The sequence below is a fragment of the Pelophylax lessonae genome (genome assembly GCF_965119305.1).
Source record: "Pelophylax lessonae genome assembly, chromosome: 12".
In the NCBI taxonomy this organism is placed as follows: Eukaryota; Metazoa; Chordata; class Amphibia; order Anura; family Ranidae; genus Pelophylax; species Pelophylax lessonae.
The window spans coordinates 209436143-209571369 of record NC_138779.1 but is presented as its reverse complement, the minus strand read 5'-3'; the positions used below and the strand labels follow the sequence as shown (position 1 = coordinate 209571369).

Below are 135227 nucleotides of genomic sequence, written 5' to 3'. Positions count from 1 at the left end.
ATTCTATTATGCTACTGTCATAGACTAGAAGCAGGGGACAGACAGGTGAAAGAGGTGGGTTTATCTGGTCACATCCTATTATTAGATAAAGGGGTGAAAATAAGTGGAACAAAATAAATGTGTTTCCTAACTGAGTGTATACAATATAACAATATTACATTTAAAAGGGGAAATATAAAAGATAAAATATAAAATTACTCATACCCTCCCCTTTATCTGGTCTCTCTCTTTTTTCCATACCCTGGGCAATACCATCTCTGAGACAGGGAGGGCTGGGCAGGCAGGGAGAGCCAATCAAAACTTACAAGCAGCCATTATAGCCATTATAGCAAAACATAGCAGTACAGTATACAGTATACAAGCATGTCCAACAGTCAAAGCCCTATCATGGCACCAGCAAGAAGAAAGAAATATGAAGCCAGTTTCAAACTTAAAGTTGTAAACTTTGCCATGGAACATAATAACTGCGCTGCTGCAAGACAATATGGAGTAACAGAAAAGATGGTTCGGGACTGGAAAGCAAATGAAAAAGCATTAAAGAGTATGCCAAGGGGTAAGTGTGCATTAAGAAGAGGCACCACACATTGGCCAGAACTTGAAAAACATGTAGTAGATATGGTTAATGAGCATCGCCAAAATGGTCATGTAGTGACACGTAATCAAATACGTTTGTTTGCACTTCAGTGGGCCAAATCTAACCCAGATCACAGCAACAGATTTAAGGCCACTATATCCTGGTGTAGTAGATTCTTGGGAAGGCATAATATGGTGCTGAGGCAGAAGACGAAAATTGCCCAAAAATTACCTGCAGATCTTGATAACAAGGTAAATAGTTTCCATCGATACGTAATACAACAGTGCACTGAACATGGCTATGCATTAAGTAGTATTGGAAATATGGATGAAACTCCAATGAATTTTGATATGGTTGGAAATAAAACTGTCCATCAAAAAGGTGAAAAAACTATTTTAATTAAAACAACAGGACATGAGAAGTCTAGTTTTACCGTGGTACTAGGATGCACAGCTGATGGTGCCAAATTGAGACCAATGATCATTTTTAAAAGAAAAACAATGCCGAAACTCAAGTTCCCTGTTGGTTGTTTTGTACATGTGAATGAAAAAGGCTGGATGGATGAAGAAGGGATAAAGCTATGGCTTGATAATGTATGGAGCAGGCGACCAGGTGGACTTATTAAAAAACGTAGTCTACTGGTGTGGGATATGTTCAGGGCTCATTTAACTCCCAGCACCAAACAAAGGCTTGCAAGACTAAACACAGATGCAGCAGTTATTCCTGCAGGATTGACATCTTTGGTACAGCCACTGGATGTGTGCCTAAACAAGCCATTTAAAGACTGCATTCGAGAACAGTGGAATGAATGGATGGTTAGCGGCGAAAAGTCTTACACAAAAGGAGGAAACATGCGTGCTCCACAGTTGGATGTTTTGTGCAAGTTTGTCATAAAAGCATGGGATGATATTGATGCAGAAATGGTAATCAAGTCCTTCAAGAAGTGTGGCATATCAAATTCATTAGATGGTATGGAGGACGACTACTTATGGCACGATGAAGATGAAGAGGAAACCGAAGCTGAGACCACACCATCTGATACGGAATTCGATCCATATGATGACTGCCTTACAAATGTACCACAAGATATTATTGATGTACTTATGATATCAGATGACGAACAGGAGGATTTTGAAGGCTTTTAAAGGGAAACTGTCAAGCCAGCAAACCCTGTAAAAATACGGTACCATAGCTTGCAGTTATGATGGGCGTTGCTAACTCATCAGGGACCTGCCCGGCACTTGCTCTCTCTCTATCGTTTGCTATCTTCCTCCTATCATCATCAGTTCAAGTTTGGTTGACAGCTTAGAAAACAAGCAGCATGGCAGCTCCCATGGATTTATCCACTTGCACTGTTTTATGTTTTATGTTTACATGTTTGATGACAAACAGCCTTATGTTTATAAGTGACAGTTAAGCATTTGAATAAAGTTACCATATTAAAATCAAAACTGATGTTTTTTTCATTTTTATTTGGTGTGCACGTGCATTGGAAGAGGGGTAGTCTTATACGGCGAGTATATTCCAAACTCTATATTTTAACTGGAAAAGTTGGGGGTCGTCTTATACGCCCAGTCGTCTTATACGCCGGCAAATACGGTACATAGTGGAATTATTTTATTTTTATTTTTATTTATGAATTTATTTTATTTTACATTGTGACTATACATAATGGTCTGAGCAGTACTCACACTGCGGCTGGGAAGGGGTGCAGTTATCGGTGTAACAACAAGAAATCCCCTTTTTTGATTTGCTGTTGTAAGTGCTGAAAATTCCCGGCTGCCCACACTGATTTTCCGGCACGCAGGATCGTCCAAAGTACTCGTTCTTCTTCACTCCGTCTACAAGTAGAGAAAAAAAGATACCATTTTGTGCATTTTTGGGTGTTTGGTTTAAATTGGCCAATTCGCATATTACTAGACCTCCCAACTAAGGCAAATAAAAAAAAATGTCAATAGATTTCATCAAAAAAATTTAATGACTGTAAATTTTATACAAAAATTTGCTCAACCTCTTTAATACCGTAAACTTTTACCCCCTTCCTGCCCAGGCCAATTGTCAGCTTTCATTGCTGTCATATTTTAAATGACAGTTGCGCAATCATGCAACGCTGTACCCATATGAATTTTAATCATTTTTTTCCCACACAAATAGAGCTTTCTTTTGGGGGTATTTAATCACCACGGAATTTTTTATTTTTCGCTAAAAAAAGGAAAATAGACCAAAAATTCTGGGGAAAAAAAGTTTTATTTAAAATTGGAACAACAGGCGTACAAAGGCATCTGTAACTTGTGTGGACTTTTAGGGCGCATCATGAGACAGATAAATGTACACAAAAATTTAAAAAAATAAATTTATTGATACCTTATCAACTGCTTGCCGACCGCCGCAAGTACATTTACTGCGGCGGTCAGCCCCTCCTGGGCAAAGCGACATAGTACTACGTCGCTCGCCCAGGAGCCTCTAGGGGGCGAGCGCACGCCGCCGGAGGCACGCTCCTGCTCGTTCACGGCCATCCCCGTGCGAGTGACCGGCGGCTCCGATGTCCGCCGGCCACTCGCGATCTCCCGCTGGAGAGGGAGAAAGGCAGGCGGCTGATGTAAACAAAGCCATCTGTCATTCTCCCTGGTGTAACTTCAGAGACTATACGATCCTGCTATGTAGGATCGTATGTCTCTGTGGTTACATCACAAGCCACGCCCCTAGGGACACACTTAACCCCTGGATCTCTAATAAATTTAACCCCTTCCCTGCCAGTGTCATTATTACAGTAACAGTGCATATTTATAGCACTGATCACTGTAGTAATGTCACTGGTCCCCCCAAAAGTGTCAAATGTCAGTTAGGGGTCCGATCTGTCCGCCGCAATGTCGCAGTCCCGCAAAAAAAAATCGCAGATCGCCGCCATTACTAGTTAAAAAAAAAAAACAATAAAAATGACAGAAATCTTTCCCTTAGTTAGTAAACGCAATTACTTTTGCGCAAACCAATCAAAATACGCTTATTGTGATTTTTTTTTACCAAACATAGGTAGCAGAAAACAAATTGGCCTAAAATGTTAAAAAATTTTGACTTTTACATTTTTTTGGGGGGGAATTTCATATAAAAAAAATGTGAAAAATATTGTTATTTTTTCAAAATTCACGCTTTTTTTTGTTTATAGCGCAAAAAGTAAAAATCGCACAGGTGACCAAATACCACCAAAAGAAAGCTCTGTTTGTGGGAAAAAAAGGACATAAATTTCGTTTGGGTGCGGTGTCGCACGACCGCGCAATTGTCAGTTAAAGTTGCACAGTGCCGAATCGCAAAAAGTGGCCTAGACGTAAGACAGCAAAATCCTCCGGTGGTAAAGTGGTTAAAGAGCAAAAAATAAAAATCGCACAGGTGATCAAATACCACCAAAAGAAAGCTCTGTTTGTGGGAAAAAAAGGACGTCAATTTCATTTGGGTACAGCATCGCACGACCGCGCAATTGTCCATTAAAGTCATGCAGTGCCTAAAGTCAGGCTCCTGGGCGAGCGACGTAGTACTACGTCGCTTTGCCCAGGAGGGGCTGACCGCCGTAGTAAATGTACTGTTGGTGGTCGGCAAGTGGTTAAAGAATATTTATTAAAGATTTCCTGCTTTGCTCTAGGTGATTCAGAATTCACCCAGGAAGTCTACATTTGTACATTGTACATTTCCAATAGGGAAAGTATTGACACATAAAAGATCATTGACCGGCCGGTAACATACCTTCCATGTTCACTGTGTGGGTAGCCGCACATACCCTGCCGGAGGGACACGACACATTGTTCCCTGTGCAGAAAGTTGCACCTTGCACCAGACAGACCGTGCAGGAGAGGGAGTGACCTGCAGGAGGAACACAAAACTTTCTAACATATAAATGTATGAGGGTGATCAGTGAGGAGCTGCTACTAGTTTAGCACACATTCAGAATATTAAATATAAAGTGTTAATAATAAATATTGTGCATAATTAATTTAAATGGACAATGCAATTGATATATGGATAAGTTTCAAGAACAAAAAGTGCTTAAAAATTAACATAAATATAAACAGTGCATCGATATTCTTGAAAGTGCAAATTTTATACAATCTCAAGAATAATTGGTGCTAATATAAATATAAAGTGCAAATGAATAAATGTTCTCAAAAATAAAGTGCGACAATTGCTTCATGCACAACCCAGTGCCACTTTTGAAAAGTGATTTGGTGCCCATTGTCTCTTTTTTTTTTTATAAATTATTTAAAATCCATCTCAGCAGTCACATCAGAGATCCCACAGAACCTGTGCCTCTCTTTGCAGCCAAGGCCCCCCTTTGTCTCGTCATCTCCTGGTTTCAGCATTCAGCAGACTCCAGCAGTTGACTCCAGCCCTCCTCCAGACCCTGTACTTTCTGCTTCATAATATAGGGATCATTTCCAATTGACCACAAATGTAAGGCACCTTCTTCCCAATAGCCACTAATAAAAGGATCATTTTTCCGATTGACCTCCAATGTAAGGAGCATTCTTCCAAATGACCACCAATGTAAGATGGGTCATTCTTCCCAGTGACCATTATGGTAATGTACTGTTTGCTGTATATACAGTATACTGATTATTTGCTTGGGTTCAATTGGAGGATCGTTCTTTCAATTGACCTCCAACGTAAGGAGCATTCTTCCAAATGACCACCAATGTAAAGTGGGTTATTCTTCCCAGAGACCATCATGCTAATGTACTGTTTGCTGTATATACGGTATATTGACTATTTGCTTGGGTTCAATTGGAGGATCGTTCTTCGAATTGACCTCCAACGTAAGGAGCATTCTTCCAAATGACCACCAATGTAAGGTGGGTCATTCTTCCAATTGACCACCAATGTAAGGTGGGCCATTCTTCCCAATGACCACCAATGTAAGGTGGGTCATTCTTCCCAGTGACCATCATGCTAATGTACTGTTTGCTGTATATACAGTATACTGATTATTTGCTTGGGTTCAATTGGACGATCGTTCTTCCAATTGACCTCCAACGTAAGGAGCATTCTTCCAAATAACCACCAATGTAAGGTGGGTCATTCTTCTCAGTGACCATCATGCTAATGTACTGTTTGCTGCATATACAGTCTACTGATTATTTGCCAGGGGTTCAATTGGAAGGATATTTCTTCCAGCTGACCTCCAATGTAAGGAGCATTCTTTCCAATGACCACCAATGTAAGGTAGGTAATTCTTCCCAGTGACCATCATGCTAATGTACTGTTTGCTGTATATACAGTATACTGATTATTTGTCGGGGTTCAATTGGAAGGATCCTTCTTCCAATTGACCTCCAACGTAAGGAGCATTCTTCCAAATGACCACCAATGTAAGGTGGGTCATTCTTCCCAGTGACCATCATGCCAATGTACTGTTTGCTGTAGATATACTGATTATTTGCTGTGGTTTCCTGATACCAGTAAGGTTCTTCAAGGAATCCTCCATGTTAAAAAGGTTGAGAAAAGTTGGAGTAGATGTATAAATTTCACTATGTGTTATTCTTTACTGTATATGCATTCAGATTTGGGGTCTGGTTGGAGGACGGCTGGCAGAGAATGGGCTTCAGCAGCGAACAGAGAAAGGAGGCAAGCATATCTCTGGGGTCGTCTTTTAGCCTAATCTTCAGAGGGCTAAGCTTCCAAAGATCTACATTGGGACCATATTGCACCTAGTTTGGCCATAGACAGCTCGATAACTGTCAGAGACCCTAAACATTGTTTGCAATTAGCAGGCAGGGAGTCTTCTACTATCTTTTATCAGTGAACTACGTTTACAGTGTAGACTGAAGGTATCATTATTTTTGCCCCCCACCCCTTTCGTTGTAGAGATCTAGGTGGTCACCTCTTCTGCCCACCCTTCGGTCCTTCATTACAGACATTGGACTAACCTAACTCCCTTCCTTGTAGAGCTCTAAGTGGTCACCTCTTCTGCCCAACCTTTGGTCCTTCATTACAGACATTGGACTAACCTAACCCCCTTCCTTGTAGAGCTCTAAGTGGTCAACTCTTCTGCCCACCCTTTGGTCCTTCATTACAGACATTGGACTAACCTAACCCCCTTCCTTGTAGAGCTCTAAGTGGTCAACTCTTCTGCCCACCCTTCGGTCCTTCAGTACAGACATTGGACTAACCTGATTTCGCAAAGATGGCTAATAGGCAATCTATTGTTGCTGGAGGGGATCTATTTTTGCGGAGGATGGGGGTCTATAGTTGCTGGAGAGATCTTCTGTTGCTCATGGGGGATGTATTGTTACTGGGGTGGGTCTTATGTTGCCGGTGGGTCAGTTGTTGCTGGGAGGGATTTATTGCTTAGGGAGAGGTCTTTGCTGCTTGCTGCTGGAGGGTCTATTGATGCTGGCTACTGGGTAATCTAGTATTGCTGGAGGGGATCTATTTGCACAGAGGATCTATTGTTGCTGGGGAAGTCTGTTGTTGTTGGGGGGGTATCTATTGTTGCTGGGGTGGGTCTTATGTTGCAGGGCATCAATCATATATGTGTTCCTGACTCTGCTCAAGGTAATTTAAGTTTTCACATGGTAATGTTACATAGTTTTTCCAGTTCCTTCCCTCTCAGCTTGTGGAGACTTTGTTACAGGAGGTAAGGATATGGATTATTTTAATGTGGAAAGGTGAAGGATCGCCAAGCCACCTACATCCTATATTACCATAACGAGGAGAACAAGAAACAGGATGGACTTTTAGAGTGCCAACAAATGAACATATTTCATTGTAACCAAATAGATAAAAACATTTGCTCATAAAAAACAAGGCCAATAAAATGGATCTCCCTCAGAAAACTCAAACAGAATAACAGACACCTAAAATATCAAATAATTATCTAGTTCACAACCAGTGTAACAAAAGTGGCAGTCTTGCTCAATCTGTCTCTACGCGATTCGTGGGAGAACCCCCGCTTCTTCAGGAGGTGAAGGGAGCTAGAAGGTAAACATAAGACTTCATAGTACACAATAAAACATGTGATATAGAATAATACCAGATTAGCATGCTAGTATATATGGGCCAAGCTATATAGGCCCATTCTTAAATAAGAGAAAGTACAGCATGGTCAGATGCATGTGCTGAAATTCCTTGGGAGCACGTGTGGGAGTCAAGGCAAGGCAGCAATGGTATACCGTTTTTATCCTACCATGACAAAATATTTTTTTTCAGCGAGAACGCAGGGGAACGCAGTTCCGGAACCTCCAGGACTGAATGCATGTAATGGCAAGGGGTGCTGGAGATGTGCTGCAGGGTCTGTTGATGCTGGTTGCTGGGGATCCATTGTCACTGGAGGAAATCTATTATTGCAGGGGGATCTGTTGCTGGGGAGATCTGTTGTTGCTGGCAGGGGATCTATTGTTGCTAAGGGTCGGTCTTATTTTGCTGGGGGGTCAGTCATTTCTGGGGGGTATCTACTGTTGAGGAAGAGGTCTATTGTTGCTTCCAGGGGTCTATTGTTGCTGAGGAAGGGGGTGGTATTTTCTTGTAGGTGGTCGATTGTTGCTGGGGTGGGATCTATTCTTCCAGAGGGTCTGCTGATGCTGGCTGCGAGGAGATCTGTTGTTTCTGCTAGGGAGGGGGGTGTTTTGTTGTGAGTGGTCCATTGTTGCTGGCTGCAGGGGATCTATTCTACTGCTTTTCTTATTATCATTAACAAGCTCAATACAAATTAGTTAGTACCACAAATGTTACTGTATTATCTAAAAGGGGTGGTCTTCGGAGGTGGGTAATGGGTGGAACCAAGAAACGGTGCTCGGAGGTGGGTAGTGAGCGGAGACAAGGGGTGACTTGAAAAGGGAGAGTTCTGGCACCTATTCTCTGAGAAAAAAAGCCCTGCAAAATATATATATTTTTTTTATTGTGGCAGAATGGTGGGGGAATTCCAGTACATGCCCCTGACTGTGCTATACTTTCTCTTATTTGTGATTGGACCTACACTATATTACCAAAAGTATTAGGACACCTGCCTTTACATGCACATGAACTTTAATAGCATCCCAGTCTTAGTCTGTAGGGTACAATATTGAGTTGGCCCACCCTTTGCAGCTATAACAGCTTCAACTCTTCTGGGAAGGCCGTCCACAAATTTTAGGAGTGTTTATATGATAATGTTTGACCATTCTTCCAGAAGAGCAATTGTGAGGTCAGGCACTGATGTTGCATGAGAAGGACTGGCTCACAGTCTTCGCTCTAATTCATCCCTATAGGTGTTCTATCGGGTTGAGGTCAGGACTCTGTGCAGGCCAGGCAAGATCCTCCACCCCAAACTTGCTCACCCATGTCTTTATAGACCTTGCTTTGTGCACTGGTCCAAATCATTTGGTGGGGAAGGGGGGGATATGTTTATGATTGTTATAAACATATATTATTATAAATATTATTTATGATTTATGATTGTGGGGTTATTTTTCAGGGTTGGGCCCTTTGTTCCAGTGAAGGGAACTCTTAAGGCGTCAGCATACCAAGATATTTTGGACAATTTCATGCTCCTAACTTTGTGGGAACAATTTGGGGATGACCCTTGCTCGGTTCACACTGCCCTGACTTGGGATCTGACTTGTGAGACCCAAAGTCACGTGATGTGAAATCCCATGTTAGTCAATGAGAGCTGTCTTTAATTAAAACTACTGAAGTCACTTTGACTTTAGAAAAGGTTCTTGTACTACTTCAAGGGGACTTCTATCCGCCTTGTGCTCATAGACTTTAATGGAAGTCATCTCCAAGTAGGATCCTCATTCTAATAGATGTGATTTGGATCCTACATTACAGGAAGATTGCACAGGCATTCCCTGAATTTGCGCCAAAGTCACCTGTCAAAGTTGCACTGTAAGCTGCTTGACTTTCAGGTCACGGCAGTGTGAACCGAACCTTAACCACTTTAGGTCTGCTCACATTGCTGCTACTGCAGCAATGTGGCTCATTATCGTCTAGCGACGTAGTACTACGTCGCTGGACTCCTCCCCTGTAGGCGGTGCTCGCGCGCCGCCGGAGGCGCGCTCCCGCTGTTTTCAGTCACAGCGGGAGTCGGGCCAGGGGAGGAGCGGCGGCGATCGCTGCCGCTCTTCCCCGATCGTCGGGGAATCGAGTGTGGAGATCCGCCCGCTTGTGTAAACAAAGCGGGCGGATCTCCCAAGTGACAGGCAGGGACAGATTGCAGGGTTCAGCATAGCTGAACATGAGATCTGTCCCTGTGTCACTCAGTCACCGCCCCCCACACACGTTAGTAAGCACCAGGCATACATTAACCCCTCCCTCTACAATAAAATTAACCCCTTCCCTGCCAGTGTCATTTTTACAGTAACAGTGCATATATATAGCACTGATTGCTGCAGTAATGTCACTGGTACCCCCAAAAATGTCATAAATGTCAGTCAGGGCTCCGATCTGTCCGCCGCAATGTCGCAGTCACACAAAAAAAAAATCGCAGATCGCCGCCATTACTCGTTAAAAAAAAAAAAACACCAAAAATGACAGAAATCTTTCCCTTAGTTAGTAAACGCAATAACTTTTGCGCAAACCAATCAAAATGCGCTTATTGTGATTTTTTTTTACCAAACATAGGTAGCAGAAAACAAATTGGCCAAAATTTTTTAAAAAATTTGATTTTTACATTTTTTGGGGGGGGGGGGGGAATTTCATATAAAATAAAGTTAAAAATATTGTTATTTTTTCATAAATAAACGCTCTTTTTTGTTTATAGCGCAAAAAGTAAAAATCGCACAGGTGATCAAATACCACCAAAAGAAAGCTCTGTTTGTGAGAAAAAAAGGACGTAAATTTCGTTTGGGTACGGCGTCGCACGACCGCGTAATTGTCAGTTAAATTCGCACAGCGCCGAATCGCAAAAAGTGGCCTGGACGGAAGACAGCAAAATCCTCCGGTGGTAAAGTGGTTAAAGTCCATCTTGTTTCTTGTTCTCCTTGTTAAGGATATTTTGGCCCCCTTGCTTCTGATGATGACCTGCAGTACTCAGCTGGGCCTGCACTCTTGACTAGTGATTGACCGATCTAGTTTTTTTTAGTGCCGATACCGATATTTTGGTCATCGGATATCGGTATCAGTCGATATTGGGTGGTATTTCCAGACATTAAAACATTTTTATTTTTTATTTTTCCCAGGTACTGTTGTGGAGGGATCTGGGGGTTTAAAAGACCCCAAACCCCTCCTCTGCACCTAAAATCATTCAAAACACCAAGTTTGGCTGTTTTGAATGCTCGCATTTTATTTAATTTACCGCCGAGTACCCGGAAGTGATGTCATCACGTCCGGGTTTTTTACATGGAGACCCGATCAAAGCCGAATGCGGCTTTGATTGGGTCTTCTCTTCGGCGGCCATGCAGGTAGGATGCCTGGGTCTCCCGGTGGGATGAGAGACCTTGGCGAGCCACGTAAGTCGGCGGGAGGGGGAGGACATCCCCTCGCGCTCCTTGTAATGACAGCCGAGCGGCTACTCAGCCGCATCGGTTGTCATTACAAGACAGCCCACCGTCGGCTATGGACGCCGGTACCGGGGTGATGCCTCTAGCTGCAGGCATCACTCCGTTACAAGCACTTTCCCCAAATATCGGCAATATTGGTAACCTCCGGGGCAAATTCCGATATATCAGGGAAAGTGTATATCGGCTCTCGATATATCGGCTTTGCCGATAATCGGTCGATCCCTACTCTTGACTACACTTGACCACTCTAGGCCTCTTCCACTGTTCGTATAATTTGACCACCCACAACATATTGTGTGGCGCCCTTTGCATGCTGCTATTATGCCCAACCCCTGCCCCACCCAAAATAAAGGTGGGTAAGTTCAGTAAAGTGTCCCTGGACTTTTTTTTTTTTAATCTGGTCACCTTATCATAACTGCCACTAATGCCCCCACCACATGTAAGGATTGGTAAACTGCAATTTATTTTATTTTTGTATATAGGTTTAGATACATTTTCAAAAGAAAACCCACCACACAGAGTTGAAATAAAGACATTATAATAATTTCACCAGCTACAAATCTTCAATCTGTTAAATCCCTATTATGACTTCACAGCCATGTTCAGCTTTGTAGACATTGGATAACATCGCTATTCAGTGGGTGCAGCTCTGCCATCTCCTACATCACCTCTCCATCTCTGTGCCATTACTAGACAATGAATTCGAATCAGACGATGATGTCAGGAAACCTAAGGCAGTGATCATGGCACCAGCTTAAACTGGAACATTGGCATGGATTAAAAGATAAGGAAGCTGCATACTCAGTAAGAGTTTAAAGTAAATGTGAACCCTTATTTTATAAAACAACTTGAAGACCAGACCTGTTTTTATTACATTTGTTGCTTACACATTAAAAGTATTTTTTGCTAGAAGATTACTAGAATATAACTTAGAACTCCCAAAGGTTATATATTTTTTAGCAGAGACGCTAGAGAATAATATGGCGGTTGTTGCAATATTCACACTGTATTTGCACAGCAATCTTTCAAATGCAATTTTTTGGGAAAAAAATACACTTCAATGAATTTATAAAAAAAAAAAAAAAAAATCTGTAGAATTAGCCCAATTTTTTTTTAAATAACGTGAAAGATGATGTTACACCGAGTAAATAGATACCTAACATATCATGTTTTAAAATTGCGCACACTCGTGGAGTGGCGAGTTCCGTACTTAAAAATCTTCATAGGCGATGCTTTAACCACTTGCCGACTGCCTAACGATGATTTACGTCGGCAGTCAGCCCCTTACAGGCAAAGCGACGTAGATCTACGTTGCTAGCCTGTGAGGCTCTGGGGAGCGAGCGCGCGCCGCCGGATGCGCGCTCCCGCTCGGTCACGGACTCCCCCGCGTGTGTGCCCGGCAGACCCGATGTCCGCCGGGCACTCGCGATCGTCCGTTACACCGGGAGAAAGGCAGGCGGCTAATGTAAACAATGCCGCCTGTCATTCTCCCCTGTGTAAGAATAGTGATCATACGGTTCTGCTATGTAGGACCGTTGATCACTGTTCTTACAGCTCAAGCCACAACCAATCACAGTTAGAAGCACGCCCCTAGGGACACACTTAACCCCTCCCTCTCAAAAAAGTTAACCCTTCACTGCCAGTGTCATTTTTACATTAATAGTGCATATGTATAGCACTGATTACTGCAGTAATATCACTGGTACCCCCCAAAGTGTCAAAAATGTCAGTCAAGGGTCCGATCTGTCCGCCGCAATGTCGCAGTCCCGCAAAAAAAAAATTGCGCTTAAAAAAAAAAAAAAAAACAACAAAAATGACAAAAATCTTTCCCTTAGTTAGTAAACGCAATAACTTTTGCGCAAACCAATCAAAATACGCTTTTTGCGATTTTTTTTTTTACCAAAAATATGTAGCATAAAACAAATTGGCCTAAAATGTTAAAAAATTTGGATTTTTACATCTTTTTTTTGAGAATTTCATATAAAAAAAATGTGAAAAATATTGTTACTTTTGCAAAATTGACGCTCTTTTTTTTGTTTATAGCGCATGATCAAAAAAAATCGCACAGGTTATCAAATACCACCAAAAGAAAGCTCTGTTTGTGGGAAAAAAAGGACGTCAAATTCGTTTAGGTACAGCGTCGCACGACCGCGCAATTGTCCGTTAAATTCACGCAGTGCCGAATCGCAAAATAGGCTTAAGTGGTTAAACATTTTTAACGGTTACCAGTTTAGAGTTACAGAGGAGATCTTGCACTAGAATTATTGCTCTTGCTCTAACGATCACATGTGAGGTTTGAACACTGTTTACATTTTAGGGTGCAACTTATGTATGCGTTCGCTTCTACGTGGGAGCACGGAGGAATGGGATGCTTTCAATTATTTTTTTATTATTCATTTTATTTTTACACTGTACCTATATTTTTTGTTTTTATCACTTTTTTTTGCTGTCACAACATCCCTTGTGACAGTAATAGGCAGTGACAGGTACTCTTTATAGAGGGATCTGGGGTCTATAAGATCCCAAAACCCTCCTCTGCACTTGAAAGTATTCAAAACACCAAAATTGGCGTTTTTGAATACTTTTGATTTTTAAAAACTGGCGCTGTTGGCTCTCCAGTAAACCCAGAAGTGAAGTCATGATTCTGGCTCTGTTCAGGTCTCTGGCCAGCCGCTCAGGTCTCCTGGAGGGACTGGAGAGTCCAGGCGAGCGGGAGGAGGGGGGGACGTCCCTTCCCACTGCTTGTAATAACAGCCGAGCAGCTGCTTAGCTGCATTGGTCAATATTACTAGAGAGCCGACTGTCCGCTCTAAAAATGGTACTGGGGTAATGCCTGCAGCTGCAGGAATCACTTGGGTACAATCACTTAAAGCCAATGACGTACAGGTATGTGATTTAGCGGCAAGTGGTGTAGCACCCTCTAATGTGTGCTAGAATAGTGCACGCAAATTTGCTGGCCCATGGTAAGATTAGTCTTTGAATCTGGGTCAAGAGTTTACTAGCGTTCAGGGCTGGGTGACTCATCCTGACAGCTCTCCCTGGTGCCCCCCCCAGTCTGGAAGGTTGGAGAACGGCTTTGTTTACATAAGCCGTCTGCCTTTCTCCCTCTCCAGCGGGAGATCGCGAGTGGCCAGCAGACATCGGAGCTGCCGGTCACTCGCACGGAAAAGGCAGGGAATGAGCGGGGGGCGGGAGCACGCCTCCGGTGGCGCGTGCTCTCCCCCTAGAGGCTCGTGGGTGAGCGACGTAGCTCTACGTCGCTTTGCCCAGTAGGGGCTGACCGCCGCAGCAAATAGTCATGCGGCGGTCGGCAAGTGGTTAATTTTAAAAAAGTGTATTTTTTCCAGAAAAATTGCATTTGAAAGACCGCTGTGCAGATAGGGTGTGACATAAAACATTGCAACGACCGCCATTTTATTCTCTAGGGTCTCTGTTAAAAAAAAAAAATTTATATTATATATATATATATATATATATATATATACACTGTATTTCTCTTTCTCTCACCCCCCCTCTCTCTCTCTCTGAGCTGCCCTCTTTATCTCTCTTTCTCTCTCTCATCCCCCCTCTCGCTCTCTCTCCCCCCTCTCTTTCCCTCACATCCCCCTCTCTCTCTCATCCCCCTCTCTCTCTCACCCCTCTCTCTCCCCCCTCTCTCACCCCCTCTCTCTCTCATCCCCCCTCTCTCTCTCTCTCTAACCTCTCTCGCTCTCTCTCTCATCCCCCCTCTCTCTCTCTCATCCCCCGTCTCTCACCCCCTCTCTTTCCCTCACATCCCCCTCTCTCTCTCATCCCCCCTCTCTCATCCCCCTCTCTCGCTCTCTACCCCCCCCTCTCTCTCTCATCCCCCCTCTCTCTCTGACTCTAATCCACTCTCTCACCCCCCTCTCTCAACCCCCCCCTCTCTTTCTCATCCTCCTCTCTCTCTCATCCACCCTCTCTCTCTCTCTCTTCCCTCCTCTCTCTCATCCCCCCTCTCGCTCTCCCTCCCTCACCCACCCCCCCTCTCTCACCCTCCGTTACCCACCCCCCTCTCTCTCTCCCACCATCTCTCATGAGATCCCAGTGGTTCATGCTGGGACTTGTAGTCTAGTCCTTCAATTTTGGAGGGAGTCACATCTCTTAAAAAGGAAGGAATGGGGCACATTTACATAGGAGGGGGAGGGGGGCGCCCAATTTTAGTCTTGCCTAGGGCAGCACAAAACTAAAATACACCACTGACTGTGTGTATATATATATATAATATGTTTGGGGGTTCTAAGTAATTTTCTAGCAAAAAATACTGATGTATGCTTGGGAACAAAAAGTTCCAGAAAAGGCCTGGTCAGCAAGTGGTTAAGGCTAGATTAAATACAGAGTTCCTTCTAGTGGCTAGTCTGCAAATCTTAATATTTATTGTAATAACAACTATAGGAAAGAATACACAGGTGAATAGGTAAGTAAGATCAAAATTTCGGCTTAAAGTTAAACATTACTGAACAATGATAGTGCACCCTTCTAGAGAGAAAAGCAATTGAATGCATTGTCAGGAGGAGGAATACTGAAATACCTGGAAGTGTTAGACTCATAGAGAACATAACATTCATGAACAAGATATTTCATCTAGTTTAACTTTGAACTTTCAGTCCTAGCAGTATGCATTTACTGTTCCCCTGAATTCATCCTCCAATGACCTGTTTTCACAAGCATGCGCCCCAAGATGTTTAGGGATCCTTATTAAACTGGTGGAGGATAAGCATGGCAGCAATTGTGGAAAAGAGCAGGAAAATGGCTCCCCCCTTGCTTGGAGCGGTAATGCTGTTTCCTCCATTGCTCGGAGTAGTAGTGCTGGGAATGATGGCGGTGCTTTCACAAGTAAAGTTATTTACAACAGTCAAATAATTCATAGTAGAGGAAAGGCTTTGAACATCGCACAGGGATTTGGTACCGCAGCCTCCAAAGAATAAAGCCGATGAGGAGCTTCCTGCAGGAAGAGAATTATAACACAAGTGACAGTTAACGCCTGACTTTCGTTAAAATAGATGTGACCCTGATATGAAAGACATTCGTTTTGTTAAAGCCTATCATATACAATTGACTTTTATTGAAATAAAATGTTTTTTACTTTTTATTTAAACCATTTGTTACATCTGTGTTGCTGATCGCCTGCAGCTTCGCTGCAACCACTTCCCGTCTATGTACACTCCAACAATGGCTGCATGGCATTGCTCAGGGTGGGTTTCCTGATGGTGACAGCAGTGGACCAAGCCTAATGTATATCTCCAAACCCAGCCAGGAGCGTATGTGCCTTAACGCAAACAAGGCGCTTGCGTTGGTCTGCATTTTTCAGGGAAGCGGCGCTGCCCCCCAGGCAACCGCATTAAAGCCCAATGATGGCTGCAGAACAGTCGTCCAGTCTATTGATGCCCCCTCAGAACTGTGACCCCCCCCCCCCCCCCCAGCACCCGTTGCGGTGCACTTCGGACACAACTGATTACAGGTCAGGGTTAAGAGCCAATCACAGCGGCTCTTTACCACATGATCAGCTGTGTCCAATCACCGCTGATCATGATCTAAACAAAGTTACGGGATATTGGCATTCCTTTCCTCACGCTGTCACAGTGGTGGGAGAGAAGAGAGCCGGTAACCGGCAAGTGTAAAAGGGAACATCTACACTGATAATCAGGGCACTGATCATCAGTGTGCTGATAATCAGTGCAGTCCAAACAGTGCCAATCAGTGCTGCCTATCAGTGCCCATCAATGCTGCAAATCAGTGCCCATCAGTGCTGCCTATCAGTGCTGCCAATCACTGCCCATCAGTGCTGCCAATTAGTGCCCATCAGTGCTGCCTATCAGTGCCTATCAGTGCTGCCAATTGGTCCCTGCTCATCAGTGCCCACCAGTGCTACCTATCAGTGCCCATCAGTGTCGCCTATTAGTGCCCATCAGTGACGCCTATTAGTGCCCATCAGTATTGCCTATCATTGCCCATCAGTATCGCCTATTAGTGCCCATCAGTGCTGCCTCATCCTCTGCCCTGCTGACCCTGTCCTATGTCCTGCTGACCACATCCTTTGCTTCATTGGCCACATATGTGGCACTTGGACGAATCAAGTCTCAGAGTCTTATGAATAAGCCACAGCTGTTCACTGTGAACGGCTGCAGCTTCCTCAACAGACCCTGAGACAGGAACTGAGACAGCTGGGGTGGGACAAATTTAGATGGAGGGGGCGCCCAACTTTAGTCTTACCTAGGGCAGTATAAAACCAAAATACACTACTGCACCCAGCTCCATAAAGACATGGTTTGATGGGTTTGGTGTGGAAGAACTCAAGTGTCCTGCACAGAGTCCTAACCTCAACCCTACCGAACAGCTTTGGGATAAGTTGGAACACTTGATAGGGAGCTAAGTCTTCTTATCCAACATCAGTACCTGACATCACAAATGTTCTTTTGCCTGAATGGCCACAAATTCCCACCGGTACACTCCAAAATTGTGTGGAAAATATTCCTAGAAGTGTGGAGGCTGTAACAGCTAGAGATGAGCTTTGGGTTTGGTTTGTGGGAGTTTTGCCCAACTGGGCTGAGCTTCTAAACATTAATACGAACCTCACTGAAGTCAATGGAAGCCAAATCTTTAACCTCCCTGGCGGTATGATTATGTCAGGAATTCTGTACCAAAAGCGGTACAATTTATTTCATGGAAATTTGGCGTTATGCATTATAGAATACAATTCTTAGTAATTACTGACTTAAACCTGACCAAAACAAGAGTCTAGTAGACATCCCAGATGTGATAAATTTGAAACACAAACGCATGAATTATAATCGAATCAATAATATAATTTTATTATATAATATATATAATAAAATTATATTATTGATTAGATTATAATGCATGCGTTATATATTATATATATATATGTGTGTGTGTGTGTATATATATATATATATATATTTATATATATTTTATATATATATATATATATATATATATATATATATATATACACACACACATAATATATAACGCATGAATTATAATCGAATCAATAATATAATTATATATATATATATGTGTGTGTGTGTGTGCATATATATATATATATATATATATATATAATATATAATATAAAATGTGTTATGTGTTTGTGTTTTGTGCAACGTTTTGAATTTCCCTCCATTGCTGCTGCAGGGAACGGAACTAGGAAGTCATCACACCGACGGACGAGCGGCGGGACTCTCAGCTGGCGGTCACAGCAATGGGGGATCATCGCTGGATCGCCAGGAGAAGGTAAGAGACCGCTGCGCTCTCTGCACATCTACCCCGAGCGTGACTCGGGGATACCGATCCTGGACTAAAAAATCCACCCCGAGTCACGCTCGGGATTACCGCCAGGGAGGTTAAAACCAGTTCTGTTCATTTCAGGACATAAAGGTTAGGGATAGTCACACAAAATTGCATGGGGGGGGGGGGGGGGGTTCATGTACTAACATGAAACCAATTTTTTAAAAAGTAACATTTGGATGCAAGCAAGCATTTGGAGCAGCAAGCTAATAATGCTTAAAGTGAAACATTAAATATGGCCAATTTCTTTAAATAATATGCTTGCCTTAAACCTGCCTGTGAAGTGGCACATTCGTATGATGTAAAAACAACATTTAGAGATCGAGCGCTAAGTCCATAATATCATGTGGGCCTGTAGATAGAAACACTAAAGACTGTCCTGGGCTGCTGTGGATGAAAACCATGGAGTAGTGGTAATTACAGATACACAGCGCTCAGGACCTTTAGTAGGGGTGGGGCTAACTGTAGACAAGTTACCATATCATATAGGATCCATAGTCATAGAGGGGCTGCCATGTAAACCAAGAATTAGTACAACTTGTGATTAACTTATTAGCCCTCTTATTAAGTTAACCCCTTGGCGCCGAGCAGCCGCATATTTGCCTGCATTGGTGCAGATACAGCTGCGCAGAGAGAGCGCGCCCGTCGGAAAGGCCAGAATCGTAGCTTGCGATTGGGAGCTTTCCGATCATGTGACTGCTGAGACAAGCAATCATGGCGGTCACATGATCATGTCGCATGACCGCGCAATTGTCAGTTAAAGTAACACAGTGCCGTATCGCAAAAAAATATGGCCTGGTCAGGAAGGGGGGGTGGGGGTAAATCTCCTGGAGGTCAAGTGGTTAATCATAAGTTTTACTAATTCTTGGTATTTGTTTATGTAAGGGTAACGATGGGAGATTGGTATTCATGTTCTTCAGTGGATACGCCCATTCCCCTCCCTTTCAATTCATCCTATAATACATAAATATGCTGGTTGCCTTCAAGTCCACGACTTGGCAAAGCGCGTCATCACGGCAACTCCTAATGCTTGCAGTCCATGCCAGCTCTCTGCGGCTCTCTTCTGACTTCCTTCCAGAGACTGGTGGGTGTCATCCTCAGCGCGCCGCAACCCGAGTCCGCACAGCGGATTGTACACTGGTTGGTGGCTGTCCTCCATTCCTCCCCACCCCAGTTCCCTTACCGAGGGGTTTGCTCGATCTTCCATCATAGCCCGAGTGCTCAGTAACTGGCCCTGCTTGATTTTGATTGCGTTTTATGGCTTGTTGGCTGTTTCATGTTTGGAATAAATGTGAAGTTTACATGACAATCCCTCTATGACTATGGATCCTATATCATATGGTGTCTTGTCTACAATTAGCTGCACCCCTACTAAAGGTCCTGAGCACTGTTTATTTGTAAATATTTGTATGATGTATATAACCTATGTAGCACGCCCCTAGGTAGGTGTTAGGTAGGTGTATATCATTTTTGGTTTCTCTGCCTAATAGGTAAATCTAGGAGCTGTCTGCTTAGCAGAGAGCTGTGATTCTTTGATAGGCCCTGCCTAGTGTGCTCTGATGTTGCTCATCCTGGCTTCACACTGATCCAATTGTAGTGCAGTTTATTGGACAGTGGGAGGAAACCATGCAGATGAAAGCAGGGGATAGCTGTACAACCCTGGCCAATAGGCACTGGAGGGGTCCTGGTGCATGCTGGGTGATTGTATTTATATCTGGGTGCACATGTGGCTCCTGAATATCAGGTGGAGAGTAGAGTCCATGTGGGGAGGTGGCTGCTGCCTCTCCCGAGCACAGGCTGCCATGCGGCCTCAGGTGGTCAACCTGAGGGCCATAGTCAGAGATGCTGAAACCCAGGGACTCTTTTAAGGGCTGACTGAGGCAGGATGTCTATGGATCTCGTCTCGTACTACAGAAGAAGGTGACCTGTAGACAAGGGCGTTGTGAGTACAGACATCCCACAAGGGATCCTAGATACTGTTGCTGTTGTAATCCCCTTCTGAGTGCTAAAAAGTTAGTGGGCTGGGTGTAAGTTAATGGGGACACTGGCTAGTGCCCTGAAGATACAGAGTTCATTGAGTCTGCTGCTAACACAAGAAAATGACTTATTCTTCCCATGCAAATGCTATATGATTTAGCAGATCTGTCCACTAAAGTGAGGCCAAGTGAGAGTTGTCCTCACCTGTACATAGCTGAATTTAAAGTATCCCTCTAATCCCTTCTCCTATCCAAGTTCTCCAAATAAAACAAATCCCCTAGACTGGTCATTAAAGACAATGAGTGAAAGTGTGTGTGTGTGTGTGTGTGTGTGCACCTGGCAGCGTGTGAAAATACCCGGTATCCGGCAACAGGATAATCGGAGGGAGACCCAAGCTTGATTTGTACTCAGAAGTTCCTACGGGGGCAGTGCTACACCTATGACAGCAAAATTGACATTTACAAAGAAAACATGCCATTTAAAATGCCAGTGAATTACATTTCCCTGCCAGTTGTGTATTCATTGTGAAAAAAATACATACCAGACCTTTAATGGTGGCCCACCAGCACTACAGCCAGCTGTAGATGCAGATTCCCATGGGCTAAAGAAAGTGTGCCATGGTGCTGCAATGTATGGTGGGCCTGGTGAAAAGTGGAAATACTTCCTATACTGGACTCTGCAATTGCAGATCTGAATGGTGAATGGGTAGCTCTATAATGCCAAGCATGTGTCCCTGAGTGGCAGTTCCTCTCTGATTGATATCTGAATGGAAAATGGGACACCAGCCCTTTATATATCATTTGTTCCGCCCAGGGAATGCCCAAAGGCCAAGCCCTCCTCTGGTCCTGTGTAAGCTTCAAGTTGATTCTGGTTGGAGCTTACACAAGGTTCAGGACTCTCTGCCCACCTCCATGTGACATCTCTGGGCCAATCACCAAGCACCAACACTGTCACATGGGAGTGTAGGGACTGAGTAATGTCCGAGGTCAATATACTAGGACAGGACACATTTGCATTATGCAATTGCAAAATGTATGATATTATCAAATTATGTATGAAATTACCAGATGTAGTTGCCACTGTATAGTTCACACACTGGGTCTCTTGTCCGGTGCAGTTCATGGTGGTGTTAGTCACACAGGAGCTTAAGCTCATAGATGTACATGTTTTGCATTGCACACCGTTTGATACTGTGCTCGTAGATGTTGCTGTTGAAATATAAAAACATTTGCAGATGAATAAACCTAATGTGTACTACAGGTTCACTCACCACAATGAGTCTCTGAAGAAGCACTGTTGTCATTCTAGGATGGGACTACAGAAACCTCTCCATCTCCTCTTCTCCATGACATAGAGAAAGATGTTTTGTAGCTGATGGAGTAGAGCAATGAATGATGACAGAACAATTACATAGTTACATAGTTTGTGAGATTGAAAAAAGACATCAGTCCATCCAGTTCAACCTATGATGTGTGTGTGTGTGTTTGCTGCTAACCGTACATTGTATACCCCTGTATGTTGTGGTCTTTAAGGTGCCCATCTAATAGTTTTTTGAAACTATCGATGCTCCCTGCTGATACGACTGCTTGTGGAAGTAAATTCCACATCCTTACTGCTCTGACAGTGAAGAACCTGTTACGTATTTTAAGGTTAAACCGTTTTTCCTCTAGTTTTAGTGAGTGGCCACGTGTCTTATTGTATTCCCTTTCTCTGAATAGTTTGTTCCTTATGCTAGGGTCGCCAGTACAGTATTTGTACATTGATATCATATCCCCCCTCAAGCGTCTCTTCTCCAGAGAGAATAAGTTCAGTGCTTGTAGTCTTTCCTCATAGCTGATGCCCTCCATCCCCCTAATTATTTTTGTTGCCCTTCTCTGGACTCTCTCTAGTTCCAGCACATCCTTCGTGAGGACCGGTGCCCAGAACTGGACAGCATACTCCAGATATGGCGGGACCAGAGTCTTGTAGAGTGGGAGAATAATCTCTTTATTTCTGGAATGAATCCCCTTTTTTATACATGCCAGTATTCTGTTGGCTTTGCTTGCAGCGGCTTGGCATTGCATGCCACTGCCAAGCCTGTTGTCCACCAGTACCCCCAGGTCCTTTTCCATCTTAGATTCACCCAGAGGTTCCCCCCCCCTAGTGAGTAACTTGCTTTTCGTGTTTCTGACGCCCAAGTGCATTACTTTACATTTTTCAACATTGAACCTCATCTGCCATGTAGTTGCCCACCCCATTATTTTGTTCAGGTCCGCTTGTACGGTTTCCACATCCTGCATAGAAGATAATGGCATGCTTAGTTTAGTATCATCCGCAAATACTGAGATTGTGCTAGATATCCCCTCCTCTAGATCATTTATGAATAAATTAAACAGGATTGGTCCCAGGACAGAACCTTGGGGGACCCCACTTTCCACACCCACCCAATCCAAGTACTCCCCATTAATCACCACCCTTTGCCCTCTCCCCTGGAGCCAGTTCTCTATCCAGGTACTCACCCTATGGTCCATACCTACATTCCTTAGTTTGTACAGTAAGCGTTTATGGGGATTGGTGTCAAATGCCTTTGCAAAGTCCAGATACACCACATCCACAGGCTTACCTTTATCTAGGTGGCAGCTAACTTCATCGTAGAAGGTTAATAGATTGGTTTGGCAAGAACGATTTTTCATGAATCCATGCTGATTACTACTAATAATACAGTTTTCATTACTAAAGTCTTGTATGTGGTCCCTTGACATCCTCTCCAAAATCTTGCAGACTACTGATGTTAGGCTGACGGGCCTATAGTTAACCGGGATATATCTCGGGCCTTTTTTAAATATTGGTACCACGTTTGTTTTTTCTAATCAGCTGGCACCATACCCGTCTGTAGACTATCCTTAGAGATCAAGAATAATGGTCTGGCAATCACCTGGCTGAGCTCTTTAAGAACCCTCGGGTGCAAGCCATCCGGTCCCGATTATTTATTTATGTTACGTTTCTCTAGTTTAGTTCTAAGTCTATCTTCTGTTAGCCATGGCGGTACTTCCTGAGGTGTATTATTTAGTTTAGCATTCCAAGCTGTGTTAGTGTAGCCCCCCGATTCTTTTGTGAAGACTGAAGAGAAGAAATGATTTAGCACTTTCGCCTTCTCTCTGTCCTCTTTGGCCAGATTTCCTTCTTCCGCTATATGTCTCTTGTGTTCTATTTTAGCCACCTTGATTTCGTCTTTACAGTTCTTATTACACTTATTATAACAATGCCCTGTGTGGCTCTCTGCAGCAACTGAAAGCCAGTTTCTCCCCCTGTCCCTCCTGCCAGCTTTTAGCTATTGGGTGAGAGACATACCTTGCCGTATTTAGTGTGCTAGAATATGAATTGTTAAGGTTTTTGCTAGAGTAGGCAAAATATATGGGCTTGGCTAGCAGCCAAGCCTGTGTTTAATCTGCGTTAGGTGAGTGACTCAAGGAGGCTGGTGTGACTCACAGGCAGCAACTTTAATACCTCCCTCCACTTCTAGAAACATAGAGAAGATTCTGGAGGAATGGGAGTGGAGGTGAGGATAAGCTGTCAGGAGTATTCTGAGGGCCCTCACCAATCCCAAACAGATGGGTTGGCAGGGAGCAGACCCCCTCAAATACTCAGGGTCAGCCCAGCTGGGTCAGTGGAGTTCAGGTGGAAGATGGAGATGGAGTGTTAGGAGGCTGTTGGAGACCCTTAAGGGTAACCACTTAGTATGGGAGGGGTTGACCTCGGTTCTGGAAGGAACCCTTTTAACGACACACAAGGTGTCCTGACCAGAGGCACGGGAGCAGGAGAAGGACAGCAGGAGGAGAACACTGCCAGACAAATCTCCAGGAAAGAAGACAGCAAGATGAGCTGGTGAGTGTTACAGTCAGGGAGGACTATGAGGCAGCCTGAGAGGACTGGGTGCAAGCAGTCTGAGATGAATGCAGAGTCAGTCTGGGAGGACTGTGGGATCTTCACCAGAAGGGCTAGAGAAAGGGGAAGCTGCAGCTAGGTGGGCTGGCAAGGCCTGAGGAGGTGGTGCTGGGATCAGTAGCCACAGGAGGAAGACAGCGGGTACTAAGACTTTGCTACACTGCCAAAGAGGCCCGCGGTACATGCCTGTAAAGGGCATTTGCTACTAATCTGACTGAGCCCAATTGTTAGATCACCTAACAGTGTCCCAGCTGGTCCTGGGAGTTGTAGTGCTTCAAGCAAGTGTGCTGGAGGAAGCTGAGGAGTGTAAATAACTGTACAGAAGTTGCAAAAACACAAAAACAAAGCTGCAAGCACTGGTTTCTGACTACAGGGTGCTGTAGAAAATTGTGTGTGCCTGGCTGTGCAGGGTGGGGGATCTCTTATTGACCAGCAGCTCCTGCATGTTGGAAGAACAGCAAAGTTGCTTGTATACTGTGAAATTATATATGCATTATAGCTATCTATGCAGCAGGTGGCGCTGTGGCATTATGGTGTAATGTGCATGTAAATCTCTACTGTATTCTAACTCTTTTGTATGTTTCTGCTTCCTGTTCCATGTAAAGATATTATCTGTTTTTTCTCCATGAAAGTAAAGCTTTTTGCTTTATTCAAGAAGCTTCCAGCGCATCATTATAATACTCAGCCAACAGGTTATGGACCCAGGCACTGGAGAGAATACTACAAGTTAGTAAGTACTGTATACAAGTTGCTGAAAGATGGCAAGCGGTTCAGATGTAAAGTTTGCAATCACATAGCTGAACAATGCCAATTACTAGCTGTGGAAGTTCAAGCTAGAAATACTTCTCAGCAAGGATGACTTTTGGCAAGTGCTGAATACAGACAGACCCACAAACGGACAGATGGAGGAATGGGACAGAAAAGATAGACAGACAAAGACAACCATAAGCTTACTAGTGGAAGATGACCACCTTATCCACATAAGTACAGAGAAAATGGCCAAAGGTATGTGGACTTTATTACAAAAACTGCATGAGCGCGCAAGCCTAAAGAGCAAGCTGTTTCTGCTAAGAAAGCTGTACAAGATGAGGCTAGAAGAAGGCCAGCAAATGTGTGACTATGTGAAAGCTATGCTAGAAATCAGAGAGCAGCTGCGCCACTGAGAGACAAATACTGCTCTTATTAACACTTTAGAAATCAGACCTGAGCAGGAGCTAACGCTAGACTATGTCAAATGCAAATAAATTGATGAATATGACAGAAGAAAAGAAAACACACACCATGATGACAAAGCTCTTAAGATGTACAAAGACACAAAGCACAACAAAGAGCCTGTTTTTACTGTAAAAGGACAGGTCACTAAAAAAGGATTGTTCTATCTGGAAAGCCAAGCAGTGAAAACTCGAAAAGAAAGAGTCAAAGCAGCCACAAAGGAAACTGCAGACACTTCAAGGAGTTACACATTTAAAGTGACTCAGGTGTAACAAGCAACTTGGCTGGTGATGAGACCTTCTCCACAAACATTGATTACAGTGCAAAAGACAACATTTTCCTAGCAAATGGGAAAAACATCATCTCAAAATCTAAAGGCCAGGACTTCCTGAACTGCATTACACCACAAGGAGGCAAGCACAGTAGTATCCTTGTAAGAAAGTGCTGTATGTTCCAGGAACTAGAAGGCAGCCTCCTATCAGTGAAAAGTCTTGCAAATGCACAATTTACAATATTAAGCGATTCCTCGCAAAATGAAACCTGTATGATCACCTATACAAGCTCATCACCACACACCAGCAAGCCAATACAGTCGCTAATGACCTACACAGCAAATGTATTCACTTATGGCACAGGCAGCGGGGGCACAGAAGTTATGCAGGACATTATAAATAGAGGCTTATCAGAAGATTTGACAATAGCGCCTTGCAAAGTGCTCATGAAATGCAAGTGCTGTATTGAAGCAAAAGCTACATGTGCTGTATGCGGTCCAATGAAAACTCCCACGTCAGGTGGGAACAGATATCTACTTGACTTTCATTGATGACTTTTCAAGGTACACAACTGCTTATTTGATGAAACACAAGAATGAAACTTCAGAGAAACTGCAAGAGTTTGTTGCCATTTCTAGCAACAAATTCCAATGGAAACCAGGAATAATACGCACCGACAATGGGGGAGAATACATAAACAAAGAAGTGGCCTCATACCTGAAGAGACAAGGAATAGTACTTCAGAAAACCACACCATACACTCCTGAACAAAACGGTTTAACAGAAAGGAAAAATCACACTCTTATAGATATGTCTAGGTGCATGTTGTCAGATGCCAACCTACCTCAAAAGTACTGTGGAGAAGCAGTCATGACTGCAACCTACCCACAGAACAGACTACCCTCAAGAGCCATTAAAATTACTCCAAGCTGGAGAAAAGAGCCATAGAGGGCTTTCTAGTAGGCTACAGTGAGCAAACGAAGGGCTACAGAATCCTACACCCAAAGACTGACAAAATGACTGTAACGGATTCCCAATACTTCGACCAAGTATTTCCGTCTTAGGTCTCCCGAATCCCATGTGATGCAGTGACTATGGCCCCCAATTCCCCCCAAACATCAGTCCAAGCTCGATGAAGGGTAAAACAAACTAAAAAACACAGACTCTTTATTCAACAACTCACTTCCAATATATACAGTCTTAGGTGCTTGATTACATCATGCAAATGTATTGTAGACAGAACATAATTAACATACCTGGCCATCTGGACAGAACTAGGTGAATGACATTGCAGGCCCAGACAGGATTAGCATTATCATAATTGACTCAACAAACAACAAGCCCAAAACATAGCCAAATACGCATTCCTAGAAGTGTGAACACACACCACCTCTAAATAGATGAAAGCAGAAGACACAGGCTCACAGACTGCCCGTCTCCATTTTCAACACACCTTATTATAACTTAAGTGTCAATTCACATCCCCCCAGTATACCATAGCTGAGTCTTATGTCATTAGCATCTGTTTAGTCTCTCCTTGTGTGAAGTCCTTGGTTGTAGGCAGCTTAGGCCTAGAGTCTGTGTCGCTTGGGGTGACAGGGACTTGAATTCAAAATAACAGTACTCCAAGGGACCCCCAGCATACACCCCCACACAGAGCCGTGCTCGCCTACAAGCCAGGGCCCGTAGTCCGTGGGCAGGAGGCTGGCCTTCACACTCCTCCAGTAGCCTGTGGCGAACGTCCCAGCGAATGGGCGTTCGTCACAATGACAATAAGCCATAGTGTTTATTTTGATGAGGGCCCATCACCAGAAACACAGATCCCTGAAAGCTGTGAAGTGAATATACTCAGAACACCAGATGAAAGTCAACCTGTGCAGGAGTCAGAGCAAGAGGTGGAACTCACAGGGCCGCTGATAGGGGGGGACCACCAGCCCTCTTGTAGGGGGCCCGAGCACACGGGGGGCCCACACAGAGAGGGGGATTAGTGATGGACAACAAATACAGAAATCTTCCTCCAGCACCTGAATCTGATCTGTCCCTCTCCCTGCTATCAGCTTTTATCTGCTGAAAAAGAGACAGTCGTCCCTCACTAATCCCCCTCCCTGTGTGGCACTTATCTCTGCTCACGAGTTTATTTGTAAATTGTAACTTTGTTTCTTTCTCTCTGTCTCTCTGATCACTGAGCTCCAACTGCCCAGCCTGTATATTTTTCTCATCTTATCTTCTTTTTTATTTAACATTGTTTTTTTTTTTTTTTTTTTTTAGATTTAGCAGGAATTATGTGAGTTATGTTATATTTGTGTCTGCCAATAGTGATTTTGTTGTAATTTTAGCTAAATATATCTTTAATATTTTCTTGGGGGGGGCCCTGCCAGGTAGTCTGTACGGGGCCCCGCAATTTTTAACAGCAGCCCTGGAACTCACTATGCCTAAACCAGTTTCCCCACCAGATCCTGCTGAACTGCCGGAAATCAGAAGATCCACTCGGACTACAAAGGGGATACCACCCAGCAAGCTCTCATACACTTTCAAAACACCCAACATTCTTGAACCAACATCCTGGGAAGACATAGAAAAGCAGCAGAAGAAGAATTAAGGTAATTTTGGAAAATAAAACCTGGACACTCACAGAGCTCCCTCCTAACTGCAAAACTATAGGAAGTAAGTGGACTTTTAAAGTAAAGCCAGATGCAGAAGGGAATATGCAGAAATACAAAGTCAGATTAGTTGCCAAGGGTTACTCCCAGAAACTCAGTGAAGATTATGATGAAACATTCGCTCCCGTCGTAAAACACTCCATCATCAGAGCGCTTCTTAGCATTGCAGCCATTAAAACTGCTTTCCTATATGGAGACATTAAAGAAGAACTCTACATGGAGCAATCACCAGGGTTTGAACAAGGAGACCACCTTGTGTGTAAACTCCAGGAGAGCATTTACGGTTTTAAGCAATCTACAAGGATGTGGAATGCGAATGCGAATGAAGTACCTACTAGAGAGGGATTCTCAAGAAGTAAAGCAGACTCCTGTCTCTACTGCAGGAATCAAGAAGACAGATGGATATACATCCTTTTCTATGTCAATCAAATTATAACCTGTTTTGAACAAGAAGGGGGTCATAATCAGATAGTTCACAAGCTAAAAGAAAATTTGGAAATCAGGACTTTGTGCAGGCCACTCCTAATCTTTGTGGACAGCCTTCCCAGAAGAGATTAAACTGTTATAGCTGCAAAGGGTGGGCCAATTCAATATTGAACCCTATGGACTAAGATTGGGATGCCCTTAAAGTTCATGCGCGTGTAAAGACAAGTGCCCCCATCCTTTAGACAATATAGTGTTTATACACTGGAGATCAAAATGAGAGCACAACCTACAATTTCCTAAATTTCAAGGTCATTGCTCAGCCCTATTTGAAATGATCTAAACAGGAGTAAAAAAAACAGTTTTGGTAATAATAATACATGGGTTACATATATTTTGAAGCACAAAATAAAAAACTTCAATGAGATTTAAAAAAGAACATTGATGAAAAACACTTTCAGATACCTCCCAGTTATTGGTCCTAATCTGGCACCTTGTGCTAATTTGTTTGATTATCTGACAAACCCTATTTCTCTTACGTCCTCCGACAGTTGCCGTCCACTCATACAGTCTTCACCAATGGGGTATTGACTTCCTCTCCTTAGGAGTAGCTAGGCAAAAGACTTGTTAAAACAAAAGCATTTACGTAGACACACCAATAGGGGCTGTCCCACTGGTCCAATACCCCCCTGCAATAGCCAACCCACTTCAGTTTGTCTTCTGCCTAGGTCAGGAGTAGTCAGGCTTCCCTGTGCTGGGGCTACAGTCTCAGCCTTCTTCTTTCATTTTATAATTTTGTTTTCTGAAAAGTTTCATTTTTTCTTTGCTTTGCTAGCTGTTTATTTTGTCAGCTTTTAGTTAGTCGGATCTTCGGATGAAGATGGAGTTTGCGGAGCTGGGAATCGGACTGGTCGTCCTGGTTATCCAGGACAGAGGATCAGATGGAATCCCAGCCCGCCATCGAGCGTTTAGCAGGCTATGTGTTCGCCTTGGCCTCGCAAACGACCCATCCCTGTCCCCAGGGATGCAGCCTTGTGAGGTGGCTACCTCACCGGACACATGCACGGTTCGTCCGTGCACTCCTGGTGTCCTGCGTTTTTGGCTGGCGGCACTCCCCTGCCATCTGAGGGTGGGCGGTTTTCCGTTTATTATGAGGCACCCCACGCCATCGGGTACAGGCAAGTACACTCTGTGTGGGGCCTCTGTCTGGGGTCGGCAGTCCTCTGTGTCTGTGGTGTCCCCTGTGTCTGTGTGTTTTTGGGCAGCCTGATCCTGGTCCCTGCGGGGGTTTTTTCTCTCACAGCCTGCACTGTGTGGGGTTTGGGGGATCCCTCTCCTGTGTCACTAAGGCGCTTGGAGGTACAGACTAGTGTGGCGACCGCTGCAGGGTTAAAAAACCACCGGTCCGCCATTTTAGGTGTAGGCAGCATGTTTGGCTTCACTGTGGGTGCTTGTATAGCATTGTGTGTAGTGTCTTTTGGCGCCTTACGACGCCATCTTGTGTGTGGCAATGATCGTTCAGAGCACATGTCGGTGGCCATTTTGCCGAAGCCTTCCATTGCTTTGCATAGGCATTCATGTTTCCTTAGCCTGCAGCCTCTGTTCAGTCTCTGCGGCCATTTTATAATTTTCTTTTCTTTTCCTCCATTGTGCAATCTTCCTGGCTCAGTTTGTCCCTGCGGGGGGTCTGTGTTCCACAGCCTTTGTAGCGGTGTTCTGCGGGGGTCCGCGGCGCTCTTAACGGGCCAGTACCTCAAAAAATAAAAAATAAATAAATAAAAAACTTTTTTTGCAATGGAATCCCAGGACAGGACATTTCCTCCAGCTTTGGTGGGGGATTCCAGTTCTTCTGAATCCTCTACTCTGACGAATTTGGCTGCTGTTGTGGCGACTTTGGTGTCCAAAATGGATGTGCTGATGTCTGAACGTGCTGCTAGAAAAAGGCCTAGGATTTCCTTTTCTTCTGATTCTGAATGTGCCATGGTTGCTGTAGGTAGCGTGCCCCTTTCAGGGTCTCGCTCTTCTCAGGACCCGCAAGAGACTGAGGGGGAGGCGGAGGTTACAGGGGTGGAGGTTCCCCCCCCTGGGACGCCGGAGGAACGCGTGGCTATGGATGCGCTGATTTCTGCCATTAAAGGAACACTACATTTAGAGGATGAGCCCAATCCTCCGGGCATTGTGTCCTCTTTTGGTACACACAGGACCCGCAAGACGTCGCAGGTTTTTCCCTGCCCCGCTGAGTTTCATCACACCGTGAATGAACAATGGCGCAATTTAAAACACACCTTCATGGTGCCTAAGAGGTTTCAACTTCTCTATCCTTTTGAGTCCACCACGGTTGCATGCTGGTGTGTGGCTCCTCAAGTGGATCACACTGTAGCCAGGTTGAACAAGGCTACACTGGTTCCTACCGAAGATTCTCCGGTATTTAGGGATCCTACAGATAGGCGGCTGGAGTCGCTTGCCCGCCACACCTATGTGGTGGCGGGTTCCATGCTCAGGCCTATTTTCGCCTCTGTCATGGCGGCTCAGGCTGTGGCAGATTGGACCAAGGTGCTCAGACGCACACTCGTGGCTGATTCTACCCCTCCCGCTACCGTTGAGATGGTGGACCAGATTTATCAAGGGGTCATGTATTTGTGCAATGCGGCCTTAAATGAGGCCCCTTTAGCTGAGCGCCTGTCCAGTGTCGGCTAATATGGTTGAAGAGCTGGTCGGCTGGCCAGAAATCTAGGAGGTGGTGGCTGAACTTCCCTATGCACCCTGGATGAATTGGTTAAGGGAGTCACTGGGGGCAAGAGTACACTGCTGCCCCAGAATCCTAAGGGCAAGTTTTTCTGCGGTAAGCGGGGTCCCGCCTTTAAACCTAATCAGGGTTCCTTTCGTGCCTTCAAGTCACAGTACAAGGGGAAACCCTTCAAGGGCCAGGGTGGCCAGAGAAAGCCCTGGGCCGGCAAACAAAAATCCGGCCAAGCTGGTGCGGCGGCTCAGTCCGCCTCTGCCTGAAGGGGCGCCCTCACCCATTTCAGGGGTGGGGGGACGTTTGCACGGTTTCCTCCAACCTTGGCTGCTCCGAGTTCAGGACAGGTGGGTTCAGGAAATCGTTCCATCAGGATACAAGATCGAATTTCTTTCACGGCCGGCGGACAGATTCTTTCCCTCAAATCTTCATTTGACCCCAGAGCGGTTACAAGACCTGCATCAAGCGGTGCAGGATCTCCTCGCTTAGGGGGTGGTTGTCCCGGTGCCTCATCAGGACAGGTTTTGGGAGTTTTACTCAAATCTGTTCACTGTGCCCAGAAAGGAGGGCAAAGTGCATCCGATTCTGGACTTGAAAGCTCTGAAACGCTTCGTGCGCGTTGGAAAATTCCGCATGGAATCGCTCCGCTCGGTGGTGGCCTCTCTGAGTCCGAGAGAATTCCTGGCCTCTATCGACCTGAAGGATGCGTATCTGCACATCCCCATATTCGTGGGTCATCAGAGGTACCTCCGATTCGCTATCACAGAGGAACACTATCAGTTTGTGGCGTTACCTTTCGGTCTCGCTTCGGCTCCAAGGGTCTTTACCAAAGTGTTGGCGCCTGTTCTGGGCCTGTTGCGGGCACAGGGCATTGCGGTCTTGGGATATCTGGACGATCTCCTGTTAAGATCGAGTGCCAGTCAGAGCCTGTTGCACGATCTGTCCACTACGGTCCAGACGCTCCAGGAATTCGGTTGGACCATCAACGATCAGAAGTCGACCTTGTCTCCTTCGGTTCGTCTCCCATATTTGGGAATGGTCCTGGACTCTGCTCAGGCAAAGGTGTTCTTGCCAGAGGACACGCTCCGGACCCTGCAATCCGAGGTCAGGTCCCTCAGGGACAACGAGTCATCGTCACTCAGGACCTGTATGCGGTCCCTGGGGTTGATGGTGTCAGCCTTCGGGGCGATACCGTTTGCACAGTTTCACACGCGATCTCTCCAAGCGGAGATCCTGGCCAGGTGGGACAGGCATCCTCAGTCCTTGGACCTGAGAGTGTCTCTGAGTCCCCAAACCAGAATGAATCTCTTGTGGTGGCTTCAGTCCCCGGCTGTTTCGAAAGGAAAGTCCTTCCGGCCTTTGCTATGGACGGTGATTGCCACGGATGCCAGCCTATCGGGATGGGGTGGCGTCCTAGGCAACCTGTCTGTCCAGGGCACTTGGTCGGAGGAGGAATCCTCCCTTCCGATAAACATATTGGAATTGAGAGCGATCAGGCTGTGCCTGCTCCACTGGTCGGATCGTCTTCAGGGCCGTCCTGTACGGGCGCAGACGGACAACGCCACTGCGGTGGCATACATCAACCACCAAGGGGGCACAGTATTCTGTCTTGGGCCGAGACTCATGTCCCGGCGATATCGGCAGTTCACATTCCGGGTGTGGAGAATTGGCAGGCCGATTATCTGAGCCGCCAGACCCTGGACCAGGGGGAATGGCCCCTGCACCCGGAGGTGTTTCAGATGCTGTGTGCGAAGTGGGGATCCCCGGATGTGGATCTGTTCGCGTCTCAGCTAAACCACAAGGTGGAAAGGTTCGTGGCAAGAACGCGTGATCCTCTGGCAGATGCCTTGGATGCGCTGGTGGAGTCTTGGCATCAGTATCCTTTCCTCCGATTCAGTTGTTGTCCAGGTTCCTTTGCAGGTTGGCCTCGGAACCATCATTGGTGATTCTGGTGGCGCCGGACTGGCCACGCCGGTCCTGGTACGCGGACATCGTTCACCTGGCCGTCGAACCTCCATGACGGCTGCCAATTGCGAGAAGATCTGCTGTCTCAGGGACCGATCTTCCATCCTGCTTTACAGTCGCTGGCTTTAACGGCATGGCTGTTGAAAGCTAGGTCCTGAGAGACAGGGGTCTCTCCTCAGAGGTAATTCCTACCTTAATCGAGGCTCGAAAAGCCTCGTCTGGTAAGATTTATTACTGGACATGGAAAGCTTATTTTGCCTGGTGTGAGTCCAGGGGTTTCTCTCCTCGTTCATACTCGGTGGCGAGAGTGTTGGCTTTCCTCCAGTCTGGTGTGGACCAGCGCCTAGCGTTGGCCACGATTAAGGGCCAGGTATCTGCACTGGCTGTTCTTTTCCAGCGCCCTGTGGCGTCTCATTCCTTGATTCGCACCTTTTTTCAAGGTGTGTGTCACTTGGCCCCTCCTTGAAGGGAGCCCTTGCCTCCATGAGACTTGAACTTGGTTCTCTCCGTGTTACAACGTTCCCCGTTTGAAAACATCAGGGACATTTCGTTACCTCTGCTGTCTAAAAAGGTTGCTTTTCTGGTAGCGATCACTTCTGCTCGCAGAGTGTCGGAGTTGGCGGCGTTGTCTTGCCGCTCCCCTTACCTGGTGGTTCATAGGGATAAGGTGGTCTTGCGACCTAACCCGTCCTTTCTTCCAAAGGTGGTTTCGGATTTCCAACTCAAAGGGGACATTGTTTTACCTTCGCTTTGTGCGAATCCTAAGCATCCTAAGGAGATTGCCTTGCATTCTTTGGATGTTGTCAGGGCGATCAGGGTTTACCTATCGTCGACTGAATCCTTTCGCAAATCAGATTCTCTCTTTGTCCTTCCTGAGGGACCTCGGAAGGGTATGGTTGCATCTGCGGCGACCATTGCAAAATGGATCAGAGAGACAATTGTTCAGGCCTATTCGTTGAAGGAACGGGTACCGCCCTTTCCTGTCAAGGCGCATTCTACCAGAAGTGCGTCCTGGGCTTTCCGGCATCAGGCCTCAGTGGCCCAGGTGTGCAATGCTGCGACTTGGTCGTCAGTGCACACCTTTTCAAAATTCTACAAAATTGATGTACTGGCATCAGCTGATGCCTCCTTTGGCCGCAAAGTTCTCTGTGCGGCAGTACCGTAGGGGACCCTGGTTTTGTTACAGGTCCCTGGCTGTTGGGGTTTGTTTATCCCCTTGGTTATTTGCTTTCCTGGGTTGTTGCTCCTGTTGAGCTTTTTCATTGCCCAGTAGGTTGCCTTGCTGTTCATGTAAGGTTCCTTTCTCTGATGTGGGTACTGCGTTGCCTTTTCTGACGGTTGCGTTTCCCACCCCTCATGTCTACACTGCTTTGGGACATCCCCATTGGTGAAGACTGTATGAGTGGGCGGCGACTGTCGGAGGACGTAAGAGAAAACTGAATTTTTGTAAAATCTTACCGTAAAATTCCTTTCTCTGAGTCCTCCGACAGTCGCCGCCCCCGCCCCTCTTTTGGGGTTTTTATACACTTAACTGCTTGCTACCAAACTGAAGTGGGTTGGCTATTGCAGGGGGGTATTGGACCAGTGGGACAGCCCCCATGGGTGTGTCTATGTAATTGCTTTTGTTTTAACAAATCTTTTGCCTAGCTACTCCTAAGGAGAGGAAGTCAATACCCCATTGGTGAAGACTGTATGAGTGGGCGGCGACTGTCGGAGGACTCAGAGAAAGGAATTTTACGGTAAGATTTTACAAAAATTCCGTTTTAACTGACAGCCTAACTTTCCAACTTTCACTGACTTTGCAAGATGGTGAACATAAAGTGACTGAAACCCTCCGGCAGCATGTTGTCCAGATGAAGGTCAAAGGGATGACCCTTTTAACCATAGCAAGAGAAGTATATTGTTCCAAATCTGTAATTTCTAGAATATTGCATCTTACAATGTCACAAACTCATAATTCCCCCGAGAAGGCTGGTCGCCCACGAAAGACGAGGACAGGAAAATGCGGAGAATATCAATGGGCAATAAGTTCAACACTGCAGCTGCGATCGCTCGCCAGTTCAGCGTTTAACAGACTAAGAATCTGTCTCGTCATACAGTGTCTCTCCATATAAGAGAACTTAGAGTGAAAGCCCACTCTGCAGTGACCAAACCTCTCATTAACAGAAAGAATCGAAAGGCTAAATTAACCTTTGCTGAGGAGCATGTTGTGTGGACAGAGGCAAACTGGTCCAAAGTTCACTTTAGTGATGAAAGCAAGTTTAATTAATTTGGGTCCGATGTGAAACATTATGTTTGTTGTCAAACTTGGCAAAGACTGAACCCAAAGTGTGTGAAGAAGTCAGTGAAAGGTGGAGGGGAACGCGTCATGGTTTGGGGGATGTTTTCTGCAGCAGTGGGCTACATGGCAGAGTGAATGCAAATGTTTATCAGAACCTTCTTCAACAACATGCGCTTCCTTCCCAGCATTCATCACCCAATCATCCAGCAATTTCCATGCACGACAATGTCCCCAGTCATACAGCAAAACAGGTAAAGCAGTTCCTTTAAGCTGAAAACATTAAAATAATGAATAGGCCAACCCAGAGTCTTGATCTAAATCCAATAGATAACCTCTGGAAAAACCTTGGTGACAAAGTTATGGCCAAGACACACACTACAGTCGCCGAACTGTGGAAGAGACTGGAAGAAGAGTGGAACAAAATCACACCAGAGCAATGTGGGAGACTAGTTATGTCCTGTGCAAAGCAGATATGCTGAAGTCATTCAAAGCAAAGTCCTCCCCACTTCCTACTACAGTAATTGATTGTTGTAACCTTTAGAAATGTTAGTTGTAATCTTTCTCTCTGCTACAGTCATCGCTGTTCTCTAATTTTCATCATTGTGTATTCTACAAAAAAGGTTTTTTGAAAAACACTGTTCTATTACCATGGTATCGCAACAACAAAAATTCCATCAAATGTTTAGCAATGAAGATTACATTATGTCTGAAAAAAAAAGAAAAAAAGAAAAGTGCTCATAAATTGTTCTCGAATTTTGATCTCCAGTGTATGTGTGTATATATATATATATATATATATATATATATATATATACAGTATCTCACAAAAGTGAGTACTCCTCTCACATTTTTGTAAATATTTTATTATATCTTTTCACGTGACAACACTGAAGAAAGGACACTTTGCTACAATGTAAAGTAGTGAGTGTACAGCTTGTATAACAGTGTAAATTTGCAGTCCCCTCAAAATAACTCAACACACAGCCATTAGAGCCCATTCACACTGATCCGACTTGGACCGCGACTTTTCAGCCTGACAAGTCGCGGTCCTTCGTGCTCCCATTGTTCGGTACAGGAACCGTTCTAATAGGAGCGACACAAGTCGCTCCGACTTAGAAAAAGGGTCCTGTACTACTTCGGGGCGACCTGGAGCGACTTGCATAGACATTCATTTTATGAAGTCCGTGCAAGTCGCGCCGAAGTCGCGGTGCACGCGACTTCACAGGTCGCCCCCGAAGTCATGCCGCTGCAGTGTGAACCGGCACTTAATGTCTAAACCGCTGACAACAAAAGTGAATACACCCCTAAGTGAAAATGGCCAAATTGGGCCCAAAGTGTCAATATTTTGTGTGGCCACCATTATTTTCCAGCACTGCCTTAACCCTCTTGGGCATGGAGTTCACCAGAGCTTCACAGGTTGCCACTGGAGTCCTCTTCCCCTCCTCCATGATGACATTGATAATCTGGTGGATGTTAGAGACCTTGCGCTCCTCCACCTTCCATTTGAGGATGCCCCACAGATGCTCAATAGGGTTTAGGTCTGGAGACATGCTTGGCCAGTCCATCACCTTTACCCTCAGCTTCTTTAGCAAGGCAGTGGTCACCTTGAAGGTGTGTTTGGGGTTGTTATCATGTTGCAATACTGCCCTGCAGCTTAGTATCTGAAGGGAGGGGGATCATGCTCTGCTTCAGTATGTCACAGTACATGTTGGCATTTATGGTTCCCTCAATAAACTGTAGCTCCCCAGTGCCGGTAGCACTCATGCAGCCCCAGACAATGATACTCCCACCACCATGCTTGACTGTAGGCAAGACACACTTGTCTTTGTACTCCTCACCTGGTTGCCGTCACACACGCTTGACACCATCTGTGCCAAATTAGTTTATCTTGGTCTCATCAGACCGCAGGACATGGTTCCAGTAATCCATGTCCTTAGTCTGCTTCAGCAAACTGTTTGCGGGCTTTCTTGTGCATCATCTTTAGAAGAGGCTTCCTTCTGAGACGACAGCCATGCAGACCAATTTGATGTAGTGTGCAGCGTATGGTCTGAGCACTGACAGGCTGACTCCCCACCCCTTTAACCTCTGCAGCAATGCTGGCAGCACTCATATGTCTATTTCCCAAAACAACCTTTGGATATGACGCTGAGCATGTGCACTCAACTTCATTGGTCAACAATGGCAAGGCCTGTTCTGAGTGGAACCTGTCCTGTTAAACCGCTATATGGTCTTGGCCACCATGCTGCAGCTCAGTTTCAGGGTCTTGGCAATCTTCTTATAGCCTCGGCCATCTTTATGTAGAGCAACAATTCTTTTTCTCAGATTCTCAGAGAGTTCTTTGCTATGAGGTGCCATGTTGAATTTCCAGTGACCAGTATGAGAGAGTGAGAGCGATAACATCAAATTTAGCACACCTGGTCCCCATTCCACCTGAGACCTTGTAACGTGAACAAGTGACATGACACCGGGAGGGAAAATGGCTAATTGAGCCCATTTTGGACATTTTCACTTAGGGGTGTACTCTCGTTTCTTGCCAGCGGTTTAGACATTAATGGTTGTGTGTTGAGTTATTTTGAGGGGACAGCAAATTTACACTGTTATACAAGCTGTACACTCACTACTTTACATTGTAGCGGGGTGTCATTTCTTCAGTGTTGTCACATGAAAAGATAGAATAAAATGTGACGGGTGTACTCATTTTCTTGAGATACTGTATATATATATATATATATATATATATATATATATATATACATTTTTCTTTTCTTCATTGGGATCTACATGATGTCATTGTGGATTCGGTCAGTACCCGGAACTCGAGTGATTGATAACAAAGCAATATCCAATGAAACATTTTTGTTCTGTAGTGGATATATCATTACAACTGAGTAGGAAGGGTAGATTCACTTACTATCTGGTATTGATGGGGTACAACCATTTCCATCACAGCAACTTACACCCATCGAGATCTTGGTGTTGGATACAGTCATTGAACCAGTGATATTACACTTGCTTGCAGAAACCCAAGATCGGATGACTTGGTATGACTTTACTCCATCTGAAAAATTATTAAAAGTTCTCTAAAACATTGACAGAAACAACGCAAGCTTAAGCCCCCATTCACACTGGGGCGACGCTACTTCGCACCGCGACCTCCGAGTTCGCGGTGCGAGCAACGCGCCGCTACCTCGGAGCGGCCGCCACGGACTTCGTAACATTGAAGTCTATGGCGGTCGCCTCCTGGTCGCCCCAAAGAAGCTCCGAACCCTTTTTCTGAGTCGGAGCGACTTGTGTCGCTCCTATCAGAACGGGTCCGCAGCTTCCCTATGGGAGGCGACCTGTGAGGCGACCAGGTCGCCTCACAGGTCGCCCCAGTGTGAACGGGGGCTTATGGTCTTCCAAAGTTGCTCAAAGTAGTATTAAAGGTTTGGCTTTAAAAAAAAACAAAAACAAACAAATATGCTTACCTGCTCTGTTCAGTGGTTTTGCACAGAGCAGCCCAGATCCTCCTCCTCTCGGGTTCCCTGCTGGGCTCCAGGCTCCTCCCCCTTAACCAGTGCCCACAGTAGTAAGCTGCTTGCTATGGTGATACTGCTGTGTGCTCACTCTCAAGCCCTGCTCTGTGCATCCATAAGACCCATAGAGCCGCTTGCCTCCGCTTCCAATGGCTCCCACTGCTGTCTCAGCTAATATCGAGAGGGAGTCCCAGGACAGCCGAGGCTCTTGTGCACATCGTTGGAATCAAGAGGGGGCTCAGGTAAGTATTAAGAGTGGCTGCTGCACACAGAAGGTTTTTTTTCCACCTTTGTGCCTATTAATGTGTAAATGTAACACTTCCAGATACAGAGATCACAGTCCCCCCCCCCCCCCAAACAATGTTTTCATCGACCTTTCTCTAAATAAGAATGGCACCATCTTTATTCAGGCATCATCCAGGGACTCCCACCGCCACTGGGACAGCCATTTTTTTACTGAGAAGCCAATGTGTGCCTGCCTATGCTGTAGTGTTGGCAGTTCCTGCAATGTATGTTAAACTCAGGAGTCTGCATTCACTATGTCTGGTCTCCCACAGTACAGATGTAATGGGTGTCTCGCACCCTCCGCGCCATGCCAAGCTCACTGAAGGAGAGAATGCCTGCAGCTCCTGCAGGGGATTTCTCCCTCCTCCTTCTCCTCACTGACATTGACTCTGTTTGTTCTGCTCCCTCCCCTGCATCCTCAATGGCAAGGAGAAGAGAGACAATCAGCAGCAATCAGCAAAGCATTCTGGGGCATGTAGTCCCCATCAAAAATGGCTCCATAGCCTTATATGGGAACAGAACTACACACCCCAGGGTTCTCTGGAGGAGACGAAGCATCCGTCTTGTCTACTAAGCAGTTCAGTTCACCACGAGGCAGGAGAAGAGACTGGATGCAAGAGAGAGGTGCTATCTCCCCGGTCAGCCCACCACGTTTTTCCAGACATCCAGCCTGGGAGATGGGGATTCCTGGGTGCATATCCGGGGGCACCTGCATCGTCTGTGTGAAGTGCTCAAGGGTGAGGTGACCAGTTGGAATGCCAGAAGAGCCTGCCTATCCCAGGACGTTTGGTTTGGGCCTTGACTGCAGGATTGGTGGGAGGGCACTTGCCCAATCCTCCCTAAGCCAGAACACCGAACTACTGTTGTTGCTCTGCCTCACTTGATTAGGAGAATCTGTGATGCTGATACACTCTATTTGGCAGTGATAGTATCTGCCTGATTTAACTGAAGATTATCCACACCATTCGAGTCCCTTCCAGTGGCGGCTGGTGCATTGGGGGCGCAGGGGCACCGCCCCCCCTATCCATGAGTCCGGCCCCCTAATCTACATGCGGGGAGCCGGACGCATGGACTTCAATGGGGCTTTTTTTTTTTTTTTTTAGCCAAGTGATTAGAGCCAAAGGCTCTAATAGGCTAAAAAAAAGGGTGGGCTCGGGGCGCAGAGCACTGCGCCTTGAGCCCACCCAGTTGTGTGACACTAGCAAATGAAAATTCGCTATTGTCACATGGATCCTCCTCCTGGCCAATCAAGAAGCGGGTCCTGAGACCTGTTTCCCGATTGGCCGAAAGGAGAAGCCATTCCATTGGGCATGGAGGAGGAGGGAGGAGACGCAGAAGATGGGGAAGAAGCCGCCGTCGCCTGCTGCTGCAGATAGGTGAGTGAGCCGGGGGTCCTGTACTGTCATGCTGGGGGGGTCCTGTACTGTCATGCCGTGGTCGGGGGGTGTGCGGCCTTGTGTGGTCCGGGGGGGGGGTGTTGTGTGTTGTCCGTCTGCCGCCCCCCCCCCCCCCCGGACCACACCAGGCCACATACCCCCCGACCACAGCATGACAGAGCATGACAGTACAGGAACCCCCCCCCCCCGGCCCATGGAGCACCAGCCGCCACTGGTCTCTTCTATCTACCAAGCCTTCTTTGGATGTACTCTGTTCTCTCCACACAAGAAAGACAGCAAATGCACCACCATAAAGTCATCTAAAGTCTGATGGGCCCTGTCTACATTTGGGACTCTAGTCATTATATGAGCGGGTTTAAGTTGTGGGTTAATTCAGTGCACTGAATCAGGTATTGTGTTTAACCACTTCCCGCCCGCTTACGTTATATTTACTGCGGCAGCCTGGCTCATACAGGCAAAACGATGTAGGTCTACTTCGCTCACCTGGGAGGAGCTAGGGGGCAAGCGCGTGCTGTCGGTGGGATGCTCCCACCCCCGATCGTCAGCGGGGAAGCTGATGTGTGTGTCCAATTGCCGCCTGACACCGGTGATCGCTCCCCGCTGAGAGAGAATGACGGTCGGCTGTTGTAAACAACAGCCGGCCGTCCTTCTCCCTGAAATGATCACAGAGCTCATGTGATCCTTCTATATAGGATCACATGTCTCTATGGTCATCTCAGAAGCCCAACCCCCATACAGTTAGAATCACTCCCCTAGGGTCACATTTAACCCCTTGATCACCTATACTGTTAACCCCTTCCCTGCCAGTGTCATTATTACAGTAACAGTGCATATTTTTAGCACTGATTACTGTAGTAATGTCACTGGTACCCCCAAAGGTGTCAAAAATGTCAGTCAGGGGTCCAATCTGTCCACCGCAATGTCGAAGTCCCGCAAAAAAAATTGCAGATCGCCGCCATTACTATTAAAAAAAAACCAATAAAAATTACATAAATCTTTCCCGTAGTTAGTAGACGCGATAAATTTTGAACAAACCAATCAAAATACGCTTATTGCGATTTTTTTTTTTTTTTTTTTTTACCAAAAATATGTAGCAGAAAACAAATTGGCCTAAAATGTTAAAAAAAAAATTTCTTTGGGGAATGTTATTTAGCAGAATGTGAAAAATATATATATATATATATATATATATATATATATATATTTTTTTTTTTAAATTGTCGCTCTTTCTTTGTTTATAACGCAAAAAATAAAAAATCGCACAGGTGATCAAATACCACTAAAAGAAAGCTCTATTTGTGGGGAAAAAAGGACTTTAATTTTATTTGGGTACAGCGTCGCACGACCGCGCAATTGTCCGTTAAAGTAACGCAGTGCCGAATCACAAAATAGGGCCTGGTCATTAAGGGGGCAAATCCTTCCGGTCTTAAAGTGGTTAAGCTGGTCATTTGGGACTGTGATGCTGGTGTGAAGAAGGGAGAGAACTGACATACAAAGATCATTCCTCTGCCCTCCTCCTGCCTGGACTCATATAGCCCAATCCAAGTAGAGTTGGCAGTTAGTCGTCTCTTTTCCTCCTTAACCACTTCTGGACCTGAATGATTTTCCCCCTTAATGACCAGGCCATATTTTACGATTCGGCACTGCATTAATTTAACGGACAATTGCAAGGTCATGCAACGCTGTACCCAAAATACATTTATGTCCTTTATTTCCCACAAATAGAACTTTCTTTTGGTGGTATTTGATCACCTGTGCAATTTTTATTTTTTGCGCTATAAACAAAAAAAGAATGACAATCTTGAAAAAAAAAAAAAAACAATATTTTTCACATTCTGCTATATAACATCCCCCCCCCCCCAAAAAAAAAATGTAAAAATCAAAATTTTTTAACATTTTAGGCCAATTTGTTTTCTGCTACATATTTTTGGTAAAACAATCGCAAGCATATTTTGATTGGTTTGCGCAAAAGTTATCTCGTTTACTAACTACGGGAAAGATTTATGTCATTTTTAATGTTTTTTTTTTATGTAATGGCAGCGATTTGCGATTGTTTGTCGGCGGACAGATCGGACCCCTAACTGACATTTTTGACACTTTTGGGGGGACCAATGACATTACTACAGCAATCAGTGATAAAAATATGCACTGTTACTGTACTAATGACACTGGCAGGGAAGGGGTTAACAGTATAGGTGATTAAGGGGTAAAATTGTTGCCTAGGGTAGTGATTCTAACTGTGGGGGGCGTGGCTTGTGAAATGACCATAGAGACCTGTGATCCTATATAGAAGGATCACAGGCGCTCTGTGATCATTCCAGGGAGAAGGGCGGTCGGCTGTGTTTACAACTGCCGACCGTCCTTCTCTCTCTGCAGGGAGCGATCGTGGGTGTCAGGCGGCAATCAGAGCCTCCTGCCCCCGTGCATCGGCTTCCCCGCTGCCGAGTGGGGGGCGGGAGCGCGCCCCCTAGCTGCAGGCGTATGACTGACGTAGCTCTACGTCCGTTTGCGGACGAAAGGTTATGTGCGTGTAAAGGCGTCCCAATACTTTTGTCAATACAGTATATGTGTTATACACAATAAAAAATTATTTATCACTACCTAAAAAATAAAAAAGCGATAAGCACTTTATTTGGGGGTTATTATCTAAGGCTCCGGTCACATTTTGTGGCTTCCCAATACTTTTGATAATACAGTGTAGAGTTATTATTATGCAGGCTGACAAAATAATATTCAAAAATTTTTATTTAGCCCCTCCTGATTTTTAGATGTGTGCACAGAAGCAGGGAAGTTTACAGATTAGAGCTGAGTGCAAACCAAAAGAAAAAAAAAAAATATATATATATATTTCTTACTTATGGTGGCTATCTGGTAAGCGGACGCACATCTGGAATTAGGAGGGATTACACTTAATGAGGCGTTACATGTTGGGGAGTTGTAGGATTGGCAGATGACACATGAGGTGCCTAAAATACAAAATAATCACATTAAAGACAAACTCCAAAACTGAAAACTGATAAGCTCTCTGTCACTCTGCTCTCTCCTCCTTTCAGCATGTCCTTTGCACTGCAGTGCATCTGATTGGCTGCTTATTTATTTATCCTCTCCCAGTATAAGGCTGATACCTACCCTTTTTCCTTCCGAAAATAAGACAGTGTCTTATATTAATTTTTGCTCCCAAAGATGCGCTGGGTCTTATTTTCAGGGGATGTCTTATTTTTCCATGAAGAAGAACACGATACACATTTATTGTTGAACAAAAAAAAAAAAGGAAATGCATTACCTGTATATGGTACGGTAGTTGTCATCACAAACCAGCAAATGACATCCTCCTGTGTCATTTTGATCCCCCCTCCCCTCTGATCCTCCTGTGTCATTTTGATCCCCCCTCCCCTCTAATCCTCCTGTGTCATTTTGATCCCCCCTCCCCTCTGATCCTCCTGTGTCATTTTGATCCCCCCTCCCCTCTAATCCTCCTGTGTCATTTTGATCCCCCCTCCCCTCTGATCCTCCTGTGTCATTTTGATCCCCCTCCCCCTCTGATCCTCCTGTGTCATTTTGATCCCCCTTCCCCCTCTGATCCTCCTGTGTCATTTTGATCCCCCTTCCCCCTCTGATCCTCCTGTGTCATTTTGATCCCCTCTCCCCTCTGATCCTCCTGTGTCATTTTGATCCCCCTTCCCCCTCTGATCCTCCTGTGTCATTTTGATCCCCCTTCCCCCTCTGATCCTCCTGTGTCATTTTGATCCCCTCTCCCCTCTGATCCTCCTGTGTCATTTTGATCCCCCCTCCCCTCTGATCCTCCTGCGTCATTTTGATCCCCTCTCCCCTCTGATCCTCCTGTGTCATTTTGATCCCCCTTCCCCCTCTGATCCTCCTGTGTCATTTTGATCCCCCTTCCCCCTCTGATCCTCCTGTGTCATTTTGATCCCCTCTCCCCTCTGATCCTCCTGCGTCATTTTGATCCCCTCTCCCCTCTGATCCTCCTGTGTCATTTTGATCCCCCTTCCCCCTCTGATCCTCCTGTGTCATTTTGATCCCCCTTCCCCCTCTGATCCTCCTGTGTCATTTTGATCCCCTCTCCCCTCTGATCCTCCTGTGTCATTTTGATCCCCCTTCCCCCTCTGATCCTCCTGTGTCATTTTGATCCCCCTTCCCCTCTGATCCTCCTGTGTCATTTTGATCCCCCCTCCCCTCTAATCCTCCTGTGTCATTTTGATCCCCCCTCCCCTCTGATCCTCCTGTGTCATTTTGATCCCCCCTCCCCCTCTGATCCTCCTGTGTCATTTTGATCCCCCTTCCCCCTCTGATCCTCCTGTGTCATTTTGATCCCCATTCCCCCTCTGATCCTCCTGTGTCATTTTGATCCCCTCTCCGCTCTGATCCTCCTGTGTCATTTTGATCCCCCTTCCCCCTCTGATCCTCCTGTATCATTTTGATCCCCTCTCCCCTCTGATCCTCCTGTGTCATTTTGATCCCCCCTCCCCTCTGATCCTCCTGCGTCATTTTGATCCCCTCTCCCCTCTGATCCTCCTGTGTCATTTTGATCCCCCTTCCCCCTCTGATCCTCCTGTGTCATTTTGATCCCCCTTCCCCCTCTGATCCTCCTGTGTCATTTTGATCCCCTCTCCCCTCTGATCCTCCTGCGTCATTTTGATCCCCTCTCCCCTCTGATCCTCCTGTGTCATTTTGATCCCCCCTCCCCTCTGATCCTCCTGTGTCATTTTGATCCCCCCTCCCCCTCTGATCCTCCTGTGTCATTTTGATCCCCTCTCCCCTCTGATCCTCCTGTGTCATTTTGATCCCCCTTCCCCCTCTGATCCTCCTGTGTCATTTTGATCCCCCATCCCCTCTGATCCTCCTGTGTCATTTTGATCCCCTCTCCCCTCTGATCCTCCTGTGTCATTTTGATCCCCTCTCCCCTCTGATCCTCCTGTGTCATTTTGATCCCCTCTCCCCTCTGATCCTCCTGTGTCATTTTGATCCCCCCTCCCTTCTGATCCTCCTGTGTCATTTTGATCCCGCCTCCCCCTCTGATCCTCCTGTGTCATTTTGATCCCCCCTCCCCCTCTGATCCTCCTGTGTCATTTTAACCACTTAACGCAAACTGACGTAGGCCTATGTCAGCTGAATTTAAGTGGTTGTACCGGGATGATGTCTCTAGCTAGAGGCATCAACCTGGTACTGTCTTTTAGAGCCGGTGGTCGGCTTTCCGGTGGTAATGACCGATGCGGCTCGGGAGCCGCTCGATCGTTACCCTGGCGAGCGAGAAGGGACGTTCCCCCCCCCCTCCCGCCGCCTTCCGCGGCTCAGCCCGGATCTCCCGTCCCACCGGGAGACCCAAGCAACCAGCCGGCACGTCCGCCGGCTGGATGGAGTCCTGATCTAAGCCGGATGTGGCTTTGATCTGGTCTCCGATGACGTAACCCGGAGGCGGCATCCATGACGTCACGTCCGGGTTACTCTGCTGCTAAAGGCGGCAGTTTCTAAAAAAGTGAGTGTATTCAAAAATGCAGTTTTCTGCGTTTTGCATACATGGAAGTGTAGTGGAGGGGTTTGGGGTCTTTTAGACCCTCGATCCCTCCATAAAGAGTACCTGTCACTGCATATTGCTGTCACAAGGGATGTTTACATTGCTTGTGACAGCAATAAAAGTGATCAGATTTTTTTTTTCTTTAAACCTGTGCTAAGATAAAAAAATAAATAAATAAAGAGGAAAAAAAAATGTTTAGCCACCCCCGTCGCTGTGAGCTTGGGCACGAAAGAAAACGTATAAGGAAGTCGCGCCGCGAATAAAATCGCTTTTCAAAACACACATGTGAGGTATCGCCGCAATCGCCAGAGCGTGAGCAATAATTAAAAAAACAGAGCTACACTCTAACTCTAAACTGGTAACTGTTAAAAAAATGTAAATAGTCGCCTATGGAGGTTTTTATTGACCGTACTCACCATTCTGCGGGTGTGTGCAATTTTAAACCGTAACATGTTGGGTATCTATTTATTCGGCGTGAAATCATCTTTCATAAAATACAAAAAAAAATTAGCTAACTTTACTGTTTAGTTTTTTTTAAATGCAGTGAAATGTGATTTTTCCCAAAAAAATGGCGTTTGAAAGACTGCTGCACAAATACCGCATGACGGCCATTTTATTCTCCAGTGTCTTTGCTAATAAAAAAAAAAAAAAAATATATATATATATATATATATATATACATACATATATATATATATATATATATATATATATATATATATATATATATAATGGTTGGGGGTTTTAAGTAGTTTTATAGCAAAAATTTTAACTTGTGAACAAAATGTGTCAAAAATGGGCTCGGTCCTTAAAGCGGTAGTATCCCGCTTTTTGACACTTTTACCTACAGGTAAGCCTATAATAAGGCTTACCTGTAGGTACAAATAATATCTCCTAAACCGGCATGGTTTAGGAGATATTTACAGTGCATGCAGCCGCTCTCGCGAGCGGCGCATGCGCTCTGAAGGTCCGGGGGGACCTTCAATTAATTTGCCGGGAGCTTGCCGGAAAATCACTCCCGCACGCATGCGCGGGAGTGACGTCATCGCGGCTCTGGCCAATCATCGCACCGGAGCCGTCTCTTCCGGCCAATCACCCGCCGAACCCGGAAGAGACGGCGAGGGATCATGGCAGCGCCCGCAGCGATGTCCGGGGGTCCGTGTGGGGGCTTCGTTCTAAGGTAAGTTACACATAATGGGCTAGTATGCGATGCATACTAACCCATTATGCCTTTGTCTTGCAGGTTTTTTTTTTCCTAGGGTTTACAACCGCTTTAAGTGGTAAATGAATGTTCAACATTTAGTAGCTTACATGGTTGATGATTAGAAGAGGCACTTCTAAGAGCCCATTCACACTGATCCGACTTGGACCGCGACTTGTCAGCCTGACAAGTCGCGGTCCGTTGCGCTCCCATTGTTCGGTACAGGACCGGTTCTAATAGGAGCGACACTAGGTCGCTCCGACTTAGAAAAAGGATCCTGTACTACTTCAGGGCGACCTGGAGCAACTTGCATAGACATTAAATTTTATGAAGTCCGTGCAAGATGCGCCGAAGTCGCGGTGCACGCGACTTCACAGGTCGCCCCCGAAGTCGTGCCGCTGCAGTGTGAACCAGCACAAAGTATGCAGACATCCGGGGTAAAGCTGTCCACATAGACCATCCTCCTCACCGCCATCAACGTCATCTCTTCCACGCTGCGCATTGAGCCCCGCTTTTAGAACGCTCTACTGCAGGGTAGTCTTCCCGGTCATGATTGCAAACTGATAGCGGTTAGAGCTGGAGGTGCGGAGGACGGTCTATGTAGACAGCTTTACCCCGGATGCCTGCATACTAAAGCCCCGTACACACGATAAGAAATTCGGCCTGGAAACTTTGTCCGACGAACGATCTGCCGATTTTCGGCTTGTTAGTATGATGCTTCCGACAACCGACTCCGACTTTTTGGCCAAAAAAATTCTGGTGTGCAGGCTATATAATTGTTGTCGTCCGTCAACACACGTCCGATTTTCGTCTCATTAGTACAGATTTCGACGTGGAAAAATCTTATGAGCAAGACTAGGCATGCTCAGAGACGAAAGAACACATAGAAAGCAATCCAACACATGACATCACTTCTAAAATAGAATTTTGTCTTACTGGAAAATTCTACTTCAGAAGCAGTGGCGGCTGGTGAAGTTTTAAGATGGGGGGGCGCAAGACCCTGCCCTTCCATTTTGACCCCTCCCATTTCTCAGAAGCCCCACCCCTTATAGACTCCACCCATTTTGTCCCCTGTATTTTGCTTGCGTGAACCAATTCTCCCAATATATCACATATTAAGGGGTCCATCTGTACTAGTATATCACATAATAGGGAACAGGGGCCCTATTATGGGATATACTGTGAGAGACATCCTATTATGGGATACATGGACTGAGAGTGGCACAAACCCCTCAAGCACAAACCCCGCACAAACAACCCTAGCACAAACCCCACAGTACATGCCCTCTTCAATATAGTGACCAGTATAAATGCCCCCTTTCAATGTAGTGACCAGCATACATGTCCCCAATGCAATGACCACTATACATGTCCCCAATGCAGAGCTATGCGTGCGTGCCTCCAATGCAATGACCACCAGTGTACATGTCCCCAATGCAGAGATATGCGTGCGTGCCTCCAATGCAGTGACCACCAGCGTACATGTCCCCAATGCAGAGCTATGCATGCGTGCCTCCAGTGCAGCCAGTGACCACCAGTATACATGTCCCCAATGCAGAGCTATGCGTGCGTGCCTCCAGTGCAGCCAGTGACCACCAGTATACATGTCCCCAATGCAGAGCTATGCGTGCATGCCTCCAGTGACCACCAGTATACATGTCCCCCAATGCAGAGCTATGTGTGCGTGCCTCCAGTGCAGCCAGTGACCACCAGTATACATGTCCCCAATGCAGAGCTATGCGTGCGTGCCTCCAGTGACCACCAGTATACATGTCTCCCAATGCAGAGCTATGCGTGCGTGCCTCCAGTGCAGCCAGTGACCACCAGTATACATGTCCCCCAATGCAGAGCTATGCGTGTGTGCCTCCATTGACCACCAGTATACATGTCCCCCAATGCAGAGCTATGCGTGCATGCCCGACTGAGAGCAGTGCACTTAACTGTGAGTCACAGCGGCTTCTCCCTCTCCTCTTCTTCGTTCGGCGGCGGGAAGGTGAGCGGCGCTTCTCCGTCTCGGCCTCTTCTGCGGCGGGTGACGGGCGGCGGGAAGGTGACCGGCGTCGGCTTCTTCTCCAGACTGGACTCCTTCGGTGGCTGGAAGCTGACCGGGCGGTGACAGTGAGTGACTGATGCACGCACCGGCACCGCCCCCATTGCGACGTCAGCGGCGTCACGATCGGATGTCCTGGATGATGATTGGTCCAGGCTGGAGACTGGACCAATCACAGCCAGTATATCACAAAAGGGGGGTGTCCTAGCGCAATGACCTACGCCCAGGTTACGCCCCCAGAAGGCAGCCAATCGGCGCCTCTTCTGGGTCGTAAACCCCCCCCCCCCATAGCCACCACAGGCCGGCGAACGCAATTTTATTTTTTAAAAACGTTATTTGTTCTTTTTGTAATTATTTTTTTCCTTTTTTTTTACGGGGGGCGGCGCCCTGGCGCCCCCTATGCACCAGCCGCCACTGTTCAGAAGTGATGTCATGTGTTGGATTGCTTTCTTTGTGTTCTTTCTTCTCTGAGCATGCCTAGTCTTGCTCATAAGATTTTTCCCTGTCGAAATTTGTACTGACTGCATGAAAATCGGACGTGTTTTGACGGAGGACAAAAATTTTATAGCCTGCACACCAGAATTTTTTTGGCCGAAAAGTCGGAGTCGGTTGTCGGAAGCATCATACTAATAAGCCGAAAATTGGCAGATCGGTCGTCGGACGAAAATTCCCTGCCGAATTTCGACGCGTGTGTACGAGGCTTTAGAGGCGCCTCTCTTCTCTTTTATACTTTGGAGCTCCTGATGGATTTTGCTTCTAATCCCCTTGTGGAGGCGTCATTTGTGGATGGATATTTTATGGTTACTCAAACTATCACATTCTTATAATCTTTTTATAAGGACTATAAACTGAAGGATTTATGAATAAATGGTTGTGGAACGAATTATCTGAGTTTCCATTATTTCTTATGGGGAAATTCACTTTGATATACGAGTGCTTTGGATTACAAGCATTCTTCCAGAATGAATTATGCTCGCAATCCAAGCTTTTACTGTACCTGTAATAATAACACAATGGTTTTGAAAATGTTAAAATCACCTTCTGTCTTGACACATTCTATGGTGACTGAATGAAGGTGACTAAGGCCAGGGTATGTCCTGAAGGGGCTGCCTGAATGAGTTGCAAAACGTCTATAACGTTACTCAAGTCCAGCTGAATGCAAATAACCTACTGCTAGATATACCATGACCTTCGCACGTGGGAACCTTCATTTGCACAATGGAATTGTCTTTTTCTTACCTGTTGCAGAGCTGTTGGTTGCAGGGAAACAAGAAAATTGCATTATTACATACTGAGACGTGTAGGGAATGTCTCCCACATCACAGAAGGTTGAAGTAGCGCAGCCCATCGCACTGCCTAAAGAAAACAAACACATTTTAGAAATTCGGAAACAATTTCAGGTAACAAGTAAAATTACTATTTGGACCCAGTTCACACTACTCCGACTTGGGACGCAACTTGTACGACCTCAAGTCGCTTGTCATTACAAATTCAATTTAAATGAATGAGAGCCGTCTTAAAGCGGTAGTATCCCGCTTTTTGACACTTTTACCTACAGGTAAGCCTACAATAAGGCTTACCTGTAGGTATAATTAATATCTCCTAAACTGGCACGGTTTAGGAGATATTTGCAGTGCATGCAGCCGCTCACGCGAGCGGCGCATGCGCGCTGAAGGTCCGGGGGGACCTTCAGTTTTCCTAGTCGGCAGCTTGCCGGAAAATCACTCCCGCGTGCATGCGCGGGAGTGACGTCATCGCAGCTCCGGCCAATCACAGCGCCAGAGCCGCCGAACCCGGAAGAGACGCCGAGGGATCATGGCGGCGCCCGCAGCGATGTCCAGGGGTCCGTGTCGGGGCTTCGTTCTAAGGTAAGTAATGCATAATGAGCTAGTATGCGATGCATACTAGCTCATTATGGCTTTGTCTTGCAGGTTTTTTTTTTTCATTTTCGGGTTTACAACCGCTTTAATATGCACTACTGAAGTCGCTCTGACTTCAGAAAAGGTTCCTGTACTACTTCAAGGCGACCTCTATCCGACTTGTGCACATAGACTTCAATGGGAGTCGCCTCTAAGTCTATTTATCTATTTTCATGCGACTGTGATCAGACTTTCCAGGAAGAAGAAAAAAAATTACTCAGGCATTCCCCACAGACAAAGTCGCCTATCATTTAGGTCTCTTCAAAGTCTCTTCAAAAGTCTCTTCAAAAGTCACGCTAAAGACGCGCTAAAACGTTGCTCCTTCATGGATTTTCTGGTCGCGGTAGTGTGAACCGGCTTTAATGAATGTAGCACTGCCCCCATAAGGACTGCCAGATTTCACACCTGTGGGCCCCCCTAAGTTACCAACAGCAACCTCGACATGAACAGTTTCTCACTTTTCCTCCTTGGCTCGCTTCAATAACCAGTCCAGGGGTATTTGGTTGTTTTGTGATTTATTATAAATTAGGAGAAGGGAATAGTTAGGGCCGGCCTTTGGGGTGCGCGAGCTGTGCGGCCGCACAGGGCGCCATGGGCAACAGGGGCTCTGTGCGGCCATCACAGCTCACAGCAGTCAGTTACTCACAGTCAGAACGAGTCACAGCAGGACTTTCTGAAGATGGGGTTGGCTAAAGACCATCACACCTGGAAAAAAAAAATGGCCGCAGCCGCCCCGACATGCCCCACCGCTCGGGAAAGCCCGTACACGCTCGGCAATTCTCAGGCAGACGGCTCATGCACTGTGACGTGTTGGCGCCGGGAGGCGCCATTTTAAATTGCAAGGCGCCTCACCAAACGGTAAGTGAGACCCCTCCGCAGCCCCTGCATCTCCTCAGGAGATGCAGTGCTGCGGGCATGGTACAGGAGATTCTCCAGGCTGCCCTGCTGCATTCTGAAAGCAGGAGGCAACTCGCTCGGCGTAGTCACCATTCAGAGAACGCTTTGCATTTTCTCAATGAATCAAAGTCATTCAGGCGCACCACATGTTATCTCCAAGGTCAGAAGAAGGTCAGGCATTGCAATAAAGTTTATTTATTCAAATGGTAAAGTCAATATATTGCACATAAAAGGTTAAGAATCCATGCACACTAGCATTTGTTTTAAGCTCAAAAAATGCTAGAAAAAAAAAACCGCTGCATGAAAAACGCTGATAAAAGCATTTTTTGTGCCAGTTTACAGTAGCCTTCTAGTAGCTTTTGGAAGTTTTTACAAGCTTTTAGGAGTATTAGAATTTTATTAGCGTTTTTACAGTACATAAAGTAAAAAAAGCTATAAGGAGCGCTTTTAGTAGCGTTTAGGTGCATTAAGCGTTTTTTTTTTTTTTTTTTTTAATGCCGGAAAATGCTCCAAAAAACTACAAAAACTATTTTTTTTCTGATCCTAGATGCTGAAGCTCAAAAAATGCTAGTAACATAATTTAGTGTGCATGGATACATAGGGCAACTCTAGGAGCTTAAAAAAAAAAAAAAACGCTAGTGTGCATGGAGCCTCAAAAGTATTGCCAGCTTGCCAAATCAGAACAAAGCAATCACATACCTTCGTACAGCGGAGTCAGGGGTGTATCCAGACCCGGTCTCGTGGTATGGGGAACAGTGGTGGCTGGTGCTCCATGGGCCGGGGGTGGGGGGGGGGCGGCAGACGGACTGCACCATACACCCCCCCACGGCCCCCACCAGGCCACACACCAGGACCCCGGACTCCCCCAGAACCACGGACCCCCCCCCACGGCTCACTCACCCTCAGAGGCGGTGGCAGCTTCAGCTTCGGCTTATTCCCCCTCAGTAGAAGCGTCTCCTCCCCATGCCCAATGGCATGGCTTCTACTTTCGGCCAATCAGGAAACAGGTGTCAGGACCCGCTGCCTGATTGGCCAGGAGGCGGATCCGTGTGACAATAGCTAATATTCATTTGCTATTGTTACACAAGTGGGTGGGCTCGGGGCGCAGTACTCTGCACCCCGAGCCCACCCTTTTTTTTAGCCTGTGAGAGCTTCTGACTCTAGTCACATGGTTAAAGAAAAAAAAAAAAAGCCCCATTGAACTCCATGCGTCCGGCACCCCGCATGTAGATTAGGGGGCTGGACGCATGGATGGGGGGGGGGGGCAGCACCCCTGCGCCCCCAATACACCAGCTGCCAGTGATGGGGAACTAATCCTGGATGTCACCTTTGTGACTGCCGATGAGCAGAGGGAATTCCAGGGTCTGTCAGGGCTCAGACAATAGATAATTGGAGGTGTCGGGGATGGTGACCCAGATGTGATGTCACAGGCTCGCAGAAACACTCCCAAGAGAAAACCGCTGAAAGAGCGAATAGTTGAACCTATTTATAGAGTGGGATTTGTTGTCGAACGCCTCTGATGATGTCAGTTATGACGAAACATGTTGGTAGGAGCCTAACCACATGACTGGTTACATGCCATTGGAGGTCGGCCATATTTTTGGCTTGAAACAAATCCACACCACATCTTTGGAATCTTATTGGTTCGTTTTACTGGAGAAAGTGTGAGTATTCTGTGTGCAGATTTTACTGGCCTAATAAATACTTTATTTAAGGGGATAAGAGAGAGGGGGTGTGAGAGAGAGAGGGGGTGAGAGAGAGGAGGGTTGAGAGGGGGGAGGGTTGAGAGAGGGGGGTTGAGAGGGGTGGTGAGAGAGAGTGAGGAGGGGTGTGTGAGAGAGAGGGGGTGAGAAAGAGGGGGGTGAGAAAGAGAGGGGGGATGAGAGAGGCAGCTCTAGCAACCAGTGGCCAATAGAGTCTCAGGTGGAGGGGGGGCGGCTTCTTTGCTGCCCCTCTGCAAAGTGCCGCCCTAGGCCTGGGCCTTGTCGGCCTAGGCAAAAATACAGCACTGGCTCCAAGCACTCCACCAGACAACATAACCACCTCAGACCCCACGAACCGCCGCAGCTTGGTTGGGGTCGCACTACCCACCCTGGACCTACGACAAGGCTCCAGGTTCCCGTGGGTGACCCTCTCTTTCCCTAGAGAGTGAAGCAGGAACAGGAACAAGCTCTTACAAGAGCTTAGTGATTATCCAAGGGAGTATGAAGAGCATAGCAATCCCTTGTAGCCGATTCCCCCAATAAGAGACAGGACTCTAGATTGAGGGTGAAATAGAACTCAAACTTTATTGGTACAGCTGCTCTTTTATACAGTATTTTCACTCCCAGTGACGGTGAATACAGTCACAATGATCACAATATACAAATATTAAAATTTGAGATCCTAGCATAGGGAAAAAAATATTGAGTATCTGGTCGCTTAAGAAGACACAAGGCCAAGATAATTCATCAACAACCCAGGGGGACTGCTAGTGCCTGATGGAGGGAGGAGCCTGCTAATGGAGCTGATCCCAACGGCCTGCTGAGTCTCTGAGCCACCGCCCAGAGAGATGTGAGGGAATGCTCTCTCACCTAGCCTCAATGCCTGCCTAGCTGGATCCCGCTGCCCCCCCACCCACCCCGCTACCCGGAGGCCCCGACCCGGTCCTGGTTGCCGACCCCCCCTGAGGCTTGGAGGAGGGAGAACGAGCACCCTGGGTCCCTCCGGGAGACTGGAATCGGCTGTGTATTGGAGAGGTGGCCGCCGAGTGCAGGAGCTGCTGAGAAGCTGGGAGAGCCGGCATCCAGGATCAGGAGAGAAGGTTTGATTGGAGTGAACACCGTCGAGGGGCCAGTGCTGGAGGGATCCAGTCTGGAGAGACCCAGCAACATTGGATATCGTAATCATCCCCACCATACCACTCTACAAGGGACGCCACAGATTAGCCGAAGGGGACTGGTGAGAGGGGAAACCCCCCAGAATTTTCATATGAACGATATCAAAACAGTCTTTCTTAAAAATACTATCATCATTTTGGAGTGTATAAATTAAGAGCTAATGTGACTGTGATGGAAAAATGGTGTGGGACCCTGCTTGCTTGAGTGCGAGAGAAACCCCCAGAGAGGTTGTACGTTTATTTTTTAACATCAGCTCTTCTTAAAAAGCACTGTCTTATTATCATCTATGAGTATGTAGCTTAATAGAACAGAGGGACTAATCTGAAAAAAGTGCGGGACTATGCTTATTTAAGCGAGAGGGGAAATCCCCTAGAACCCCCCTGCGTTGGATCATAAAATCAACCTTCCTTGAAGCACTGTTAAATTATCACCCAGGAGTATATAGCTTAAAGAGTCAATGAGACTGTTGAGAAAAAATGTGCGGGACTCTGTTTACCAAAGTATGAGGGGAAACCCCTATAGAATTGCACTACATTTGATCTCATTCCTGGTCCTTCGTGAAAGTATCAGTATATTTTCATCTATGAGTTTATAGGTTAATGAGTCAGAGGGATGGTTCTGAAAATTGTGCGGGACGCTGCTTACTTATGGTAGAGGGGAAACCCCCCAGGATTCTATTCCACATGATCTCAATATCAGCCCTCCTTGAAAGTACTGCTGGATTATCTTTCATGAGTGTATAGCTTAAGAATTGTCGGGACTGTTTGGAAAAAATGTGTGGGACTCTGCTTACTTATATAACTTAAGAGCTAATGTGACTGTGATGGAAAAGTGGTGTGGGACCCTGCTTGCTTGAGTGCGAGGGAAACCCCCCAGAGAGGTTGTACGTTTATTTCTCAACATTAGCTCTTCTTAAAAAGCACTGTCTTATTATCATCTATGAGCATGCAGTTTAATAGAACAGAGGGACTTATTTGAAAATAGTGCGGGACTATGCTTATTTAAGCGAGAGGGGAAATCCCCTAGAACCCCCCTGCGTTGGATCCTAAAATCAGCCTTCCTTGAAGCACTGTTAAATTATCACCCAGGAGTATATAGCTTAAGAGTCAACGAGACTGTTGAGAAAAAATGTGCGGGAATCTGTTTACCAAAGTATGAGGGGAAACCCCAATAGAATTGCACTACACCTGATCTCATTCCCAGACCTTTGTGAAAGCATCTGTATATTTTCATCTATGAGTTTACAGTTTAATGATTCAGGGGGATGGTTCTGAAAATTGTGCGGGACACTGCTTACTTATGGTAGAGGGGAAACCCCCCAGGACTTATTGCACAGGATTTCAATATCAGCCCTCCTTGGAAGTACTGCTAGATTATCTTTCATGAGTGTATAGCTTAAGAATTGTCGGGACTGTTTGGAAAAAATGTGTGGGACTCTGCTTACTTAGGGAGGGGGGAAACCCCCTAGAATCCTCCTTCATTGGATATAATATACCGGCCCTCTCTGAAAGCAAAGACATATTGTCATCTATGAGTATAAGGCTTAAGAGAAGGTGGGTTTGTGTTGAAAAGGTTCGGGACTCTGCCTGTTTGAATGAGAGGGGAAACCCCCCAGAATTCCTATATGACCAATCTCAAATACTAGCTTTCTTAGAAAGCACTGCTACAGTATTTATTTACGAGTGTATGCTTAGGAGCCAGTTGAACGGCCCTGGAAAAAGTGCGAGACTCTACTCACTTGGGTGAGTGCGGAGGCCCCTCAGATCTTGCTTGCGCGCATTGAGAGATGTGCGGGAGTCTGAGTGCTTGAGTGAGAGGGGAAACCACCAGGGTTTTCATACGTTTGATTTCAACAAACTGCTTCCCCTGGTAGCACAGCTATATTATCATGCGTGAGTCTATAGCTTAAGAACTAGGGAGACTGTCGTGCAAAAAGTGTGGGACCTCTCTTACCTGAATCACTGAATGATATATATGATATTTAGTTCATACTGAGACATAAGAGGAAGCTATACTGAGGGCTTATTCCCCAGAGCCGAATCCACAATGAGAGGTAAACCGGCAAAGGAAGTGGCAGGGAAACCTCCAAAAACTACAGCAAGCCCAGGAACAATTAAAAAATACATGACATCTGAGGGAAAAGATCAAAACACACAGCAAGAGGATCAACCGGTTGTTAGACCCAAACAAAATACAGAGGGAACCAAGAAAATTAAGAATCAAAAGCATATAGGAGTAAGTGGAGAAGAAAGCCTACAAGTGTCAAGAGAAAGCAGTATAACAATAGAGGATGGAGACATGAATAGAGAAGAGAAATTTAATGAAAAAGATTATCCACCATCAAAATCAGAAATGCGGGAAATGTTTGCCAGCCTTGAAAGATCCATCAAAGCCGAGATGGCTACCTTACACGTCGACTTTGGGCATATTCTGGGCAGAGTAGAAGAAATAGAAGAGAAGGTGGAGTCCCAAGGAAAAGAACTAAAAAATCTAAAAGAACAAATGAGAAAAATGAAAATGGAGCAGAGAAATATATTATACAAAATCGAAGATCAGGAGAATAGAAATCGTAGAAAAAATCTGAGAATAAGAGGATTACCAGAGAAAGGGCCAACAGAAAAATTAGAAGAAACCCTGGAGAAGTTATTTAACCCTCTGCTGGGAAAGGCGACCACAGATAAAATTGAGTTTGAGAGAATTCATAGGTTGCGTAAACCAACCAATCTACCAAAAGAGAAAACAAGAGATGTGATTGCAAGATTCCATAAATACGAGACAAGGGCCCAGATCTGGGAGAAAATGAGAAGTAGACCGGAATTAAAATATGACGGGGAGGACATTCAGATTTTCCCAGACCTGGCAAAAGAGACAATTAACAGAAAACGCATTCTTAGACCAATGGTAGAAATATTAAAGAAAAAAGATATACAATACTTTTGGAACTTCCCTGCAGGCTTAGGAGTGAGAAGAGATGGGAGGACAGTACTACTTAGATACCCAGAGGAAACCAAAGACTTTTGTGAAGCAGTAAAAATCCCACTCATAGATATTCCAGGCTGGACAGACCAGGAGTGCCCAGAGGAAGAAGTTGATGAAGGAGAATTGAATCAGTGGAAACAGAAGAAAAAGATGAAAACAAAAGGATGAAAAGGGACTGGGGGGACCGGGGGGATTGGGGGAGGGGGGGAGGGCTGGCGGAAGAAGGGGAGGAGGGGAGGAGGAGCAAGTAAGAATAAAAAACAGGTGGCCCTATGGAGATCAGCGGGCCGTCACCATTAGACCCTACGGTAGGGAAGATGGGAGGGAACGGTGACCACTAGCAGAGCTCGACCTCGGCCACAAGTCGATTGGAAAGGGAGGAAGGAGAATCGACAACCCTGATGGAGGGACCGGGAATAGTTGGGGGAGGGGAGGGTAGGGGTGGGAAGAGGAAAGGGGAAGAAAGAGGGAAAAAGAAGTCAATAGATCAAAACGTCTCCTATAAGAAAATACAAGAATTAAGAGAACCCAAAAGACAAGAAAAATCAGAGGGATTAATGCCATCTCTTAGGGATCCCTGGTGTTGGTTGAACAGTTTTTATGGCCACCTTAGAGTTGAAGAGATGATAGAGAAAGACAGTAATGAAGATTAAGAAACAATGGTTATAGTTAACATATTATCTTACAATGTCCGAGGTTTAAACTCTCCAGAAAAAAGGAAAAAAATTTTAAAAGAAATTAGTTATTTGAAGGCAGATCTGACATTCTTACAGGAGACTCATTTATCTCATGCAACTAATATTAGATTATATTCTAAGAGCCATCCTACCTGGTATTACGCGGACTCACCCGGGAGGAAGTCCAAGGGAGTAGCCATTGGCATCTCTAGGGACCTTGGATTTGCTCTCGAGTCGAGAATGGTAGACCCAGAGGGAAGATACCTCTTTCTAAGAGGAAAAATAGGAGATGAAGATTTGACCCTAGTAAATATATATAGCCCTAATGAGAGACAAGTAGACTTCCTAGGTAAAGTACTGGGAAAATTAATGGAGTTTAAAAAAGGAGGAGTCATACTGGCAGGGGACCTCAATCTCTGCCTCGACCCTAAAGTAGATACCACATCAAAAACCCTACGGATAAATAAAGTACAGGCAAAGAAAATAAAGGAAAAATTATTTACAAATCAACTGGCAGATATTTGGAGAATTCTCCATCCGAAAGATAGAGATTATACATGTTACTCAAGTGTACATGGAACATACTCAAGATTGGATTATATACTAATCGAACATAGGTGGATCGAAAGGGTAAGCGAGGCTGAGATTGGGGTCAAGACTTGGTCGGACCATACCCCCATTATGGTAAAAATAAAAATGGCGAAAGAGCGGCCTAGGATGGATGCTTGGAAAATAAATGAGGAGATTTTTGGAGATAAAAAGTGGGAAAAAGAAATAGTGAAAGAGTTGGAATTCTATTTTCAAATAAACGATACAAAAGATGCACCAAAAGACATGGTATGGGAAGCTCATAAGGCTTATATGAGGGGCATATTTATCTCAAAGGGGACCCAAAGGAAAAAAGAAAGAATAAAAGATAAGATTAGGCTAATGACAGAAGTACATCAATTAGAGCAAAAACATAAAAATACACAAGATATATTAATAAATAATTTACTTGAGGTGAAGAGAGAAGAATTGAAAGATCTACTAGAACAGGAAATAAAGCAGGAAATGAAAAGATGCATAAAAGAAAAATACATTGAAAGTAATAAGGTTGGGAAAAACCTAGCAAAAATCCTGAAAAAGAAGAAAGGAAAAAATTTTGTAGATAAAATTAAAAATAAAAATGGGGAAATAATTCAAACAACGACAGGAATAGCCAAAGAATTCCAAAACTACTACGCAAATCTGTATGCAGTAAAGAAAGGTGAGATACAGGGGAATGAAACAGAAAGGAGGGAGAAAATCAAAAAATACCTTGTAGACGCAGGATTGACAAAGATAGATGAGGAAAAGTTAACATTCCTAGAAAGACCAATCTCAGAACAAGAAATAGAGAGAGCTATTAAAGAAACGAGTCTAGGTAAAAGCCCAGGACCGGATGGGTTTACCATAGGTTATTATAAAAAATTTAAGGACATTTTAATCCCAAGATTTAAAGAATATATAAACGGAATAGGGACTCAGTACGAGATGAGTAGAGAGGCCCTGTCAGCATCAATCACAGTTATACGGAAAGAGGGAAAAGACCCGGTACTATGTTCTAGTTTTAGACCCATCTCCCTACTTAATGTTGATACTAAATTATTCACAAAAATTTTGGCCACTAGAATGAAGAACCTAATGGGGGAGTGGATACACAATGATCAAGTAGGATTCATCCCGGGGAGACAGGGACGGGACAATGGGATAAAAACTATACTGTTGATAGACCATATGATAAAAAGCAGAGCTCCCAGTCTACTTCTGTCAATAGATGCGGAAAAAGCATTTGACAGGGTAGACTGGGAGTTCATGATAAACACCCTAGTGGAGTTGGGAATAAAACCTAGAATGTTAGCCTGGATCAAAACTTTGTATAATCAACCAACTGCAAAGGTAAAGGTCAATGGAACTTTATCAGACTCGTTTAAAATGCTCAATGGAACAAGACAAGGATGTCCCTTGTCTCCGATGTTATTTGTCTTATCTTTGGAATCACTACTGGCAACTATTAGAAATAGTGTGGACATCGGGGGCATAAAGGTGGGACAAGTGGAGCATAAGGTATCTGCCTTTGCAGATGATATCCTGCTTTACATAAGTAATCCGAGGATTACTTTGCCCAACATAATTAAAATAATGAAACAATATGGAGAACTATCCAATTTAAAAATTAATCAAAAAAAATCAGAAATATTAAATATTAATATCCCTAAACAAGAAGAGGAGATGTTAAAAAAAGAATTTCAGTTCAACTGGAGAAAAGATGAGATTAAATACTTAGGGATAAAATTAACCCCAACTCCAGAAAAACTCTACAAAACAAATTTTCTAGAACTTCTGAATGAAGTAAGATCAGAATTAAATAGATTATCTCCGAGAATTTTTTCCTGGATAGGGAGAATAAATACGATAAAAATGATAATCCTGCCAAAAATTATATATAAATTCCAGATGATTCCGATTTCATTACCTCAAGTATTTTTTAAAACACTGAAAAGATTAATATCCCGCTTTATTTGGAAATACAAAAAGCCAAGGGTAAAGTACACTACACTATGTAAAGGTAAGGGACAAGGGGGATTAGCCCTACCCGACTTTAAAAATTATTATTTTGCAGCAATACTCACAAGGGTGATAGAATGGACAAAAAAAAATAATGATAGAAATTGGGTGGTAATAGAAAGCACGATGAGTGGTACACACCTAGCAAAAGTTATATGGATACCTGAGAGGTTTAGAAATCTGGACACTAACACGCATATAATCACAAGACATGCTATTAAGGTTTGGGATAATATACATAAAAAAGAAAATTGGAAACACAATTCACCACTGATCCCGTTACAGGGCACAAAATTTTTTGCACCAGGGGAAGAGAAGGAATTGGGTAAATGGATAGAAGAAGGAGAAGCACAATTAGGGGATATAGTAGAGAAGGGGAAAATTATAACCTTGGCGGAGCTGAAACAAAGGAAAGAAAACTGGAAGATAAATGAGTGGAGGTATATCCAACTAAAGCACTTCACATTGTCACTACCGCAGCCATTGAGAGATAAAAACGACCTCCGCCCTCTTGAGCAATTATGTCTTAAAGATAAGATAATAAACAATATTTCGAATGTGTATAAAATACTATTAACAATAACAAAAGAGAGAGGAATAACATTAAAAGAAAAATGGGAAAGAGACCTCGGCCCGTGTAGTAACAACAAACAGTGGGATAAGAGCCTTCAATTAGTACATAAATCCGCGATAGACACCAACACGGAGGAGATGAACTATAAATTGATCACAAGGTGGTACAACACTCCTGATAAGATGGGAAGAATTCAGGTAGAGAGTTCAAGACTTTGCTGGAGGGGATGTCAGATGGTAGGGACTATAGCCCATATATGGTGGGAGTGCCCAAAAATTAAAGTATTCTGGAGTGAAGTTATAGAATTAATAAGTAAAATTACTAAAATAGATATTCCCTTGGATCCTTGGAAATGCATGTTTCATGGAACCCATATGTCAGTGAAACAATATAAAAAAACATTACTCCCTCACTTATTAAACTCAGCTAAGAGCTTGATTCCCTTTAATTGGCAAAAAGAAGAGGCCCCCTCCAGGAAAGAATGGCTGTTAAAAGTAGAGAAAATAAGAAAGTTGGAGCAGCTGAGGACCTGGGAGGAGGAAGAACAGGGGAATGAAGAGGAGATTTGGGATGAGTGGCAAGAGTTTAAGGACACAAGGGAATACAGAGAAATAATAGGAGTCGAATGATAAGAAGAGACGGGGGGGGGGAGGGATAAGGAAGGGAGGGGGGGGAAAAAAAAAGGGATAAAAGGTAATATGTGTAAAATGTATATGAAAAAATTCTCCAGCGATTGGAGTGTTGTAAATAATTTTTTACCTGGAAAATTTAATAAAGAAATATAAAAACAAGAAGACACAAGGCCACTCAATGAAGTTGGATGAGAAGCGGTTTAACCTTAGACTGTGTGGGGGCTTTTTTTATCAGTCAGATTGGCAAGGATGTGGAACTTCCTTCAACAATCGGTGGTCTCAGCGGGAGGTGTCGATCAATAGACTGTTAGAGAACTGGATGCCTGTGTCACCAGCATATATACTCAGTGCCATCTTAAGAGCCTTATAGGCCCCCGGGCAATGCAGAGCACTGGGCCCTGCCTACACAATCACCCATTAGAATACAAATGCAAATTATCGATAAGGCAATATTTATTGGTACAGCCGTGCCAGGCTAATGACAGCTTCCAAGTTCGGCGGATGGGTCCCTTGAATACACACACAGATGGAAGTCAGACTCGTCTGTCCAGTGTGTGCCTGTTCCTGTGGAGGCAGACAGGTATTCCTGCAGTTGTGGGCTCCCCCTCCACGGCCCAAGTGGCCTGACAGCAGCACAGGGCCGACAGGTGCCTGCCACCTGCTAAGTTCGGCGGTGGGGTGCACATGGGAGTCAGGACTAATGATTGGCTGGGGCTGGGTCGCTGGGCAGGTGGGGCCCCCCGGGAAATTGCCCAGCGTGCCCATTCGATAAGATGGCCCTATATATACACCATGACCCCCCACATGCTCCGGAACCATTGCCTTCTCCTCTTGCCCTAGGCATCGGATGGAACTGGATTTGGCCACCTCCCCCTAGCAATGACAAGTGCTGCATCATGGGGGGTAGGCCGATCTGATGGCCATTAGGATACTACAGCTGAAGGACAGAAGCTTTTTCCAAAACAAATATGGCAGCCTCCTGCATCTATATCACTGCAAATCTCCAAGTGGGGGAGCAGTTCGTGAACCAAATCCCCAATGTGTGCAGTGAGTGCTCAGTGGGCCTTGTCTCAGCACAGATGGGAATGTGGTTAGGAATGTATTTTCATGTCAAATAGTTTATATTAAAGTAAATAAATTCATACAAACATAAAAAAAAGTTGAAATACCTGATGAGTCAGTTTCTAAAAGGCAAGTTTGCTCACTGCCAGTACATTGTATATTCGTCTGTTGATCACACGATGAGGTCTGAGATCGGCATGATGGGCAAACAAGTCCATTGGGCTGAGAACTGGTAGTTGGTACTGTTAGAACATTGCAGTGTTAGAACATGATAATGTTAGTTTCAAAAACACATATAGGTATGCCACACAAGTATTCTTCACAGACTATTTTGAAGTCTCATTAATTAGGCAGAACATTATTTTATGGCTATATGTAAGCTCAGCAAATTTTTAGGGTAAGGTTGACCCTTAACCTCTCTGACAGTCTGATTATGTCCAGATTTCTGTGCTAAAAGCGGTACATTGTTTTGCATGGAAATCTGTTGTTTTACATTTTAAAACTCACCTTCCCCTGCGATCCCCCGCCGTCCTCCCCCGCCGTCCTCCCCTGCCGTCCTCCCCCGCTGTCCTCCCCCGCCATCCTCCCCTGCCGTCCTTCCCCCGCCGTCCTCCCCTGCCGTCCTCTCCCGCTGTCCTCCCCCACTGTCGTCCCCCGCCGTCCTCTCCCGCTGTCCTCCCCCACCGTCCTCCCCCGCCATCCTCCCCTGCCGTCCTTCCCCCGCTGTCCTCCCCCGCCGTCCTCCCCTGCCGTCCTCCCCTGCCGTCCTCCCCCACCGTCGCCCCCCGCCGTCCTCCCCTGCCGTCCTCCCCCACCGTCGCCCCCCGCCGTCCTCCCCTGCCGTCTGCCCCCGCTGTCCTCCCCCACCGTCGCCCCCCCCCGGTCTACCTCTGTCCTCCCGCTGTGTGCTCGGCCGATGCCGGCACCTGTCTTCCGGTTCCCTTCCCTGCGAGCGTTGAGTCGCAGGGGGGTGGAACCGGTGGCAATTTAAAAAATGTAAATACACCAAATGAGATGATAGAAAGCTGTGATCCTAACGGATTACACTGTATCATTCCATTTCACCACAGGATGTCACCTGGTGACTTTTCCAGTGCCCTGCCGGTGCTTTTCCAGTGCTTTGTGCCTGTAAAATAGAGAACGACCATGGCGTCCAAAAAGCGTTCTTTTTAGGCGAAAGCGCTTTTAGACAACTGGAAAACAGCGACAGCGAAACGGAGTTACTTAAAGAACTGAGCGATAGCGATTGGTGGGAAAATTCGTCATCAGGTACGGAAAGTGACGACAGCGACGATTCTGATGTCTCTTTCTGGCACATTGCTCCGTTGGAAATTCCGAAGAATCATTTGATATTCTTCCCAAATTCCACAAGCGATGTGACAACACTGAAGAAATGACACTTTGCTACAATGTAAAGTAGTGAGTGTACAGCTTGTATAACAGTGTAAATTTGCTGTCCCCTCAAAATAACTCAACACACAGCCTTTATGTCTAAACCGCTGGCTCTTAGCAAGAATAAACAGTCTAGGGGTGTTGGTTTTTTTATTTTGTTGTTTATTGGTGATTGGGATAGGAGAAGGGAATAGTGGGATACTCCAATTTAACTATTCACAACATCTGAGGACTTCTATCTTCACAACTCTGATGGTAGATATGGAACAGCCAGGCTGTTAATTCATCCTGCTACTTTAGATGAATGAAGTTCAGTCTCTTGTTTTCTTTACTCTCTCTTACAAGACGACTAGATGAACAATATCTTATCTTCAGGATACTCTCCCTAGCATGCTCTTTCTGCTGACACCCGTCCACTGACTAAATTATGAGCAGGGGTGGCCCCCCTCAGGTCAGGCCCCATTAACACGAGTTCCTGTACTCATGATACTGCAGAAACAGGACCTCCAGTTTCTCCCCTCTCAGTCATCTTCTCTGGACCTCTGGCATCAGCTCCTATCGACCACTCCTCTGGCCCTCAGAATGACCTCCTGAGACCTCATGGCACCTCTACAGAGAAGGAGGCAGCCGCCCCCTCCCTCCGGGACTCTGCTCTCCAATGAAAGACCCCAAGCACATGTGCCCCTGGCTTTTTTACAGTATCCCAACATGCACCGAGGCAGCCTGCCTTCTGCCAATCATCAGGACTGTATCAAAAGCCTATGCACCCATTCGTCAGGTATCCTCCCACTGTCCAACATGCCTCTCTATTGGACCAGCGTGAAACACTCTCTAGACTGAATGGATCGCATACTGAGCACAATGAGCAGACCTCATTAACAGATCCTGCTCTCTGGTAGGCAGAGAACAATATAGATTTACCTGCAGCCCCTCTGTTAAGCAGACAGAGCTCAAAACTCTACTCTCTCACTAGCACCTACCTAGGAGGGTGCTACACATATATATATATATATATATATATATATATATATATATATATATATATATTTCTTTTTTTTTTCTATATTGTGAATATGTAAATATTTTGTGAATGTGAATATAAAAATTATAATATTAAAATAAAAGAACTTACATTGAGGTAGAGGTGGAGTGCAGTTATCGGTGTTGCAGCATGAAATCCCCATCTTCATTGTGCCGCCGGTGAAGCTGATGCTGCCCACTTTATTACACTGGCTTGTCTGTACACATAACCTTATATAGCCTGTAGTGGTGTTTCCTCCTGCACATTGATACAGTAGCATTATACAGCTGCAATATAATAATCAAGAAACAAAAACAGCCCCCCGTGCTCAGAGCTTAGCAGCACTCAGTCTCCAATATACCAGAACAACCAAAAAGACAATATGCCCATGGGACTTTTTAGGAGTGGTGCTAAGTAAAATGGTACAACAAATGTATAAAAATATAAAATGTATTTCAATATACAGTATCTCATAAAAGTGAGTACACCCCTCAAATTTTCTGCAAATATTTTTTCTATCTTTTAGGCCCCTTTCACACTTATGCGACGCGATTTTACCGCGATTTTGCCACAAATCGCGGCTCGATTTTGACGCATCTTTGCCACGATTTTGACGTGAGTTTGAGCAATGGCTCAGGGCTATATACCTCAAAACGCATTAAAATCGTGCCAAAGTAGTGCAGGAACTACTTTGTAATTAGAGTGCAGATTGCCTTCTCATCCAATATCAGTGCCTGACCGACCAGGGCCGGATTAAGAGCATCATGGGCTTGGTGCTGAGGATTTTGAAGGGCCTTAAGGGCCGTGCCTTGGCATGCACCCAGAGGAGGAAGGGTGCAGCCATGCATGCCTAATTCAACATGGGATGCTGTCTCTGAAGCCCATAAACACATCCATGCATCGGCAACTGTCCCTCCTTGTCCGGCCTTCGTGCTGTGTGGGGAGGTTCTGAGGGTGCTGCCTGGGGAAGCGAGCATAGAAGCCAGACTTCTGTGTTTACAAGTGACAGAAGAGCGGTCACAGTGAATATGGCCAACCCGGGGCCTATATAAAAGGTAGGGGCCTGCATGGAGCTGCAGCTCCAATAGCCCCTACGTTAATCTGGCCCTGACGCAGATGCATGATGTCCATCAGAAGAAAACACAGAGATCACGCACATGTGTCACAGATGTAACGCACGTGTGCCCCGTTCCGCACCACTCAGGGATTCATGCAATGTAAAGACAAGGGGGAACCAGCGCTGCAAATCCCTCCCTGAGAGAGGGGGGAGAAGAAGCATGGCTTTTTTTTCTCAGAGAATAGGTGCAGGAACTCCTCCCTTTCAAGTCACCTCATTGGCTCCGCCCCCAACCTACCTTCAAGAACCGTTCCGTGATTCCACCCCTTACTCACCTCCCAGTACCACCCATTTTAGAGAATACAGAACGTACAGAAGGTATCATTTTGTGGCGCAAACTATTTTGCATGGAATTTGTTAATGATACTAGAAAAGGCAGTAAAGCAGGTCTAGCAACAATGGACACCCCAGCAACAATAGATCCACCCCAGCAACAATGGACTCCCAACAGCCAGCACCAATAGACCCTCCAGCAACCAGCAACATTAGACCCCTCCCTCAACAGTAGATCCATCCCACCAACAATTGGCCCCCTGCAACATAAGACCCACCCCAGCAACAATAGATCCCCCACTAGCAACAACAGATCTCCACGCAAAAATAGATCCTCTTCAGCAACCATAGATTGCCCAGCAGCCAGCATCAATAGACCATCCAGCAGCCAGCAACAGGGACCCCTCCCTCAACAGTAGATCCCTCTCAGCAACAATTGAGCCCCACACCAACATGAGACCCACCCCAGCAACAATAAACCCCTTCTTCTGCAAAAATAGATCCCCTCCAGCAACAATAGATTTCCCAGCAACCAACATCAATAGACCCTCTAGCACACTCCAGCTCCCCTTGCCTTAACATACATTCAGTTCTGGAGGTGCCTGAACTGCGTTCCCCCACGTTCCTACTAAAAAAAAGCCATTATGTTAAAGCCAATCGCAATTGGCCCGAGGCGGATTGCAATGAAGGAATAACTGGGTTCCAAAAAGAAAAAAAGAAAAACTTAAAAAAAAAAGAAGAAGAAATGAAACAAAAAGAAAGAAAAGGGAGAGAAAACAAAAAAGACGAAAAGAAAACAAAAAACATAAAAAGTTAATATAATTAATGCCTATAGTAGGCATAGTAAAACTAAAGTAAAATACATAAAATACGATGAAATAGAATAGATTAATTGAAATAAAAAAATATATATATAAATGAAAACATTATGAAAATAAGCATAAATATAGGACTAAAAATACAAAGCAAAAAAAAAAAAAAAAATTTTATGCATCTTCTCTTATTTACCTGTAAAAGCCAGCATTGCATAGATATACATACACAAGGCCCGAGACTGCTGTTTGGTAGGGATGATCGAACGGTTGGGGTCGACCATTGGTTCGACCCAAACATTGACTGTTCGAGGTTCGGCCGAATTACAAACTTTTTGCTGAAAAAGTTCGGAATTCGGCAACCAGAACCGACCACATTGCAATGGGACAGGAAATGGGCTTTAAAAGCCCGTGATTGGACCAGAACCATCAGTAAAAGCCAATTGAGGGGGCAGGAGAATGCTAGGAATGTGACTGGAGTGACTAGGGGGTCCAGAGGCCAATCATTAGTGAATACGCCTCCCAGTATATAAGATAGCCCCCGCCAAATTCCTAGCATTGTAATACAAGGACGTGGAAGAGAGTGGAAGCAGTTCTGTTACTTCTGCTTCAAAGTGTCATTTAGCAATTATTAGTGTGAGGAAAGGGATATCTAGTGTAGTTAGGGTACTATTTTCCACTTTAGTTAGATTCAAAAATCTAGTTTCTGTAGGGAAAGTGTTAAGTGCCAGGGTGACCGTAATGTAGTGTAGGGTGAACTGACTCTGACTGCTATGGCAGGGTGACCAAACCCTTCCATGTCAGGGTGACCGCTATAGAGAAAACATTGTTTCTCTTAGAACACTTACAGAACCGGATAGTGGCTTCGCCCCAGGCATGACATCAGAACTTCTGTGTAGGGGTATATATATACACACACACATGTATGTATATATACACATATATAGGTGTGAAAGTAGCAGAAACCTATGCTTGCGCTAATGAAATAATTAACACCCATATGGCTTCTCTGCTATAGTACCTATATGTGTGTATGTGAATAAATACATATAAGTGTGTGTGTATATATACCCCTATACAGAAGTTCAGATGTTTTGCCTGCCTCCAAAGACCCCACAAAAATGCCCCAAAAAAATGCCTGCTGCAAAAACACACCTGGGCGGTTTTGTAGCTGGCTTTTATGGGCATTTTTTGGGTGTCTTTGGAGGCAGGCATAACATCAGAACTTCTGTGTAGGGGTATATATATACACACACACATGTATGTATATATACACATACACACATATAGGTGTGAAAATAGCAGAAACCTATGCTTGCGCTAATGAAATAATTAACAGCCATATGGTTTCTCTGCTATAACACCTATATGTGTGTATGTGTATAAATACATATAAGTGTGTGCGTATATATATATATACCCCTATACAGAAGTTCAGATGTTTTGCCTGCCTCCAAAGACCCCAAAAAAATGCCCAAAAAAAAACGCCTGCAATAACACACCTGGGCGTTTTCTTTTTTTTTGGGCATTTTTTGTGGGTCTTTGGAGGCAGGCAAAACATCTGAAATTCTGTATAGGGGTATATATATATATACACACACTTATATGTATTTATACACATACACACATATAGGTGTTATAGCAGAGAAGCCATATGGGTGTTAATTATTTAATTAGCGCAAGTATAGGTTTCTGCTACTTTCACACCTATATATGTGTATGTGTATATATACATACATGTGTGTGTGTATATATACCCCTACACAGAAGTTCTGATGTTATGCCTGCCTCCAATAACCCCCAAAAAATGCCCAAAAAAATGCCAGCTACAAAACCGGCAAGGTGTGAAAATAGCAGAGCCATATGCCTGTTCTATTGCAATTCTAATAGAAACTAACTTTTTTTTTCTGGTTCTGGACATGCTACAGAGCTGAAACTTCACATGTACACTTTTTAGACCCCCCAGACACTAAATCCAAAGAAATCTCATTTTTTTTTCAATAATTTTTTCAATAATTGGCTCTCTATCAAAAATGACAATTTTTAAGAACCTTTTTTTTTGTGTGATTAATAGTCCCTGGGGCATGACCCAGAACACTAGGCACTTTTTAGGGGCATTTATTGGGTTTTAGGGCTTCAAAATTGTGTTTTTTGATTACCGAAGTTTGGGTCCCATTGATTTCAATGGGGTTCTGAAATCCGGGCCGAACTTTCGGGAAGTTTGGGTGTTCTGGTCGAACCGAACTTTTGAAAAGTTCGATCATCCCTAGTGTTTGGTGCTATCATCTGGCATGTGATCTCGGCAGCCCCAGCAGTCACTCTGTAATGATTCTAATGGGCTGCTATGCCTGCGTTTTCCACTGAAAAAAGGTGCATGCAGAATTTAAAAAAAAATGCAGTGGCCATGAAATCCATCCTGCTTTTGCACCATGCGACTTACCTGCAGTTCCTGTACGCACAAACTGTGTTTTTAAATGCTGGGCCCACGTATATAAAAATGCAGAAAGCTTGCCAGTGCTGGAACTGCAGGTAACTCGCATGGTGCAAAAGCAGGATGGATTTCACGGCCACTGCATTTTTTAAAATGCTGCATGCACCTTTTTTCTGCGGCAAACGAGGGCATGGCAGCCCATTCAAATCAATGGGCTGCTATGCCTGTGCAAAAGTGGGCCGCCAACCCGCATACATGTGAACCAGGCCTAAAGCAGTAGTAAAGTAATTTAATTAATTTAATTTTAAATTTAATTTAAATACAAATAAAACCACCGGTCCTCCTGCAGGTTTAACCACTTCTGGACCGCAATGATTTGCCCCCTTAATGACCAGGCCTTTCTTTGCGATTCGGCACTGTGTTACTTTAACTAACAATTGCGCGGTCGTGCGACGCTGTACCCAAATAAAATTAATGTCCTTATTTTCCCACAAATAGAGCTTTCTTTTGGTGGTATTTGATCGCCTGTTCGATTTTTTATTTTTTTTTTGTGCTATAAACAAAAAAAGCGACAATATTCAATTACAAGCAAGTGGGTCCCGAAAAATAACTGTATTCAGAAGTGGGTCTCGTGCTTGTGGCTGGATCTTAACTACCTAGCTTACCAGGCGCTTGAGAACATAGACCAATTTTTAGCTTTCAGTGCTCATTGGCATCTATGGAAAATATTGGTCCGCTTGACATGGCACTGCTCCCTGTCTAACATTGGTGTCTATGGGAAATTTTGATCAGCTTGGCATGGCACTGCTCCCTATCTTTAGCATTGGCGTCTATGGGAAATCTTGGTCCGCTTGACATGGCACTGCTCCCTGTCTAACATTGGTGTCTATGGGAAATTTTGGTCAGCTTGGCATGGCACTGCTCCCTATCTTTAGCATTGGCGTCTATGGGAATTCTTGGTCAACTTGACATGGCACTGCTCCCTGTATTTAACATTGGTGTCTATGGGAAATCTCGGTCAGCTTGACATGGCACTGCTCATGAACTGTAAGTGACAGGGGCACAAAACATGGGGAGCACTGAGAGGGGACCCAAGACTACAACATATTTATACATTTTAAAAGTGGGGTATAACCAGAACATTACACTGACTGCACTAAATTGACTCAACACACTATCCACTAACTACCTGCCCTAACCTCTATTATCACACACCGTTAGTGTGCGCAGCCTATTGCATTAGGGTGTGCACCCCAAAGCTCAAACACAGGACAGTGAATCAATAGGAAGTGCTCTGTGGTGAGCAGCTTTCTATTCATTCACAAACCGAAGTGTAGTAAACAGTTTACTTTGCTTCAGTTATGAAAGGAGACAGTGAGCAGAGTGTGTTCATTTAGAAAAGGAAGGTGCTGGTAAATAACATATTTACTAGCCCCTTTCCCTCACTCTCCAGAGGAGGGAAGCCAGCAGCAGGGCTGTCTTTAACACAGGGCAAAAGGGGCAGCTGCCCCGGGTCCAGTCATTGTTGTGGGGCCCAAAGCAGCTGCCCCTTGAGCCCGCACTGCCTGCAAATAGTTGATAAGTGGATTCAAGAGGGCCCAAGAAAATGTTTGCCCAGGTCCAATCAATATGAAAACGGCCCTGGCCAGCAGCACTGTAGAGTGAGGGGGCCAACATGGGGGAAGCTGGGGCAGTAGGGGTAATCAGCACTGCACTAAGTGATTAGGGTGTGCCCAGGCACACCTTGCACACCCCCTGCACATGCCTATGTCACACCCTATACACGGCTGCCATGTAAGCAGCAGCCTTATATAGTGTGGGGAGTGGACTTGATTGGAGCCATGATTGGCTAAAGGCACCCTGCCCTTGGCCAATCATGGCTCTGACAGGACATTGTGCTGCGACTGGCCAAAGCATACAGGTCAGGTGCATGCTTTGGCCAATCACAAGCACTTAATGCGCTGCAATCGTGCAGTGCAGTAGGGGCGCTCATCGGCAGGCGAACTTGCCGCTGAGCGCCCCGGGTGTTCAGCGAACATCCAACCCATCCCTAGCCAAGGCAATTCAGCCTTCATGGATCATACATAGAGGACTACACGAGACATACTAGGGAACCTAGAGCCACCACAAGACATTTTTAGACAATACAGCCTTTAAGGATCAGGGAACCCTCAAAAACCCATCAGAGAATTCCGCTTTCATTCGCTCTACTCTGAATGGTTTGCTTTGGTTGGAGTCCTGCTTAAATAATGAAAATAAAAATTGATTGTACTGCAGAAATATTTAGCAAAGCGTACCTTCAATGGTCTCTCTATAGGCCAAGCCACAGCTGTAATTAGACGGACAGATCTCAGAAGATCCCGTGCAGGAAGTTTGTCCCATACATGTGACGCATGAAAGAGAATAACCTGAAAAAAATATTAGAATATAAGATTGATTATTTTTTTTTTTGAAAATATTTTTTTTTTATTAAAGAGTTAAGTCAAACAAACAAAACACGTAGCAGTTCAATGTAAAAAGTACATGGCAGTACAACAAGTGCATGGCAATCATCAACGTCATTTACACAGTATAAGAAATGATTAATCTTCAATCTTTGGACCAAAAGTCCCAATACTTAGTGAATTTATGTAGCTGCGAATTATTAATGGCTATAGATCTTTCAAACTGATAGTTAGTACGTAACAGTGAGATCACTTCAGTCATGTTAGGCACGTCTGTGGACTTCCACCTCCTCAAAATTAGTGTTCTCGTGGCTAGTAGGACATGCGATGTCCATGGTCTGTACACTAGAGGGAGGGTATCCATACCTAGGTGCAGGATGGCCAGAGCTGGATTGGGTGTTATTATACAACCTGTGTATTTCGCTATATAGTTGAACACTTGGTTCCACAGGCTAGTAAGAGACGGGCAGGACCACATCACATGAAAAATTGTACCTACACAGGAGCATTCTCTCCAGCAGAGTTGGGAGTATTTGTTAGAGAAACCCGCTAACCTGTATGGTGTGTAGTACCATCTATGGGTGATTTTAAGTGTCATCTCCCAGTGATTAGCGCAATGAGTATGTCTATTTGCTTCTGACAATGCACGTTTCCATCGGGATACCGAGAAACACTCCCTGAGATCCCTATCCCACTTGAACATGGTCATTGTTTTGAAGAAGTCACCAGTATTTAGAATGGCATGGTAAAAGTTAAACAGTTTTGGTGTATTTTTGGGGGCTGCCGTAAGCAGCTCCCACACTTTCCCCTCCACGTTAATGTGCTGGACTGGGTGTTGTCTCATGAAGTGATGTATACGGTAAATTTGGAAAAAACTGGAGCACGGTATTTGGAATTGCGTCTGAATCTGGTCAGGGGGCATGAGGGAGGATTGTCTGTATAGGTGCTGAATAGTCGCGATATTCCCCTGGGTGGTGACACTCACAGGGAGGTCAGGCAGATATATGTGTAGGATTGAGGATGGAATGTTTTCGGTAGGAAGAAGGGCACAGTCCTTGTCAGGCCCAATGACCTTGCGCCAGGCCTTTATGGAGGCCTGCATGGTAGGGGAGAAGGAGGAGAGGTTCCAAGGGAGCCACGCATCCCCCAGAAGTAAGTCCCTAAGGTTCTCGGTGGGGGCTATGTTGGTTTCCAAGTCTACCCAAAGGGGGGCATCGACTGTGTGGAACCAGTTGCGGGTTTGTGCTAGTACAGTGGCCCAATAGTATCCTTGAATATTGGGAACCGCAGCTCCTCCATGGCATCTTTTGGCGGTCAGGACAGAGGCAGAACAACGGGCCCTTTTCCCCTCCCATATGTATTTTTGCATATGAGAAGTGAATTTAGCTAAGCATGTTGCTGGATAGTGAATGGGAAGGGCCCTAAACAGGTATAAAAGTTGAGGGAGCAAAAACATCTTATATGCGGCTACTCTTCCATGCCATGATAAGTACCGAGGTTGCATATGTGTGGTTTCCGTGTCCAACTTGTGGAGAAGCCTAGTCACGTTAACTGTGAGGAGTTTTGTGGGATCGGCTGGGAGGTCAATACCTAGGTAGTGGATTTTGTCCGTGGACCAAGGGATGGGGACCAACGATGCGAGTAGAGTTTGCGTCTGACGCGTAACTCCAAGGTTCAGGACCGTGGACTTGGACGCGTTGAGTTTATAGTATGAGATATTGTGGAATTGTTGTAAAATCGTGTACGCAGCTGGGAGGGATTTAGATGGTTCTGTTAGCATGAGGATGATGTCATCCGCGAATAATGTGATTTTGTGGTGGTATGAGGGGTAAGAAAAGCCAATGATTTGAGGATGTGAACGGATAGTTTCGGCGAGGGGTTCTATTAGTAAGTTAAAAATCGTGGGGGAGAGGGGGCACCCTTGCCTCGTGCCGTTAGTGATGGGAAAACTTTTGGACACCATCCCTGACGTGTACACATGGGCTGAGGGAGAGGAGTATAGGGCTAGTATAGCGGAAAGGATAGGGCCAGAAAAACCAAATTTTTGTAACGTATGTTCCATGTAACCCCAGTGTACCCTATCAAATGCCTTTTCGGCATCCAACGTTAAGAGGACAGCAGGTATCTTGCGTCGTTGCGCTAGGTGGAGAATATTTACCATTCGTCTCGTGGCGTCGGATGTCTGGCGACCAGGCGTAAAGCCCATTTGGTCCTTGGCTATCAATGAGGGGAGAAACTTTTGAATACGTTTGGATAGGATTCTCGCGTAAATTTTAGCGTCCGAATTTAGTAAAGAGATGGGTCGAAAATTCGCTGGGGTGGTTGGGTCCTTGCCGGGCTTCGGGAGGGTGACTACGTGTGCACTCAGAATGTCAGGGGGAAGACTAGCTTCAGTCATAGCTTTGTTAAAGACCTCTGTCAGCGTGGGACCTATATGGGGAAGGAATAGCTGGTAATATTCGTTGGGGAGACCGTCAGGCCCTGGTGACTTGCCTTTGGGTAGGGTTTTAATGCTAGATTGGACTTCCTCAAGTGTGATGGGTGCATTGAGAGAGGCCAGTTGGGATGAGGAGAGTGTCGGCAGATTAATGGCGCTTAAAATTTTCTCTATGTCAGCTACTGAGGGTTGGTGTTCTGAGGGGTCATCTTTTAGGTTGTACAGGGAACCATAGAAAGATGCGAAGGCATCTGCAATAGCCTGCGGGTGCGTAATCTTGGCCTTAGTGACGGGGTCTATCAAGAACGGGATTCTAGACTTGGCTTGCTTTTGTCTAACTCTATTCGCCAGAAATTTACCAGCCCTGTTAGCCTGTGAGTAGGACTTTTGCTTTAGGTAATTGAGGTGTTTATCCGAGGCTTCCAGTAGGAGGATTCGGAGTTCTAGCCTAAGTCGAGTTAGGCGATCTGATATAGTGACTGTGGGGCCCTTTTTATTACTCTCCTCCAAAACATGAATCTCAGTCAACAAGGAAGACATTTTCTGGTTCCTCAGTCTCTTCCTCCTGGCCTGCTGCTGAATGCACACCCCTCTCACGAAGGCCTTGTGTGCACCCCACAGCACCCAGGGGTCCGAGACCGACTGTTTGTTGAGCAGGAAAAACTCCGTTAAGCTGCCCGAGACCCGGGTAGAGCAGCCCGAGTCCTGCAGCATTCCAGTATCGCATCTCCAAATACGAGATGACGCTACCCGAGCGTTCTCCTCGACGATCAGTTCAACCGCTGCATGATCTGACCAAGTAATGTCCTGGATCGTCGAGGAGGACACTTTCGATAGGAGATCTCCATCAACCACAAATAAGTCTATTCGAGAGTAAGACCTGTGCCTGGGTGAGAAGTAGGAGTAATCCCTCTCGGTGGCATGTTGACACCGCCATACATCATACAACTTTTCCGAATGTAACAGCCCCCCCATCGATTGTTGCCGGCCCCGGGGGGACGAAGAGGTGTCCAGCCCAGGGTCTGCAACAATATTGAAATCGCCACACAGGAGCAAGCGACCCTGTCTGACTTTGTGTACCTGCTTGAGTAGACGTCTTAGAAATCGCAATTGATGTGAGTTCGGGGCGTACAAGTTAACTATGGTGAACGGAGATCCGTTCAGTTCACAAACCACTATTATGAATCGTCCTTGTGGGTCCTGGACAGAGTGATGAATCTTGACCGACAGCGACGATCTGAAGGCCAGAAGAACTCCCCTCTTTTTTTCTTCTGCGGAGGCAAGAAAGATCTGGGTGTAGTCTTTGTGGGCACAAGATGGGTGAACCCCTTTTTTAAAATGGGTCTCCTGGACCGCTAAAACGTCCACACCATGGTCCAAGGCCTCTTTCCATAATGTGCGCCTCTTAGCGGGATGGTTTAAGCCATTGGCGTTGATGGACAAAAGTTTAATAGTCATGGGACGTCCGGATGTTCTAGCGAGGGTGAATACCGGTTGTTACTGTAGAGGAGAAGAAAGTCTAGGTTCCTTAAGTGTCCATAAGGATGTATCCCTAGGGTGCGGGATTTTCGCAGGAGATCAGTATACGCAGCGATGATGCCATGTAGAACAAGTGGAAATTGGTAGAAAACAAAAGAACAAAAAACAAACAGGGTAAAAGGGTAAGAAAAGGACCGTCTCGGCAGTCCGTGATCGGTCATACCGATAAAAGTGAGAGGGCCAAGGGCTCACGCTCCTATGGCCTGGGACCTTAGTCGGAGTTAAGTAGGTGACATATTAGAGCTCGTAAAGATGTCGTCGTGCCTGGGGGGTCTCTTGCGAGAGACCAGTTGCCAGTCCGCTTCCAGTGGCCTGAGGGGAGGCGATGCAGGAGGATCAAAGGGTTGCTGTGGCAAAATGTTCCATCTCCGCAGTGCCTGAATTCCTTCGTCCAGAGTTTTTATCAGGGCAGTGGATCCGCCATGAGTGACAGATAGAGTTGCTGGGTATTTCCACTTGTGTGGCACATTGTGGTTGCGTAAGGCTTTGGTTATGGTGGCCAAATTACGCCTGGCTTGCAGAGTGTGCCTGGAGAGGTCTGGGAGTAGTTGTAAGTTTGCATATCCCTCCGGTAGTGGCATGTTTTGCCTTGTCGCCATCATAAGTTGCTCTTTCACATGATAGAAGTGAACCCTGAGGAGTACATCCCTGGGTACATCTCCTGACAGGAATGATGGTTTCGGCAGTCTGTGTATCCTGTCTATAATGAGATCTGATGCTGATGCGTTAGGGAGCAGTGCTTGGAAAAGCGCAGTGACATGCTGAAGGAGCTGGGTAGGCAGGATTGTTTCAGGGATTCCTCTAATTTTTATATTGTTCCGCCGGGAACGGTCTTCCAAGTCTGCCACTTTACTTTTGAGCCAGTGGATTTCATCCGTTTGGGCATTAAGTGTTGTAATGACAGAATTAAGAATGGTGGCATGGGTGTCAGCCGTGCGTTCTAGGGAATCAACCCGAGTGCCCAGGGAGCCCATGTCAATCCTGAGTTGTTGTATGCAAGACCGCATGTCAGCCTGCATAGTATTGCGCAGGGCATACATCATGTCTCTCATAGTGCCTTCAGAGATAGGGTTGCTACCGGTGGGGAAGGAGGCAAAGGGGTCAGGGCCATGAGAGGGAGAAGCATGTGTGTGCTGTCCAGGGAGGCTGGTGTCCATACCTGGGAACATGGATGGTCTCTGCGGTGAGTCTCTCCTCTGCTTGTTCTTAGCTGGGCTCCTGGACGAGGGAGAAGGAGGAGAAGGTGACTCAGATGACTGGCCACTGTCCGGGTTGGCGATCTGCCTGTGGAGCGGTGGGTGGGTAGAGAGCGGCTGCAGTTTATGGAGCGCAGCGGCTCCCTGTCCTCCTCGTGTTCCCGGGGCGCCGCCATTTTGGTGTAGCCCGGAGCTCTGTGAGATGAGGAAACCGGACAGTTTGTTGGACTGCTCCGGTCCCTTCTTTCGGCGGGCCATGTCGGCGGGTGTTTGCGGAGGCTGCCGGTGCGGCTAGCGGGTGTCTGCTGGGTCTGAGCTCTGGGTGGCTGCGTTTGTCCCGGGCGGCTCGGCGGAGCAGGATTAGCAAGCAGCCATCTTCCGCGCCGCGGCCACGCCCCCACTCAAGATTGATTATTGATTGACAGACAAGAACCCCCTTACATAGACACTTACAGAAAATGGTATTTATCACAGGTATTTAAATTGCACCATTAATTCACAGAGCATTTTAAATATTGTACGTTCGCATCAGTCCGTGCCCTCAAAGCTTACAATCTAAGGTTCCTTTCTCTCACAAACTAGGGATAATTTTCACAGGAGGCTATTAGCCTACCAGCATGTCTTTGGAGTATGCAAACAAAGGGAGAACATGTAAACCCTATATGATCCTGGCTAGAATTCAACTCCCATAACCCTAAGGCTGCAAGGCAGAGGTGCTAACCACTAAACCCAAGATTAAAATTGTTATAACTTTCCCGGTGGTCCCACCAGTACCACCTAACTCTCTCATCGACTAGGTGGAAAGTTGATTATCTTAGTCCACAGAGATAACATAGCAGTAGTTCAAAAGATATCACCTGCTGAGATCAGACATACCTGGTGTTATGAGGACACAAAGCAGGCAGAGAAAGCTCAGTAGACCGTCCATCCTCCACCCAACGTGTGCTGTGCCGGTGTCACCTCTGTCACTACTGCTGGAGGTCAACGCTGAGCCTATTTATGGTGGAATCATGGTGGGCGTAAATATTGCCAATGGTATGAGGAAACTAAAATCTCATCCTATCTATCATTATTAGTTTGGAAATATGTAACAAAACAGGTTTAAAGACAAGAACTGAGTTCTTTTTGGTAGGAATGAGAACATTTTTTTTTGAGTAACAACCACTTCTGGACCGAGCCCATTTCTGACAATTGTTGTTTACAAGTTAAAATCAGTATTTTTTGCTAGAAAATTATTTAGAACCCCTAAACATTATATATATATATATATATATATATATGTATATATATATATATATATATATATATATATATATATATATATGTTTTTTTTTTTTTTATATATATAGCAAAGACTCTGGAGAATAAAATGGCACGCCATGTAAATAGATACCTAACATGTTACGGTTTAAAATTGCGCACACCCGCGGAATGGCGACCGACTACGGTCAATAAAAATCTCCATAGGCGAAGTTTTAAAATATAAGGAATAAGTCCTGCGAGCGACCCTCAGGCTCTAAATCGATCAGTTATTTGCCGCAGACACTCCACTTCTCATAATAGTGTGCTTAATTGAAATAAATATATAGTGTTGCGCAAATAAATTAATTAATTTATGCTTAAATTATTAAAAACCCAAAATATTTATATGTGATATAATATTAAAGTGCCAATAGTGCTAATAAAGTAGTAAATATAATATAATATAATACTCATAGAAAAGAGAAAATATATAGATATAAAAGTCCAGTGTGCAAAGTGCAAAAAGCCAATAAACAAAGTCCAAAATGTAATCCTAAAGTATGGAGGGAGCACAGATCACTTTAGGATTACATTTTGGACTTTGTTTATTGGCTTTTTGCACTTTGCACACTGGACTTTTATATCTATTTATTTTCTCTTTTCTATGAGTATTACCGTATATATACTCGAGTATAAGCTGAGTTTTTCAGCACATTTTTTTGTGCTGAAAACGTCCCCCTCAACTTATACTCGAGTCAAGGAAAAAAAAAAAAGTCCCTGGCCGCTCTGACGGGCTTAAGCTTTAAAAATGGCGCCACCCGTCGCATACATGTCACCGCGCACGCGCCGCCGCCGCTCGGGAGAGGCCGGGAATAACCGGAAGTATACGAGCGGCGCGTGCGCAATGACGTGTCGGCGCCGGGCGGTGCCATTTTTAAAATGAAGGCGCCTCTGGAACAGGTAAGTGAAACAGCTTCACTACCTGCCATTATGCAGGGCTGCGGGCATACTACAAGGGATGCAGTGCTGCGGGCATGGTCCACCTGTACCATGCCCACAGCACTGCATCTCCTGTAGTATGCCCACAACCCTGCATTCTCCTGCACCATGCCAGTACCCTGCATTCTCCTGCACCATGCCAGTACCCTGCATTCTCCTGTACCATGCCAGTACCCTGCATTCTCCTACACCATGCCAGTACCCTGCATTCTCCTGCACCATGCCAGTACCCTGCATTCTCCTGTACCATGCCAGTACCCTGCATTCTCCTGCACCATGCCAGTACCCTGCATTCTCCTGCACCATGCCAGTACCCTGCATTCTCCTGCACCATGCCAGTCACCCTGCATTCTCCTGTACCATGCCAGTACCCTGCATTCTCCTGCACCATGCCAGCACCCTGCATTCTCCTGTACCATGCCAGTACCCTGCATTCTCCTGCACCATGCCAGTACCCTGCATTCTCCTGTACCATGCCAGTACCCTGCATTCTCCTGCACCATGCCAGTCACCCTGCATTCTCCTGTACTATGCCCGCCGCCCTGCATTCTCACCCTAGGCTTATACTCGAGTCAATGATTTTTCCCATCTTTTTGTGGTAAAAGTAGGGGCCTCGGCTTATACTCGCGTATATACGGTATATTATATTATATTTACTACTTTATTAGCACTATTGGCACTTTAATATTATATCACATATTATTATTTTGGGTTTTTAATAATTTAAGCACAAATTAATTAATTTAATAATTTTTTATTTGCAAAGTTTTAAAATGTTTTAACGGTTACCAGTTTAGTTACAGAGGAGCTCTTTATTTTTTTTTAATTATTGCTCTCGCTCTGGCGATCGCGGTGATACCTCACAGGTGTGGTTTGAAGAGTGCTTTCATTTTCAGGAGCGACTTCCGTGTACGTTTTCTTTCGTGAGCGAGCTCACAGCGACGGGGGTGCTTTAATTTTTTTTTTTTCCTATTTATTTTATTACATTTTTTTAATTTTAGCACAGGTTTTTTAAAAAAAAAAAAAGAAAATCTGGTCACTTCTATTACAAAAAAGAAAGGGGAGCCTATGCGCTGCTAATCAGGTATCAGATGTGAGAGCAGTAAATATAAAGTAAATTAAAGTTAAAGAAAAGAGCAGCCAATTCTGTATTATCACAAAATACTAAAATTATAAAGATATAAGAGATGAATCGGCGCTGATTTCAGAAAAAAAACCTGAAGAATAAATAATAACTGGGTATCATAAAGATGTAGACAAATGGTGACTAGCAGGTCAGAGGCCGTGCATTCTTTTGTTGGGTCGAATAATTTGGAGAGATCTGTGGGTAGCTCCAATACATCTGATGGGTCAGACTTGATTGGCTGGAATGAGGTAGATGGATTTGGCAAATCAACACTGCTGTCTAATGAGGCTGAAGACTGGAAGGGGCAACTGGTATCTACACTGGGTAGATGGATGGATCCAGAATCTTCCACTGCTGGGCTGGACGGAGGGCATTCCTGTGTTTCAGAAACAGTGGTTCGGAAGCGTAGCTGGTGGGTGGGGCTTGGGTTTCCGTTTCATGGCTGAGGGCAGCTTAATGGGGGGTGTTTGTGATTGCAGCATTTGATTGGACAAGATCTTTGGGAGGTCGAACAGGCACAACAACTGGAGGAGAGTTTAAAGTGTCTTTATTAACCAAAAGAACTTCTATGGGCCCCATGGAACTCTTCAGATGAATCTGAAGTCTTCACCATAGCACCAATCTCTGTCTTATCAGGGATCTCTCAGGTCCAAAAAAAAAAAAAAAAGATTTGAAGAGGAAGAGGTCCATCACATGACCAGCCTGGAAAAAACTAAGAGTCGGTTCACACTAGCACGACTTGTCAGACGACTTGGTCAGCCTGACAAGTCGCGCTCCCTCGCGGTCCATTGACCGCTACAGGACCCGTTCTAATAGGAGCGACACAAGTCGCTCCGACTTAGAAAAAGGGTACTGTACTACTTCGGGGCGACCTCGGAGCGACTTGCATAGACTTCCATTATGTGAAGTCCCTGCAAGTCGCTCCGAAGTCGTGGTGCATGGTAATGCACAAGTCGCCCCCGAAGTAGTACAGAGTCGTGTCGCCCCAGTGTGAACCGACTCTAAAAGCAAAATTTACAAACAAAGGGGCCACATGGGCGGAGATAGGTCAGTTTGATGGAAGAAGGGAGCCCTGAGCCAGAGTTAGCTGATCTCATAGTTTTAGCTCTAGCCTTGTCTCTAGTGATTTATAGCAACTCTTTTTATACCTAGTAACGGTCCTAGGCAGTGGAGGACTGGGCCAGGGGGCAGGGGGCAATTGCCCCCTGGGCCACTCTGATGCCCTGTTAAAAGGTTGCACTGCTTCTGCAACGGACATACCTAAACTTATTCCCGGAGAAGAGAAGTAAAAAGTCCCCGCTGCTGACCTATTGATTGCACAATGAAGACAAGGACAGAGTGCAGCCCCCTCGGCATGGATGGTGTAAACTGTGTCTGAGTAGAAGCCGGTTCCATGCCCCACTGGAGACTCTCCCTCGGCCAGCCCCAACTGAGCTGTCCCGGCACCCCCCAACCGCCCCCTGCCGGCCAGGTTGGGAACCTGGATTCAGCCAGTGAGTAGAGAGTACCTGGAGCAGAGATTCAGCCTGAAATGGGGGTCAGGAGGAGGCCAGGAAGAGGGAGAGTGGGAGGAGGGCCAAGTCACTGCACCATGGGCCTCTGGATTGTATTTGCCCCTTGGGCTGAAAGTTACCAGTCAGCCCCTGGTCCTAGGAGCCTCTTGACCATGGAACACAAGGAGTTATAGCGTCTTGACAGCACCCCACATCAACGTGGTGTAGAGGGACCATCCTCCCTGAGGCAGCTAGAGGAACACAGGGGACATATTGTACCATATGTCATAGACATTTGACTAGAAATATACAATTTTACAATGTTTTTTGAGTTTATTTTTTATTGCAGACAGGTAAGGAGTGGTAGTGCATTTACTGGAAGCAAACAAAATGAAATACATGGGTGTCAAAACATTTCTGGAATACCTTTCTTAGCTGCCTCAGGTAACATTGTGGCCATGCAATCATATAAGATGGGAAACTTTGCAATAGCTAGAGGTGACATTCTTATCATAACCTGGAAATTAATCAAGAAACAGGTCACATAATTCCTAGTTGACTCACTGCATGGTGGACCTCCAGATGAAAGACTTTTTCTTTTGGTTAATACGTGCGCACAGTCCTTTCATTCTGTAGTGACTAAATCTGAGTTATCTCATAAGGCTGGGTAAAGCCCACAGTGAGGTCAATTATCCTAATAGATATTTTTTTGTTTGTAAACTAGAATGTACTTGTAAGTTTTTATTTCTTTATCATGGTAGATGCAAAACCTAATATAGTTTTTTTTGTTTTTTACCACCTTTTATCGCCTTTTTTCATCCCTTATTGCATCTAAGTGCTGTTGAACTCTTTCAGTCCCTTTTGCAGCAGCTTCTTCTCACCACGACATACCACCACAAGGGTTGTGTTTGTAATGACAACAGTGAACCATGCCTGCATAATCTGTGATGAAATGGTCACATGTTGTCTCCAGTGGAAGCCACAGGGAAAGGGACAGTCTGACAACACAGGAGCAAAATTGAGAGACAGGTACAAAGCATTGTCACCCTATTACAGGAAGTGCCTTAATGAAAGATTACATACAAATTTTAGATTAATACAAAGATTCGAAAATTTATTTTAAAATTGCAATTAACAAAGCTTATATGAGATTTTAGTGATTGGGTTTATTACTTTGGTATCTATTTTTTTTATTTTTTATAACCATACATTTTTACTAGAAATTTAAAAAAGGTACAAAGCATACACTTGTATAACTGATAACAGTAACATCATAATCCGTGTACATTGACCACAAAACAGAGAACGGTGTAATACAACTGAGGCAAAGTGGCTTACAACTGAATGCTGATTAGCCCAGTAAAAGCAAAGAAAAGGATGCCGAAATGGCTTCATTGTGTTGGGCTCCTCTTGGGCCTTGCATCTAATAGGGCTGGAGGTAGCGAGGTACTGGAGATACATTGTAGCAGGGAGGTGCCTGTCACCCCACTGTGGTCACACTGTGATCAGGCATCCCCAGTAAAATTCTGTGTGGAGGTGGGTGCGCCACTACCCCCCTCCTATTCCAGTATATAACTCACTACTCTGAACCGTAGATCAACTAAGGCAAGGAGACAGCTGTACCGGATCAAGACACCCCTGTACTGGGTATCTCCGTTGACAGATGCTCATAGTGCTTCCCGAGGGCTCTAAGCACTCCACCAGACACCGTAACCACTTCAGACCCCACGAACTGCCGCAGCTTGGTTAGAGTCTTGCCGTCTCCTACCCACCCTGGACATACAACAAGGGTCCAGGTTCCCGTGGGTGAACCTCTCTTTCCCCAGAGAGTGCAGCAGAACAAGCTCTTACACAAGCTCTTACAAGAGCTTAGTGATTATCTAAGGGAGTATGGAAGACCATAGCAATGCCTTGTAGCATATTCCCCCAATAAGAGACAAGACTCTAGATTGAGGGTGAAGTTACTCTAGAACAACTTTATTGAACAAGAAAACAGACTTATATACAGTTTTCACCCACAAGGTTACCACCCAGGAGGACCTTGTTGAAGACTGGACGTAACTATATCATATTCAGAGGTAAGAAGGGAGGCAGGGGAGGGGGGTTTGATTTCTACCACCAGTATAAGATAATTCCCTATGGAGTAAAAGCATCTGTGTAATGATCTTATTTAAACAATGTCATAAATTAATCAGTTTCAGAGGTTTGTGCTTTCCAGATGTCCCATTTTTTATGGAACATGGTAGCCCTATGTTCCTTATACGCTAGCATTTTTTCCATTTCATAGTGTAGGTTGACTTTATTGAGTATTTCGTCAAAGCTCAGAAGTGCTTATGTGGGGTTCAAGGCACAATCTTTCTCTATTATAGTGGAAATGAGAGAGAAAACTTCCTTCCAAAGCGGCTGTATCATCGGACAACTCCAGAGAACATGAATTAGGTTTTCCGTCCCTTGACAATCCCTCCAGCAGAGTGGGGAGATGTTTTTATCCATCACATGTAGTCTGGAATGAGTCATGTAGTACCTGTGCAGTATCTTTTGGGCATTATCCCAGTGATCTACGCATGCAGAAGATTTTGGTATCTATGTTAACTGCTTCCCACCCGCGTCATTGTAAAATGATGGACGGACGGGGACCCTTTTATTCAGGGAGGACTTTATATGACATTCTCCTGAGAACTTGCCTTGCTGGTTCAGTTACAGCTGGTATATTGCCAAAACAACAAGCAGATTTTGTTCTACTCATTTTACACACCTGAAGAAAGAATCTACTTCTAAAACGCGTCAGCTGATTCTGTTTCTAGCAGGTCTCGAACTGACCACCACAATATTTGCAGAAATTGTAGAACAATATTCACGTTTATCTCTTTTCTGCTGGTTGTTATTACAATATTTAGTGCAATCTTAATTTATCGAAAGAGGAAGGAATTTTACATAGCATGGGAAAGAGCAGAAACAATAGAGAACATACAGATAAGTCAAGCATGGTAATCATCAGAGGTGGGGGACTTAAGTCACATGACTTGACTTAAAGCGGAGTTCCGGCCTCAAAATCGACAAAATCAATTTTGGGCCATCCGCTTGCTCTAGGTCACCTGAAAAACAAATGGACAATTACGATTTTTTTTTTGTTTACTTACCTTGTTATTGAAGAAAATATACTCACCTTTCTTCCACTTCCTCCCTCGGCGGCCGCGGCCCGCACCGTCACTTCCCACTTGCATTGATTCCTGGGAGCTGAAAGTCATCGTTCCCAGGAATCAATGCGCCTGCACCGGCCCCGATGTCAGTTCCGGTGCAGGCGTGTCATTCCCTGCATGCCCAGAAGCTGTGGAGGGATGAACAGCCACGCCGGAAGTGACGAGCGGGGCCGGTGCAGGCGCATTCTGGGAGAAGAGGACACGGAAGAGGACGCAGAAGAGGACGCGCTGGCTTCAGCTGCCCACATCCGAGATGGCAGCGCTGGAGAAGAAATTTTCAAGGTAAATATTTTTTCTAAAAGGTAAGTGCGACCCGGGACAGTTCAGAGGCTATCCATTGTGGAATGTACTAGCCCTGACTGTCCCGGGGGTATTTTTATCTAAATGTCACCCCCAAGGCTGGAACTCTGCTTTAAGTCAGACTTAAGTCACCAGTTTGAGGACTTGAGACTTGCTTGACTAAAATTAATAAAAGACTCGACTTGACTTTGACTTGGTATTCATGACTTGAGACATATGACTCGAAATGACTTTACATTTTTAGGTTATTAAATATTTGCATTTTCTCAAGATGTGTTAAAGCAAAATGAATGTGCCTGTTATGTTTCTGACACCACAGTCACTTAAAACACCTCGGTGTGTTATGATTTTTAGCACACTGGCTGTTTAACAATGGAAATACTTAACATGTTTTTAGTGACTGTGGTGTTAAAACATGACCGGACGAAGGATTTTGAGCTGTTTGGGCATTCAAAGTGTTTCTTTAATATGCCAAGAAAAAAGCACTAAGCAGTTTTGTTGAAAATAAAACAAAACCTTTCCTGACCACTGACTTTTAACTGATTCAAAGGTGAAAATTGGGGTAGATCAGTATTTTGACTTGATTTGTGACTTGACCAAAATAAATGACTTGACTTGCTTGACTTCTAGCAGGGACTCGATTTGACTTGCTTGCTTTTCGCCACAGTAACTTGGGACTTGCTTGAGACTTGAAGGTTAAGACTTGAGACTTGCTTGTGACTTGCACATGTGTGACTTACTCCCATGTCTGGTAATCATCAATAGTTGTAAGCAGTAAATTAAAACCACCAGGTCTATTGGAACCTGCCTGGGAATTAGAGTTATAAGGTAACTGACAGTATCTCGGTGCAACATGTGTCAGCATTGTCGGAAAAAACAAATAACAGTGATATAAAAACTGCTATAGCGGGCATTGAAACAAGAGAGGTAATCCAGTACTGATGTTGGTAGCTTACATCAAGGCGTTTTGTTGTGAAATGCTTGAGGAGCAACAGATGAAAGCACAAGAAGGACTGCACTCGTAGCCAGGGACATACCATCAGAAGTGTATAGAAAGGAGTGAAGCAAGGTGCTGCAGAAATGGAAATAAAGAAAGAACCAGAAGGGACAGAGGGAGGAGAGGAAGTTGGGAGGGTCTGCACACATCCCACTACAGCCCACCGGCACTCTGTATCACGGGTGTTCCAATCCAGGACTTGAAGTCATCCGAGCACCTAAACATGTCCCAAGACGACCATGTGACGGAGAACCGTTCCTCCCTGCCCCCCTCCCGTGCCAACAAATTCTCCATGTCCCTGATGCTGTCCAGTTCCAGGGCCTGCTCAAGCTTAGAGGGCACGTGTATAGTTTTCAAATGTCTGGGGATCACTGTCCTGACAGCCGCCAAGAAGAACCAAAGGACATCCATCTTGATTGACCGGAAGGAGCCAGGTATCAGAGACAACAGGGCTAATTCCGGTGTAGCAGAAACTGTAGTCGCCTAAAGCCTGCAGTACAGAGCAACAATGTTGTTCCAAAATCTGTGGATCTGGGGGCACTCCCACCAAATATGTAAAAGCGTACCTCTGGACGACATGCACCTCCAACAGCTGTCCGCTCGGAGAGGGTCGATATATTTAGCCGAGGAAGGGCACCTGTACCATCTGATCAGAGGCTTGAACCCTTTCTCCTGAAATAGTGTAGCAGGGGACATCAAGTGGGTCAGAGCAAAGCATTTACGCCAATCAATAGGCGTAAGAACTTGTCCCAACTTTCTGCCCCATGCAGCAGTGTAAGCCGGAAATCTTATTCTATGAGTGTGATTCTTGCGCTGTCATAGGAAAATGACATCCATTTGTACCCCTGACGCTGCTCGTACAGTAACTGGTACCTCAGACAGTCTAATGAAACAATTAATCACTTGCCGACCGCTCACTGAGCTGGTACTGCGGCAAAGTGGCTTGTTATCATCCAGCGACGTAGACCTACGTCGCTGGACTCCTCCCTCTCTCGGCGGCACGCGCGCCGCCAGAAGCTCACTCCCACTGTATTCAGACACAGCGGGAGTCGGGCCAGGGGAGGAGGGGCGGTGATCACCGCCGCCCTTCCTCGATCGTCAGGGATCGAGTGAGGAAATCCGCCCGCTTGTGTAAACAAAGCGGGCGGATCTCCTAAGTGACAGGCAGTCAGAGATTACAGGATTCAGCATAGCTGAACCTGCGATCTGTGTCTGTGTCACACAATCCCTTCCCCCCACACACGTCAGTAAGCCCCAGGCATACATTAACCCCTTGATCACCAATAAAAGTCAACCCCTTCCCTGCCAGTGTCATTTTTACAGTAACAGTGCATATTTATAGCACTGATTACTGTAGTAAAGTCACTGGTACCCCCAAAAGTGTCAAAAATGTCAGTCAAGGGTCCGATATGTCCGCCACAATGTCGCAGTCCCGCAAAAAAAAACGCAGATCGCCGCCATTACTAGTTAAAAAAAAAAAACAATAAAAATGATATAAATTTCCTGTAGTTAGTAGCTGCGATAACTTTTGCGCAAACCAATCAAAATATGCTTATTGCGATTTTTTTTTTACCAAAAATATGTAGCAGAAAACAAATTGGCCTAAAATGGTAAAAAATTTTGATTTTTACATTTTTTGGGGGGAATTTCATATAAAAAAATGTGAAAAATATTGTTATTTTTTTCAAAATTGTCGCTATTTTTTGTTTATAGCGCAAAAAGTAAAAATCGCACAGGTAATCAAATATCACCAAAAGAAAGCTCTATTTGTGGGGAAAAAAGGACATCAATTTAATTTGGGTACAGCATTTCATGACCGCGCAATTGTCTGTTAAAAATAACGCAGTGCCGAATCGCAAAATATGGCCTGGTCAGGAATGGGGTAATATCTTCTGGTCTTAAAGCGGTTAAAAATACGCTCATTGAGAATTTTTTTGTCATTTTTTTGGGTTAGGTCCTCTCTGCAGCTGCAGGGGGAAGCACAGGATCTGGCAGAGGAGTTCTGTCCTCTCTGCTGCCATCTGCTGAGACAAGGTGGGGGCAGAGATGAGGGAGATGCAGCAGCTGCAGGAGAGGTGCAAGGGCCACATGAAATGGCCTGGAGGGCCGGATTCGGCCCACGGGCCTTGTGTTTGACACCTGTGATCTAGATCTTCTAGAAGTCTGTGTAAGTTTCTTAATTGCATTGTGTACACATCTAGGGTCTACTGGGCCTTGTGGATGGCAGTGTCATGGCGGTCAGTAGTTTCCTCCACCTCTTCTAGCCGTGTTGCTTCTGCTTGCATGCCTAGATAGAGGTCAGAGATTGCAGCAGAGAGTGTGTCTTTTATGTCTGTGGCTACAGCTCTTAGGTCCTCTAGACTGAGGGTTTTGGCAGCTTGTGTCTGAGATTCAGAAGGCTGTGTGCTGGGGGATCTCATGGGGCTTCTACTCAATACCCTGGTGGATCCTGCGGCCTGTGTAGAAAATGATCCTTCGCTGGACTGAGACCGAAAGATCTCTGGAACGTTTCTGCTGAGCTGCGTGCCTGTGTCTCGCGGATAGCGGATTCATTTTATTCAGGTTTCCCCATGGTTGCTGTGTTCATCTTCCTCATAGGCAAGAAAACGGACCGTGGAGTATCGCAACGAGGATATTAGGCTGCAATCTTCTTCAGCGTCCAGACCACGCCCCCCGCATAATCCATTTTTTTTTATCTAAACAGTTTATACAATTCAAATGTTCTTATTATATAATAAAACAGGAAAAAAGGGAAATATAAGAAATGGTAAGTTACCTACGATTTCGGCTCAACCAAAGGGGGATAGAATTTTAACCGATGGATCCATTACAACCGCGTCAATGTGGCAAAACTTTATCAATGGCAATAACCTGCAACGTAGATGGATTCCTTTTGTGAATAATGCCAGGATAAGTTATGTCCCTAAAAACCTTTTTTATTGTTTGTAATGTGCTCTCCTATCATCTTCCCCAGTGTCTGTGTGGTTCGGCCAACATATTGCAGACCAAACGGACACTGGAGGAGATAGACCCCACACTTAGTAGAACAGGAGATGACGTATGCTGTGTAATGCTATTCCTACAGATGTTACACTCCTGCAGGGGTAAACTCCCCTGAGACTCCAAAACATTTTTACCTGTTGCGGTCAGGGCTGGATTAACACAGGGGCTATTGGATCTGTAGTTCCAGGCCTCTACAATAATATAGGCCCAGTACACTGACCCATTATACAGCCGCTGGCCACCAATACAGTGTACTATTTATTACTTGAAGAGCTGCAGTGGAACGATGCAAGTGTGACCAGCATGCTTCTGCACCCAGCTGGCACAAGTCTTTCTAAGCAGTCACTTCCCTGCCAGACGGAGTGATCTCCACCTGACAGGAGCTTCCTAGTTCCAGCTAGTGTGACGTTGAGGTCCATCAACTTTACTGGGAGCTATATTATTTCTCAAGGTCCATAGCAGATGAATTTCATTCAGGTTTCCCCATGGTTGCTGTGTTCGTCTCCCTCATAGGCAAGAAAACGGACCGTGGAGTATCTGAACGAGGATATTAAGCTGCAATCTTCTTCAGCGTCCAGACCATGCCCCCCGCATAATCCATTTTTAACATCTAAACATTTTATACAATTCAAATGTTCTTATTATATATTAAAACAGGAAAAAAGGGAAATATAAGAAATGTTAAGTTACCTACGATTTGGGCTCAACCAAAGGGGAATGGAATTTTAACCGATGGATCCATTACAACCGCGTCAATGTGGCAAAACTTTAACAACGGCAATAACCTGCAACGTAGATGGATTCCTATTGTGACATTAAGAATAATGACAGGATAAGTTATGCCCCTAAAAACCTTTTTTAATGTTTGAGCTTCCTAGTTCCAGCTGGTGTGACGTTGAATTCCATCAACTTTATTGGGAGCTATATGTTTTCTCAAGGTCCGTGCTTTTTTTAAGGATCATTTTAGGGTGTTCGGGTACGGCAGATTCCATTCCCAGTAGGCAATTTGCTAACTAATCTATGGTATTTGGAATAGGTGGTACAGAATGACCATTCAAAACCATAGTGTTCACTTTATTTGCCAATACTACAGTCAAGGTTCCCAAAACTGTCAGAGGGAGAAGCCATCATCTATATCTATATACATATAATTAGAGTTGAGCGGACACCTGGATGTCCGTGTTCGGCGGGTTCGGCCGAACTTGAAAAAAAAGTCCGGGTCCGTGTCCCGGACTTTTGCCGAACTTTTCCCAGACACCGAACCCCATTGAAGTCAATAGGGACCCGAACTTTCAGGCACTAAAATGGCTCTAAAACACCAATGGAAAGGGCTAGAGTGCTGCAAATGGCAGCAAAACGTAGTTAAGAGCATGGAAAGTGCTCTGCAAACAAATGTGGATAGGGAAATAACTTAAAACAACAAAAAAAAAAAACAGAAAAATAAAACAATGTTCTTCATCTCTGAAGGACGAGGCCCATATGGAGTAGGAGGGAGGTTGAGGTGGTGGTGGATGTGGCGGTGTCATAGGCATGTGCACAGGGTGTGCCGGGTGTACCTGGGCACACCCTAATCACCTAGGGCACATAGCATTATCGCTCTGTTTGCCAGTGAGGAGATGGGAAAGATCTCCCTCGGACCTGCTCTGCTCTATTTCACTTTGCCAGCAGGGAGAGTAATGTATCGGTGCCATGTACATGTAGGCAAACACATGCATGTGTATTTAAACTTTGGGGTGCACACCCTAATGCAATAGGCTGCGCACACCTATGGGCGGTGTAGGTGGAAGCGGCGGTGGAGGAGGACCAGGGCCGGATTAAGAGCATCATGGGCTTGGTGCTGAGGATTTTGAAGGGCCTTAAGGCCCGTGCCTTGGCATGCACCTAGAGGAGGAAGGGTGCAGCCATGCATGCCTAATTCAACATGGGATGCTGTCTCTGAAGCCCATAAACACATCCATGCATCGGCAACTGTCCCTCCTTGTCCGGCCTTCGTGCTGTGTGGGGAGGTTCTGAGGGAGCTGCCTGGGGAAGCGAGCATAGAAGCCAGACTTCCGTGTTTACAAGTGACAGAAGAGCGGTAACAGTGAATATGGCCAACCCGGGGCCTATATTAAGGTAGGGGCCTGGAGCTGCAGCTCCAATAGCCCCTATGTTAATCTGGCCCTGAGGAGGACGAGGTAGCCAACACTGCTTTTTTTCAGAAATTTTAAATGAGGGTACACCCCAAAAGAGTGAGAAAGAGCAAAAATAGAACAATGGCTGGGTAAGGTCGGTATCCATCGCTATTCTGCACAAGGTACGGAAAAGTCCCATGGGATCCATGCCTGGTTTATTTTAATGAACGTGAGCTTGTCCACATTGTCTCTGGACAGGCGGCTGCGCTTGTCTGTGATAACGCCCCCAGCCGTGCTAAATACCTGTTCAGATAATACACTGGCTGCAGGGCACGCCAGCACCTCCAAGGCGTAAAGGGCAAACTCAGGCCATGTGCCCAATTTGGAGACCCAGAAGTTGAAGGGGGCAGACCCGTCATTCAGTACGTCTAGGCGTGCGCACACATACTGCTCCACCATGTTGGTGAAATGCTGCCTCCTGCTAAGACGTTCCATATGAGCTGCTGGTGCTGCTGTTTGTTGTGGCGTGCTGACAAAGCTTTTCCACATTTCGGCCATGCTAACCCTGCCTTCTGAGGTGCTGGCGGTGCCCTGGTTGCGTTGGCGACCTCTTCCTCCTCCTCCTCCTCTGCCTTGTGCTTCCACTGTGGCCCCGCTGTCAGGTGGGAATGCCAGCAGCATCACGTCTACCAGCGTGCGCTTGTACTCGCGCATCTTGCGATCGCGCTCCAGTGAGTGAATCAAGGACGGTACGTTGTCCTTGTAACGGGGATCCAGCAGCGTGGCCACCCAGTAATCAGCACAAGTTAGAATGTGGGCAACTCAGCGGTCGTTGTGGAGACACTGCAGCATGTGTGCCAGGCTGCCCAGAGGCAACGAAAGGCTGTCCTCTGTGGGAGGTGTATCGTCTGTGTCCTCTGTATCCCCCCAGCCTCGCACCAGTGATGGCCATGAGCTGGCCTGGGTGCCACCCTGCTGTGAACATGGTTCCATCCTCCAGAACTGTGCCCCTGCTGGACAATTGTGTCCCTGGCGTTTGTGTGTGCAGGAACCCAACCTCGGAGCCCCTTGCGAATGACTGCCCTGAAAGCCTTGAAAATGTTACCTCTTCATCCTCCTCCTCCTCCTTCTCCTCCACATCCTGTGCCACATCCTCTTCCATCATCGCCCGAATTGTTTTTTCAAGGAGGCATAGAAGTGGGATAGTTAAGCTTACAACGGCGTCATCGGCACTGGCCATGTTGGTTGGGTTCCTTAAAACAGCGCAACGAGGCACACAGGTCTCGCATGGAGGCCCAGTTATTGGTGGTGAAGTAGTGCTGTTCCGCAGAGCGACTCACGCGTGCGTGCTGCAGCTGAAACTCCACTATTGCCTGCTGCTGCTCGCACAGTCTTTCCAGCATGTGCAAGGTGGAGTTCCACCTTGTGGGCACGTCACATATGAGGCGGTGAGCGGGAAGGCCAAAGTTACGCTGCAGCGCTGACAGGCGAGCAGCAGCAGGGTGAGAACGTCGAAAGTGCACACAGACGGCCCGCACTTTCTGCAGCAGCTCTGACATATCGGGGTAGTTTTTAAGGAACCTCTGCACCACCAAATTCAGCACATGCGCCAGGCAAGGGATGTGCGTCAAACCGGCTAGGCCCAGAGCTGCTATGAGATTTCGCCCGTTATCGCACACCACCAGGCCGGGCTTGAGGCTCGCTGGCAGCAACCACTCATTTGTCTGCTGTTCCATGCTCCTCCACAATTCCTGCACGGTGTGTGGTTTTTCCCCCAAACAGGCAAGTTTTAAAACTGCCTGCTGTCGTTTACCCCTGGCCGTGCTGAAGTTGGTGGTGAAGGTGTTACGCTGTCCGGATGAGGAGGCGGTAGAGGATGAGGAAGCGGAGTAGGAGGAGTTAGGAACAGGAGGCAAACTGAAGCGCCCTGCAATACTCGGTGGTGGAAGGACATGCGCCAAATTGCTATCCGCCTCAGGCCCATCCGCCACTGCATTTACCCATTGTGCCGTTAGGGAGATATAACGCCCCTGACCGTGCTTACTGGTCCACGTATCGGTAGTTAGGTGGACCTTGGCACAGATGGCGTTGCGCAGTGCACACCTGATTTTTTCCCCACTTGGTTGTGCAGGGAAGGGATGGCTTGCCTGGAAAAGTAGTGGCGGCTGGGCACGACGTACTGTGGGACAGCCACCGACATAAGGTTTTTAAAACTGTGCGTCTCCACCAGACGGAATGACAGCATTTCAAAGGCCAAGAATTTTGAAATGCTGGCATTCAGGGCCAGGGATCGCGGGTGGGTAGGGGGGTACTTCCTCTTCCTCTCAAGTGTTTGGGAGATGGAAAGCTGAACGCTTCCACGGGACATTGTGGAGATGGTTGGTGACCCAGGTGGTGGTGTTGCTGACAGATCGTCTGTTTGCGGGGTGGCAGGTGCCGGTATCACTACAGATGTGGATGGAGCGGCCGAGACTGCAGCAGAAGAGGAAGCAGGATGTTAGGGTGCTGGTGGTAACCTGGCGACAGAGATAGGCCCCGATGTCCGTTAGAGGGCGGAGCTTAGACGGAACCCCCAAGGTAAGTGACACAGGCTAGCCTGAGGTGCGGAGTCTAAGTATCCACCGGTTTTCGCCAGAGCCTCTAGTGGTGAGGATGGAGTTTGCTGCGTGTGGATACCAGGTCGCGGTCCTCAGGGTCGCCCCACCAAGGGTGAACCGATCAAGGTCCGAAGGCGGGTAAACAGACAAGGGAGATCCGAGAGAATGGTCAAACAAGCCGGGGTCAAGACGGGCAGCAGACGAGCGGAGTCAGGAACAAGCCAAAAGGTCAACAGGAAATCAGCAGCAAACAGGTCACAGGTTCAGGAACAATGGCAGGAGCTGAAGACAAGACAGCACTGAACCTGTGTGCTGATCCAGCTTAAATAGAGCTCTTTCTAGATGAGAGGGGTGGAGCCGGAATAGCCTGTGAGTCTTAACTCATCATCTGCCAGAGCCTTCCTGACAGGTTCCTAACATTGCCCCCCCCCCTTAAGGGCAACCTCCGGGTGCCCAACAAGCTCCTTTTTTGTGGATGAGCACGAAAAAATGCTTGGATTAGGTCCGCAGCATGGACGTTCCGTTCAGGCTCCCAGGAGTTCTCTTCCGGACCATAACCCTTCCATTTGATGAGAAACTGTAGCTGGTTGCCTCTCTTTCGACAGTCCACCACAGCCTCAACCTCATACTCCACATCTCCATCCACGAACACAGGTTCTGGGGTACCTGAACTTCTACCAGGGAAGTTATCGGGGATCACGGGCTTCAGTAAGGAAACATGAAATATGGGATGGATCCGAAGGGTATCGGGTAGGGATAGTTCATAGGACACATCATTGAGTTTCCTTTTAACTGGAAATGGACCAATAAATCTGGGAGCCAGTTTCTTGGACGGACAGGCTAGGCGGAGATTAGCCGTGGAAAGCCAGACCCGATCGTCAGGTTGAAGAATCAACTCTCCCTTCTTTCTCTTGTCAAAGATCCTTTTGGACGCAGTTTGGGCCTTGGCTAAGGTCTCCCGCAGAAGGTTATTATTCCGGGAAAAGAAGTTGACGGTGTCTTGGACTGCAGGAACTCCGGATTCACATGGAATATCTGGTAAGAAGGAGGGATGAAATCCGTAATTAGCGAAGAAGGGAGATTGGCCAGTAACAGAGTGCTTGGAATTGTTGTAGGAGAATTCTGCAAATGGTATTAGGGCTACCCAATCATCCTAGACAAAGGTGGTAAAGCACCGCAGGTACTGCTCCAGGGTTTGGTTTGTCCTCTCAGTTTGTCCGTTGGTCTGTGGGTGGTAGGCTGAGGACATAGACAGCTCGATCTTTAACAGTTTACATAAAGCCTTCCAGAAGCGGGACGTAAATTGTACCCCTCTGTCAGAGATGATGTTCCTGGGAATCCCATGGAGTCTTATGATCTCCCTAATGAAGATCTCTGCAGTTTCCCTTGCAGAGGGAGTACCCTTGAGGGGCAAAAAATGGGCCATTTTAGAGAGTCGATCTACCACCACAAAAATGGCAGAGCACCCTGCAGAAGGTGGAAGTTCCACGATAAAATCCATGGCAATTGTTTGCCAGGGCCGATAAGGGATGGGAAGAGGTCTGAGAAGGCCCCATGCCTTACTTCTGGCAGTTTTACACCGGGAACAGGTGGTACAGGAGAGTACATAACTCCTGCAGCTCTCTTCCATGTCAGGCCACAAAAAAAGAACGCTGCAGGAGGTCAAGGGTTCTATGGACGCCAAAATGACCGGCCAGAGGGTGATCATGACAGGCAGTCAGAATTGCCGTTCTGACCTCTTCCGGGACGAAGATCTTGTCTTTAACCCATAACAAGCCATTCTTGTGCACCAGGGGTATTCCGGGTGGACCAGGAATGTGGGCAGAGGCTTGCTCAAGACGGGCCTTCAGATTTGTGAATAAAAGTAGGAAGTTCTTTTCGGATAGGATGGTGTCAGGTACTGAAGTTTCCTTCGGGCTATCAAACATCCGGGACAGGGCATCCGGTTTAACATTTTTAGACCCAGGTCGATAGGTGATATGAAATGAAAACCTTGAAAAAAAAAGTGCCCACCGTGCCTGACGGGGTCTCAAACGTTTTGCAGATCTCAGATACTCAAGGTTTTTGTGATCCGTAAAAATAAGAATAGGGTGTACAGCCCCCTCAAGCAAATACCGCCACTCTTCAAGTGCGGCTTTGATCGCCAGAAGTTCCCGGTCCCCAACATCATAATTCCTCTCTGCAGAGGAGAGTTTTCGGGAAAAGAAGGCTATCGGGTGTATCAAGTCCTTGGTTCCCTGTCTTTGGGAGAGGACTGCCCCGACAGCAACTTCAGAAGCGTCAACCTCGAGGAGGTAGGGTAAGGTGGGATCCGGGTGACTCAACACAGGGGCTGACGTGAAGAGCTTCTTAAGGACCAAGAAGGCGGACTGGGCTTCGGGGGTCCATTGAAAGCGAACACTTTTCTTGGTGAGCTGAGTAATGGGAGTGATGATATGAGAGAAACCCTTAATGAACTTTCTATAGAAGTTGGCGAAGCCAACGAATCGCTGCACTCCCTTTTTGTCAGATGGAGGTGGCCAATCCAGGATGGCAGAGACTTTCTGGGGATCCATCTCTATACCCTCTGTAGAAATTATTAACCCCAGAAACGGGATGCTGCTCCGCTCGAATTCACACTTCTCGGCCTTAACATAGAGACCATGCTGACGGAGCCGGCCGAGGACATTTCGAACATGCTCACGATGTTGCTCCAGGGATGTAGAGAAGATTAGGATGTCATCTAGGTAAACTATGACAAAGATATCCAGCCAATCCCGGAAAATATCGTTCACAAAGTGTTGGAACGTAGCTGGGGCGTTGCAGAGGCCAAAAGGCATCACAAGATATTCGAAATGCCCGAACCTTGTACGAAAAGCTGTCTTCCACTCATCGCCTTCTCTAATACGGACTAAGTTGTAGGCCCCGCGGAGATCCAACTTAGTGAACAGGACAGCAGATCTGAGCCGCTGAAAGAGCTCGGGAACCAGAGGGAGAGGGTAGCGGTTCTTAATGGTAACTTTATTCAAGTCTCTGTAATCGATACAAGGTCGAAGGGAGTGATCCTTCTTTTCTACAAAAAAGATACCTGCCCCTGCCGGAGAGGTGGAAGGACGGATAAACCCCTTCTTCAGACTTTCGTCCACATAGTCCTTTAAAACGTCCAGCTCACGTTCAGATAGTGGGTAAATTCGGCCAAATGGGATCTCGGCTCCCGGGAGCAAGTCGATGGGGCAATCATATGAACGGTGAGGAGGTAAGGTCTCCGCTCCTCGCTTACTGAAAACATCCAGGAAGTCGTGATATGCCTTGGGTACAACAGAACATAAATCAGGCTCAGATTCGAGACAGAACAGAGTTTGGGGGGACTTGGATGGAGCGGGTAGACAGGAGTTCCTGCAGTAAGGAGACGGGAACTGGACGGCTCCTGTGATCCAGTTGATTTGCGGGTTGTGTGCCTGCAACCATGGCAATCCCAGGATAATGGGAAATAAGGGAGATGCGATGACATCCAAAGGTATCAATTGCTTATGGCCAGATGGAGAGACCATTGGAAGAGGAAGGGTTTCTTGGGTCACGGGTCCAGACTTGATGTGGGAGCCATCGGCCAGGAAGATAGTGAGGTCCTGGGTCTTGGTCTGGAGAGGTATGCCTTGCTGCCCCGCAAAGGAACGGTCAATGAAACAACTGCAGGCTCCCAAGTCAATGATTGCTGTAACCTGGATGGGTCCTTCTGGGAGTTGCAAAGACACAGGAAAGGCTAAGTGGGAGGTAGAGGTAACTGATGCCACACAACTGGAGGGCGAGACTGGCAAAGACTTATGGTGTTTTGCTGCGCAGGAGCGCACATAATGGCCAGCTTCTCCGCAATACAGGCAAAGATTACCCAGCTGGCGGCGACGTCTCTCCTCCGGAGACAAGACAGGCCGCATAACCCCAAGTTGCGTGGGTTCAGGAGCATCAGGCATGGCTCTGGCGGGAGCAGGGCTGGGAGAGACTGCCCCAGCGGAAGGGAAGTGTACAGGAGGTGCTACTCGTGGCAACATCCAGGCTGGCCGAAACTGCTGCGTTGATCGTTCCGCCCGGCGTTCTCGGAGCCGACGGTCGATTTGAATGGCCTGGGAGATCAAATCCTCTAGTGCGTCGGGGATGCCCACCCGGGCCAATTCGTCCTTCAGTGCTTCGGACAAGCCTAGACGGAACTGGTACCGGAGTGCAGCCTCGTTCCAGGAAGTGTCGGAACTCAGGCGACGGAAGTCCATGACATAGTCTTCTACGGGTCTGCGCCCCTGCTGGAGAACGTGTAGCGCAGCTTCTGCGGTGGAAGATCGCTGTGGATCGTCATAGAGTTGGGCCATGGCTTCAAAAAATGACAATAGAGAGTTCAAATGGGGGCTACCCTCTTCAAGGAGCCGATGGGCCCAGGACTGGGGTCCGCATAGTAGCAATGAAATAACAAACCCCACCTTGGTGGCCTCCAGTGAGAAGGTCCGGGGTTGCAAGGAGAAGTAGAGCTGGCAGGCATTGCGAAACGCTCGGAATTTACCCCGATCTCCGGAATATTTTTCAGGGGTAGGGACCCGAGGTTCCGGTGGCAGCATCACTACTGTGGGGCTGGAGGCCGGTGCTGCGGTTGCGGCAGTGGAGGAGGGAGCAGATGGCGCAGTGGAATCTGCCGTGAGGGTTACAGAGCGTAATCGTCCCTCTAACTGTGTATAGCCATCCTGAAGCGTCCTCACGGCTTGAGACAGGGCTGCTAGGTGTTGGCAGATCTCCTCTAACGGTGAAGCCTCTCTTGCAGGTTCCGACATGGCTGTCTTGTACTGTTAGGGTGCTGGTGGTAACCTGGCGACAGAGATAGGCCCCGATGTCCGTTAGAGGGCGGAGCTTAGACGGAACCCCCAAGGTAAGTGACACAGGCTAGCCTGAGGTGCGGAGTCTAAGTATCCACCGGTTTTCGCCAGAGCCTCTAGTGGTGAGGATGGAGTTTGCTGCGTGTGGATACCAGGTCGCGGTCCTCAGGGTCGCCCCACCAAGGGTGAACCGATCAAGGTCCGAAGGCGGGTAAACAGACAAGGGAGATCCGAGAGAATGGTCAAACAAGCCGGGGTCAAGACGGGCAGCAGACGAGCGGAGTCAGGAACAAGCCAAAAGGTCAACAGGAAATCAGCAGCAAACAGGTCACAGGTTCAGGAACAATGGCAGGAGCTGAAGTCAAGACAGCACTGAACCTGTGTGCTGATCCAGCTTAAATAGAGCTCTTTCTAGATGAGAGGGGTGGAGCCGGAATAGCCTGTGAGTCTTAACTCATCATCTGCCAGAGCCTTCCTGACAGGTTCCTAACACAGGATGAGCCAGAGACATTTCTTGGTTTTTTAAGGTGTCTACTCCACTGCAGCTCGTGCTTTGCACTTAGATGCCTGATCATGCAGGTTGTGCTCAGGTTGAGAAGGTTTATGCCTCGCTTCAGGCTCTGATTGCACAGGGTACAAACCACTCGTGTCCTGTCATCAGCACATTTTCTAAAGAACTTCCACGCTAGAGAACTCCTTTGAGCTGGCTTTGCTGCGCTCGTTCCCTTGCTGCGTTGGGCAGTAGCAGGCGTAGTGTCTAGGGCACGGCCGCTCCACTTCTGCACCCTGCTCCCTCTTCTGCTGTGCTGGTGGCTCTGTGCGACCACCGCCTCTTCCTCCAAACTACTCAGGTCACCTGCATGACCTTCATTCCATGTGGGGTCAAGGACCTCATCATCCTCCACATCATCTTCCACTCAGTCTTCACCCCTGCCCTCCTTGTCGGTCTCCACAATTCTGAACGCCGCAGCAGTTGGCACCTGCGTTTCGTCATCATCGGAGACGTGCTGTGATGGTCCTTGCATGTACTCATCTTGAGAAATAAGTGGTTGGCCATCGCTGCACTCAATCTCTTCCACTTCTGGGGCAGGGCTAGGTGGATGGCCCTGGGAAACCCTGCTGACAGAGTCATCAAAAAGAAGAAGAGACTGCTGTATGACTTGGGGCTCAGACTGCTTGCCTGATTTGCAAGGGGGTGAGGTGAAAGACAATTGGACATTGGCTGCAGGTGCCAACTCTGACCTTTCTGCAGTAGACTGGGTGGGAGACAATGTGAAGAAACTGGAGGCACTGTCAGCAACCCGATCTACTATCGCCTGTACTTCTTCAGGCCTCATCCCGTCTAGAGGCGCATTATGCCATACCAAATACTGCTGCAGGTTCTGTCGCCTACTCACACTTGAGGAAGGTGTTTCACTTGTGCGTGTAGCTGGCACAGATCGACCACGTCCTCTCCTTGCAACAGGAGCTCTACCAGCAGCACCACGCCCCAGGCCACGGCCCCTATTTGATGGTCTCCTCATATTTCTGTAATTTATGATCTTGCCCTAGAAAGGTGTTTATTGAATAGCGGAACAAAACAACAACAGTATCGCACGGGTGTATCTCACAGTCAAATATGCAAACTATGCCGCAATTTAATGTTTTTTACCCCAAAAGGGTGTATATTGAATAGCGGAATAGGAAAAAGTATCTCACACGTACAAACACAGACTAGGCCCCGATTTAAATTTTTTGTACCCTAAAGGGAGGATGAGGAAGAGGAGTAGGAGGAGTTGGAAACAGGAGGCAAACTGAAGCGCCCTGCAATCCTTGGCGGTGGAAGGAGATGCGCCAAACAAATTTAAAAGATGTATCTCACACGTACCGATACAGACTATGCCGTAATTAAATTTTTTACACTCCAAAAGGGTGTATATTGAATAGCGGAATAGGAAAAATTTTATAATACGGTGTATCTCACACGTACAAACACAGACTAGGCCCCGATTACAATTTTTTGTACCCTAAAGGCAGGATGAGGAAGAGGAGTAGGAGTTGGGAACAGGAGGCAAACTGAAGCGCCCTGCAATCCTCGGCGATAGAAGGAGATGCGCCAAACAAATTTAAAAAGGTGTATCTCACATGTACCGATACAGACTATCCCGCAATATAATTTTTTACACTCAAACAGGGTGTATATTAAATAGCGGAATAGGACAAATTTTACAAAACGGTGTATCTCACACGTACAAACACAAACTAGGCCCCGATTACAATTTTTTGTACCCTGAAGGCAGGATGAGGAAGAGGAGTAGGAGGAGTTGGGAACAGGAGGCAAACTGAAGCGCCCTGCAATCCTCGGCGGTAGAAGGAGATGCGCCAAACAAATTTAAAAAGGTGTATCTCACATGTACCGATACAGACTATCCCGCAATTTAATTTTTTACACTCAAACAGGGTGTATATTGAATAGCGGAATAGGACAAATTTTACAAAACGGTGTATCTCACACGTACAAACACAAACTAGGCCCTGATTACAATTTTTTGTACCCTAAAGGCAGGATGAGGAGTAGGAGGAGTTGGGAACAGGAGGCAAACTGAAGCGCCCTGCAATCCTCGGCGGTAGAAGGAGATGCGCCAAACAAATTTAAAAAGGTGTATCTCACATGTACCGATACAGACTATCCCGCAATTTTATTTTTTACACTCAAACAGGGTGTATATTGAATAGCGGAATAGGAGAAATTTTACAAAACGGTGTATCTCACACGTACAAACACAAACTAGGCCCCGATTACAATTTTTTGTACCCTAAAGGCAGGATGAGGAGTAGGAGGAGTTCGGAACAGGCAGGAGGCAGACTGAAGCACCCTCAAATCCTCGTCAGTATGAGATGCACCCCAAAAATTGGAAAGGTGTATCTCACACGTACCAACACAAACTATCCCGCAATTTAATTGTTTATACCCAAAGGTTTTTATTGAATAGCGGAATAGAAAATATTATCAAAAAAAGTGTATGTATCTCACACGTACAGAACCAGACTAGGCCCCAATTACTATTTTTTGTACCCCCAAAGGCAGGATGAGGAGTAGGACGAGTTCGGAACAGGCAGCACCCTCAAATCCTCAGAAGTATGAGATGCACCCCAAAAATTGGAAAGGTGTATCTCACAGGTACCAACACAGACTATCCCGCAATTTAATTGTTTATACCCAAAGGTTTTTATTGAATAGCGGAATAGAAAATATTATCAAAAAAGTGTATGTATCTCACACGTACAGAACCAGACTAGGCCCCAATTACTATTTTTTGTACCCCCAAAGGCAGGATGAGGAGTAGGAGGAGTTCGGAAGAGGCAGCATCCTCAAATCCTCAGAAGTATGAGATGCACCCCAAAAATTGGAAAGGTATATCTCACAGGTACCAACACAGACTATCCCGCAATTTCATTGTTTATACCCAAAGGTTTTTATTGAATAGCGGAATAGAAAATATGATATAAAATTGGTGTGATTTATCAATAGCACATGTGAACAGCAGTGTATTATATCATTCAGCTCTGCTGCAGGCTATGGAGGGAAAAAAAAAAATCCCCTTTTAAGTTTGTAATTTTTAACTAGATTAGTACAGACTATGCCACAATTTAATTTTTTTAACCCAAGGGTGTATATTGAATAGTGGAATAGAAAAAAGTGTATAAATTTTGAAATCACTCAATAATAGCACATGTGAACACAGCAGTGTATTATCACAGTCAGCACAGCACAGCACTGAAGGAAAAATGCTGCACACAGTGACTAATAGAAAAAGACTTTCCTCCCTCCTCCTCAGTGGGCAAAAAAGATTGTGTTCACTGCACCCCACACACAGCAAAATCGATGTGGACCACTGACACCTGCCTATCTCCAGCCTCTCCCTAAAAGGATTGATAAGATCGGTCAATGCAAACCCCCCCCCCCCACACAGCAAAATCGATTGTAGAACACTGACCCTAAAAATCAGCAGCCTCGCCCTAAAATGCCCTACAACTCGCCCTGCCTAACACACTCCGACCTGTCCCTCAATTCTATCCGGACACAAATTCTTTTTGCCTGTCTGTCCCTAATCAGCAGCCAGCACGATGTGTGCTCTGTTCCTGAACTACACAGCATAATGACGCAGCGGCGCTCGGTCTCGAACTTATAAAGACTTGGTCACATGCTTCAGATGGCCAATCACAGCTACTAATTCATTTGTAGGCATGGCTGGGATGGCTTAAGGCACACCAGTTAAACGCTTGTTGATTGGCTGTTGAAAGCCCGCCATGAAAAGCGCGCCAATGCATACAAAACCCGGAAATAAAATGACCGGGTAACAAAAATCCAATTATTCGGTACGAACACGAATAATACAGTCCGTGTTCGCTCAACACTACATATAATGTACCCAAACAAAATGTATGCCTTTTTCACACAAATAGAGCTTTCTTTTGGTGGTATTTAAACACCCCTGTTTTTTTTTTTTTTTGGGGGGGGGGGCGTTTTTTGCAATATAAATTAAAAAAGGAATTGTTTAGTAAGCGCTAATAAATGCTAGCAATATAAATGTGTATATATATATATAAACCAAGAAAGGTAAATACAAAATACATTGCAAAATGAATAAAAGTAATCATCAAATCAACAGTCCCATATGTGTAGTGAAAAAAACAGTCCACAACGGTGATAATTGAAGTGCTCACTGGATCCCAACACCAACAAGATATAGAGATATAATGTGCTCACCAGAACAATATGACTCAAAATGCCATATAGCATATGAGTCAAATCAGCTTGTTGTACAATGGATGGATAATCCGAAGGGATGACTGAGGTCACTGATGTTGAGGTGAAGAGGTAATAGCAGATATGAACCGTCACACCAGAGAGGCTCTCACTCCGTCAAATGACCAGAAAGGAACCAAAAAACAAGGGAGCACAACATAGTGTAACACTGCTAATTTTTTTATTAAATAAAAATACACCAAATTGCACTTACAAACATCTCGTGATAAAGAGCGTATACAGATGCAAAAGTTGGCTGTCAGCAGCGTGGCCTTGAGTATAAACAGGAACAAGCAAGGATCAGGTCACAGGCAGTAGAAGCAGATGACCACTCAGCAATCTTCTGGTCTATGGAGCCAGTTTAAATAGGCAAAAGGGCATCAAGTATTCACACACGCTCATGCTAATGCGCATGCGCATGTGCGCAGATACATTAGCGAGTCAGGAACCTCTAATTGTCAATGGAGAATTCCTATTAGCAAGTGCACATCTTCGTGCACGTCTTTGTGCATGACTATGCATACGATTTCCCTGACACAGTCACTTTATATTTTGTATTGCACTTTATTTTGCACTTAGCACTTTGTGTTAATTATTATATATTGTACATTTATGATATGATATTTATGATGTTTCATTAGTGTGTTACTCAAATGTTATATAGATTTATGTTGTTTATTTACACTTTGATTGAGTACATTCAGTTAGGTATGTGGATCAGCGCTGCTTACTAAACAATTCCTTTTTAACCACTTTAAGCCCGGAAGATTTTGCTGCTTAATGACCAGGCCCTATTTTGCGATTCAGCACTGGGTTACTTTAACAGACAATTGAGCGGTAGTGCGACGCTGTACCCAAATAAAATTGACATCCTTCTTTTCCCACAAATAGAGCTTTCTTTTGGTGCTATATGTTCACCTGTGCGATTTTTATTTTTTTGCGCTATAAACAAAAAAAAGAGACAATTTTGGGAAAAAAAAAAAAACAATATTTTTCACATTCTTTTATATGACATTCACAAAAAAAAAAATGTAAAGATCAAAATTTTTTAACATTTTAGGCCAATTGGTTTTCTGCTACATATGTTTGGTAAAAAAAATTGCAATAAGCGTATTTTGATTGGTTTGCACAAAGCAAAAGTTATTGCGTCTACTAACTTAAGATTCATGTAATTTTTATTGCTTTTTTTTTTTACTAGTAATGGCGGCGATCTGCGATTTTTTACGGGACTGCAACATTGCGGAGGACAAATCAGACACTTAACTGACATTTTTGACACTTTTGGGGGCACCAGTGACATTACTACAGTAATCTGTGCTAAAAATATGCACTGTTACTGTAATAATGCCATTGGCAGGGAAGGGGTTAATACTATTGGTGATCAAAGGGTTTAATGTGAGCCTAGGGGAGTGATTCTAACTGTGGGGGGGGGGGGGGGTTGGGCTTGTGAAATGATCATAGAGACATGCGATCCTATATAGCAGGATCGCATGGTCTCTGTGATCATCCGAGGGAGAAGGACGGACGGCTGTGTTTACATCAGCCGTCCGTCCTTCTCTGTCAGCGGGGAGAGATCGCCGGTGTCAGGCGGCAATCGGAGCCGTCTGACACCCGCCCTGGCTTCCCCTCTGACGAGGGGGGTGGCAGTGAGCTGCCGGCGGCACTCGCTCGCACCCTAGCTCCTCCCAGGCGAGCGCTGTACATGTATGGGGTTTTGCCTTGTAGAGCCAGCCTGCCGCAGTACATCTGCGGCGGCTGGTCATCAAGTGGTTAATCTTCAACATTTTTTACAATTTTGCAAAAAAACATACAAAAAGTTGAAATTTGAACAATTGTCAAGAAAAGAATAGTGACATCAAAATATAATTGTACCAGGAACAATTATAGGGTTCCAGAAAATTATGTATACGAACCCAAATACGTAGCTACATGTGTCTAGTAATAACTTCTGAAATCAGTTATCACCAACAATATCCATGGATAGTAATGTTACAGCCACTATAGGAAAGCACAAGCATGAAAAATGTGAGTCAGGTCAAAATTTGTGCCAAAAGGTAAAAATTCCAACAGATTGTGCTGCCTTTCTGAGAATAAAATCAGATGAATGCATTGTTAGGGGGAGGAGTGCTGTAATATCTAGAAGTGTTACACTCGTACTAAACACAGCATTCATGAACAAGATATTTAATGCCAGTTTCACTTTGAACTTTCAGTCCTAGCAGTATACATTTATTGTTCCCCGGAATTCATTCTCCAGTTACCGTTCCTGTTTTCAAAAGCATGCGTCCCAAAGATGTTTAGGGATCCTTATTAAACTGGTGGAGGATAAGCATGGTGGCAGCTGTGGAGAGGAGCAGGACAATGACTCCCCCGTTGCTCAGAGAGGTAATGCTGTTTCCGGTGTTCCCGATGGTGCTTTCACAAGTAAAGCGATTTACAAGATTTATAAAATTCATGGCATAAGAATAGTTTTGAACATCGCACAGGGATTTAGTACCACAGCCTCGACTTGTTGAAGTAGATTCGATGATTCCTGCAGGAAGATAATTTTAACACAAGTGATACTTAACTCTTAACTTAAAGCTTTTATTACCCCAGAAAAAAAGGAAAAATGAATCCTGTTAAATTCAAAGTTTTAATTTTTAGCACAGTGCTTGTGCTGTGTAATTTGGCCCCTTGTATATCTAAAATACCTGGCTGATCCTGCCTAGTTCGGCCTTTCCCCCTGTAAAACTGACCACGGTTTATCATGGCTGCTGAGCCCTGACACCGTGGTCAGTTTACGTGCCTCCATCATCCGCAGCTCTCCTCTGTCCTCCTCTACCCCTCCCTCCCTGCTGGTCAGCTGTGTCAGTGCCCACCCTCCCCTCCAGCTAAAATAGCTGTGAAATTTTCTGGCAGAAAAAAAACTGGCCTAAAATGTTAAAAAAATTTTATTTTTATATTTCTTTTTTTTGGGAATGTCATATAGCAGAATGTGAAAAATATTGTTTTTTTTTTTCAAAATCGTCGCTTTTTTTTGTTTATAGCGCAAAAACTAAAAATTGTACAGGTGATCAAATACCACCAAAAGAAAGCTCTATTTGTGGGGAAAAAAGGACGTACATTTTATTTGGGTACAGCGTCGCACGGCCGCGCAATTGTCCATTAAAGTAACGCAGTGCCGATCCGCAAAATAGGGCCTGGTCAGGAAGGGGGTAAAATATTCCGGGGCTGAAGTGGTTACAAAGCTCCTGGTATTAAAAGTCTCCACTCTACCATAAGATTTCGGAGGGAGTCTGTGGGCATTTGTGCCCATTTATTAGGCAAGGTACTGATGCTGAATGGGAAAACATGGTCCACTATCAGCTTTCCAACTCACCCTAAAGGTGTTCAGTAGGGTTGAGGTGTAGGACACTCAAGTTCCTCCACACCAAACTCCGGGGTGAGTATTGAGACGTGCCTAGTATAAAAGTTCATATCACTCAGAAAATGTTTTGAAATGTCTATTAGTCAGGAGCATCAAATATAGCCAGGGGAAAGACCTCCCCCTTTCTTAGGGCTTGAGCTATTATATCTATGCAAATATGCAATTTTGGAAATACCATAATGCCTTGATGGCTGGCTGTATTTTACATGCAGACTACCCTAGGTAATATCCACATGTTATGCTGAGCCTTCATGATTAAGTAAATTGAAAACCATGTAAATTAGAGGGGCGATCAGGCTGGGGAAGAAAGGTTAGATGATGCTGGACATTAGAGATGTGCATGACTGAAAAATGTGTTTGGTTTCAGATATGTCCATTAAATGAAAGTAGTTGTACAGGCTGAAGGTCTTTTTTTTACCTTCACACATTCTATGCATGAAGGTAAAAAACCTTCCATGTGCAGCGCCCCCACAGCCCCCCCAATACTCATATGAGCCCCTTCTCGATCCAGCGAAATGCCTTGGAGCCTTGGCTGTCCTGGGTCTCTCTCTATCCTTATTGGCTGAGGCAGCAGCAGGAGCCATTGGCTCCCTCTGCTGTCAATCACAGTCAATGAGCCAAGGACGAGAGAAAGAAGTATTTGATCACCTCTGCGATTTTTATTTTTTGCGCTATAGACAAAGAAAGAGTGACAATTCTGAAAAAAAAAAAAAAATGTTTTTCACTTACTGCTATGTAACATTCCATCCCAAAAAAAAATCAAAATTTTTCATCATTTAGGCTACATATATCTGGTGAAAAAAAAAAATCACAATAAGCGTATTTTGACTGGTTTGCGCAATAGTTATCGCGTCTACAAACTAGGGGAAACATTTATGTAATTTCTATTTATTTATTTATTTTTTTACTAGTAATGGTGGCAATCAGCGATTTTTTAGTGGGACTGCGACATTGCGGCGGACAGATCGGACCCCTAACTGACATTTTTTAAACTTTTGGGGGGACCAGTGACATTACTACAGTAATCAGTGCTAGAAATATGCACTGTTACTGTAATAATGGCACTGGCAGGGAAGGGGTTAACTCAGGGGCGATCAAAGGGTTAAGTGTGAGCCTAGGGGAGTGTTTTCTAACTGTGAGGGGGATGGGCTTGTGGAATCAACACAGAGACCTGTGATCCTAAATAGGAGGATTACAGGCGCTCTGTGTTCATTCCAAAGAGAACAACGGTCTGCTGTGTTCACCACAGCAGACTGTCGTTCTCTCTCCATGGGAAGCGATCACGGTTGGCCGGTTGCAATCGTGGGTGCCTTCCCCGTGGTTGGGCTTTCCCACTGCCTAATGGGGGAGCACGCCCCCAGGAGCACTCCCGTGAACTGCCGTACAGGTACAGTATATTTGCGGCAGGCAAGTCGGCAAGTAGTTAAGTAGAAATCATCTTATTTTAATTTTATACCTTCCTGTATTTATTGTAATATGTTTCCAAATTTATTTTTAAATTCGAATTTGGATAATCCATTATTTTGTTACATTATTTTGTTTCATTATAATTTATTTTGGATTAGTTGAAATTCAGATACATCTGAACCTCGCTATAATGAAAATGTTGTCCCAATATCGATTTGTAAGTAAACAAATTGCAGATGTCTACTGGACATACTCCAGTCAGGCAGGCTCTACCTCAAGGGTCTTCAAACGATGGCCCTCCAGTTGTTCAGGAACTACAATTCCCATCATGCCTAGTCATGTCTGTGAATGTCAGAGTTTTACAATGCCTCATGGGATGTGTAGTTCCGCAACAGCTGGAGGGTCGTAGTATGAGGATCCCTGCTCTACCTGAATTGATATAGCTTCTAAGTCCCGGTTCACACTGGGGCAACTTTAAGGCAGCCTGACAAGTCACGCTCCATTCAGTGCAATGGAACCATTCTAATCGCAGCAACTCAAGTCGCTCCGACTTAGAAAAAGGTTCCTGCACTACTTTGGGGGTGACTTGCATTGACTTCTATTAGAGAAGTCGTTTGCAAGCCCCGCTGAGGTCACGCTGCACAGGGGGCAGCTTCAGAGTTGAGTAACTTTGAAGCCGCCCCCAGTGTGAACCCAGCCTAAGGCACATAGTATGAGACGTAAGAGTAAGCAATTTTAGTAGAGCAGAGGAGCCTGTACAACTGTGCAAGACTGAAGAGAAGACTGGAGGTCAGCTTCAATTCCAGTAGATCTAAAGGCCCGTACACACGTACCGATCGTCGGCATACAAACGTCGGTGGACGAAGGATCTGCCGATTGTACGCGTGTTAGTATGGTGCCTCCGACAGATGTCTGCGCACAATCCGCGGACAAAAGTCTTTCTTGCAAACATGAAAATTTTTGTATGCCGACACCAGAACGGACGATTGTTCGCCTGTCAGTACACAATTCGGCCGACAGACCGCAGATTTGCAAGACTGGGCATGCTCAGAAAATAGAAAACACAGGGAAAGTTAACCATTACATGACATCACTTCTGCAGTCGGCGGACAAAATTCTTGTGCTGTCCTTGTGCTGTCTTTGCACTTTTCAGCAGACACCGACATCCCGGGGAGAAAAGACGAACATTTGTATGCCGACCATCGGTACGTGTGTACGGGGCTTAAGATTTATGGAGCTACATTTTGGAGATCAAATGCAGAAGGGGTATAGGCTGTTGCAGCTGCAACGGTTATTTATTATACATTTACGTCCTTGTTACACAAAGCTACAGGTTCATTTTAATGGTGGCCCACCAGATCTCCTTTGCTCTCCTGCCACTTGTATTACAGCAAAGGAGCCCCTTTCAGAGAAGAACTGGAAACCTTTGGCCTTGGGACCAAACACAACCCATGCCATGTTCTCCGTAGAGCCCTTTACCAGTTCTGGACCGGAAAGGATTTGCATTTTTTGCGATTTGGCACTGCGTTAATTTAACAAACAATTGCGCGGTCATGCGACCTTGTACCCAAATAAAACTGACGTCCTCTTTTTCTCACAAACAGAGCTTTCTTTTGGTGGTATTTGATCACTTGTGCATTTTATATTTTTTTGCGCTATAAACAAAAAAAAAAAAGAGTGACAATTCTGAAAAAAACAAAACAAAAAAAAAACAAAACAATATTGTTTACATTCTGCTATATAACCTCCCAAGAAAAAAAAAAATTCAATATCAAATTTTTTCATAATTTTATGCCAATTTGTTTTCTGCTACATATTTTTGGTAAAAAAAAAAAAAAATCGCAATAAGCGTATTTTGATTTGTTATGCGCAAAAGTTATCGCATTTACTAACTAGGGGAAAGATTTATGTCACATTGCGACATTGCGGCGAACAGATCGGACCCCTAACTGACATTTTAGACACTTTTGGGGGGGACCAGTGACATTACTACAGTATTCAGTGCTAAAAATTTTCACTGCTACTGTAATAATGACACTGGCAGGGAAGGGGTTAACAGTATAGGTGATCAAGGGGTTAAATGGGACCCTACGGGACGGGAATCAAACTGTGGGGTGGGGGCGTGTCTTCTGAGATGACCATAGAGACCTGTGATCCTATATAGAAGGATAGTATGAGCTCTGTGATCATTTCAGGTGGAAGGACGGTCAGCTGTGTTTACAACAGCCGACCATCCTTCTCTCTCAACGGGGAGCGATCGCGGGTGTCAGGCGGCAATCGGAGCCGACTGACACACGCATCGGCTTCCCCGCTGATGATCGAGGACTACAGTAATCAGTGCTAAAAATATGCACTGTTACTGTAATAATGACTCTGGCAGGGAAGGGGTTAACCTAGGGGTGATAAAAGGGTTAAGTGTGAGCCTAGGGGAGTGTTTTCTAACTGTAAGGGGGAGGGACTTGTGAAATGACCATAGAGACCTGTGATCCTATATAGAAGGATCACAGGCGCTCTGTGATAATTTCAGAGAGAAGAATGGTCTGATGTGTTTACAACAGCTGACTGTCCTTCTCTCTCAGCGGGGAGCGATCGCGGGTGCCTAGCGGCAATCGGTGCCCCTGATCCCATGTATCAGCATCCCCGCTGCCTAGTGCCCTTACATTGGTTCACGCAGCCAAGCCAGCCTGCCACAGTAAATCTGCGGGGGGTGGTCGTCAAGTGGCTAATGGTGGGGCAGATTTCCATAGGTAAAGAAAGTGTACCAACGTGCTGCATTCTTTGGTGGGCTTGGTGAAACATTTAAATACTGTAGTTCACGGCGACGCACCTTTACACATCTTCCATTACCAGTTTTCTCTGCAGCTTTCTACATTTGGTCACCTGACATCACAGAGACACAAAGAAAATGGTAGTGGAAGACTACCCTCTGCTGTATTTTGCAATTGCAGATCTGAAAGGCGAGCAGGTAGCTCATAAGCATGCGCACAGGGTGTGTTGGGTGTGCCTGGGCTCACCCTGTGCTGTGCCAATTCCCCCTGCTTCCTGGTGCCTCCTGTCTCCCCCCCCTGCAGTGCTGCCAGCTTTCCTCCTCTCCTCCCGCTGCTGCGTGGATTGTTTCAGGATGGATGAATGAATGAACACAGTGAGTGATCTGTGCTGATTGCTCCTGTGTTCATTCTTAACCGAAGCATAGTCAACTATTTATTATGCTTCAGTTAGTGAAGCCGCTCAGCACAGAGCACTTCCTATTACTGTCCAGTACAGTTGAGGCTGCAGAGAAAGGGACTGGGAAAGCTCTGTCCTCAGTTCCTTGCTCTCTGTCTAGACCAGTGGTGTCCAAACTATGGCCCTCCAGCTGTTCAGGAACTAAATTTCCCATGAGGCATTGTAAATTTCTGACATTCACAGACACAACTAGGCATGATGGGAATTGTAGTTCCTGAACAGCTGGAGGGCCATAGTTTGGACACCCCTGGTCTAGACCCTTAATATTTCACAAAAGCCCCCCCAACGGGGCTCCTAAAAAAAAAGAATTGTAAAAGAAAAATACAAAAAAAAATAAAAAAATAAAAGCTAGTGACACCAGCTCTGGGGTGCACACCCTAATACAATAGCCTGCACACACCAATGAGGTAGCTCTATAATGCCAATCATGTGTCACTGAGTGCCAGTCCCTCTCTGATCAAGCGCCAGTCCTTCTCAAATTGATATCTAAGTGGGTAATGGGCCATCAGCCCCACCTATGTTATATGTGCCCACCCAGTTGGCAAACACCCACCAACCAGTTCTCCTCTGGTCCAATGTAAGCTTAAAATCAGGGGTCTTCAAACTATGGCCCTCCAGTTGTTCAGGAACTACAATTCCCCTCATGCCTAGTCTTGTCTTGTGAGTTTTACAATGTCTAATGGGATGTGTAGTTCCACAACAGCTGGAGGGCCGTAGTTTGAGGATCCCTGCTTAAAATGAATACTGGTTGGACCTTACACAATGCTTAAGGCTCTCTGCCAACCTGTATGGGACAGCACTGGACAAATCATCAACACCGTCACATGGGAGGGTAAAGAGTGAATGACCTCCTGGGTTATTATTTCCCTGCCTAGCATATATTGGTCTGAGATAAATCCTAACACACTAATTAATAAAAAAAAAAAAGTCCAGGACAAGACATAATTTGCATCATGAAATTACAATACATACAGTTGTTAGGAAACGTGCATGAACTTACCATATGTGGTTGTCACTGTATAGTTCACACACTGGGTCTCTTGTCCGGTGCAATTCATGGTGGTGTTAGTCTCACAGGAGGTGGAATACTTAGCCGTACATGTTTTGCATTGCACCCCGTTTGATACCGCATTCATAGATGTTGCTTAAAAATAAAGGGGAACAGTACAGTTACTATAATGTTCAAGACTAGAGAGTTGGGGGACCCTGTTCATGAGAGCGTACAATATAAAGAGAAGGTGGGGGGGTTGGGGGGGGGGGTTCAAAAGGTCCTAAACATGTAGAGATAAGTTGCTCAAGAAAATAAGATCCAGTTGCTAGAAGACACGTGCAGTTCGTTTCGTTCTGAAACGAAATTCGGATTACATGTTTGTTATTCAGAGATTCGAATGTATCTAAATTTCTGAATACGATAAAAATAAATATAAACAAATCCGAAACAACTAAATGAAATTTCATCCGAAATTCAAATTTAATTTGAAAACCAATTTAAAATATAAACATATTGCTGACTATTTTTGATTTCTTCAAAGACAATGTGTATTGCTGTTAGAATATAGTCGTCTATTTTTTTTTTTTTTTTAAATAATTTTTTTTTTTGTAGAAAAAAAAAAAAAAAAAAGAATATAGTCCTCTTCCAAAATTTGATAATTATAATTAGATTATTAAAATTAGAAAAGAATAGAGTAGAAAAAAAAAAGAATAGACCAGAAAATAAAGGAATATAATAAAATAGAATATACAATAGAAAAAAATAGAATAGAAAATAGACTAGAGAGTTGGGGGACCCTGTTCATGAGAGCGTACAATATAAAGAGAAGGTGGAGGGGGGTTGGGGGATGTTTCAAAAGGTCCTAAACATGTAGAGATAAGTTGTTCAAGGAAGCAAGATCCAGTTTTGCTAGTAGACATTCAGATTAAATGCTTGTTATTCAGAGATTCAAAAGTATCTAAATTGCTGAATACGATAAAAATAAATATAAACAAATCCGAAACAACTAAATTAAATTTCATCCGAAATTCAAATTTAATTTGAAAACAAATTTAAAATATAAAAATATTGCTGACTATTTTTGATTTCTTCAAAGACAATGTGTATTGCTGTTAGAATATAGTCGTCTATTTTTTTTTTTTAAAAAAGTTAATTTTTTTTTGTAGAAAAAAAAAAAAAGAATATAGTCATCTTCCAAAATTTGATAATTATAATTAGATTATTAAAATTAGAAAAGAATAGAGTAGAAAAAAGGAATATAATAAAATAGAATATACAATAGAAAAAAATAGAATAGAAAATAGAATAGAATAAAAAATAATGGAATATAATAGAAGAGAATAAAATAGAAAGAATATAACCACTTTCCGAGATATGAATTTCAAATAGAATAGAACTAGCTACTCTTCACAATAAATTCAGATCAATTCAATATTTTCATTAATATTGGATTTTAATTTTTTAAACCATTGGAAAAAAATGAATCCGGTCAAAAACAAATAAACAAAACAAAACAAGTGTTTTCAGTCAGGAAAGCCTTTCATCAGTGAGTCATACAGACAGCAGAGAAACTAGATAGCAGAGGGAAATCACTTACAGTGCTTTGGATTGAAGCAACTACACACTGTAGAAGCATGTACTTTGTTCATTTTTCATGTCAGAGGTTTACAAACAGTTTAAGCAAAAATCATTGCTCTGTTCTGGTCAAATACCTGACAACTGAGAAGGAAGGGTAGATGTACTTACTGTCTTGTATTATTGGGGTGCAGCCATCTCCATCACAGCAACTTAGACCCATTGAGAACTTGGCACCAGACACAGACATGGAACCAGTGATATTACATTTGCTTACAGGGACCCAAGTTCTGAAGAAATCGTATGCCTTGTTTCCATCTGAAAAATGAATACCAGTGCTATAAAACATTGAAATAAACAAAGTAAACTTTAAGGCTTACCGAAATTGCCTAAAGTGGGCCTAGTATCAGATATCTGATTTATGTTAAGTGCATGCATGCCTAATAATGTGCAAGAGTAACACTTCCAAATACAAAGATACACAGAACCCCCCCCCCCCCGACAATGCTTTCATCTTCTTTTCTCGAAACAAGGATGGCACCATCTTTGTTCAGGCATCATGCAGGGTCAACATCTATATCATGGACTCCTGTTGCCACTGTTTTTGTGGCTCCCCGGGTACCCATTATTTATTATTTACCAAAGGTGCACCAAAATCCTCCTAACCCGCCAGGCAGGCCAATCTTAAGTGGCATTGATTCTGTCACTTCAAGGGTGGGCAGATATCTTTATACATTTTTGCAACCCTTGGTTTCATGGACTCCTTCATATCTTAAGGATACTACACAGGTGAGTAAAGTTCTAGATAATGTTGAATAGAAGGATGGCTACATCTTAGCCATGGCAGTTGTGGCCTCCTTATACACCATAGTTTTGCACCGACATGGCAGAGAAGCAGTGGAGCATTACTTGGGTAAAGATGTCAGCTTAGCCTTTTTGCAACAACAATTTGTGCTCCAATTGCATGGTTTCTCAATGGTTTTGTTTTAATGGGTCCTATTTTCTACAGGGCTGGGGAGTTGCCATGAGTGCAAAAAGCCTGGCAACTGTGGAGGAGGTACATAGATGACGTCCTCCTCCTTTGGAATGGCGAATTGGATTCCCTTAATTGTTTCATTGATCATCTAAATGAGAACGATAAAGGAATTGTCCTTGAACATAAGGCCAGTAGTTTGGAAATACATTTCCTTGATCTGAGGACTAGGATCCAAGGGGGTGAGGTAGTCACTTCCACGTTCTTTAAGGACACTTACCATAACAGTTTTATTGGGACCAATAGTTGCCACCAAAAATCATGGCTAAAATATGTACTGAAAAGCCAATTTCACCGACTTAAGAGGAATTGTACTTCTAAAAGAGCTAATTTTTCTTCTATTTTTTCTTTTTTCACTTCTTATTCCATTCAACATTTTTTAAACAAAAAAAATGCTAAAAAAAATTGGTATGTTTTAAGGAACGATAGGATTTTAGGCCTCCTGTTGCCTAGGGGTCCTACCATTGAGCTTGCAGATAGCTCCCAATATTATGGAGCCTCCCAGAAAGCAAAGTTTTTTTTTCAAGAAATGAAAGGTTTTTACCCTTGTAAAAAAAATGTGGGGTTTGTAAAATTAACTACCTTAAAGATAAAAGGTATACAACCTTCCTCTCTGAAAGTACTTTTAAATCCTTTGACATAGGTTCTTTTATGACCTGCTCTTCAAAAAACATGTATTTATTCCAGTGTCCGTGCAGCCTCCAATATGTGGGCCGCATGGCCTGTATGCTGCAAACGAGACTCAAGGAACATATTGTGAATATACGGGAATGTTTTCCTAACCATAGTTTGTCTAAGCACTATGCCTTATGTAATAAGAATCCGAATAGAACATCTTTCATGGCGATTAATACGTTCTGTCCCAATTGGAAGTGAAGCCATGTTAGGAGGGAAATCTCCAAGTTGGAAATGTGGTGGGTTTATTCATTAAGGACATATAAGCCCCATGGTCTCAATATTGGGTGGGACGTTAAATGCTTTTATTAATAATAGCTACATTTCTTCATATGTTCTTTTGAATAGAATTTTCTTCTTTTTATTTTGTTTCACTTTTTTTTTGGTATTGTATTGATAAATTATTCCTTGTATATATTGTAATGTTAATAATATTTTATGATATGTAAATTTGGTTTCAAATCACAAGATGTCCACCTAGTAGTTTAATCCCTTAGTTGGTGCCAATTTTTACACGAGTATAGAGGATTTACCATAATTTTTATTGCTACAACATTTTTTGTATGTTTTATTAATATATATATTTATTTATTTTGCCGGTTCTTCTCTGCCTCATCATAGCCAGTTTAGTAGCAGTGTTTGCTGCGTCATTTCCAGTTCCAGCTTTGTAACACGACTCTGGTGTCACTTCTGGTTCTGATTACGTGCAACCTTTCTGGGCTTTGGAATGCAGTTAGTGTGGGAGGCGGGTCCTCTGGTTTCCACACAATAAATAGTATGGTGAAGAATGCTGACCTTGCCCCAGACTACGTCTTTTGATGATGTAACGCATTGGTTGGAGCTACGACGTGTTATGGAAACAAGCGCGAGGACCGCCATCATCTTTCTTAATTGAAACTTTTCCATGGTTTGATGGTATGCTCGTTTGACTGTGAACAGTGTGAGTATTCTGGAGTTTTAATAAACATTGAAGAGCTTTTTATTACTACACCATGAGGCAATTCTCTTCTTCTTTGACTTGTATGGCCTGTCGATCTCGATTTTGGAGCGAATATCTATGACTGAAGACTTCATATAAGCCATAGCTTCTATGGAATTTGCCAGGAGTCTAATGGTGTCCAGTGGTTAATTGAACTCATGTTGACCACTTATATCTTGGGTGGCCCACAATTTAGGGTAAAAGGCTCTCTGTGCTGTGGTTTACACCCAAACACCCATATACTGAAGTAGAAAGGGCTGTGTCTGTGTCTGCTCTGCATAAGGGGAGTAGACATGGACCAGCCATCCGCCTGATCAGCAGGGATCAGTGGACAGACTCCCTGCTGAGCAGGTGGACTCCAATTGAGCCTGTCCCATATTTAAGGCCCCTAACGAAAACAGTTAAAGCCAAGAATAATTACTGTGAGCAAATTTAACATATATTAAATATGCAGCTGATAAAATAATAGTTGTATTATTTTATTTAGGCCCTCTTGATTTTTAGGCCTCATGCAAATAGGGTGTTTGCTCATCTCTCCTGGAAGCCTTTACTGCATTACGCTTGCAGAAATACTGCTTGACGCTTGTAAATGTGCCTAGACGTGTGTAGGTGCGTCAAGCGATTGGGCAATATTTAATTGCATTGGCCAGAATAATCCTTTATTCTGGCCACTGAAATGAACAAGCACTTGATGCTCCACACGTTAATACACAATTACAAGTGTCAAGCGCTTTTTCTGTCCAAACGCTGCTGCTACTGTACATGCTAGCAGTGGGGTTTTGTTGTCTTTCAGATGGGGACTCAAAACCTCAACACCTTTCAACTCACAAAGAGTCTTCATCAGGAGGAAAACAATACACTTAAAGATGCATTTGTAGCACCTTTGTCCTAAAAAGGGGCTACTAGTAAATTTAGCTTTACTGGGTTGTAGTTACCCTGGCTGATTTATAGTCTTTGTGATCATTTTGTTTTTCTCCTAAGTCTGGTTTAGCTGTGGTTCCTCCCTTTTGTCAAAAGGTGGCACTGTTATCTTTGGCATTAGTATGATGAGCTACAATGAAGCTAGGTTATGAATATGTATACTTTTCTCAGCCAATCAGTAGGAGTTTCTCTGACCGCTTAGCATCCTGGGAAATAGTATAAATATTTGGGGAAGTCAAGGGTTCAGGGTCCTCCCACCCAGACTTTGGTCTGGGATGGATGTGCGAGGAACAGCTGCTGCTGGGTAGGCCTGAAACCTGAGGCCTAGCCATGTGCTCGGGGCTCTGCAATGGAGAGTCTGCTCACTATCTGGAAGCATAAAGGAGAGAATGGAGACCTGTGATGAAGTACCAGATGTTACTCCATGAACCAGGGATCCATGGAGAGCCTGGGAAAGAGTCAAGATGGAATCATCCAGAGATTCCTGCACCTTCTTGTGAATTATTTTTTCAGTTGCTATAGGATACAGCTGTTGCTGCAAAAATGCTGCAAAATTACAGATTGCTGGTTACAGCTTAAAGGCTTTTTTTCTGTACTGTTGTCTACCTCTTCTGGATGTTTGTCTAAGGGGTCTGCTAGTCTGCTGCCCTATTTGACTGAGGGTATCCTGTGCCATACCCCTCTCTCCCACATGTTCCTGTTGTGGGAAAAAAACTCAATATTATTTAAGCATAAAAGTGACTGGGGCCCATCTCTTTCTATCTTGCACACTACCCACCATGCCTAGCAACCTGCACCCCGAGGTGAATTGTCAGCTCTCCCTGTCTATGGGTGTCACCAAGCCACCTCTGGAAGTCGGGGGGGGGGGGGGTGCACATTGTAAAAAAAAAAAAAAAGATGGATACATGTCTAAGCAGGAGACCCCAAGTACTGGAACCAGGTACAATGCAAGGAAGAGTGTCCCAATCACCACCTCCATATCCACTATATAGTCAAAAATATTGGGACACCCCTCCAAATCATTGAATTCAGGTGTTCCAATCACCTCCATGGCCACAGGTGTTAAAAAAAAAAAAAAACAGCACCTAGGCATGCGGACTGCTTCTACAAACATTTGTGCAAGAATGGGTTGCTCTCAGGAGCTCAGTGAATTTAAGTATGGTACCGGGATAGGTTGCCATCTGTGCAATGAGTCCATCCGTGAAATTTCCCTGATACTAAATATTCCCCGGTCAACGGTAATGGTATTATAACAAAGTGGAAGCAACAGCAACTCAACCACAAAGTGGCCTAGGGAAGTCACCAACTGTCTGCAGAAACAATAGCTACAGACCTCCAAACTTCATGTGGCCTTCAGATTAGCACAACAACAGTGCATAGAGAGCTTCATGGAATGGGTTGCAATGGCCAAGCAGTTGCATTGAAGCCTTACATCACCAAGTACAATGCAAAGCGTCAGATGCAGTGGTGTAAAGCACGTCGCCACCGGACTCTAGAGCAGTAGAGTCGTGTTCTCTGGAGTGGCGAATCATGCTTCTTTGTCTGGCAATCTGATGGAAATGTCTGGATTTGGCGGTTGCCAGGAGAACGGTACTTGCCTGACTGCATTGTGCCAAGTGTAAAGTTTGGTGGAGGGGGGATTAAGGTGTGGGTTTTTTTTTCAGGGGTTGGGCTTGGCCCCTTAGTTCCAGTGAAGTGAACTGTTAAGGTGTCAGCATACCAAGATATTTTGGACAATTTCATGCTCTCAACTTTGTGGGAACAGTTTGGGGATGGCCCCTTCCTGTTCCAACATGACTGCGCTCCAGCGCACAAAATAAGGCCCATAAAGACATGGATGAGTGAGTTTGGGGTAGAGGAACCTGATTAGTCTGAGCAGAGTCCTGACTTCAACCCAAAAAAACATCTTTGGGTTAAATTAGAGTGGAGACTGTGAGCCAAGCCTTCTCGTCCAACATCAGTGCCTAACCTTACAAATGCTTTTCTGGAAGAATAGTCAAACATTCGCATAGACACACCCCTAAACCTTGTGGAAGAGTTGAAGCTGTTATAGCTGCAAAAAGTGGGCCAACTCATTATTGAACCCTATGGACTGAGACTGGGATGCCAATGAAGTTCATGTGCGTGTAAAGGCAGACGTCCCAATACTTTAGGCAAAATATTGTATCTAAAAGGGGGGGATCATAGCCTGGTACAAATGAATAGCAACAACCAGGGCTTCAGGGATTGTCTCGCTGGTACCAATCAGACCCATGGCAGGAACAGCACAGCAATTTAAAAATAGTATATCGCTTTCCTCCTGATGAAGACATTTTGTGAGTTGAAACACATTGAGGTTTGGTGTGTAGCTCCTGATGAAGACATTTTGTAAGTTGAAACATGTTGAGGTTTGGTGTGTAGCTCCTGATGAAGACATTTTGTGAGTTGAAACACGTTGAGGTTTGGGGTGTAGCAACTTTTTAAAAATGTTGTGAATGAAGTTTACAGTCTTTTAGAATTTTCTTTGCTTGTTGGATGGTACCACTAAAGTCCCACCCTACTCCCTTCTTTCAGCCTGCCATAGAAGAGTTAAAAAATGTCCGGTGTGCGTGAGGCCTAAGATCAGTGTTTATGAGCAAGAAAATTTACAAAAGAGAGCAGAGAGTCAACCAAAAGAAAAAAACATTTGTTGTTTCTTACTTATGGTGGTTATCCCGTAAGCGGACGCACAACGGGAATTTGCAGGGATTACACTTAATGAGCCGTTACACGTTAGGGAATCCCCGGATGTGCAGATGACACATGCAGAGCCTGAAATACCAAAAAAAAAAAAAAATACATTCATGATTAACTCCAGAAAAGCAGCCAAATATACCGATGTAATACCTAAAATCATTTGTATTTCTGTCCCTCCAGTTCTGAGATTTACACAGCTCTGATATGTGCCTGCTGTACAATGTACTTGTATGAGAAAGTCTCCTGTTCCCTTTGTATTGCTTCCTTTGTGTGAAATCCCCGGTGTTCCTGCCAGTCCCCGTGCTTTCCTATTAAAAACTGATCACACTAGGCATGGGGGCACAGTGTGATCAGTTTTCTGGCTGTGCTGGGAACTCAGCCTGTTCTTCAAAAAAATGATCAGGCTTGTGCAGACAGACACACACAGCTATTCACTAGGGATCGACCGATTATCGGCAAAGCTGATATATCAGGGGCCGATATGCACTTTCCCCGATATATCGGAATCGGCCCCTGAGGTGACCGATATTGCCGATATTTCGGGAAAGTGCTTGTACCGGAGTGATGCCTGCAGCTAGAGGCATCACCCCGGTACCGGCGTACATAGCCGACGGTCGGCTGTCTTGTAATAACAACCGATGTGGCTGAGAAGCCACTCGGCTGTTATTACAAGGAGCGGGAGGGGACGTCCCCCCCCTTCCCGCCGCCTTCCGCAGCTCGTCTGGGTCTCCCGTCCCACCGGGAGACCCGGAAAACCAGCCTGCATGGCCACCAAAAAGAAGACCCGATCAAAGCCGCATTCGGCTCTGATCGGGTCTCCATGTAAAAACCCGGAAGTGATGTCATGACATAACTTCGGGGTACTCGGCGCCAAATTTAAAAAAATGACAGCATTCAAAATAGCCAAACTTGGCGTTTTGAATGCTTTTAAGTGCAGAGGAGGGGTTTGGGGTCTTTTAGACCATCAGATCCCTCCACAAAAGTACCTGTAAAAAAACAAAACAATATTTATTTTCTACTATAAAACATACCCAATAAAAAATAATAAATAAAAAAAATCGAATTTCTTCATAAATTTAGACCAATATGTTTTCTGCTACATGTTTTTTTTGGTAAAAAAAAAAAAAAAACCCAATAAGTGTATATTGATTGGTTTACGCAAACGTTATAGCGTCTACAAATTATGGTATATATTTATGGAATTTAATATATATATATATACATTTTTTTTATACTAGTAATGGAGGTGATCAGCAACTTATAGTGGAACTGTGATATTGTGATGGACATTTTGACACTAAGGGGTTTATTTACTAAAGCTAGAGAGGGTAAAATGAGTCACAATTCTGCAGAGAAACCAATCAGCCTCCAGGTTTTATTGCTAAAACGTAATTAAACAAGCTGAGGTTAGAAGCTGATTGGTTTCTCTGCAGAATTGTGACAAATTTTGCCCTCTCTAGCTTAAGTAAATAAAACCCCTAACCGATACTAATGCAGTGATCAGTTCTAAAAATATTCACTGTCACTGTACTAATGACACTGGCTGGCAAAGGGTTAAACATCTTAGGGATAACTTTGTGCCTAGCCAGTGTTTTTGTGTACTGTGTGTGCTGCTTTTACTAGGGGAAGAGATGGATTTTAGTCCCTGCTTTGCAGGAGCACAGAATCGATCGCTTCCCCCCTGTCAGAACAGGACTCTGCCTTGTTACATAGGCAGAGCTAAGTTCTGCATCTCCGCCCAATGATCGGTGGGTGCCGGCTGACATCGAGTGTCCCACACCCACAGATAGGCTTTTGTTGTGAACAGGGCCGGGACAAGGGGTGGGCAGGAGGGGTGCCTGCCCTGGGCACAATGGTCAACTACAGGGATGTGGGTGCCCTGACCCTAACCCTAAGGGAAGGGGGGGGGCATTTTGGCATATTTGCCCTGGGCACTGGATAGCCTTGTGCCAGCACTGGTTGTGAATAATGTGTGCATGCGTCCCCTGCAGGCGGAAGTTCAGGATTATGTATATATACTGTATGTAATCCTGCGCACGGTTGCTGCCCTCTAGCAGTAAAACCGCTATAGGGCAGTCAGTAAGTGGTTCAAAATGGTAAGTGAATGAAGGTGATTGATTTACCCATGTGGCTATTAATGCTGTTGCTGACACTTATTAGAGTTCACACACCAGGGGCTGAATAGCAACTTTCGGCCCAGGGGGGCAAGTACAAACCAGAGGCCCATGGTGCATCGACTTGGCCCTCCTCCCACTCTCCCTCTTCCTGGCCTCCTCTTGACCCCCAATCCAGGCTGAAGCTCTGCTCCAGGTACTCTCCACTCACTGGCCACCAGGGGGGTTGGGGGGAGCTAGGACAGCTTGGTCGGTGCTGGCCGGGGGGTGGGTCTTCAGTGGGGCATGGAATGGGCCTCTGCTCAGACACAGTTTACACCATCCATGCTGGGGGGGGGGGGGGGAGAGCGCGGGGAGGCCTGCGCTCTGCCACTGTCTTTATCCTGCACTCATTAGGTCAGCAGTGGAGAATTTTTACTTCTCTTCACCAGGAATCCTTTAGGCATGTCAGTGGCAGAAGCGGTGCAGCCTTTTTACAGGGCATCAGAGCGGCCCGGGGTTTGAACAGGCATTTTATATATCTGGTAGGGATAGACCGATTATCGGCAAGGCCGATATATATCGGTGGCCGATATTTACTTTCCCCGATATATTGGTGGCCGATATGCACTTTCCCCGATATATCGGTATCAGGCCCGGAACTGGCTGATACTGCTGATATTTTTGTGACGTCATTCTGCCTTCTTAGGTCGCCTCCCTCGCCTTGGACAGCCTCGTCTGAAGTCGGGACTATTCTCGCGGGAGTGTATCACAGCCATACACCAACCCACAGCAGCCTTTTGCCAGCCAGCCACCCACATCCACAGGCCTTGTACCAGCCAACCACAGGCCCTGTACCAGTCAGCCATAGGCCCTGTACCAGCCAGCCATTGGCCCTGTACCAGCCAGCCACCCACAGGCCCTGTACCAGCCACCCACAGGCCCTGTACCAGTCAGCCATAGGCCCTGTACCAGCCAGCCATTGGCCCTGTACCAGCCAGCCACCCACAGGCCCTGTACCAGCCACCCACAGGCCCTGTACCAGCCAGCCATAGGCCCTGTACCAACCACCCACCCACAGGCCCTGTACCAGCCACCCACAGGCCCTGTACCAGCCAGCCATAGGCCCTGTACCAGCCAGCCATAGGCCCTGTACCAGCCAGCCACCCACAGGCCCTGTACCAGCCACCCACAGGACCTGTGCCAGCCACCCTCCCACCACAGGGTGCCAGCAAGCCAGCCATTAAGCATTAAACAAAAATTAACATGTTCAGTACCAGGATTTGTGACAAAAATTGTCTTTATTTTTCAAAACTTTAAATGTACAAAATTTCCGCCTATATCGGCCGATACCTATACGTTGTGCAGATATGAGGTAGATACATAAGTGTGCCCAGACGCAGCCTGCTGTCCCTTTCCCAAACTAATTCATAAAAGAAACCAAGGAGGTATCCCTGGGGAATTTAATTGGACAGGGCTGAGTAAAGTAGTATGATAAGGAAATAAGGAAATAAGTAAAAAATAACATTTATTTTTCCATATTAAAATGTAAACATACAGTGACAAAACCACATACTACAATAAAAAACTAAAGAACATGATCACATAGGCATGTTCAAATAGTATTACATATATCCCAGTGTGAGACTGTGGATCATTGGTTCTTGATACAGATGTAAATATCCAACATGTTTCGGAAGTGTATGCAGACCATATAATCACCACATCAACATCACAGCGGCAGGATGCATATGCATGGATCGTTTGACCAATGAGCAAAAGAAGGAATGGATGTAGGTAAACCCACTCGTCAGAGATAGTCAGTCTAGCCTTCTTAGATTGCACTGGTGAAGGATAGTGAGAGGGGGGGCCGCCTAGTGTGGTACAAGGTGCAAAAAGGAGCATAAGCCCCCACACATATGACCCTAAGAGCACCCACTGTCTGTCGCTTATCTCCCAATGGCCATAACCCAATAGCGGTCACAAGGAGCACAGGGATAGGATGGATCAACACCCAGTAGGGGAAATATATGTCTGTGGACAGCACAGGTTTTAATCCAGCTGCAATGGCCCAACGGTTGGATATTTACATCTGTATCAAGAACCAATGATCCACACTCTCACAATGGGATGTATGTAATACTATTTGAACATGCCTATGTGATCATGTTCTTTAGTTTTTTATTGTAGTATGTGATTTTTTCACTGTATGTTTACATTTTAATATGGAAAAATAAATGTTATTTTTTACTTATTTCCTTATTTCTTTATCATACTACTTTACTCAGCCCTGTCCAATTAAATTCCCCAGGGACACCTCCCTTGGTTTCTTTGATACCTATACATTGTGACCAAAATATCGGTATCGGCCCTGAAAAAAACATATCGGTCTATCCCTAATATCTGGCGTAACTTTCTGGTGCTTTCCTGCATCCAAGGAGCTGCATGCAACCTGCCATGAAATATAATGGCTGTACGTGAAACACCCATACTAGGAAAGTACACCAGATGCAAATGCATTGTAAAACGCCGATGTAAGCCAATGCAAGCATGCATCGGCATTTAGAATTGCATGGCTGCATACAGCCATTCACTTGTATGGCAGGCTGTAGATGGCAAGTGCCGCTCCCTGGGCCAGGGGAAAATTTCCCTAACATTTAAGTTGAATGTGACTAACTACTACTAGAGCTACATCCTGGATGAATAAGAACCTTCATAGACAACAATCTTACCTGTTGCATTGCTGTTAGTTGCAGGAAAGCAAAAGAAATACATGGAAGTATTGTAACTGCTCGATGTGTAGGAATATCCTGCCATTTCACAGAAGGTTGAAGTGGCGCAGCCCATCGCACTTTCAGTAGAAACTAAAAAAAAAAAAACAAATCACAGAAATGTAAAATCAATTTCAGGAAACAAGTAAAATCATTGTTAAGGAAACACAAAATACTGCAACTGTCCAAAAATAATAAAATGACTTGTCTAGCTGTGGAATGATGGATTCCACCACTGGGCTGATAAAAGTGAGAACTCGTTCTGATGGATATACACTGAACTGCATTTTCATTTGAAGAAGCAGATCCCATGATGGAAGTATAGTGTAGGTGCACCTTGTTCTGGTCCAAGACTTCTACCTCTATTATCTTGACAAAAGAATCATTCAGAAGATGCTTGGATATGCACTAAGTAGCACCTGGTACAAAGTAAATTTCACTTACAGGTCTGTTTGATTAGTTAGGAGCACTAAATACAGTAAACGTGTTTCAGGGGGAAAGCCTTCCCTTCTTCAAGGTTTGCGCAGTCGATGCTAACAGAATTGTAATAGAATGCACTAAATTAGTAGTGCAACCACTTGCTGTGGCCTCCTCTGTGGCTCCCTTAGCAGCCCGCAATGTTCCCCAACCCCTCACAGTGCTCCCAGACCCCTAAGAGCCTTCAGTGCCCACACTGCCTCCCAATCTTCCTCAGTGCCACCCAACACCTTTCAGCCCTCTCCCAGCATGCTGCAAGGCATCCAGCCCCCATCCTCCACAGTACCTTCAATAGTGTTTCCTAGCCCCCACAGGGTCCTACAGTCTTCCACATAGCCTCTTCAAAGCCCCCAGCCTTCTGTAGAGACTCTATCCAACAGTTTCCCCCACCTCCCTCCTGAAACCTTATCCTCTATAGGGCCGCCAGGTCTGTTACAGAGTGCCCAAACTCCCTCCAGAAGCCCCCACAGTGACACCCATCCCTATTCATAGCCTGTCAGCATTTCAATGCATATTTTGTATTCCCATACTTCTGTTGTGTAAGTATTCACTTTTTTTTTTTTTTTTTGCTTTTGGGACATAAAAGGTTTTGGAAGAATTTATGAAGCCTTGGTCTCAATAAGGTTGAGAACCCATGCACTAGAAGATCTGTGTTAAGGCCTAATAAAAACCAGAGTCTCCGAACAGAACTAAGAATAATACATTGAAAATTGAAAGAAACTGACCAAATTGTGAAGTTTAAGCTACCACAAAAATCCAAATATTTAGATACTACTAAAACTATTATACATTTATTACATTAAAAAAGTTAAAGACTAATAAAAGATACTATACATTCACATGAATTGTTCAGCAATGAAGCATCTGCTTTCAACCCTTTCGTTTTTACCTTTGTATCCAATAGCATCATGGTAAGTGTTTGGATTGTCGGAGTACCTTAAACATTCCAATTAGGTTGGCTTCTTTTCTTTAGTACTGTGTATTGCACAGTCACCTCTTATGTTGTACTTTGTGGGTGGGGCAGCAGTAGACTTAGAGAAAGGGCGGGACTGGAACCAGCAAGCACGTGTCTAAATATTCACTACATCAGTGGGCAATTCCAGGGATTGGGTCAGACAGGGGTGTTTTCTGAATGCACTGGGTCTCTGTGATCGTAAGTTGAGCCCTCTTCCTCAAGACTATACTCTATGCATCTCTATGCTATGGGCACATACATACTGGGCACTTAGCATTATCTAGCATGTATGCCGCTAGACCCTGCAACCCTGGACATAAACTATCTGTGTCCAGGCTCTGTCAGGTTGAACCAACACCAAATGAAGAAGATGCCACTGTAGGCTCCTATCTGTCCAGATCCGGTGACTTACACTGAAGAGTGCAGGCTGGGGGAGAACTTGTCTCGGCTCAATTAACACAGATATGGAAAACGTTGGACTTTGTGGGATGTTCAACATTTAGGAAGTTTATGCCTTAACTTCCTAAATGTTGAACATCCTACAAAGTCCAAGGTTTTCTATACTAAAAGCAGCCACAAATCCTCCTTCATGATTAAGCCCTGTGGGTGGGGTGAAATAGGTTGGGGCCTGGCCTGGATGGAGTTCGGCCTGATGCTGCTTTTAGTATAGAAAATGTCGGACTTTGTGGGATGTGCGACATTTGGGAAGTTTCTCCCTTATTCCAACCTCTGTCAGAGGCACTGATTGCATATAACCATTTGTGTGAGCAGTTCAGATGTGATCAGCTCCAGGTCTTGCCATAGTGGCTGTAGCATGGGCCTGTAAAAGAGGACCTGTCTTAGCATGTGATGGTAGTAATGTCACAGCTGGTGATGAAAGGTATGACTCAGAATTCAACACACCATTAGAGAACTGGCATATACACACACTGAGAGAGGGTGCTTACTGTATACTTCTCTAGTTACCTTCTGCCTTGGAGCTATTGTCTTCTCCCCTTGCCCCAAGCATTGGATGGAACCATTTTAATTTTACCAGAACATGAGTGCTGTACCTGAACATTCTTGATGCATGTTCCTCACAGCTCTTGGAACATGAGCCAGGCCCCTAGTGCCACAGGCACTGTCCTGTTCACTGCCCCCATCAACGAAAAGTGTGTCATGGGGGGAAGGTTGATCTGATGGTTTTCAGGGCACTACAGCTGGACGACAGATGCTTTTCCCAAAACAAACATGGTGGCTTCATATGTCTCTATCACTCCAATCAATTTCACCTGGTGGAGGAGCGTTTTCTGAACCAACGCCCCAATATGTGCAGTGAGTGCCCAGTGGGTCCCCTCCCTCTTGGGGTCTATGGGGACTGCAAGAGCAAGTGGCCACAAAAGATGAAAAGTGGAGCGCCTGGGTACTGGTCCATGAGAAAAGCGATTGGCTGCTTACCTGTAGCAGTAATAGAAGGGAAATCTGCCCATAAAGACAATTGTTTAATTGACAGCCATCTGAGATGGGTCTTTTGGCTCCTTTTAAAATCATAATTATAAAATAAATCATCCAAATGGCCCTGATCAAAAGTTTCCATCTCCTGAAATGTTTGGCCTTGGTACAGACACACACATGGCAAATAAAGGTCAAATTTCCACATCTGTGATTTTTTTTAAATTGCAATTAGTGTCTGTTTATAAATAGTCAATGAGTTTGTTAGCGAGTGAGATTGGATACACTGAGAAGGCTAGATACTGAGCCATGGGGAACGGAAAAGAACTGTCAAAAGACCTGTGTAAGAAGGAACTTTATAAAGATGGGAAAGGATATAAAAAGATATCCAAAGCACTAAATATATGCCCGTCGGTAGTGCTCAATCACTTATTAAGAAGTGAAAAATTCAGGGATCTCTTGATACCAAGTCAAGGTCAGGCAGACCTAGAAAGATTGCAGTCACAACTGCCAGAGGAATTGTTCAGGGTACAAAGAAAAACCACAGGTAACTTAAGGTAAAATACAGGCTGCTCTGTAAAAAGACGATGTGGTTGTTTTTAAGGAGCACAATACGATACGACGATATGTAAACAAAAATGAGCTGCATGGTCGAGTTGCAAGAAAGAAACCTTTGCTGCGCCAATGTCACAAAAAAACCCTGATGAGGCAAGTGTACTGTGGGTGTTGTAGAGAATATTGTAACCAGGCTTTATTTGTATTATATTATATAAAATAATTAGGATAAATATAAGATGAAAAAAAATAATTATAATAACAAAAACAATTACATATTTTTGGCTTGATCAGTAACATTTTCAATATCAATGTCAAAATTTTAAGTTTTCTGCCAGGGTATGCAAACTTTTGAGCACAACTGTATATTTGAATAAACCCCCCATATAACAAAGGGCCAAGTAAAAGGAAAATTTCATTTTAATTTGTACGTTTTTAAATACAGTATATATATATATATATATATATATATATATATATATAAAGCTTCAGGAAGGAAGAAGAGTCACTGCTCTGGCTTATTCACTCGTGTGAGTACATTCTATCTTGAGCTACTGGACTCTGTAAACAGACATTTTTAAAGCATAATGTTGAAATACCTGATGATTTGGTATATTCAAAAAGGCAAGTTTGCTCACTGCCGTTACATTGTATATTCGTCTGTTGATTACACAAGCCCTGTGTTTTAGATCGACATGAGGGGCAGACCAGTCCATTGGCCTGGGAACTGTTAGCTGACCCTGTTAGAAGATAATAACGTCACTCACAGAAAAACACATTCAAAAATTTACTATATAAGTATACTTTAACTTTAGGCAGACCTTTACTTTATGGATACATGCAGGCTCAGCAGAAATTTGAATAAGGTTATCCCCTAATGATCAGTTTTAAATTTTCAGGTGGTTTTTAAGGAGGTAATGGGCCACAAATAGCTCCTGAGAATTAGAGAAACCCCTTTCTACTATCATGGACCTCTGCTTGTATGCAAAAAAAGCTTATAGTAGTTATAAACGGTAACCCTTTTATTGCTGTTGCAGTGAAGTTTTGAACTGTCATGAATGGGCTACTTTTATAACAGCTGTGATTTTACTATTGTGATCTGTGATTGGCCACCAGCTATCACATGGTACAGGGTGCTGTGATTGGCCCAGGTGCCATGTGATAGCTGTAGGCCAATAACATATCACTACTGTATAGGAAAAACAGCTGTTATGAATGAAATTCATTCATAACAGCTTTGTTAACATTGCAATCACATGATCGCATAGCAATCACATGATCCCCCTTCCAATCAAAGTGGATGGGTACCGGCAGCCGGAGGCCTCTGTGTCCTGTCCCAGGGAGCACGGCAGTGTGTATGTGCTAAGCGACGTATGGCTACATCAGTTAGCATGTAGCTGCCGCCCGTTCGCACTTATGTACTGCAGGGGGTCAGCAACTAGTTATTCATGGGGAATGTTAATATATGGACTTGATATTTAAGCAATTGTCATAAGACCAAGAGAGACTTACCTTCCTCTGTGTAGATAAACATTTTCCATAAAGTCCAGGTTTTTGTTTTGTGTACACCTCTCGTTTATGCTGCACCGTCAACACCAGATTCTCCATTAAGTTCAACTCCTCTACCTTCTTGACCCACAACCCAGTTGACTGAGGCTGTGTCTGTTTCCAGGTTAGAGGGATGCAAGATTTAGCGGCATTAAGGAGATGACGGAGTACAGATTTCTTGGCGGGAATTTTGGAGACATGTAATAGGAAGATGGCCGGGTCCTCAGGGACCTTATAATCTGTAAATTTATGTGTAATCCTCTGGACCTCTTTACAGAAACTTCTGAGGTTAGGCAGGGGCTGACTGGCAATTTTCAGACCAGGGGGCTGAAGTAATAACCAGAATCTCATGGTGCAGCGACTCAGCCCCCCCTCCCACTCTCCCTCTTCCCGGCCACCTCCTTTTCATTTTCATTCCAGACTGAAGCTCCACTCAAGGTACTCTCCACTCACAGGCCGAATCCAGGTTCACGACCTGGGCAAGCAGGGAGCAGTTGGGGGGAGCTGGGACAGCTTGGTTGGGGCTCCAGTGGGGCATGGAACTGGCCTCTGCTCAGACACAGTTTGCACCATCCCTGCTGGGGGGGGGGGGGGATGTGGCCTGTGCTCTGTCCTTGTCTTCAACCCCAACCCGCACTCAGTAGGTCAGCGGCAGAGACTTTTACTTCTCTTCACCAAGAATTCTTTAGGTATGTCTGTGGCAGAAGCAGTGCAGCCTTTTAACGGGCATCAGAGCAGCCCAGGGGGCAATTGCCCCCTGCCCCCTGGCCCAGTCCTCCCCTGAGCTTAGGACAGGTCCAAAAGACAGTGTGCTTCATTCCTCCTGGCATGGCCAGCATCGATCAGAGGCATTCAGGAAATATCTATGTAAGAGAGGCGGGGTATGGTACCACTGGGAAATATTCTTGAAATTAGTTTACTGTACTTTGGTACAAATTGAAGACTTTAAGGTGAGTCGTGAATGTCCTACCCAGGTCTGACTCCCATTTTGGTAGAAAGGGCAGTTTAAAGTCCTCGAGAGGTGGGACCAGTAAAGAATAAATCTTCGAGAGGATGTGAGGTAATGGACCTTGGTCCGTGCAGTATTCTTAAAGCATAGACCAGCCTTTTTCAACCAGGGTGCCCTGGCACCCTGGGGTGCCTTGAGGTTTCTTCAGGGGTGCCTTAGCAAAATGGTTAAAAATTTCCCAAAAATTGTATACAAGCCGGCATGTGGATGAAGCCTGCCTTTTAGATACAGAAGGCAACAGGTTTTCATTGCGCACCATTACAACCTTCTAGCCACCCACGTCTTATTGACCATTGGCATCACCTTTGATAAGGAGGATGTTTGTCCCCTGCATAGCATCCTTGTTTGACCCTCCCCTGCCCCTCTCATCAGCATTGAGGGTTCCTTAGCTGAGTGATGGAGAAAAAGGGAGGAGAGAAACGTTGGAATACTAGTCAGTACCAGTTTTCAAAAGTTTATTTGCTTTGGATGAACAAATCATCTCTAATGTTGGGTGTCCTACTCGTGTGGATGTTTCTGCCTTATGCAAAACTATTGAAATCGTTTTTAAATTTTAGAAGGGGGTGCCTCAAGTCCATAATTTTTAAAGAGTGCCTCAAGGCTGTCCATAGTTTTTTAAGGATGCCTTAAGACTGTCTATAATTTTTAAAGGGTGCCTTAAGACAGTCTATAATTTTTAAAGGGTGCCTCAAGACTGTCCATAATTTTTAAAGGGTGCCTCAAGGCTGTCTATAATTTTAAAGGGTGCCTCAAGGCTGTCCATTGTTTTTAAAGGGTGCCTCAAGACTGTCTATAATTTTTAAAGGGTGCCTCAAGACTGTCCATAATTTTTAAAGGGTGCCTCAAGACTGTCCATAATTTTTAAAGGGTGCCTCAAGACTGTCCATAGTTTTTAAAGGGTGCCTCAAGGCTGTCCATAGTTTTTAAAGGGTGCCTCAAGACTTCCATCGTTTTTAAAGGGTGCCTCAAGACTGTCCATAATTTTTAAAGGGTGCCTCAAGACTGTCCATAATTTTTAAAGGGTGCCTAAAGACTGTCCATAATTTTTAAAGGGTGCCTCAAGGCTGTCCATAGTTTTTAAAGGGTGCCTCAAGACTTCCATAGTTTTTAAAGGGTGCCTCAAGACTGTCCATAATTTTTAATGGGTGCCTCAAGACTGTCCATAATTTTTAAAGGGTGCCTCAAGACTGTCCATAATTTTAAAGGGTGCCTCGAGACTGTCCATAATTTTTAAAGGGTGCCTCGAGACTGTCCATAGTTTACAAAAACAAAATGATAGAAAAAGATGGGGCTTTGCGGGCCAGTGGGAGTAGAAGGATCAGACAGAGAACCGTTTATAAAACCAAAATTGCATTTTATTTGTATAAAGACCAATAAAACTAAGCATGGACTACCATGCATGTATGATAACAAGGGACTGACATGACATACAATGATAAAATCAAACAATTAACGTCACTATTTATAGAGAAACATATCCCCAGAAGGGGTTGTAACCAAAATCTGTATAAGGTGGAAATTGGGTCTCAAGCTGGATTCGGTCACGGTAGGTCCCCAGCAAGCCGACGCGTTTCGCTCAAGGCTTCCTCAGGGCCTGAGAGACCATAACAGACCGATGTTTTCCTTCTTGATAGTGACTTGTGCTAGGCGACAAAGCTGTAGCGATACTAATGCTGCTTGGAGCTATATTGCTTCGGTATTTATCATAACAGACATCAAAAATGTATTTCTTGCATAGGATCCAATGTATTACGTCCCAGATTGTGTTGCCAGGGGCAAGGCTTTTTTGGCTATCCCCCTTATGAACTTTTTGGAGTGAGTCCCAACTCACAAGGTGAAGGTCCTCTCCTTGATATATTCGCCCTTATATATATATTCACTCCTAGATATAATAGATCTAGTATTGTGTTACATGGCTTGAATAGGATAGGCAGCACCTTTCTTTCTGTAGTTCAGAGATATAGTGTATATTTCCCCAGTTACAGGGTCCTTGATGGCAACACAACTGACCTTTCCTCAGTCTAAGGTAGACACCAGGCAGGAAAGGGAGACATGCATACAATTTCAGCTATATGGACAATATGGTCCTGGGCTG

General features: G+C 45.1%; 2 protein-coding genes across 2 annotated transcripts in view; both read right to left on the bottom strand.

Moving 5' to 3' along the window:
* LOC309568501 (phospholipase A2 inhibitor and Ly6/PLAUR domain-containing protein-like) overlaps window positions 1-4423 on the bottom strand; it is a 9905-nt gene extending 5482 nt beyond the window's left edge. Inside the window, exons 1-2 of the mRNA XM_082274179.1 lie at window positions 4310-4423; window positions 2266-2415 (exon numbers count right to left, since the gene is read on the bottom strand). Coding sequence (XP_082130305.1) covers window positions 2266-2415; window positions 4310-4316 — 157 coding nt within the window. The 5' untranslated portion in view covers window positions 4317-4423. The remainder of the gene's footprint in view (window positions 1-2265; window positions 2416-4309) is intronic.
* An 11317-nt stretch (window positions 4424-15740) lies between these two features.
* Window positions 15741-79599, bottom strand: LOC309569018 (uncharacterized protein; the record flags this gene model as incomplete). The annotated part of the gene is made up of 9 exons (XM_082274779.1): window positions 15741-16000; window positions 21408-21551; window positions 38732-38878; window positions 43873-43983; window positions 51041-51157; window positions 64117-64251; window positions 66534-66680; window positions 73353-73463; window positions 79548-79599. 9 exons carry the CDS (start codon window positions 79597-79599, stop codon window positions 15741-15743), a joined length of 1224 nt encoding a protein of 407 aa, XP_082130905.1.
* Window positions 79600-135227: the final 55628 nt, after the last annotated feature.